The 144,179-nt window shown below is 44.0% G+C and overlaps 1 protein-coding gene across 2 annotated transcripts; it reads right to left on the minus strand.

The window, feature by feature from the left end:
- Nucleotides 1–8,754: 8,754 nt before the first annotated feature.
- Nucleotides 8,755–105,088, minus strand: LOC143960952 (uncharacterized). Of its 2 annotated transcripts, none has more exons than XM_077469996.1 (14): nt 105,009–105,088; nt 102,773–102,811; nt 93,380–93,412; nt 92,326–92,425; nt 79,505–79,673; nt 56,292–56,379; nt 55,898–55,965; nt 47,572–47,641; nt 47,451–47,493; nt 18,413–18,608; nt 15,569–15,650; nt 11,844–11,974; nt 11,576–11,671; nt 8,755–10,590 (listed from the first exon to the last, which is right to left on the minus strand). In XM_077469996.1, the coding sequence occupies exons 1-14, from the start codon at nt 105,085–105,087 to the stop codon at nt 10,279–10,281; spliced, it is 1,506 nt and encodes a 501-aa protein (XP_077326122.1). In that variant the 5' UTR covers nt 105,088; the 3' UTR covers nt 8,755–10,278. The 2 variants fall into 2 exon arrangements, with proteins under 2 accessions (XP_077326122.1, XP_077326125.1); XM_077469999.1 differs by lacking the exon at nt 105,009–105,088 and adding an exon at nt 104,962–104,984.
- Nucleotides 105,089–144,179: the final 39,091 nt, after the last annotated feature.

Here is a 144,179-nt window from a genome sequence, read left to right on the forward strand (position 1 = left end):
CAGGGCCGGTACATGTCGCTCTGCCCACCGAAGGATGTGAGCGACCTCCCGTGCTAGGCTTCTTGTTCCTCCTTGATGGTTGACATATGCCACCGCCATGGCGTTGTCTGACTGGATCCTGATCGGACCCCACGAGTCTAGTCGACCATGTGGAGAGGCATAGCCTGATCGCTTGGAGCTCGAGCACATTTATCAGCAACTTGGATTCATCCACCCGACCAGAGGCCTTGGATCGACTGTACTCCCAGTACTCCACCCCAGCTGGTCAGGCTAGCGTCCGTTGTGATCACTGTCCAATGTAGAGGTAGGAACGACTTCCTGGACCGAAGTGCAGGGGATCTCAGCCACCAAAGCAGGGAGTCCCTGACTAACTGACTCACCTGAATCTGCCGATCCAGGGATAACGGAGACTTGTCCTATTTTGTCAATATCTCCTTCTGCAAGACTCTGGTGTGAAACTGGGCGTACGGTACCGCCTCGAAGGAGGCCACCAAGAGGCCCAGGACTCGCATGTAGAAGCACAGCGAGGACCACCTGCGGTTCATCAACATCTTCACCGCGGCTCTGAGAGTCTGCAGTTTGTCTGAAGGGAGAGCGTAATGGGCGGGGGAAAACCTTCATGCGGAAGCATTTTTGCTCGCTGGCTTGTTAGTCCAGGGACGCTTCTTTCCCTCAGTAGTCGCCCTGTCGGGCGTTTAGCCTCGGGCGGACAAAAAAGTATCTTTTGAGCGGAAAATGAGGACCCTTGCCTGCGGTATGCTCCTTACTCTTCCTGGCCTGTGGGAGCAAGGTGTTCTTCCCACCTGCGACATTCTTAATTATGTCATCTAACGAGGCTCCAAATAGTCGCTCACCAAGGAAGGGTAGATCCGTCAAGGCTTTTTTAGATGCAGACCAGCATTTTAGCCAAATCAGGCGCCTCAGCACCACTGCTGACACTGAAGCCCTTGAGAGCAAAGGAAGCGTATCCAGGGCCCTGTCACAAACGTACATAAGGCCGTGCACTAACTGGTCTGCTGGTTCTACACAGACAGGAGTAGCCTCCTGCTTCCCCAATTCACGGTGCAAAAGTTTAGCCCATTTAGTGTCTGTGACACTAGTGCTGTGGCCAGTACTGGTCGAATTGTTGACCCCACAACAGTAAACAAGTAAAGGGCCACTGCTTCGGCCTTCCCCTCGGTAGGGTCCTTAAATGCAGGAGTCCCCTCTACCGTGATCGTGGATACTTTATTTAACCTGGATACTGGGGGGGTCCACGACTGGAGGAGCCAACCATTTTTTTTTTTTTTAAAGAAGGCATTCCTCAAAGGGGTAACGCACCGCCATTCTTTTAGGGACCGAGAATTTTCGTTGCGGGCTTCATTCCTTGTATACAAACTTACTGAAATAAGTCAGATACGCAAACACCTTAGGTGTACGGGCTGGCTTACAGGACCCAAAAGGGGCCGCTACTTCAGCAGGGGATCCTGATGTATTCTGAATTTTCAGGGTATCACGCACAGCTGTGATAAGTGCTCCAACTAGCACTTTGTCTTGCACGGACCCGGGCGAGGAATCATCCTCACTATCCAATCGGTCCTGGTCAGCGTCACCTGACACATCAGAGCAGGGGCCACCAGATGCTGCGGAGCCTGAGTGAGTCAAAGCTCTCCCCGGAGGACCGGGGGGGGGGCAGGGGCGTTTTTTACCACCTTTGCGCGCACCCTGGCAACGATCGTTTCAAGGACCGCCGACAAAGCGTCCAAAGGCACTGCACTGTTTGCAGACGAGCCGGTTGCAATTGCAGGGAGTTCTGGGGAAGAAACACCTGTTTCTGAAGCCATGCTGACCCACCCTGTATGCCACCCTTGAGGACTTAGGACAGGTGCACAATCCCACCTTCCTAGCTGCTGCAGATTGAGGGGCCCCCACCGCAAGACTCACCATCCTGACCGAGTGCTGCTCCATTCTGTTACAGGTGCCTGTGTCCAGTGTCAACTCCCAAGTGTCCAGAGCAAAAAAACGCGCTGTTCTGAGCAACAGGGACCAGTGCCGAGGATAAAAACCGCGCTGAGCTGCAACAAAATGGCCGCCCTGTATAAGGGAAAATCACAGGGAAAATGGCCATGAACTTTGGCAAAATGGCTCCTGCCCATGCTTTCCGCAGAGACATACAGAAAATGGCCGACAAGCAACTGTACACAGTGAATGAACAGAGATAATGGTGGCAGAACAGTGCTATGGTGACAACACATGCAGAGCCTCCAGACACCCAGGGACACAGACAACCAGCGAAGCCCCCAATCCAAGGTCAGAGCCCCCCGGAGGACCCCTGGCTCAGGTACACACACCGCTCAGCAGCCCAGCCATGCAGCATCCCCCATGGGGGGGTTGGGGTGGAAAATAGGGACAGGGAGAGAAGAGAGGGACCCCCTAATCGACCACCCAGGGAATGCCCAGCTGCTCAATCCCAAGGCAGGAAGAGCTGTACTTACCATCCGGACGAGCTGGGGACATCCCATCACAGACCCACTCCTGAGCAGTACGGGGTGGCTGCTGGCCACAGCACACTGTGACAAAGACTTAGGTAGTCTGGTCATATGCCCCGGAGCGTTGCGCTCACCTGCCGCCCCCGGAGCCTGAGGGGCATGTCGTGGCCGACCCAGCGCGCAGCTAGGGTGTTCACACGCTCAATGGCCAGACTAGGGAGACTACAAGGATTTAGATTATCCAGCCTGTCACCCAGCCAGCTGTTGATAGCAGATCACAGGATCTTAAAATATTGCGCAAAAGGCAAAAATCCAGAGATTCCCAGAGCCGATGGTCCCGCAAGGAGCCTACTTCCTTATTAGCAGAGGGACCGCCCTCTAGGCGGAAATGTAAAGTTCTGTTTTTCACATGTATGACATGTTCTCTCCTGGAGGTGGCGTAATAACCCCTACGGTCAAGATTACTGGAGCTGTGCCCGCCAATGAACGAAAGAGAAATGGAATTTTAGTCAAAAGACTAAGACTAAAACTAAATTGAAATTGGACTTCAAAATGAACACTGGTCTGTAGTGCATGTTTATACCTCAAACAAATAATAAAACATTAGATTTTACACTCCAGCAGTATATAATGAGTTTGAAAATTGTAGAGAAATGTTAACTAATGCATTACAATTACACCCATTAGATTTTAGATGACTAAAATGTACTGGAGATTTTAGTTGACTAACATTTACTGGAGATTTAATTGACTAAATACAACTAAAACAATTGCAGAAGACTAAAATTTAACTAAAACTAAAATGCCATTTTAGTCCCAAGACTAAAACTAAAACACTAAACTAGTGAAGCATTCTAACAGATCACAAAAAGCCATAGATCATTATGCCACAATCTAAATTCAAGAACAGATTAGAAACAAAGTAATGTACATGTTTCGGTCTAGGAAGGGTTTAAAAGTCATTTCTAAGGCTTTGGAACTCCAGTGAACCACAGGGACAGCCATTATCCACAAATGGAGATAACTTGGAACAAAGGCAAACCTTCCCAGGAGTGGCCGGCCTACAAAAATTACCCCAAGAGCATGACTCATCCAGGTCATAAAAGAACCCAGAACAACATCTAAAGAACTGCAGGCCTCACTTGCCTCAGGTAAGATCAGTGTTCATGATTCAACAATAAGAAAGACTGGGCAAAAATGGCATCCATGGGAGAGTTCCAAGGCCAAAGCCACTACTGACCAAAAAGAACACAAAGGCTCAAACGTGTCTCCGCCTCCTAATCGTTAGGTAATTAACCAAAATTCAATGGTAAGGTGTAACGTTTTTTACTCTGCACCTTACGATTGAATTTTGGTTAATTATCTAACGATTAGGAGGCGTAGACACGTTTGTCCAAGCCTACTTAACGACACTTCTGACGCCCATCAGGTATCCCAGTTGAAGTCATGTGACAGTGACGCAACGCGTAGGACACCGGAAGTGAAGTGCGCACAAGAGCAGGACGCTCGTAGTCTGTTATTGTGTTATACATATCTGCAATGTGTGAGTAGTTTTAATCTCTACTAAACTAGTGTTTTTTGTAAAACTACTACACTATGGTGGGCTTTATGTTTATTCTCTGAGTATCCTTTGAGTTAACCCGTGGATTAACCCCATATTGGGAGGCGGTTAGGCTACAAGAGATTGAAGCTCCTTCCCTGGTTTTCCCTTAAAGGCTATATATGCTGTATACCTTACAGCTGTAAGGTAATTACCCAGTATGCTCAGTGAACACCCGGATATCACCTTTGTTGTGGAGATTGTTTTGCCACAGATTCAGCATTGTGTTATAAATTTTCACTTTAAAGTGACACTTTCACTTTGGACTTTATATATTTTTATCTCACTTTGAGTGACACCATCACTTGGCTTTTTTATTTATTGTTGATCTGTTTTTTTCTCTCCGCTGTATTATTGTATTTATTTATTCACTTATTTATGTACTTTTTATATGTAGTGATATTTTATGCACATGAGCACTTTATTGGTTTTAGGACACTAATAGACAACTGCACAAGTGACACGTTTGCTTTTATACTTTAGATTGGTCTATTAATAATGATTTTTTTTTCTTTATATATATATATATATATATATATATATATATATATATATATATATATATATATATATATATATATATATATATATATATTCACGTGTGGGAGCGCAACACCACTTTTTACTATTATTATTTACTTTAATGAGAGTGTTTGGCTCATAAGGTGTGTGCAGCATCCGTATAGACATTATATTATTTTTTTTCTCCGTTCCATAAATGGCACAGGAGCTTACATATACATGACCTCACATAAGCTGTTCATGCTGGAAAACCCTCCAGTGTGGATGAATTAAAACAATTCTGAAAAGAAGAGCGGGCCAAAATTGCTCCACAGCAATGTGAAAGACTCAGTGCCAGTTATCGCAAACGCTTGATTGCAGTTGTTACCGCCAAGGGTGGCACAACCAGTTATTAGGTTTAGGGGGCAATTACTTATTCACATGAAGCCTGACAGGTTTGGACAGCTTTTTTGCCTTAATAAATGAAACCATTTAAAAACTGTATTTTGTATTTACTTGGGTTATCTTTGAGTAATAATAAAATTTGTTTGATGATGGGTCATTTAAGTTGGACAAATATGGAAAAAAAAATGAATTTATAAAGGGGGCAAATACTTTTTCACACAACTGTATGTTTGAAAACGGATCACACTTGATGGACTGACAGCCTAATTTTTTTAGGCCCTAAAATGCCAGGACAGTATAAATTTTCCCCAAATGTCCCCTTTTTGGAAAGTAGACAGTCCAAGGTATTTCATAGCTGCTAGCTGGTTTTAGGGAAGGGACACACACCCCCTTCACCTTTTTTTTTTCTTGGTGTCAGGAAAACTTTAGAAGTGACTCATGATGATAGAGGAATGAAGCAGCAGATAGAAATGACACTTTGTGTTCTTGAGAAAAGTACACACTATAGAGGGATAGGTTTATTCATATTTCATGTCTGAAGTTTACTACCACTTTAGTCCCTGAAGTTGGCATCAGATGAGCTTGTAACATCTACCTTGAATTTGGAGAACGTGTGAATAAAAAGACCAGATGGCAGCCTTGCAAATCTGTGTTGCAACCTGATTCTATATCTAAGCCACCTAGAGATGATGGATCAAGAAACCAGTGCACCCTTACGAGGTCAGGGATGAGAAACCAAAAAACAGTAGCTTTAAGATACTCCCACAGCTGTAACCACATCCAATGGAGGAACATTTTATTTTGGGTGAATTGGACAGAAAAATGAAATCCTGATTGAACTGAAAGGCAGAAACGAATTGAGACAGATAGGAAGTTCTAAGCCACCCTCAACGGCATCTTGTTCCTTTGCAAAACCAGAATAGGTTCCTTACAGGATAAGCTGCCAGTTTAGACACTCGCCTCGCAGAACAACAAAGAGGGTGAGAGTAGAGAGAGGAAGGTCTCAAATGGGTTCAAATAAACTAAGGAGTGAGAGGCCAACAAGCTCTGAAACATGATAGAAAGAGCAGAAACATTTTTTTAATAACACTGCTGAGAGCTAGCTGTAGGAAGGACAGGATTCACCCCCCAAAGAGAAATTCCTAGGGTAGAAGCCCCAAGACTTAAGCCAAGTGAAAAAATTGATCTTAAGAATCTAGAACCAAGTGCAGCCAGGGTTTGGCATAGATCACAGCCAAGATGGGGTAAAGAGCACGGGCTGTTGGAGAAAACAGAGCTCTAGAGAGGGCAAGTTTAACAAGTTGAGTGCTTAACCACTTTCAGACCGGACCAATTTGCTGGTCAAAGACCAGACCACTTTTTTGCGATTCGGCACTGCGTTGCTTTGACAATTGCGCGGTCGTGCGACGTGGCTCCCAAACAAAATTGACGTCCTTTTTTTCCCCACAAATAGAGCTTTCTTTTGGTGGTATTTGATCACCCCTGTGGTTTTTATTTTTTGCGCTATAAACAAAAATAGAGCGACAATTTTGAAAAAAACGCATTATTTTTTACTTTTTGTTATAATAAATATCCCCCAAAAATATATAAAAAAAACATTTTTTTCCCCTCAATTTAGGACGATACGTATTCTTCTACATATTTTTGGTAAAAAAAAAATCGCAATAAGCGATTATTGATTGGTTTGCGCAAAAGTTATAGCGTTTACAAAATAGGGATAGTTTTATAGCATTTTTATTAATAATTTTTTATTATTTTTTTTTTTACTAGTAATGGCGGCGATCTGTGATTTTTATTGTGACTGCGACATTGTCGGGGACCCATCGGACATTTTTGGGACCATTGTCATTTATACAGAAATCACTGCTATATAAATGCAGTGATTCCTGTGTAAATGACACTGGCAGTGAAGGGGTTAACCAGTGGGTGGCAGTGTAGGGGTTAAGTGTCCCTAGGGGTGTGTTACTAACTGTGGGGGGGTTGGGCTTTCATTTAGTGTACACTGATCTCTGCTCCAATCACATGGAGCAGAGATCAGCGTCACTAGTTGCTAGGCAGAATGGGAAAATGTTGTTTATACAGCATTTCCTCCATTCGGCCGCTCCGTGAGACGATCGCGGGGATGCCCGCGGCGATCGAGTCCGCGGGTCCCGCGACCGGACTCACGGGGGTCCCGACCAGCGCGGGAGCGCGCCGCCGGCGGCGCGCTCCCGATGGCACGGCGGCAACGAATATTGGACGTACATGTACGCCAATATGCCTGCCCGTGCCATTCTGTCGACGTACATCGTCGTGCGCTGGTCGGGAAGTGGTTAAAGACAGGTGCATCCTCCATTGGTATGGTGATTGCTTTGTTAAAGTGGGACACCAATGATACACGGTGGGGGCCGACCACTTTATCTTTACAATGTCCTCTTCAAATGGGTGTAAGGATAATAAGCATTTTAGGGGAGAACACATCTTGTCAGGATGTCCAGTTGCTATATAGGAAGACTTAGAACAGGGGGTTTGGTTTGGTAGTAATAGCAAAAGACTGCAACTCCTCGAAGACAAACTCATCAGGAAAAAAATGAAATAACTCAGAATCAGAGCCTCAGCTGGCTCAGAAGTTGCCAAGGCTGTAGGCAGATCAGTTACAGAATTTGGCCTGTGTGGTCTGTCGGCGAATAACTGAGTGATTTGGGCTAGAAAGTCTTGAATGACTAGGAAAAGCCTCAGTTGGGAAAGGAGCCAGCCACACCTGATAGAGTGATATCCTGAAGGTTGGATAGACCCCAGGAGCAGAGGGCAATAGGGTTTAAGGTTGCAGAGATCAGCACCATCAGTAGGCTGCCCCCCCCCCCCCCCTCACACCACATGTCTAGAATCTGACATGCTGCAACTGTGTGGTTTTAAGACAACATAGGACTCAGGGTACGAGGCAAGGACTCAGGTATTTAGGAAATCCAGAAAGCTGGTAGCAGTTGAGGGTTGGATATCTGGAGGCGACTAAACTCACTGTAGGCAGGCAGGAGGAATAGATCAAATCTCCTTGTGGTAAAGCAGAAGCAGGGGGGGATGCTAGTGAGACCTCTAGCATCAATGATTCTTATACTGGGTCTTAGTTAACTCACAAACTGCTTCTACCCAACAGATAATCTAGGGACTCCTCCACACACGCTGCAGAGTCTGAAAATTGGCATCAATACCGTAGTGCTGTATGATCTACTTGGCCTTGCAGGGAACTGAATGAAGTTGACATTTGACCCCTTGACTTTTCTCTCTTACCTTGATGTATTGGAGCGCGAGTAGTTCTTGGAAACGTACTAGTTACTGTTTTCAAGTTTTCTTTTGCGGTTTGTATATTTCACTGGGCCTGGGTGTGCCCAAAATGCCCTGTTTTGTAACCTACCTTTTTCATATCTTAATAAAAAGAAGTTTAAGACAAAAAAGAAGAAAAGGACTACCTAGCAGCAATGTGGGGAAGAGTCTTGAATGAAAAAAATAAAAATAAAAAGATGCTAATAAACATAGGTTATCCTTTTACAAAGCAGAGCTGAGAAGACATCCATCCTCCTAGGACACTAGCAAAAAACAGGCATACTGGTATTAGGAGAGGTTATCTTGGGCTGGCCAACTGTTTGTTTTTTTGTTTGTAAGGGTCCAATCCTCCTTTAAGTGGCAGTATATCCTGAAGGTAAAAGACTAAAAAAATAAAAAAAGGGGAAAAAAAATAACCAGTCAAAAACTACTTCTTTTACAGTTAAATTAATTGAACAAAATATAATTCTCGGCGGCAGATTATTTTCGGATTGTGATTTTATTTGACAAATTTTCTTTGCCTTACTTACGCCTTTCCCAAAGGATTTAAAAAAACATAAAAAATGAACAGCTCATTTGAAGCTGACATTGAAACATACTGTGTCATACCTTCATCAGGTCACGCATTATTTGCCAGTTAAAACACTTGTGTTGAACAGTTTAACAAAAGTTAGTGAACACAACAAACAAGGCTTCCATGTTTTTTTTCTTTTTGTAGAAGCTTAATTGAACAAGCTGAAGTTAGAAACTAATGGGTTTCTGTCCACAGCTGCACCAGATTTTGCACTCTCCAGTTTTGGTAAATCAACCCGTGCGTCTATGTGGAGATGGCCATCCTGATAGAGGCAGGGCTTTCCTATCTTTTCAGAGCCTCCATCAATGAGAACAGTGAACAAACAGCATGTTAGTGACATCATAAATTCTAATACCTAAAAAAGCCCTATAGATATACAGCTATGAAGCTATAGGGAGGAATTCAAAACAAAAAAGGGTAAATCTTTCAGACTACTACTTCTGTACAATCAACATTTGTAAAGGTTCAGTTTAATATAACAAATCTTAACTTTTTGAGTTCAGGTCCACTTTAGTTGGCTATAACAGCCTTCCACTCCTCTAGGAAGGCTTGCCACAACACTTTTGAATGTGTCCGTGGGACATTGTACCCATTCAACCAGGTACTGATTTTAGAAAAAAAAAAAAAAAAAAAAAGACCTGGCTTGCAATCAGCAATCCTGTTGATCCCAATGGTGCTCAATAGGGCTAGGGTCAGATTGTTGCTCCATACCAAACTGCTGAAATCAAATATTTACAGACCTGTGTCATGCTAGAGTAGAGACTTCCCCAAAGTGTTGGCACAAAGCTGCAGACATACAGTTTTGCCATTATGGTGTCGCATTAACTGTACCCTTCACTGGAAACCACAGAACTCACTTATTTAGAGGAATGTTAATATACATACTTTAGCTCTATAGGGTACATGTAAGATTGGTTAGGTGTTCACAATTTTTGTCACATAGTGTCGTTTATACACGTGCCCTAAATATAAGCTGTCGTGGGCCGGGTGTTTTGCATTAAATCATAAGGGTTGTGCAATTCCCCAATGACACAGTTCTAAAAGATTGACTCCAGTGGGTGTCTAACTGACAGGATTAAGATGTATAGAGACACTAAAATATAAGGTTATGAAATATATGTTGGAAGGGTGGTCAATATTGAAAAGCAGGTCATCAGGTTCAACAGGTTGCTGTTGCTTTCGTTTTACCCGAGCTGTATGGAAAAAAAAAAATATATAGCCTGCTCAGTTCCAGGACAGTTCAACAACACCTCACTGTCTTTTCCTCCAGCACGTTTTTTGTCACAAGTTTTACGTTTTTCATTTTCATTTAGAGCACGTCATGCTCACTGTGACTTGTAACCAAAACACGTTTACTAGTCATCTATTTCACATTCAAGGATAAGAAGGGATTAATCAAAGATGAATGTGATTTGGGGATAAGCCCAGGATCACAGAGCTTCAGCAGCCTCCTCATCGTCATCATCATCATCATCATCATCAGTTCCATCAATATCAGGAATTATTAAAACTTTGTCATTGTTTGAGTTGTTGCTTTCCATCAATTCTGACTGACTGCGAGGTAAAGAGTTCAAGGAAGAATCTTCCTCATTCTGAATAAAGTCTATATTTTTATCGATGTCAGCATCAACTACATCTTCAACAGGGGACACATAGTCGTCATCCTCCTCAGCAACTAGGACTTCATGATTGCCTGCTAGGTGCTCTGTGGCTTGCCCGCTGTACTCAAAGGGATTCCTTCCCTGGAGACCAATAAGAAAAAAAAAAAAAAAACACACATAGGAATGCTTTAAAAAGAGACAGTATAATTCAAGCTATAAAAATGTCAGAAATGCAGTGATTTTCTTTCCTGCAACCGTAGGACAGTCAGTGTTGACAGGGGAATCCCTCTTGCGGAGTACCCAATTTAATTTAATTTGGTTTTCACCTGGTGACCTAGCTAGTAACACACCTCCTGTATTAGAGTGCCTCTGCTATGGATGAAGGACCACAGGGGTACCTTTGAACAGTGGCATTGTTAATATAGAGGGAGGGGAGTGTTAGATGCACTAGCAGATTTAGATACACTAACAAACTAAGGCTGAATTTCAGCTAACACTTTATAAGCAGTTACAGCAGTTTTTTTTTCTTTTTGGGAGAAAGGGTTTACATAAATAAAAGCTAATAATTGTAAAGACACCTATCAGTGGTAAATAGTTTGTCTCAACCCTGTAACCACTACATTCTGCAGAACAGCTTGTTCTGTTGAAAAAGAACAAACTTTCTGGTAAGACCACCAGGCGAAATTAAAGGATGCAGCCACCACATCTAAATCTAAGAATTGTTAAGCTGCAATGTAATAAATGTTTGCTTTTGGGTTTAATGCGTTTTGGGCTGCGACATGACTTGTCGGTGTACCGGCACTCTTCCAGTACCATGTGATCACTGTGACCAATCACAGTAGATATGAGATGGCTGCATTAGTTGGATGCTGGGTACACATGGGAACTTTTTTTTTGTTCAACTCATTCGATGTTCATGCGGAGATCTCCCCACTGAGCTGTTGGGTCTTCCCCCCTAGAACACAGTGGTCAGCGCTTGCAGCTACTGGCTGACAGCGCTGATCAGATGCTGGTTTTCCAGCATGTTTGACAGAAGCCGGTCTTGCCAAACCAACAGTCAGATTGTGTGCCCCATAAGTACTACGTTTCTATCAGATATTGATCATTCAAAAGAGGTCCTCCTCACCTTATTGTACACTTTGAGCAGTCTCAAGATATGTTCATCTTGTAGCATTGACTTTGCCATCTCCAGGCAATTGTTTTTTATTTCCTTAAAAGAGGTCTGTAAAAGTCATACAAAGATCACAAACTGTTAGCTTGAAAACAGGAAGATTTAAAATTTAATTGAAAAAAGAGGGATAACAGTGATGTTAAAATAACCTGCATGTGCAGAATATGTATGTATTAATATTGTAGAACAGAATATTCTTTTTAATGAACAGTACTGTTCTCACCTTGCATTTTTGCTCATGACTCTCGGACTTTGTATGTTCGATTAGAAGTTCTGGGACATCAGGGATAAAGGTATCGCATGCCAAACAGTGAGCTAGTTCAACTCGGTGAAAGAAATGTTCCTGCCCAATGCCTAAAAAAAAACAAATAGATGCAATCCTTAGAATCTGAAGATCCTTTTCTATGTTTAGAGCTCATATTGAAAATAAAGAGAGACTATTAAGTCAAATTTAAAGTGTATTTAAACCAAAAAAACAAAAATGTATTGCAACTTACCAGTCCTTAGATGTGGTGATTATACAATAACTTCCTGGTGATCCTGCCAGTAACTCAGTTCCCATCTTAGGGGGACCCTACTCCCCCCTAAGGGCACAGGATGTTTTTCACAGCTGCTGTTAGGGGCGTCTGACAATTCTACTTTTACCATCTCTAAACACCCCTCCATGTTAACCTATGTGCCAGTGCACAAAAACTTTCAGAGGCATTTGGAGGCATAAGCATTTAGGGGCAGTATAAAAAAGCAAAACAAAAAAAAAAAATGAGCCTGTGCGTCCTCCAGGATCAGAGGCTTTTGAGCACCAAAAAAAAAAAAAAATGCTGCTAAATGCTGAAACAAGCTTTTAACTGCTTAACGGTATAAAAAAATAACGGTTAACGGTTTTGAAACCAGGAGAAGTGGACTCTATAAAATGAAAACTTAAAAATCATTAACCGAGGCCCCTTAAGCAGCAGTTGGCAGAATTATATAATTGGGCACAGACGGCAGAAGTAGCAGAAGTTTGGAGATGGAGGAATCCAATAAAACAAGCATATTCTTGTTTTTCTACCGCTTCGTCTCAAATAGATTACGTTTTTGCAAATCCAGCTTTGTTGGCAGATATTTTAGAAGCCACATATTTACCAAGTGGCTTGTCGGACCATTGCCCCCTTTTTTTGTGTCAATTAGCACTCCCAGTTGATCCCAAAAAATTCACTCCTGCCTCAAAAAATGCATCATTATGGCGATTGGGACCCCAGTGGGCCTCTTATCCTGATATAGCAGAAAAAAATGGCATTAACGATAGCTGAATATTGGAAAAATAATGTGGGATCATCTTCTCCAGATATTATATGGTATGCCCTTAAAGCATTTGTGCAGGGGCAATACATTGCAGCTATAGTGGCGGTTCAGAAGGGACAGAAGACCAATACCCGGGGTCATTACAAATTCAGCTGGAATTTTCAGAAAGAAATTTATGGTTCTGATTCTAACACAAAAAATGTTGATTTATTAATGAATACGCAAAGAGATCTGCGCACTTACACATGACCGAAACTAGATTAGACCTAGAGTTTTCGACCAAGGAGACAGAAGTGGAAGATTTATGGCAATGCTGGCACAACTTGACCATCCAGCTACACTTATACCTGAAGTCAGGACTTTTGAATGGAAAACCGTTTCCAATCCAGAATACAATTTTGGAGACCTTCAAGCAGTATTATAGTTCTCTGTATACCTCTGGCTTCCACCAGGGGGAGCTGTCCTTCCTTCTGTATCGAAGAGCTCTTGGGTGGTTGTCAGACAGGGAGAAAGAGGCTTTAGTTGGTCCTATTACTAGTCAGGAGATCCAAATGGCAATAAGTACCTTTCCGAGTGGAAAGACTCCAGGTTCTGACGGACTCCCTATTGAATTTTATAAAATGTATGGAGATATTTTAACTCCAAAACTGGCAGTAGTATATACAAGGGGGTTATCAGAAGGGTTTCTCCCAGACTCAATGAGACATGCTCATATAGTTCTTAGTCATAAGGAAGATAGAGATCCAAAACTAGGCGCCTCTTATAGGCCAACAGCCTTATTAAATACAGATTATAAAATATTGACAAAATTACGTACCTTAAGAATACAACTCTGTTAACATCTATCATTGACTCTGACCAAATGCGATTTATGCCCCAAAGAACGTCAGATATTAATTTACGTAGACTACACACCAATTTACATGCTCAACATACAAATGGAGGCTCCAGAACGGTGGCCTCTCTGGATATAGAAAAGGCTTTCGATACTGTCAAATGGCTTTTTCTATGGGAAATACTCTAAAGGATGGGATTCCTATTAGTATTTATTTCTTGGCTACAAACTTTGTATCGAAATACCATGTCAATGGTTAAGCTGGGAGGAAGGTTGTCAGTTCCTTTCCAGTTATATAGGGGAACGCAGCAGGGCTGCCCACTCTCTCCGGCTCTCTTTGCTATAGCAATTGAGCCAGTGGCAGAGGCTCTTCGGGTTCCCCAAATATTCGGGGACTTCGAATCGGGGGACTGGTGGAGAGAGTAGCCCTATATGCAGATGATATGCTGCTGTATTTGAATGATGCTGATTCATCATTACAGGGAAACCCATGTCAGCTTTAAATAACCACCTTGTGGTTGTATCTTTATCAGGTATGAGAGAGCTTCGATCATGTTGGATGAGAGATATCCCGGAGTTAGATGATTAGAATTGGGAGGATATATGGGGATTTCCCTTCTAGATATACGTGTCCCTTTGAGAGACAGACATACGATTTAAGATAATACACAGAGCTTATTATACACCATATAGATTATATAAAATGAGGCCATTAAATTCCCATAATTGCTGGAGAAGTGGGCATTCTCCAGGAGAATGTATCCATATATACTGGACTTGTCTGGCTATTGCCATTTTTTTGGGCAGGGGTTACGGACGTGATTGCTACAGTTACTTTTGTCGCTCTGGAACAGAACATGATGACCTGCCTTTTGGGATTGCTAGGAAATATTACCCCTATAGTGGCAAAGAGAACACAAATAAGCTTACTACTCTTCTATGCGAGAAAGGCAATTGTACTAAGCTGGAATAAACCTGGCTCAGCTTTCACTAGCTTTTTGGAAATACTTTGTAAACAGTAGTTTACCCTTGTACAAAGATACCTATTGTAACAGAGGAGGTAAAAAAAAATAAAAAATGAAAAAAAGTTCGGTCTAGTTGGATAGCAGACCCTACAACTGCCCCTGAACAACCTATGGATAAACATGAAGCAGTAAAAACATAGTAAGGAAGATGGACAGGAATAAATGTAGGGGAAGTCTAGAGAGCAAAATATGAAAAGATTTCAGATGAGAGTGAAGGGGTGTACAAACTACACCATGGTATGCGATTTTTAGTTGGGTAGAGTGAGACTTATTGAAATGTAGAAGCTCCTGCGAGAGCTCAAAAAAGATAGTCTGAATGTATGTGTTGTATAAGTATATTAAAATAATTAATAAAGAGAAAAAAAATAAATAAAAAAAAAGTAATTTAAGCAGTTGTAAACTGCGGATGTAAAAAAAAAAATAAAAAAAAAAAAAAACCTTGCAAGGAAATGGCACAATATGCTAGTATGCAAATACTCACCTTGGAATGAAGCCCTTCAGTGCTCTAAAGTCACCGCTGAGAGGGCTGACATGTTCCCCCTGTCTTTCTTCCAAGTTTTTGAGCTCCAGCGCTGTGATTGGCCGGAGCCCCTGACGACATCACTCCGGGAGCCCTCAGTTCCGGCAAGGTATGCCGATCCTTCAGAGTGCTGACATCAGCGGCTGCATGCAGGGTGAATATCTCGTAAACGGTGCATGTTTAGGAGATATTCATTTTACCTATAGGTAAGCCTTATTATAGGCTTACCTGTAGGTAAAAATTACCAAGACGGGTTTTACAACCACTTTAACTTTGTAATGCTTTACCTTCAAAGAAGTCTCTCCTAGCTTGTAGATTCTGCCTTTTCCTCTCTTGGGACACTCTGTTTTTCTCAAAAATAATATATTTCTAGGATTGAGAAAAAAAAGACTTAAAACATACTCTTTGACCATAGATATAAAATATATTGAACGTCATTTAGCCATACAACACGTGTAAAAGCAGTAACTTAATATTTGCTAATCAGAAAAAAAAAAAAATAATCAACCATAGCCACTATTCTTTCGAGTGCCAACTCTAAAAAGGGGTTTATCTCCCAATTGTATGTTGTCCATCATGCCAAGTTTCAAGATAAAGTGAAACTACCGTCTCGAGAACAGTGGTCCAAAGATTTGGGTCACTTTTCAGATGACCAATGGGAATTAGCGTTGGCTTCAGGGTGTCACTGCCCTCAACCCATAGGCTTACACAATTATTTCTCTTACATAGAGCTTAGCATACTATAGAAAAATGGTATGCTTGGCAACGAGACACCCCGCTCCACCCCAAGTGTGGCGGTGGCTCTGCTAATCTTATTCACATGCTCTGAAGGTATCCAAAACTACACTGATACTGGAAAGAAGTACTAGCAACTATAAATAACATGTTTCAAGTATCCTCAATGGAAGATCCAAGTATTTGCCTGCTAACCGCTACAGATGCATCTATCTTCCCAGATACTACCTACAAACCTACAGTTAGGGTGATTTCTCAAGCACGCAAGCCAATTGCCCAAAAGTGGCTATCCCCAGCCCCCCACCTGGGCAGAATGGAAAACTCAAATTAACACCACTATTTAGAGGGAAATTTATCTTTCAACATAGGATCTGCCCAACACAATTTGAAAAGGATTTGGGACCTGTGGCTAGCCACCCCAGGCTTAGCCCCGACCGCACTTATTTTGACTAGGCTATGATCATGATAAGTTGTTTACAGGATGACATTTCTTTTAAACCTACTTTTATAGTCTGCCTTTTTCTCTTAAGTGTCTTTAGAACTGGCCCTGGCTCCACTGGCACTACACATAACCTCACGAGATATAAGGCTTAACATGTATGTTTTATTGATTTCAGAAGTTACAGAGGGGTGCTGTCTTATTGTGCCGCGTACACACGATCAAACAAGCGGGTGGAAAAGTCCGGCAAACTCAAGTCCGCCAGACAATCCCCCCGTGTGTAGCCTCCGGCATACTTTTTTGACCCAAAAGTATGGCGGACTTAGAAGGCAGTGTTGCACTCCAATCTTCCCGCCGGACTCGCATTTCGGCAGACATTCCGGCCGTGTGTATGCCAGTCCACCGTACTTTTGAAATGAGAGGACTTTTCCCACGCGAAGAAAAGACCGCTCATTTCGAGCGGGTCTGCAGGTAGCCGGGGCCCGCGAAGGAGACGCCGCTGGCACCGTCACCTGGTATGGACTTAAAGGGGAACCCCAACGCCGAAAAAAATCGGCGTGGGGGTCCCCCCCCCTTAAGTCCACAACAGACCCTTGTCCGAGCATGCTACCCGGCCGGCCAGGAAAGGAGGGGCGAGCGAGCGCCCCCCCTCCTGAGCCGTACCAGGCCGCGTGCCCTCAACATGGGGGGTGCCTTGGGGAAGGGGGGCCCACGCGCCCCCCCCCACCCCAAAGCACCTTGTCCCCATGTTGATGAGGACAAGGGCCTCTTCCCGACAACCCTGGCCGTTGGTTGTCGGGGTCTGAGGGCAGGGGGCTTATCGGAATCCGGGAGCCCCCTTTAATAAGGGGGCCCCCGGATCCCAGCCCCCCACCCTATGTGAATGAGTATGGGGTACAATGTACCCCTACCCATTCACCTGTAAAATAAAGTACAAAAAAAAAAACACACAAGATAAAATAATTTATTGCACAGCTCCGGGGCTCTTCAGTCTTCGGGGGTCTTCTCGCCGGACTCCTCCGCTATCTTCTTGTAGCTCTTCTGCCGGGCCACCGCGCCTTCTTATAGCTCTTTTACACGCGGTGGCCCGGTCTTATGTTGCCGCCGCCGCCTTATTAAAAGGGGGCTCCCGGATTCCGATAAGCCCCCCACCCGCAGACCCCGACAACCAACGGCCAGGGTTGTCGGGAAGAGGCCCTTGTCCTCATCAACATGGGGACAAGGTGCTTTGGGGTGGGGGGGGGCCGCGCGGGCCCCCCTTCCCCAAGGCACCCCCCATGTTGAGGGCACGCAGCCTGGTACGGCTCAGGAGGGGGGGCGCTCGCTTTCCTGACCGGCCGGGTAGCATGCTCGGACAAGGGTCTGTTGTGGACTTGGGGGGGACCCCCACGCCGATTTTTTTCGGCATTGGGGTTCCCCTTTAAGTCCATACCAGGCGGCGGGGCCAGCGACGTATCCCTCGCGGGCCCCGCCTACCTGGAGACGCGCTCGAAATGAGCGGACTTTCCTCCACGTGTGTGGGCGAGTCCGTTCATTTCAAAAGTAGGGCGGATAGTACGGCGGACTTAGTACGCCGTATTAGTCCGCTGAAAAAGTGCCGTGTGGGCAAGTAGCCCGTTCGGAAAGTTCGACGGACAGTCTGGCGGGAAGTCCGCCAGACTAAGTACGTCGGACAAACGGCTACGTGTGTACGCGGCTTTAGTTTGTGTTATTGAAAGATCTGTGCTGTTTTGATAATGTATAATTTCTCGTTACTCCCAATAACGTGAAAGCTAGCCCTATGACTGTACTGTCAATTTCTATGCTGTGAATATAGATCTTGTGCAGAAGAAGTTTGGTTGGTTCCTGTAAAAACCTGAAAACTCAATAAACATGTTCTGAAAAAAAAAAAAACACAACTTCCACTAACACACTAACAGACGGACAGTGATATCCCAGGGCAGAGCTGGTTGCTTACCTGTATAAAGTCCACTCTCTGTTTTGGCAGGAAGATGTAGAGGTGCCTAATGACCTCCAAATGCTGTTTGGAAATAAAGTGTTTCTGAATTGCATTCTCATCTTGGGTTTCATATTTGCACAGCTTACATGTAAAAGTTGTGCCTGGAGTATGGCTCAGTGACTGTCCATCTGTTGGTTCCATCTTTCCTGGAGCGCTGGGAAAACAATAAAATGCCTTTATAATAGAACCCAACAGAGCATAAGACAACACTGCCATCCTAAAATGAGAGTAAAAGTATTCTCGCGCCTACCAATGTGTCCTAAAACTAGTGGGGTTGCAGCAAAACACCGGCAGGGGTATACACCCTCCCCAGATTAAGTAATAATGGTTAAGAAATGGTGTTGCGCTCCGACTACATAAATCTAATTAAATTAACATGTACTCAAATGACAACCAAAACAGTAATAAACTAAAGTGTGGAACTGTATGTTTAAATAAACTCAGAAAATGTGCATAAATATTAAAGTGTAATACACCAGGTTACATTGTGCGCTTGACCAAAAACTTGATATGAGAAATCCTCTATAGATGACAGTGAGATAATAATAAGTATATATCCGAATATATATGACAAAAAAAAAAAAAAAAAAAAAGGAACCTGAGTGTCGTTATAAAAGTGCAAAACAGATCAAAGAATACACAAAATACTAATAATCCATGTGTAGTGTGTCACGTGTCTGAACAAAATACTAATAGTCCATAAGCAGTGAAATGTGTGTTTGAGCAAAAGTTCCAAAAACAAAAATAGGGTGAACTATAGTTATATAGAGAGCATATCCATTTAATGATAAAATGCGTCCATTTGGTGATCAACAAAGCAGTATCCTGCGTGCTCCAAAGGTAGGGGGTGGATTCCACCAGTGCTCCTATCCGTATAATATCCTCACACTAGGTGCAGTAATTACCTTACCTTACTGCTGTAAGGTAAACAGCATTTCCAAAGTGACGCTTGTTGTCCAATGTAGGTTCAGTAGGTGATGTAATCCTGGACTCTCATTCACCGTGGGCACGTTGTAACATGCAGAGAAAGCAAGGGGAACACTCCAATAGTGAAGTACGTATTCACAATTTATTGGGTATAAAAACGAAGGTAAAGTACTCACATTTAAAACAATAATAAAAGCACAACTTAAACGAACGCGTGTCACGTTCGCGCTTCCGGACGTCACTTCCGGTGTCCTTACTGGCCAATTGTGTTCCTACGCGTATCGTCAAATGACTTCATCAGGGAATAACAACTGGGGTAAGGGCGAACGTATAAATAGTGTCAGTAATTAGCAGCCATTTTTGTGAAGTCCATTGTGGCCCCATCTACGGCCATTTTCTCGTGGGCTAATATATATAGAGTAATGGTCAACGGACGTGACAGTGACAGGAAATGTGCAAGCCTCACTTGCGATCATTTTGTGGGGGTATTTTTTATTGTAGATTATCATTAACTGTTATAGCCCGCTGGGAAATACCCAGGAAACATTATTCTTATTGGCGCAGCCACGAAGGTAATAACAGAGCAACCCTTCTCATTAGCGTACCTGCGCAATAACGTTCGTTTCTAAAATGACATCTAGCATAAAACAACAAAGAGGAAAAGTATGGGCAATACTGGGCGAATATATTAAAATTGAAAGTGATTAAATAAAAACAAAAAAGCTACACTAGTAAAACCATAGTCATAAAATTATTATGTGTAAGAGATATCGGTAATTATATAAAATCTTAAGGTGTGTGGTATAGCATGGCCAATAATTGGGAATCAGCTATTGGCGATATAAATTATCAACAGATCCATTTAAAAAAGCAGTGATGTCTAGGAGGGAGACAGTGATCTGAAACACACTTACGACTATTTACTAGATCACTAGCAGTGTATAAACTGAGTGATATGGGGAAAAGTTAAAGGTTATAGCTAAAATTGTGTATATATGAGATCAACAATATATTGGACTAGGATGTAAGAATTCCATGATAACGGCCATCATAGATGGTCCTAACGGGAGTCATAATCGATCTCCAAGAGTAACATTAAAAACATAAACTGATTAAAAAAAGGGGAATAGAATATATATAAAAATAGAATAGAATAAGATAGAATATGTAAAAATATCAGAATCACTCTGATATGAGCGTTGTAGTTTAGTATGAGCGGTAGTCATAATCGATCTCCAAGAGTAACACTAAAAACAGAGACTGATTAAAAAAAGGGGGAATAGAATATATATAAAAATAGAATAGGATAAGATAAAATATATCAAAATGTCAGAATCACTCTCAATTTAGGAGAGGACACCGGAAAAGAGATCCAAAATTCACATAATAGTAATTTTAAAAACATCCTAACAAAAGAAGCTTATAAATAATGTAGTCAAAAATCACTAATAAAACAATTAAGGTCAAAATCAATATTGAGTCCCTGGGGCGCAAAAGTGTCTAAAGTGAAAATCCATCTAGACTCTGCCTGACTAAGTGTTCTGACCTTATGGCTCCCTCTCCAATGTCTTTTGTAGGGTTCGATACCCCAAAACATAAGCTGGGTAGGGTCCTTGTTATGGTGTGTGCAAAAGTGCCTGGAAACGCTGTGCTTGTCGAAGCCTTTAATGATGTTTTTAACATGCTCTTTTATTCGTACCCTTAAAGGTCTTTTGGTGCGGCCTACGTATTGCAAGCCACAACTGCATTGCAACACGTACACCGCTCCCTCGGTATTACAGCATACGAAATCTTTTATTTCGTACGTGTTCCCAGTGCTTGTAGACGTAAAATTAAATTTAATTTCTTTTCAGCTGGGCGTTTTGTTTTTAAGCATGAAAAGCACCTTTTACATGGGAAGAACCCTTTACCAGTGAAGAAAGTCAGGCCTGTGGGTGGGGGGTCGGGGACGTTCTTGACTAACTTATCCCTTAAAGTCTTTGCCTTTTTGTACACAAATTTCGGGTATTCAGGCAACAATTCCTGTAAGTGTACATCTAAGCGTAGGATGTGCCAGTGTTTTCTGATAATTTTTTCAAATTTCTTGTGTTGAGCGTTGTAGTTTAATATGAGCGGTATCCCATCCATCCCTCGTGCTGGGGTGGTTTTATCTCTAATTAGAGTGGTTCGATCCATATTTTCGACTTCTGTAATTTTCTTTCTAATATCTTCATTGTCATATCCCTTATTTATGAACCTCTGGCCTATCTTTTCAGCCTGCAGGCGGTAGTCATTAGTGTTTGTACAGTTTCTGCGTAATCTTATCAGTTGACCCTTAGGAATATTACACAGCCAGTTGGTGTGATGGCAGCTACCTCTTGGCAAGTAACTATTCCTATCAACATTTTTGAAATGGGTCTTTGTATATAATTTATTATTATTTTGTGTCACTTCTAGATCTAGGAAAGATATTGATCCGGTACTCACTTCCCAGGATAGTTTAATGTTTCTGTTATTAATATTTAGTCCTTCCAAGAATCTAACTAGGCTGGTTGTTTCGCCTCTCCAGAGTATCAGAATATCGTCTATATACCTTTTATATATAGCCAGTTCTCTGGGTCTGTTGGTATATACCGCTTCATCTTCCCATTGGGCCATGAATAAACATGCCACACTGGGAGCAAATTTGGCTCCCATCGCCACTCCAGTTCTTTGATGGAAGTATTCACGGTTATGCCAAAAATAACTGTTTTTAAGGCAAAAGTCCAGACATTTGACCAAATATTTACGCTGGGAGCACGACAACGTGCTGTACTTTCTTAGGCCCCATTTTACAGCCTCACAGGCTTGATAGTGTTGAATCACCGTGTACAATGAAGAGACATCAACTGATGCCATAGTCCAGGGTCCTTCCTCTTCAGGTAGTTCTTCTAATATTTGCAATACCTGCTTCGTGTCTCTCAGATAGGCTTCGGTTTTTGTGACCACAGGTTGTAAGAATTTATCTATGTATTCCCCCATTCTAGAGGTGAGGGAGTCAATCCCATTCACTATGGGCCTAAACGGGGGATCAATTTTATCCTTGTGTATCTTTGGTAAGGCGTAAATAATCGGAGTCCTGCATGCCTCTGGAATCAGGTATTTGGCTTCTTTTTTGCTCAGGATATCCTTTTTCAGCCCAAGGTGAACTACCTGTTCAAGTTCTTTCCTACATTTAAACATGGGATTCTTGGTTAGTTTTGTATATGTAGTGTTATCTCCTAGTAGCTTCTTCATATTATCGCAGTACTGTACTTTTGAGAGGATGACAATTCCTCCGCCCTTATCGGCGGGTCGGATAACGATATCTTTCCGCTTTGATAGTTTCTTAATCCCGTTTTTCATAAACTTTGGATCCTCACGCTTCTTGATTTTTAGGTCCTTGAGATCTTGTAGCACTACCTTTTTGAATACTTCAACATGTTTATTGTTGGAGACCGTTGGGTTGAACACCGATCTATTCCTTAATTCACTATGTGTCACATCCTGATCCGCTACCTGGATGCGTTTTTTGATGGGATTGCTCGCTAGATATTTTTTAATGTTTAATGTCCTAACATATTTTTGTACTCCTAGATACGTCTCAAATTTGTCCATATTCTTAGTGGGAGCGTATTTTAGCCCTTTATCGAGTACACCTATTTCCTCTTGAGATAAGGGCTGCCCACTCAGGTTGAAGATCCCCTCCCCTTTCAGTCTCTTCTTTGTCTGTAATCTTTTTCCGGCCCTCTTTCCTCTCTTCTTGGTGGACTTCTCCTTATGTCCCTGGTATCGTTTGGACGTCTCTGTGGGTGAGTCTCCATACCTCTCCCTAAAAAAGGCCTATTTTGATAGGCGTCCTGATAGTAATTATGGCTTCTCCCGTCTCTATTCTCCTCATAGTGGTCCCTTAATGGGGCATAGTGATTGTACGTCGGTACCGAATATTGGTCATGAGAGTAGGTATGGCCCTGAGGAGGGCCCCAACTGTCTCTATGGCCATTTCCATAGTTCCTCCTCAGGGCCATACCTACTCTCATCTTCAACCTGAGTGGGCAGCCCTTATCTCAAGAGGAAATAGGTGTACTCGATAAAGGGCTAAAATACGCTCCCACTAAGAATATGGACAAATTTGAGACGTATCTAGGAGTACAAAAATATGTTAGGACATTAAACATTAAAAAATATCTAGCGAGCAATGCCATCAAAAAACGCATCCAGGTAGCGGATCAGGATGTGACACATAGTGAATTAAGGAATAGATCGGTGTTCAACCCAACGGTCTCCAACAATAAACATGTTGAAGTATTCAAAAAGGTAGTGCTACAAGATCTCAAGGACCTAAAAATCAAGAAGCGTGAGGATCCAAAGTTTATGAAAAACGGGATTAAGAAACTATCAAAGCGGAAAGATATCGTTATCCGACCCGCCGATAAGGGCGGAGGAATTGTCATCCTCTCAAAAGTACAGTACTGCGATAATATGAAGAAGCTACTAGGAGATAACACTACATATACAAAACTAACCAAGAATCCCATGTTTAAATGTAGGAAAGAACTTGAACAGGTAGTTCACCTTGGGCTGAAAAAGGATATCCTGAGCAAAAAAAAGAAGCCAAATACCTGATTCCAGAGGCATGCAGGACTCCGATTATTTACGCCTTACCAAAGATACACAAGGATAAAATTGATCCCCCGTTTAGGCCCATAGTGAATGGGATTGACTCCCTCACCTCTAGAATGGGGGAATACATAGATAAATTCTTACAACCTGTGGTCACAAAAACCGAAGCCTATCTGAGAGACACGAAGCAGGTATTGCAAATATTAGAAGAACTACCTGAAGAGGAAGGACCCTGGACTATGGCATCAGTTGATGTCTCTTCATTGTACACGGTGATTCAACACTATCAAGCCTGTGAGGCTGTAAAATGGGGCCTAAGAAAGTACAGCACGTTGTCGTGCTCCCAGCGTAAATATTTGGTCAAATGTCTGGACTTTTGCCTTAAAAACAGTTATTTTTGGCATAACCGTGAGTACTTCCATCAAAGAACTGGAGTGGCGATGGGAGCCAAATTTGCTCCCAGTGTGGCATGTTTATTCATGGCCCAATGGGAAGATGAAGCGGTATATACCAACAGACCCAGAGAACTGGCTATATATAAAAGGTATATAGACGATATTCTGATACTCTGGAGAGGCGAAACAACCAGCCTAGTTAGATTCTTGGAAGGACTAAATATTAATAACAGAAACATTAAACTATCCTGGGAAGTGAGTACCGGATCAATATCTTTCCTAGATCTAGAAGTGACACAAAATAATAATAAATTATATACAAAGACCCATTTCAAAAATGTTGATAGGAATAGTTACTTGCCAAGAGGTAGCTGCCATCACACCAACTGGCTGTGTAATATTCCTAAGGGTCAACTGATAAGATTACGCAGAAACTGTACAAACACTAATGACTACCGCCTGCAGGCTGAAAAGATAGGCCAGAGGTTCATAAATAAGGGATATGACAATGAAGATATTAGAAAGAAAATTACAGAAGTCGAAAATATGGATCGAACCACTCTAATTAGAGATAAAACCACCCCAGCACGAGGGATGGATGGGATACCGCTCATATTAAACTACAACGCTCAACACAAGAAATTTGAAAAAATTATCAGAAAACACTGGCACATCCTACGCTTAGATGTACACTTACAGGAATTGTTGCCTGAATACCCGAAATTTGTGTACAAAAAGGCAAAGACTTTAAGGGATAAGTTAGTCAAGAACGTCCCCGACCCCCCACCCACAGGCCTGACTTTCTTCACTGGTAAAGGGTTCTTCCCATGTAAAAGGTGCTTTTCATGCTTAAAAACAAAACGCCCAGCTGAAAAGAAATTTAATTTTACGTCTACAAGCACTGGGAACACGTACGAAATAAAAGATTTCGTATGCTGTAATACCGAGGGAGCGGTGTACGTGTTGCAATGCAGTTGTGGCTTGCAATACGTAGGCCGCACCAAAAGACCTTTAAGGGTACGAATAAAAGAGCATGTTAAAAACATCATTAAAGGCTTCGACAAGCACAGCGTTTCCAGGCACTTTTGCACACACCATAACGAGGACCCTACCCAGCTTATGTTTTGGGGTATCGAACCCTACAAAAGACATTGGAGAGGGAGCCATAAGGTCAGAACACTTAGTCAGGCAGAGTCTAGATGGATTTTCACTTTAGACACTTTTGCGCCCCAGGGACTCAATATTGATTTTGACCTTAATTGTTTTATTAGTGATTTTTGACTACATTATTTATAAGCTTCTTTTGTTAGGATGTTTTTAAAATTACTATTATGTGAATTTTGGATCTCTTTTCCGGTGTCCTCTCCTAAATTGAGAGTGATTCTGACATTTTGATATATTTTATCTTATCCTATTCTATTTTTATATATATTCTATTCCCCCTTTTTTTAATCAGTCTCTGTTTTTAGTGTTACTCTTGGAGATCGATTATGACTACCGCTCATACTAAACTACAACGCTCATATCAGAGTGATTCTGATATTTTTACATATTCTATCTTATTCTATTCTATTTTTATATATATTCTATTCCCCTTTTTTTAATCAGTTTATGTTTTTAATGTTACTCTTGGAGATCGATTATGACTCCCGTTAGGACCATCTATGATGGCCGTTATCATGGAATTCTTACATCCTAGTCCAATATATTGTTGATCTCATATATACACAATTTTAGCTATAACCTTTAACTTTTCCCCATATCACTCAGTTTATACACTGCTAGTGATCTAGTAAATAGTCGTAAGTGTGTTTCAGATCACTGTCTCCCTCCTAGACATCACTGCTTTTTTAAATGGATCTGTTGATAATTTATATCGCCAATAGCTGATTCCCAATTATTGGCCATGCTATACCACACACCTTAAGATTTTATATAATTACCGATATCTCTTACACATAATAATTATATGACTATGGTTTTACTAGTGTAGCTTTTTTGTTTTTATTTAATCACTTTCAATTTTAATATATTCGCCCAGTATTGCCCATACTTTTCCTCTTTGTTGTTTTATGCTAGATGTCATTTTAGAAACGAACGTTATTGCGCAGGTACGCTAATGAGAAGGGTTGCTCTGTTATTACCTTCGTGGCTGCGCCAATAAGAATAATGTTTCCTGGGTATTTCCCAGCGGGCTATAACAGTTAATGATAATCTACAATAAAAAATACCCCCACAAAATGATCGCAAGTGAGGCTTGCACATTTCCTGTCACTGTCACGTCCGTTGACCATTACTCTATATATATTAGCCCACGAGAAAATGGCCGTAGATGGGGCCACAATGGACTTCACAAAAATGGCTGCTAATTACTGACACTATTTATACGTTCGCCCTTACCCCAGTTGTTATTCCCTGATGAAGTCATTTGACGATACGCGTAGGAACACAATTGGCCAGTAAGGACACCGGAAGTGACGTCCGGAAGCGCGAACGTGACACGTGTTCGTTTAAGTTGTGCTTTTATTATTGTTTTAAATGTGAGTACTTTACCTTCGTTTTTATACCCAATAAATTGTGAATACGTACTTCACTATTGGAGTGTTCCCCTTGCTTTCTCTGCATGTTACAACGTGCCCACGGTGAATGAGAGTCCAGGATTACATCACCTACTGAACCTACATTGGACAACAAGCGTCACTTTGGAAATGCTGTTTACCTTACAGCAGTAAGGTAAGGTAATTACTGCACCTAGTGTGAGGATATTATACGGATAGGAGCACTGGTGGAATCCACCCCCTACCTTTGGAGCACGCAGGATACTGCTTTGTTGATCACCAAATGGACGCATTTTATCATTAAATGGATATGCTCTCTATATAACTATAGTTCACCCTATTTTTGTTTTTGGAACTTTTGCTCAAACACACATTTCACTGCTTATGGACTATTAGTATTTTGTTCAGACACGTGACACACTACACATGGATTATTAGTATTTTGTGTATTCTTTGATCTGTTTTGCACTTTTATAACGACACTCAGGTTCCTTTTTTTTTTTTTTTTTTTCTTTTTTTTTTTTTTTTTTTTGTCATATATATTCGGATATATACTTATTATTATCTCACTGTCATCTATAGAGGATTTCTCATATCAAGTTTTTGGTCAAGCGCACAATGTAACCTGGTGTATTACACTTTAATATTTATGCACATTTTCTGAGTTTATTTAAACATACAGTTCCACACTTTAGTTTATTACTGTTTTGGTTGTCATTTGAGTACATGTTAATTTAATTAGATTTATGTAGTCGGAGCGCAACACCATTTCTTAACCATCAACACTGCCATCCTAGTTTTCTTCAAAAGTAAAAAAAAAAAAATTAAAATAAAAAGTATAAAAGGCACACAAATTTAAAGAAAACTTTGTATAGCATTGTAAAAAATATATTTTTTGTAAACATATATACATTTACAGGCCACTTTATTAGGTACACCTGTTCAACTGCTTGGCAACACATATAGTCAGCCAATTGCATGGCAGCAACTCAATGCATTAGGCATCTAGATGTGGTGAAGATGACTTGCTGAAGTTCAAACCGAGCACCAGAATGGGGAAGAAAAGGGATTTAAGTGACTTTGAATGTGGCGTGGTTGTTGGTGTCAGACTGGCTGGTCTGAGTATTTCAAAAACTGCTGATTTACTGGGATTTCCACGCACACCCACCTCTAGGTTTTACAGAGAATGGTCTGAAAAAGATCCAGTAAGTGGTAGTTATTTGGATAAAAATGCCTTGTTGATGTCAAAGGTCAGAGGAGAATGGGCAGACTGGTTTGAGATCAGAGAAAGGCAACAGTAACTCAAATTAGGGCTGGGGAAAAAAAAAAAAAAAAATCGATTTTAATCTTGAATCAAGTTGCGAGTTCAAATCGATTTAGATTTGAAGAAAATGGATTTTTTTTTTCCCCCTTCAGAGTTTCCGTAGCAGGGGGCGTGTCCGGAATGGAACCTGACACTGGGAGCAGACATGTGTACTGTGCCTGAGGCTCTAAACTCCCAACTGGCACAATCCTCCTATTATTGCCCTCACACACGACCCTCCTTTTTCCACTTAGCCTCTCTCCGCGACCGCAGGGGAGAAGTTGAACGGTCAGTCGAACCCATAAACCCGGCCGTCGTGGACTAGGCCGAAGCCCCGGCCTCGCCTTAATAATCCTGCCCGCAGCTGTGATTTATGTTAACAGTTCCTAGCAGTTAAATAGCTTACATTTGGATTATTAATAAGAATTGTGCACAAAGGAATGTCAATGAATCTTCTTGGCTGTCTAGGCTGTGAACACTTTAGTAAATAAATTATATCTCAATTACTTAAATACCAATTTTCTTCCAAAATGTCAGTAAAAAAGGCAAGCATGCAGTGTTCTATAGCCAATGTGCTACAAAGCATCCTGTACTCCCCACTATCACTATAGTATATTAAGATATTGCACCATTGTCTTCATATATGCTTGCTTTCTGAACATATGCAGCTGCTTTTTTTTTTTTTACATTTTACAATAATAAGAGGGAACAATACCATATTAGGGCCTGAATTGGCAGACTTTAGGCTTGTGTTGATGCCATCAGTTTGACATCAGTTTAATAATTTACAATTCACTTGCAGGTGGGTTTTTCCCTGCCAGTGAGTGACTGAACTGCATTGGACCTGCTTCAAGCACGTTTTGCATTCCTATAGACAAAATATATTCAGTACACAAACAAAATGGCAGAAACAGCCTGAGAAAGAGCAGCTCCTTCCAAAGAAATGCTTTTAGACTGCAGTCGTGTGGAGTTCGTTTGGATTTACAGCATCTCATGAGGAACAAACAACACCTCGATGCAAATTATGTCTTAAGGCTGTTGGTGGTAGCAGTACGACAAATCTGTTTCAGCATTTACAGCGAAGACATGCGGCTGAGTGGGAGAAGTGTTGCCTTCTTCGAAAAGAAAACCACTCTAGTGGCATCAGCACTAGCAGTAGCACCCCGGGGCCGGGCATGTTTGCAAAGCAAACTCTTGAACAAAGCTTTTCACATGGTGTACTGTATGAGACGAGCGGTGGAGAGCAGAAGGTGCTCTGGTCAGATGAAACCAAAATCAAACTTTTTGCCCACAATGCAAAACAATATGTTTGGCGTAAAAGCAACACAGCTCATCACCCTCAACACACCATCCCCACTGTCAAACATGGTGGTGGCAGCATCATGGTTTGGGCCTGCTTTTCTTCAGCAGGGACAGGGAAGATGGTTAAAATTGAGGGGAAGATGGATGCAGCCAAATACAGGACCATTCTGGATGATAACCTGTTGGAGTCTGCAAAAGACCTGAAACTGGGACGGAGATTTATCTTCCAACAAGACAATGATCCCAAACATACAGCAAAATCTACAAAGGAATGGTTCACAAATAAACGTATTCAGGTGTTAGAAAATATATTAAAAAAAAATTTCGCTCAGTTTAGGCCGATACGTAGTCTTCTACATATTTCTAGTAAAAAAACAAAACAAAAAAAAAAACGCAATAAGCGATTGATTGGTTTGCGCAAAAGTTATAGCGTTTACAAAATAGGGGACAGTTTTATGGCATTTTTATTAATTTTTTTTTTTTTTTTTTTTTACTAGTAATGGCGGCGATCAGCAATTTTTATTGTGACTGCGACATTATGGCGGACACATCGGACATTTTTGACACATTTTTGGGACCATTGTCATTTATACAGCAAACAATGCTATACAAATGCATGGATTCCTGTGTAAATGACACTGGCAGTGAAGGGGTTAACCAGGGGGTGGCAGTGTAGGGGTTAAGTGTTCCTAGGGGCGTGTTACTAACTGTGGGGGGCTGGGCTTTGTGTTAGTGAACACTGATCTCTGCTCCAATCACATGGAGCAGAGATCAGCGTCACTTGTTGCTAGGCAGAACGGGGAGATGCTGTTTACAACGGCATCTCTCTGTTCAGCCGCCCCGTGAGACGATCGCGGGTATCCCCACGGTGATCGAGTCTGCGGGACCCGCGACCGGACTCACGGGGGTCCCGACCAACACGCGAGCGCCGCGCCGGAGGCGTGCACGCGATGGCAGGGCGGCATATTAAAATAGACGTACCTGTACGCCAATATATCCCGTGCCATTCTGCCGACGTACAACGGCGTGCGCCGGTCGGGAAGTGGTTAAACAGGGAGTCCACTGGAATTTTTTTTATTAAAAGCCAGCCGCTATAAATACTACAGCTGCTGACTTAATAAATGGACCTGTCCCAGGGTCCAGCGATGTCAGCAGCTGAGGCCGATGGATCGCTCGGCTGCTGCCGCCATTCTCAGTGAGGGAATCAGGAAGTGAAGCGTTGCAGCTTCACTATCTGGTTCCCTACTGTGCATGCGCGGTTAGTACATCGCAATGGGAATGGTCTGAGCTGTCTGTGGGACCCGTGTGTCCCCCAGCAGACAGCGCGGCGGGACAGGAAGCATAGACTCCCGTCTTAGACAGGTATCTGCACCCCTCCCCCCTGAAAGGTGCCAACTGTGACACCGGAGGGGGGGGAGGGTTCTGATGAGTGGTAGTTCCACTTTAGGGTGGAACTCCACTTTAAGAAGAAAACTTTAGCTGCCTTCTTTAGGAAAGCAGCACCTGCACTGTCCCTCCAGTCAGTAAAGTAGAAAATTGAAGCAGAGCTCGAGTCCTACTTATTGGGTACTGAGGTGGATCCTGATACTGACCCACTTGAGTGGTGGAAGCAGCATCAGCCTAACTTCTCAAGACTCAGTCGTCTGGAAAGAAAATACCTGGCCATTCCAGCAACTAACACCCCATCAGAGAGGGTGTTTAGTGTGTGTGTGTGTTTAGTGTGTGTTTAGTGTGTGTGTGGGGTATTGTCACCTGTAACCGAGCTTGCCTCAAGGCTCCTGTTGTTGACAGGCTAATTTTCCTTGCAAAGAATGTTTAAAATGCAATTACATTTTTTATGGCAAATGGTGTTACTGTTTACAATAGTTGAATTGAACATGTAACTTTACATGTTCAATTCAACTAAAGCTGGCCATACACCTATAGATTATCTGCAGACTTTCTATGGTTAGATGGAAAAGGTGCAACAGATTTATCCAGTATTGTACGCTACTCGCTACACTGTGTGGATGAAGGAAACTCTCACTGGACAAGCTTCAGTATTAGTCGGTCGGCCCCACTGGCTCTCAACCTAAACAATGCCTGCACCAAATCAAAATGTTCAGGTATTGTTAGAGCCAGTGGGGCCGACTAGCGCAAGATATGGAAGCTTGGGCCAGAGGGAGATTCTTCCATCCACACAGTTCAGCATAGATGGAGGAATCTGTTCCAATTTTTCCATCTGACCTGACCATAGAATTGAAATCTGCAAATTATCTATAGGTATGCGCAGTCTTAGCCCTTGTACACACGGAGATTCTGAGGGAATGTTTCCTATCGGACCGTTTTGTCGGATATTCCGACTGTGTGTGGTCTGCATTGGACTGTTTCCGCCGGAATATCCGACGGACCAAGTTTTCCAACTTGCCGGTAAAATTTTCAGACAAAATGCTCTTATCGGACATACTCCGATCATGTGTAGCCTACTCCGACGGACAAAGTGCCACGCATGCTCAGATCAAATTCCTAGACCAAAGCTATTGGCTACTAGCCTGAACGTAGTGCCATCGTAACTAAATAACGTCATCACGTTATGTACAATCGGATTTTCCGACAACTTAGTTCCGGACCTCTTCCGGAATCCGTCGGAATTACTCCAACGGATTTGGTTGTCGGAATCTCCGACCGTGTGTACAAGTGCTTAGAGTTGCCTCTGGATTTTTTGTTGTTTTATTTGCTCAATCCAAATATAGTATAAATAATTTGGATGTTTAAAAATCTTTGTTGCACACTGACTTTTCAGTTAGAGGAAGGGTTTGCCTTTTCAATTTTGTTTGTTGATGCACTTTAATAAAAAAATAAAAATAAAAAAAAACACAACATTGCATATTTTTTTGGGGGGGGGAATTGCCCAGCCCTAACTCAAATAGAAATTATGAAATGAAATATAATCAGCTACAATATTAAGAAAAACTTAGTGCAAATGATATCTATTATAAACAATACTATGCAAATTAGAGGTCAACAACCTTCAGCTGGGCTTATTGTGATTGCTGCCAACACCTCTCTAAACGTAACCACATGTGACTCAAATAAATAAAACTGGTGTAGCGCAACCAATGTAAAAACACAATAAAAACAAAAGTCCCTAAGCGCTTCTTTTCTTTTATACTTTTTGTTTGGTTTTATTGTTTCATCTTTTCTTTATCTGTCTGCCCTCTGGGCACTAGTTTTTCTGCCCAAATCAGTGGCGTTTACTCATTACTACCGCTAAGTTTGGTAGCAGGGCCAGAGTCAAACTAATGGTGATATGGCTCCCATGTTTTCATGACCACCAAGTAGACGCCTCCGTTTCCAACACCCTCTAGGTTGGATGGGTCAAATCGGGCCTTACATTATGTACTTTGATCAAATACCCCCTTGGGTTGCTTGGTTTTCTCTTTTTCATGTCTGTTGATTGTTATTGTTTTTTTGACTGTTTTGTCAGAATTGTGAACATAAAAATAATCACATAGGAATGTGAAAAACATGCATATTATCAACTCTCCATGTTGATAGAAAAACAAAAAACAAACAAAAAAAAAAAAACACGTCCCAAATGGTTGAAGAATGCTGAAGAAGCTCATTAGAGAGCGTACGCGTACAGGTGTGAGGTGCTGCCATTCAGGAAGTTTTATTTTGTTTTTATATAAACGTGGAGAGTTGAGGATATGCATGTTTTTCACATACCTATATGAGGTATTTTTATCCCCCTCCTTTTCATTCTATGGCCACACGCGATTGATCGAGATCCTAGGAGGAGGTCAGCATGGTCTAGGGATGCCAAAAAGAGGTCTTTGCCAGTGTCAGAGACATAGTATCAGGCATTTGGAACTCTGTAGTGGGTTCACTATCTGGAGGTGAGCAGGCATTCCAACTAGAGGTGGTGGTCACTTTAGTCACTGGATAGTATGAATTATTAACCACTTGCCGCCCGCCCTATAGGCAATTGACTGTGGCAAAGTGGTTGCATAATCCTGATCGGATGTCATATGACGTGATCAGGATTATGAGCCGCTGCGCGGCCCCGAGGGCGCGCATCGCGGCGATCGTTGTTGCGGGGTGTCAGTCTGACACCCGGCAACTACGATCTCGGTAAAGAGTCTCCGACGGATTGGCACTGATTGGCATCCATTAGTACAGTATAACAATACAATGCCGCCTATGAGTGCCCACCTGTGCCGCCTATCAGTGCCCACCCATGCCCATCTGTGCCGCCTATCCATGCCAATCTGTGCCAGCTATCAGTGCCAATTTGTGCCACCTATCAGTGCCCATCCGTGTCGCCCATCAGTGCCACCTATCGGTGTCCATCAATGCCGCCTCATCAGTGCCACTTCATCGGTGCCCATCAGTGCCGCCTTATCAGTGCCCATCAGTGTAGGCCCATCAGTGCCCATCAGTGAAGGAGAAAACGTACTTATTTACAAAGTTTTGAAACTGAAACAAAAAAAAAATTTTCAAAATTTTCCGTATTGTTTTTTATTTGTAGCGCAAAAAATAAAAACCGTAGAGGTGATCAAATACCACCAAAAGAAAGCTCTATTTGTGGGGAAAAAAATTATAAAAATTTCATTTGGGTACAGTGTAGCATGACCGAGCAATTGTCATTCAAAGTGCGACAGCGCTGAAAGCTCAAAATTGGTCTGGGCAGGAAGGTGTTTAAGTGCCCGGTATTGAAGTGGTTAATTCTATGAACTATCACCTAGATTTGCAAAACGGTGGAACTTTGTCAACATTGGGACTTTATTTTTTGATTGTATTTTACATTGATTGCGCTACAGCAGTTTTGTTTATTAGTAACTCAATTAACCACTTGTTACAACCAAGGTATGCAGAATACCATCTCTGAATGCACAACACATCGAACCTTGAAGCAGAAGACGGGTGGCACTCCTGTCAGCTATGAGCAGGAAACTGAGGCTACAATTCACACAGGCTCACCAAAATTGGACAATAGAAGATTGGAAAAACTGGTCTGATGATCTTTATTTTAGCTGTGACATTCAGATGGTAGGGTCAGAATTTGGGGTAAACAACATGGATTCATCCCTGCCTGGTATCAACGGTTCAGGCTGGTGGTGGTTGTGTAAAGGTGTGGTGGATATTTTCTTGGCACACTTTGGGCCCCTTAGTACCAATTGAGAATCATTTAAACACCACGGGCTACCCGAGTATTGTTGCTGACCATGTCCATCCCTTTATGACTACAGTGTACCCATCTTCCAGTGGGTCCTTCCAGCAGGATAATGCACCATGTCACAAAGCTCAGATCATCTCACCACTGGTTTCTTGAACATGACAAATGAGATCAGTGTACTCCAATGGCCTGCACAGTCACCAGATCTCAATCTAATAGAGCACCTTTGGGATGTGGTGGAACGGGAGATTCACATCCTGGATGTGCAGCCAACAAATCTGCAGCAACTACATTATGCTATCATGTTAATACGGAGCAAAATCTCTGAGCAATGTTTCCAATACCTTGTTGAATCTTTGCCTTGAAGAATTAAGGCAGTTCTGAAGGCAAAAGGGGGCCCAACCCGTTACTAGCAAGGTGTACCTAATAAGTGACCAGTGAGTATATGAATATATATATATAGATAGATAGATAGATAGATAGATAGATAGATAGATAGATAGATAGATAGATAGATAGATATATGATATAATGTAAATAAATGATATATTTTCAGTGTTCCTTTTACAAGGTTCAGGTATTTTCCCCCGTGCATATGCTCTAAGCTTTGTATGAACCTCATGAGGACAGGTGCATGTTCAGTAGTCAGTGCACTGTGCGTTGGCATGTATGCATGCAGTCCAACTCTGGAGTGCAGAAATACGGCGGACAATGCTGAACCTGAACTAAGCATGTGTGATTTAACTGAAAAAAATAAAAAGAATAAAAACAAACAATGGTGATCACATTTTTGACCTTACAAGAACAAGTTGTGATAACCTTTAAAGAGCTTGGATATTATTCTATCCTCATTTTTCTCACAAAATAAGTGAAAAACTGGGTACCAAGTAAACAGACTGGTTGTTGTTCACTAGCAGATGGGAGTTTACTTGCCTTTTTAATCCTGGCTGCCAGCTCTTTGGTAGAAGTGATTCAGGCCCAAACGCTTCAACACATACAGTCGGGTCCATAAATATTGGGACATTGACAATTCTAATCTTTTTGGCTCTACACACCACCACAATGGATTTGAAATGAAACAAACATGACGTGCTTTAAACGCAGACTTTCAGCTTTAATTTGAGGGTATTTACATCCAAATCAGGTGAACGGTGTAGGAATTTAAACAGTTTGTATATGTGCCTCCCACTTTTTAAGGGACCAAAAGTAATGGGACAATTGGCTGCTCAGCTGTTCCATGGCTAGGTGTGTGTTATTCCCTGATTATCTCATTTACAAGGAGCAGATAAAAGGTCCAGAGTTCACTTCAAGTGTGCTATTTGCATTTGGAATCTGTTGCTGTCAACTCTCAATATGAGATCCAAAGAGCTGTCACTATCAGTGAAGCAAGCAATCATTAGGTTGAAAAAACAAACCCATCAGAGAGATAGCAAAAACATTAGGGGTGGCCAAATCAACTGTTTGGAACATCCTTAAAAAGAAAGAACGCACCTGTGAGCTCAGCAACACCAAAAGACCCGGAGGACCACGGAAAACAACTGTGGTGTATGACCGAATAATTCTTTCCCAGGTGAAGAAAACATCCTTCACAACAGTTGGCCAGATCAAGAACCCTCTCCATGAGGTAGGTGCATGTGTGTCAAAGTCAACAATCAAGAGAAGACTTCACCAGAGTGAATACAGAGGGTTCACCGCAAGATGTAAACCATTGTGAGCCTCAAAAACAAGGCCAGATTAGAGTTTGCCAAACAACGTCAAAAAATCCTTCACAGTTCTGGAACAACATCCTATGGACAGATGAGACCAAGATCAACTTGTACCATAGTGATGGGAAGAGAAGAGTATGGAGAAGTAAAGGAACTGCTCATGATCCACCTCATCAGTGAAGCATGGTGGTGGTAGTGTCATGGTGTGGGCATGTATGGCTGCCAATGGAACTGGTTCTCTTGTATTTGATGTGACTACTGCCAAAAGCAGCAGGATGAATTCTGAAGTGTTTCGGGCAATATTATCTGCTAATATTCAGCAAAATGCTTCAGAACTCATTGGACGACGCTTCACAGTGCAGGTGGACAATGACCCGAAGCATACTGCGAAAGCAACAAAAGAGTTTAAGGGAAAGAAGTGGAATGTTATGCAATGGCCAAGTCAATCGCCTGACCTGAATCCGATTGAGCATGCATTTCACTTGCTGAAGACAAAACTGAAGGGAAAATGCCCCAAGAACAAGCAGGAACTGAAGACAGTTGCAGTAAAGGGATGAAACTAGGGCTGCAACTAACGATTATTTGCATAATCGATTAGTTGGCCGATCATTGTTTTGATAAATAACCGTAAAAAAAAAAAAAAAAAAAAAAAAAAAAAAAAAGGTCGGTCAAATTGACGTTCATTTTCAACCAACCACAGTGACGGGAAAATTTGGAGATATAATTCTTTCATTCAGTGAATGTACAAAGATTTTTCATCTGAATAGTCTCAACAGAAAATTGATCCGTGAGGCCAGCATAAGGCTCAGTACACACCTATGCAGTTTTTGCTTTTGATCTGTTTCTGCAGTGCTTTTTGCTGTGCGTTTTTATTTTTGTGCACGTGATTTTACTTCAATTTACGTGTTTTTTTTTTTTTTTTGGGCAGATGAAAAACACAAATAGCTGCAAAAACACACTACATCCTTTTCTGTAGCTTCTCCATTGAAGTATATTGAAGCAAAAAAGCATTGCTTTGCATTAAAAGTCCCTGACCCTTTCCAAACATGCAGCGGCTGAAAAAAGCACAGATATGAACGTGTCCCATAGAAAAACATGTAAACGAAATGTAGTGCGTTTCTACAAAAGCACCAATAAACATATAGATGTGAACCAGGTCTAAGACGTTTAGTAACAATGGGGTTAAAAAGACTAAAATTAGCCCTTTATAGTACAAAAAAAGCAGATAATCACTACTGGAAGGGGTTAATTTTTTTTAATGTAGAACAGTGAAAGTATTATTTGTAGTAGTGATTATATTTTTGTACTATAAAGGGGTCATTTTTTTTTTTTTTTTTTTAACACCATTATGTTACTGGCCGATTAATCGATTATGAAAATAATAAACGATTTCATAATCGATTAGTTGTCGATTAATCGATTTGTTGTTTCAGCCCTAGATGAAACCCAGCGTCTGGTGATGTCTATACGTTCCAGACTTCAGGCTGTGATTGACTGAAAAAGGATTTGCAACAGAGTATTAAAAAGTGAAAGTTTGATGGATGATTGTTAATCTGTCCCATTACTTTTGGTCCCTTAACCACTTAACAACCGCCCATTGCCGATTAACGGCTTCAGGGCGGTTGTTTAACTCTGAGAGGCCGTTAATTAACGGCCTCCCAGAATTCTGCTCTCACGCGCCCCCTGGGGCGCGCACTCGAGAGCATCCGTGACCGCCAGGTCCACAGGACCCGGCGCATCACAGATCACGGTAAACGGCCGCTCGTCGCGGCCGTTTACCACGTGATCGCTCCGTCAAATGACGGAGTGATCACTTGTAAACAAACCGGCGTCATATTATGACGCCGTTTCCTCCCTCCCCTCTCTGTACCGATCAGTACAGCGGAGGGGAAAGAGATCGGTGTCAGCAGCGATGTGGGCTGCATCTGCAGTACCCAGCCATAAATTGCCATACCCAGCCATAAATTGCGATACCCAGCCATAAATTGCGATACCCAGCCATACTCGGTGATACCCTGAAATACCCAGCCATAGACGCCCCCCACCCCTCACCGCCCTCCGGTGCTTCTACCAACTCGCCAGTACGATCAAAGCCAGAATCTTTTTTTTTTATTTATTTATTTTTTATTTCAGGCTTCCCAGCCTAGAGGTGAGATGTGGGGTCATATTGACCCCCAGATCTCACTGTAAAGAGGACCTGTCACCCCATATTCCTATTACAAGGGATGTTTACATTCCTTGTAATAGGAATAAAAGTGATCAAAAATGTATTTTTGGGGAAAAAAATGTCAAACTAAAATAAAGTAAAATGAACAATAAAAAATAAATTAAAAAATTTAAAGCGCCCCTGTCCCCATGTGCTCGCATGCAGAAGCGAACGCATGCGTAAGCCCCGCCCACATATGAAAACGGTGTTCAAACCACACGTGAGGTATCGCCGCAAACGTTAGAGCGAGAGCAATAATTCTAGTCCTAGACCTCCTCTGCAACTCAAAACATGTAACCAGTAAAAAAAATTTAAAGCGTCGCCTATGGGGATTTTTTAAGTAGCGACGTTTGGCGCCATTCCACGGGCATGTGCAATTTTGAAGAGTGACATGTTAGGTATCTATTTTTACTCAGCATAACTTCATCTTTCACTTTATGCAAAAATTGGGCTAACTTTACTGTTTTTTTTGTATTTTTTTAAGCGCACAAAACTGTTTTTTCCCCAAAAAAAACGCGTTTGAAAAATTGCTGCGCAAATACCGTGTGAGATAAAAATTTGCAACGACCACCATTGTATTCTCCAGGGTCTTTGCTAAAAAAAAAATATATAATGTTTTGGGGTTCTCTGTAATTTTCTAGCAAATAAATTATGATTTTTACATGTAGGAGAGAAATGTCAGAATTGTCCTGATGGCGCTCCCTGCAAGTTGGGCCTCTATATGTGGCCACGCTGTGTAAAAGTCTCACACATGTGGTATCGCCGTACTCGGGAGTAATAGCACAATGTGTTTTGGGGTGTAATTTGTGGTATGCATATGCTGTGTGTGAGAAATAACCTGATAATATGACAATTTTGTGGAAAAAAAAAAAAAAAGGAAAAAAAAAATCTTGATTTTGCAAAGAATTGTGGGATAAAAAAGACAACTTCAAAAAACTCATCATGCCTCTTACTAAATACATTGGAATGTCTTCTTTCCAAAAAGGGGTCATTTGGGGGGTATTTGTACTTTTCTGGCATGTTAGGGTCTCAAGAATTGAAATAGGCCGTCAGTACTTCAGGTGTGATCAATTTTCAGATATTGGCACCATAGCTTGTGGACTCTATAACTTTCACAAAGACCAAATAATATCCACCAATTTGTACTTATTTTTACCAAAGATATGTAGTAGTATAAATTTTGGCCAAAATTTATGAAGAAAAAATTACTAATCTACTAAATTTTAGAACAGAAACGAAGAAAAATTAATTTTTTCGCAGAATTTTCGGTCTTTTTTCTTTTATAGCACAAAAAATAAAAAACAGAGGTGATTAAATACCACAAAAAGAAAGCTCTATTTGTGTGAAAAAAAGGACAAAAATTTCATATAGGTCCAGTGTTGCATGACTGTCATTCAAAATGTGAGAGCACCAAAAGCTGAAAATTGGTCTGGTTATTAAGGGTGTTTAAGTGCCCAGTGGTCAAGTGGTTAAAAAGTGGGAGGCACATATACAAACTGTTGTAATTCCTACACCGTTCACCTGATTTAGATGTAAATACCCTCAAATTAAAGCTGAAAGTCTGTGGTTAAAGCATGTCGTGTTTGTTTAATTTCAAATCCATTGTGGTGGTGTATAGAGCCAAAAAGATTAGAATTGTGTCAATGTCCCAATATTTATGGACCTGACTGTATGTGTAGAAGTGTTTGGGTCTGAATCACTTCTACCAAAGAGCTGGCAGCCAGGATTAAAAAGGTAAGTAAACTCCCATCTGCTAGTGAACAACAACCAGTCTGTTTACATGGTACCCAGTTTTTCACTTATTTTGTGAGAAAAATGAGGATAGAATAATATCCAAGCTCTTTAAAGGTTATCGCAACTTGTTCTTGTCTGACGGTACTATGCGGTGCCCACTACCCCCCACTCTCCCTATGTGTCCTGGGTTTACCTGTCCCCTCTGGATGCCCAAGACCTCCATGGTGGCTGCCAGGATAGAAAGCAGTGGGAGATCAGAAAACATCCATTTGCTATCTTCCCTGGGTAGTATAAACGCAGAAGCACCCAGGTGTAAACACCTCCAGGTTTAGAGCTGTCTATCTCCGGTTGCTTTTGCCAGAGAAGAAGCTGATTGAGCACAGTCTGTAAACCTTAAAAACACAATTTTAAAAGCAACCCACAAGAATGCAAGCATCTGCATTGGGTACGCATCACTTACATATCACTGCGCATGCCAGAGTGAGATTAATCATTCAAGGGCCATCATTCTCTGTTGAGTCTAAACTGATGACATGTAAAAGTTTTTTTTTTAACCACTTGCTTACTGGGCACTTAAACCCCCCTCCTGTTCAGACCAATTGTTAGCTTTCAGCGCGGTCGCATTTTGAATGACAATTGCGCAGCCATACAACACTGTACCCAAATTATTTTTATCATTTTTCCCCACAAATAGCGCTTTCTTTTGGTGGTATTTGATCACCTCTGCGGTTTTTAATGGTTGTTAGAAATGTTTAAAAAGACCAAATAAAAAAAATAAAATAAAATAGGATTTTTAAAACCGCTTACCTGAAAAAATCCTTTTCTTTGATGTACATCAGGGGACACAGAGCCGTAGTACTTACTACATGGGTTATATTGGCGTATCAGGTGCTGGACACGGGCACACCCCTTAAGGCATAAATTTCCCCCATATAACCCCTCCCACTACTTGTAGCCAAGCAATCAAAGTGTATAAGGAGAAGAAGGGAGGGATCTGTGTCCCCTGATGTACATCAAAGAAAAGGATTTTACAGGTAAGCTGTCTTAAAAATCCTATTTTCTTTTCTTACATCAGGGGACACAGAGCCGTAGTACTTACTATGTGGGATGTCCCATAGCAATGGCAACTGAAGCGGGGGAGACAACAAAAAAAGGAAGCCAGAGGACTTATACTGCATCCTGCAGTACGCTGCGCTCAAAGGCAGAATCCTCCTGACCCTTAACATAGATTTGATCAAATCTGATAAACGTATGAACTGAAGACCATGTTGCGGCTTTACAGATCTGAGCCACAGAGGCCTGATGATGCACCGCCCAGGAGGTACCAATTGCCCTGGTAGAGCGTGCCTTAATATGAAAAGGAGGAATCTTCCTCTTTAAACTATAAGCCTGTACAATGGACTTGACGAATCCACTTGGCAATAGTGGCTCTAGATGCTGCCTGTCCTCTCCTTGGACCATCCGGCAGAATAAACAAAATATCTGTCTTACGAACTTGAGTGGTCGCCTTTAAATACACTCTGACCGCGCTTACTACATCAAGGGAATGTAGCAACCTCTCTTCCCTAGATTGAGGCTCTGGGAAGAAAGAAGGAAGAACAATATCCTGGTTTAAGTGAAACCCTGTCACTTAAACACTGAAACCCGTAAAACCACCTTATCCTTATGCATAATCAGATATGGCTCCTTACAAGATAGAGTCGCTAGTTCAGCAACTCTTCTAGCAGAAAAAATGGCAACCAGAAAGACCATCTTTCTGGTCAACAGAACTAAGGGAATTTCGCGTAAGGGTTCAAAAGGCTGCTTTTGCAAAGCTGATCGGAAGACTGATCTGTGTTACCCCCTGCACAAAGCTACGCACTAAAGAGTGAGAAGCTAAAAGCCGCTGAAAGAATACTGACAAGGCCGAGATCTGGCACTTGATAGTATTCATGGCCAGATTCATCTCTAATCCCATCTGTAGGAAATCAAGAATTCTACTTATAACATATTTCCTGGGGTGCCAACCCTTGGATCCACACCAGGCAACATATGCCTTCCAGACTCTATAGTAAATGATCCTGGAAGCTGGCTTCCTGGCATTAACCAAGGTAAATATGACTGAAGGAGATAACCCATGATCTCTTAGGATGTGGGTCTCAATAGCCAGACTGTCAAATTTAGCGTCTGTAAGGTAGGATGGAATACCGGACCCTGCAAAAGAAGGTCCGGCCATAATGGCATAGTCCAGGGAACTCCTACTGCCATCCTTATGATCTCGGCGAACCAAGGCCTTCTGGGCCACGAGAATCACCTCCTTTTGTTCCTGCCTGATCCTGCTAAGGAGACGCGGAAGTAGCAGAACTGGAGGAAATGCATAGATCAGAGAAAACTGATCCCATGGGAAGACTAATGCGTCTGTTCCGCGAGCTAGCAGATCCCTTGTCCTTGACACAAAGTTGTCGACCTTGTTGAATCTGGACGCGAACAGGTCCACGTCCGGAATACCCCATCTCTGACATATCGCAAGAAAGATGTCGGGGTGAAGAGACCAGTCCCCTGGAAACAACTGTTGGTGGCTCAAGTAGTCTGCCTGCCAATTCTCTATTCTGGGAATTTAAATTGCAGATAGGCAAGGTACGTTGTGTGTTCTGCCCAAGACAGAGTGATTCACCTCTCTCTGGGCTGCACGACTCCTTGTGCCCCCCCTGGTGATTGATGTAAGCCACCGCTGTGGCATTGTCGGACTGAATCCTGACAGGACAGCCCTTCAGTCTGACCATCCAGGCTCTTAAAGCCAGACGGATTGCCCGAATTTCCAAAATATTGATAGGCAAGGTCCTTACCAACCTGGACCACTTTCCTTGGACAGAATCCTCCCCAGCCTAAAAGACTGGCATTCGTGGTTACTACCTTCCAGGTGGAAGGTAGAAACTTCCTTCCCTTTTGAAGGTTGCTGAATATCAGCCACCAATTTTTTAGGCTCTGACATACTTCGGGAGCAAGCTGAATTGGAAAATCCAAGGCCTGAACCCTTTTGTTCCAGGCTGACAGGATTGTGCTTTGTAGCAATCTTGAATGAAACGTAAGTGCGTAAGGGACAGCCTTGAAGGAGGCCACCATCTTCCCCAACAATCTCATGCACAACCGATGAGATGAATTAGTTCTACAATGGAACTGATTCTCTTTGGAGGTAGAAATACCTTTCCCTGCCTGGTATCTATGATTAGTCCCAGGTACTGTACTCTCCTTGATGGCCTCAAGGAGGATTTTTCTAGGTTGAGAACCCAGCCTAAAGATTCCAGGTAGTTTTCCGTTGTCACCAGACCCTGGTCTAACCCAGAAACCGAATGATCTACTAGCAGATCGTCCAAATAGGCTAGGACCATTATGCCCTGAGCCCTTAATCTGGCTAAAGCAGGAGCAAGAATCTTTGAGAATACTCAAGGAGTTGTGGCTAGACCGAATGGCAGGGCCACAAACTGAAAGTGACGGTTTTCTACTTCGAATCGTAGAAACCTCTGGTGAGCGGGAAATATTGGCCCATGAAGATAGGCATCCTTGATATCGATTGAAGCCCAAAATTATCCTCCTTGGAGGATGGCTACTACCGACCAAATTGACTCCATGTGGAAGGATCGGATGCTCAAGTGTTGATTTAGATCTCGGAGATCTAAAATAGGTCTTACTTCCCTGTTTGGTTTCGGGACCGTAAAGAGGTTTGAATAAAAACTTGTGCCCTGTTCCTCTAAGGGAACCTCTGATATGACTGCCTTGGCTAGCAGATGGTCCAGTGCTAGAACAGAAGGAGAGCCGCCTTCTTTTCTGGGTCCTTGGGAACCCCTGACCTTAGAAACCAGGGAGACAGAAAAACTCTTAACTAGTTTTTAACCTAGAGAAACTGCAGAAGCCACCCACTTGTCCTGACATTGCTCCTGCCAGATCTTTGAAAATTGCAGGAGCCTTCTCCCCACCCGAGCGAGCGGGGGCACCCCTTCATAAGGAGGCTTTAGTACTCTGCTTGGTGGGCTTTTTTCCCCAAGATCTTTTCTGACCTTTGTGCTGTCCCTGGGGTTTCCCCCTTGAACCTGACGGCTGAGGCAGTCGAGACTGCCTAGAGGCTGATGTCCCTGATACAGGAGAAGAGGCCCGCTTAAATGAGAACTGTCTAAATTTCTTCTTTACTGGCAACAGAGAGCTTTTGCCATTGGAAATTTTCTCTAAGTATTTATTCAAATCTTCTTCGAATAGCTCTTCACCATGAAAAGGGAAACTGGCTAGGAGCTTCTTACACGGTGCTTCGGCTGACCAACTCTTAAGCCAAAGAACTCTGCGAGAATGCACCAGTCCCAACATCAGACATGAGATCTGAATGGATGCATCTCTCATAGCATCTACTGTGAAACATAGCGAGTCTGCTAAATCAGCCTACTGCTGAACCCGTTCAACAGGTAAAAACGTAAGCATCTCTTCAAACTGTTCCTTAATGGCCTGGGATACAGCCATTGCAGCCAGAACCAGCTGCGCTGCTGAACCTGTTAAAGTCTTCTAGTTCTTAGAAAGGTGCTCCAGCTTCTTATCTGCTGAGCCCTTCAGCATGATCGCATTATCAACCAGACATGTGAGGTTCTTATTCACAGAGGTAATCGTAGCATCAACCGCTGGAATCCCCCATTATAGAAATCCTCTACTAGCGAATACAGTTTGGCAAATCTCTTAGGAGGATAAAACTGCTTACCCGAATGCTCCCACTCTGCATACATAAGCTTTCTATGCCACGCATGGATAGGAAAGGCATCCCCAGCCGCAGGAGGTTTTAATGATCCTAACTTAGAGATGGGATCATCAGAAGCCTGTGCTGCAGGTAGCAAAATTTGAACGAACCAACTTAGAGTGAGCATGCACAAGCAAGCTCTCCTGCAGAGATACTCCTTCCATGTTAGGATCCTCAGAAGAGGAAAAACCAGTATCTTCCATATCTCTAGGAATATCTGCCTGATCCCCGGCATCCTGAACCTCCAGAGGAGGATCTTGAGCACTTCATGGGGATCTACTGAGTTTAAACCCGCTCTGAAGGGATAAAAATCGCACCAAGATTTTTCTCTAAGCCAGCGATGGTAGAAGACAACACTTCATGTGTGACATACTCAGGGGCTGAAGCGTCTTGAGGGACTGCAATAACAGCTTCCCCTGACGGCTCAATCTGACCGGCCGCAACACTCTCAGAGGAGGAAGACATTAATTTGGACTTGGAGTATCTGGCCCCCTTGCCACTCATAGCTTACAGTACAAAGCAGAGGCACTACCAGCAAAAGAAGGTTACACTTGCTAGGCTATAGTATAGTACAAAAGCTGCTATTAGTCCTAGCTATACAGTACAATGTTGTCAACAAAAGGGGGATGCCTGTGTCACCAAACCTGACTAGCAACCACTCTGCTCTGTCCCTCCACCGCCAGACTGCAGCTTTTCCTGTATAGCTTAAAATAACTTCCTCCATGTGTGGCCGGCGCTGACGCAGTTTAGCCATGCCCCCTGCGTGAAAACGGTCCACCCTTCCTCTTTCAACAGGGAAGTGTGGGGGGGGGGGGTAAATCCTCCGCCTGACGAGCGGCCACGACCTGCCCAAAAAACTTTTTTTTTTTTTTAAAGAAAAAAAGAGGCAGCTGGCTGGCATTCAAAGGATCAAAAACAGACAGACAATCTGGGGGCCCGGGAAGTGATCAGAACCCCCCTTCATACCGGAGGGTCTGAGCTGGCTTGAACAGAGAGGAGAGTGGAGCTTCTGCTGTTTCCAGCATCAGATTGGTGAGTGCTCAATACAGCCTCCAGTGGTGACACATAGACATGACAACACAATACATGGAAGGAGAGATTTCTGAGAAAATCTCCCCTACCTTACCTCGCAGCAGGGTTCATCAGAGATAAAAAACCCAATCTTTGCCCTTCACGGTAGGCTACGAGACAGTGAAAGGAAACCTTCAGGAACAGGGGGTACACTCAGGTAATCCCGCAATCCTGGGCCTGCGAGAAAACCCTGCGAGTAAACTTTTATTGGCCTCAATATAAAAAGTGCAGCTCAGTACACACATCCTTACACGTGCCCAACACCTTAGACACTGGCAAAAAAAACTGAGGACTCCCAGTAGTGGGAGGGGTTATATGGGGGAAGTTCACGCCTTAAGGGGCGTGCCAGTGTCCAGCACCTGATGCGCCGATATAACCCACGTAGTAAGTACTACGGCTGTGTCCCCTGATGTAAGAAAATAATTTTTTTTTTATATATTTTGTTATAAAATTTTTCAAACAGGTATTTTTTCTCCTTCATTGACGTATGCTGATGAGGCTGGTGGGCACCGATTGGGCTGCACTGGTGGGCATTGATAGGTGGCATTGGTGGGCACTGAGAATGGGCACTGATGGGTGGCAGTGATGGGCACTGATAGGTTAAACTGAAGGCAGCACTACTAGGTGGCACTGATTGGCACCACTGGTGGGCATTGATAGGTGGCACTTGGAGGCACAGAGGAGGAGGCAGATGTGCCTCCTTCCTCTTCAGGACCGATGTCCCTTGAGCATAAGCCAGTGATCTGCTTTTTTTTCTCCTCACACTGTAATTTTACCCCCAAAAATTGTGAATAATTTTGTATATGTGCACAAAAAAAAAAAATCATGAGTTTTATGAAAATACAGCTTTGATAAACAATAGCACAAATATCAAATGACATAAAAATTGCTACCACCACAATTTTATTTTACAGAGTCTCTGCTATAAGAAAATATGTGCTTTGCAGTTGTCAAGTAATCTTCAGGGCTAAAATGTGGATTTTAACATGCACGCAAAAAATAAATAGCTCCAGAAGTGTTAAAAACACTTAAGTAGAGAACAATTTATCTGCTGATTATGCCAGAAACGCACTTAGCTCCTCACTTACTGCTAGACCTGACAACACAGTCCTTCTACTGAACTGCAATTCTAAGTAGTGCTGACAGCCTGCTCAGGTCTCCCCTGTTAGATTACAGAAAAACTCCTCAGCTCTATAAAATAATGGGGAGGTGTTAAGACAATATTAAAAAAGCCGGTTAAATAAAAAAAGAAATTATTCTTACACTTTTGTGTTAGGATTCTTGATTGGCTGCTTTGTCTTGTCATCTGGGAATAGATAAATTCAGTGTCATTATTGAGGGTTCAAATCCAACAATGTGAATTATCAAATTATTTATCTATTACCTTTAGCCTCTTGCATTGACTCCAGTTTTGTGTCTTTCCCTTTTTTTGGATTTCCATTCTGTTGCTTTGTCTGCATACAAAAAAAAAAAGAAAAAAATAGATAAAAACGCACAAATACTTTGTTTTCTTCACCACCTTAATAGTACTGCATTATTAAAAACAGCCAAGAGGTGGACTCAGTATTTGGAACACAATTTATAAATTGTACTGCAAAAAAAATAAAAAAAAATTAAGATAAAACACATGGGTTGCACCTGCACCCTTTGAAAGCCTGTGATCAAGCTGTCATTACCCTCTTCCCATCAGCGCAACCAATATATGCAGTGGTGAGGCAGGCCTTACACATATGCGTCCATGGGGGCCTGAAGTTCTGTGCTGAGAGCACACTCACAGCACAATGACCAAACTGTCACTGTTTGAGATCGGGAGTCAGTAGGAGAGGCTTCCAATCGTGGGACCACTGTGATGGTCAATCACAGCAATCACTTAATCGGAAAGCATCTTCCACCATTACAACCACTAAAAGGGCCACTTGGAGAAGGCAGTGGCAAGGAGTTTACAGCCCAGAAAACAGGCAAAATTCACATAGCAAATCAGAGTAACTCTGTGCCTTGTGATAGATGCAATGACCAATTCCAGCAATCCCAAATGTAAACCCTACCCAAGTTTACATTAATGTGCATTAGTTTCTCCTCTCTTGGTGCTTCTAATGCAAGTAGTAAAGTTCCCACTGATCATAATTTTAGGTCCTTAAGAAATGTAAAAGGCAGTCAGAACATCAGTTTTCTTGGAGAGCCATCAAAAATTATTTGATTCATAATTTACAAAGAAAGATTTTTATAATGAATTGATCAGAAAAAGGATATGAGCTCTCTAAAAGCTGTGGTTGTTAGTAAAGCTGGTCATACATGGATCGAAATTCAGCTGGTTCAGCAGGCACTGGCCGAATTTTTATCCATGTATGGGCACAGAGGTAGTATAGAAGTTGATCCACAGATTGACCTCTGTACAGCTGGCCTGTCGGATTTTCCCCACTCAAATCAGCACTGCAGGCTAAAGACTGCAACGATGATCAGTGTATTCTGGCAGTGGGAAAGTCCCTCATCTGTCAGAATACAACATTAATGGAGCAGGCGGGAGAAAAAAAAAAAAAAAAAAAAAAAAAGGAGGCCTTTTTTCGGTTGGCTGAACAAAAAAAAATAGTAGTGCAGAGTCTGGAAGACTGCAAATTTATCACTGACACACTATTCATCTATGGGCTGCTTAAAGTGGTTGTTACAGTTAGTAATTACAATTACTGACAGCCCCTCTGTTATAACTGTGCCGTGCCTTTGTTTTTTTTTAAATCATGTATTTAAATACCTTTTTTTTTTTTTACATCACAGGTGCTCTCCTACCCTGAACTGAGGATTAAAGCGGGAGGGGCTGAGATTCCCCTGATGATGGCATGATTTAAAAAAAAATAAAGACACTGCACAGTATATATTGTTATTACAGGGGGACTGCCAGAAGTTGTAATAACTTTTAGACACATGCAATTGCAGCAGGAGGGAAGGGGTGGGGAGGAGATGGCTCACAGACTAGGAACTGACAGGCAGAGAAGGAGGGGGAGAGAGGAGAGACTCTGAATACAGGGGAATGATGGAGACAAACTGACCACGGTATCATGGATCAGCAATCACGATTACCGTGGTCAGTACACACAAGGGGACACAGGAACAGGCGGGATCAACCAGGTATTTTACATCATACATGGGACAAATTACACAGTACAAGCTCTGTGCTGTATAACATGCTTTAAAAGGAACAGGATCTTTTTTTTAGGCTTGCAAATACTTTAAGTCCCGAGAGCTAGACAGCTGACTTTGAGTACCGTGACTTATCCTGTACAAGTTCAACTACCTCCTGCATCCTCCTGTTGCTCGGAAGCAGCCCATAACAATAACACCACATCATAACCCAGCAAGCTGAACGAGAAAAAATAAATAAAAAAAACTGAGGAGCTTGCTGTACTATGTGATGTACAACGAACTTCCCGCTGAGCTATTGTGTTCTGACAGGGTCACTGTGAGCGCTGATTGGATGCTGGTTTTCAGCATGCCAGTTTGACAGAAACCGAACGTTAGGCCTGCCTCTGTTGGACAGGCGGCTGTACACACTGTAATAATCTCAGTGTCTAAAAGACCTAATTGTACCACTCAGCAAAAATGAAGGTGCCAAAAAAAATTAAAAAAAAAAAAATATATATATATATATATATATATATATATATATATATATATATATATATATATATATATATATATATATATTTTTATTTATTCACACACATTCATATACACATACATACTTTATATATTTATATATATTTTCACATACACACACATACACACACACACACACACACAGTTGTGCTCGTAAGTTTACATATCCGGGCAGAATTTATGATTTCTTGGACATTTTTCAGAGAATATGAACGATAAAAGAAAAAAAACTTTTCTTTCACCCATGGTTAGTGTTTGGCTGAAGCCATTTATTATCAATCAACTGCGTTTACTCTATTCCATTCTATTCTACTCTGTGTCTACTCCATTAAATCATAATGGCAACAAACTACCCAAATGACCCTGATCAAAAGTTCACATACCCCAGTTCTTAATACGGTGTATTGCCCCCTTTAACATCAATGACAAATTTAAAGGGGTTGTAAAGGTAAAAGTTCTCACCTTAATGCATTCTATGCATTAAGGTGAAAAAACATCTGACAATGCCGCCCCCCCACCCCCATTTTACTTACCTGACCCCTCGAAAGTCCCGCGCTCGCCCCTAACATCCTCTTCGCCGCTCACCCTGGCCATTGATTGGCTAGAGTGGATGGATTGAAAGCAGCGCAGCCATTGGCTCGCGCTACTGTCAATCACATTCAATGACGCGGCGTGCCGGGGTGGGGGGGCTGAGTGATAGTGAGCGGCTATGGCCACCTGCTGTATCATGGGAGCACGCAGGCAAGAACTCCACACCATGCAAGGGAGCTCGCATGAAGTTGTGGAGTCCTTGCGGGGAGGAGCCGGGACAGCTGCCAAGGGACCCCAGAAGAGCAGGTTCGCGGCCACTCTGTGCAAAATGAGCTGCACAGTGGAGGTAAGTTATTAAAACAGGTTGGTTATTTAAAAAAAAAAAAAATTGCTTTTAGTGATCCTTGAAGTCATTTGTGGTATTTGTGGATGAGGCTCTTTAGAGGTCGACCGATGTGGGTTTTTCTCTGGCCGATGCCAATATTTAGAAATCGGGGCAGCCCGATGGCTGATATATGATGCCGATTTTTGCGGCCGATTTTCTTTTTTTCCCTTAATTTCATTAAATCTAACAGTTTAGTTAAATAATAAAGAAGGAATACAGAAAATTGCTTAAATTAACCATTTATTAAACAACAGTAGTAAACAACAAGCCTCTAGTCAGTGCACATGTATGTCAGATAAAAACAAAACTATGCATCTTAAAAACAAAAACAGGTGAGGTAATCAAAACTTTTGAAAGAAATCAACGTAATCAACAGCAATAGATAACTGCCATTACTGAAGTAAATTTGTAAATAGAAAAGTCAAAATTTTCTTTAGTTTTAGGCTTTTTGTTTCAGTTCCAGTCCCCAATTCTCTTCTTCACCCGCATCCATCACTTAAAGGTTCTCCTGGTACTCCCAGTTTAAGAGATTCAGGTTGTAGTTCAGGAAACACAGTCTCTCTGCATTTTCTCCTGTGAGCCTGCTCCTCTTCTTGTCATAGATGATCCCAATCTCACTGATTACTCTTCCACTGGGAACAGAAGAGGCAGGTGGACAGAGAATTTTTTTTGAAAGCTGTACAAGGTGGCACAGGCAGGATGCATTCTGTTTCCACCATTCCAGTGGCAGACCAGTCCATCTGTCTATCAGTGGCTCTCAGAGGTACTTTTCCAACTGCTCAGGAATTAAGTGCTCATCACTGTCTTTAGCAGAGTTCCATGAGCCCCAAAAATGTTTGCATACATTTTCTCCAGAAGACCAGAGGGACTGGGTTCCTACTTCTCTTCTACCCTTGTCCTGGTCCGTTTTTGTTCTGGTCTTAGTCTCCACTGGTGGCTCTTTTTGTTGCTCGGACACAATAGCGTGCTCTTCTTGCAGCCAAGTTTTTGCTTTGCCCAGTGTGTCCCCTGCAAATACATGACCCTTGTACTGAGGATCAAGCAGTGTTGCCAGCACCAAACATTTGGTATCTTCCATCTTTGTGAATCGTCTCGCCAAGCTTTGCCACATGGTTTCTCTAAGTGTTTTGATCCCCCTTGTGGTGTGACCCTCTGCCTGAAGCACCATCTTCAGCACAGCAATGCATGAGATGATGCAAGAGATGGAGGCCTCTGCCTTGCTGATATCCAAAGTCACTTCCTCAATAGGGCCCAGTATCTATCAAATTTGAGATGATATCCCATTGTTCTGCTAGATGTGTGGTAAACTTGCCATGTTCTGCTACATAGAGATTCATGGCACTCTTCTGTTCCAGCATCCTCTGCAACATATGTAATGTGGAGTTCCAGAGAGTGGGAACATCGTCAATGATGCTGTGCTGGGGGAGACCAAGATCTTTTTGAATGGCTCCAAGACGCTGCTTTGCAAGCACAGAGTTGCTAAAGTGTGTAGCACAAGTCTTTAATTTGGCATTGATGTCCCGCACTACTCGCTGACTGCTGATGCCCTCTTTCACCACAAGTTGTAATGTGTGTGCACTGCAGCTTAAGTCTGGTATATCTGCCAGTCTGAGGCCTTTAATCATGTTAGCACCACTGTCTCACAGTACAATCACCACTCTGTCTTGGTTGATGTCCCAATAATTGAGCATGCTAAGGAACATCTCCCCGATCTAGTCCCCAGTATGGGAGCCAGACATGGCCTTGACATTAACAATTACCCGTTTCCTTTCCCAGTTACTGTCTATAAAATGATATGTTAGGCTCATAAGTGATTCTGTTTCACCAGACCAACAGTCTGTTGTGAAGGACAAATAGGGGCCAGCATTCTCTGTTGCAACTAGTGTCTTAATTCGTTGTGTAATCTTTTTGTACACACTGTCCAGCATGTCTGTGCGGTAGTATTTTTCACTTTTGAATGAATATCTTGGTTCTATTGTTGCCAGCAAGCGTTGGAAGCCAATATCTGCAACAACTGTAAAGGGCTGGTTGTCTGCTCCAATCATTTCTGTGATTAGGGTATCAATTTTCTTGGACCAGGGATCAGTATTTTGCCATTTTCTTTTAGAATCAAACATCTGTACTACAGTGGGCTGAAAGTTGGCTGAAGAAGCAGCTGCATCTTCTTTCTTTCTCCCTCTGTGCATCTTTATATGCTTGGAGGTGGTGGACTTTCAGATCATTCCACATATTTGTGGTATTTTTAGCCTTTCCTTTTTCTGCTCCCATGCTCAGCAATTTCTGGCAGATATTGCACTTGGCCTTCCCTGATTTTGGCTCACTGAAATACTGCCATACTGGGTTTGATTTCTTTTCAGCCATCATCAGACTAATTATTAAAAAATAAAAAATTATAATCTTAGTAATTTTTAAAAGGAGGGGGGTACAGCAGTGGTGGCTGGTGCTCAAACTTTTTTTTTGGGGGGGGGGGTGCAAACAAACTGAAAAAAAATCCCCATCAAATGCAGCCACTGTGCCCATCAAATTCTGCCAGTGTGCTTCCCCTGCCTGCCCTGCACTTACCTTGTCTCGGTAAGGCAGTGGGTCATGGCGGTGGTGTGCTCCACGATCCTCAAGGTCTTCTCCCGTTCTCTGTATAGGCGTCCAATCACAGTGCCTGTCATTTCAGCCAATCAGGTGACAGGTAGCAGACCCGAGCACCTGATTGGCTGAGAGGCGGTTCAGTGTAAGGAAATCGAATGAATCGGTTTCCTAAAACATCACTGAGGGAACAGCAAGCGCCCAGCATCTTTTTTGGACGCCTATTGGAGCCTATGGCTCTGCAGAGATGCGACAGGAGAGAGGTGGTGGCGCCTGTGCACCCCTTATGGATGCACCGCGACTGGGGCACAGAGGTGGCTGTGGAGGAGGGCGGGGCACAGAGTGGTGGCTGTGGAGGAGGGCGGGGCACAGAGTGGTGGCTGTGGAGGAGGGCGGGGCACAGAGTGGTGGCTGTGGAGGAGGGCGGGTACAGAGAGGTGGCTGTGGAGGAGGGGGGTACAGAAAGGAGGCTGTGAAGGAGGGGGGGGGTACAGAGAGGTAGAGAGGTGGCTGTGTAGGAGGGCGGGGTACAGAGAGGTAGAGAGGTGGCTGTGGAGGAGGGCGGGATACAGAGAGGTTGAGAGGTGGCTGTGTAGGAGGGCAGGGTACAGAGAGGTAGAGAGGTGGCTATGTAGGAGGGCGGGGTACAGAGTGGTGGCTGTGGAGGAGGGGGGTACAGAAAGGAGGCTGTGAAGGAGGGGGGGGTACAGAGAGGTAGAGAGGTGGCTGTGTAGGAGGGCGGGGTACAGAGAGGTAGAGAGGTGGCTGTGGAGGAGGGCGGGATACAGAGAGGTTGAGAGGTGGCTGTGTAGGAGGGCAGGGTACAGAGAGGTAGAGAGGTGGCTATGTAGGAGGGCGGGGTACAGAGAGGTGGCCGCGGAGGAGGGCGGGGTACAGAGAGGTGGCCGTGGAGGAGGGTGGGGTACAGAGAGGTGGCTGTGGAGGGGGGGGTACAGAGGTGGCTGTGGAAGGGGGAGGGGGGTACAGAGAGGTGGCTGTGGAGAAAAAGCCTCCAGTTCCCGTAAATTCTTGGGCTGTCTTGCATGAACTGCAGGTTTGAGATTGCCCCAGAGTGGCTAAATTATATTGAGAACAGGAGATTGAGATGGCCACTCTAGAACCTTCACTTTATTCTGCTGTAGCCAATGACAGGTCGACTTTGGCCTTGTGTTTTGGATCATTGTCATGTTGGAATGTTCAAGTACGTCCCATGGCATCTTCCTGGCTGATGAATACAAATGGTCCTCCTGTATTTTTTGATAACATACTGCATTCATCTTGCCATCAATTTTGAACAAATTTGCTGTGCCTTTGTAGCTCACACATACCCAAAACATTCACGATCCACCACCGTGTTTCACAGTAAGAATGGTATACCTTTCATTATAGGCCTTGTTGACTCCTCTCCAAATGTAGCATTTATGGTTGTGGCCAAAAAGCTAAATTTTGGTCTCATTACTCCAAATGACTTTGTGCCAGAAGGTTTGAAGCTTGTCTCTCTGCTGTTTGGCATATTATAAGCGGGGTACTTTGTGGCATTTGTGTAGTAATGGCTTTCTTCTGGCGATTCGACCATGCAGCCCATCTTTTTTCAAGTGCATCCTTATTGTGCATCTTAAAACAGCCTCATCACATGTTTTTAGAAGGTCCTGTATTTCACCTGAAGTTATTTGTGGGTTTTTCTTTACATCCCGAACAATTTTCCTGGCAGTTGCAGCTGTAATTTTAGTTGGTCTATCTGACCATGGTTTGGTTTCAACAGGACCCCTCATTTTCCACTTCTTGATTAGAGTTCGAACACTGCCGTTTGGTATTCTCAATTCCTTGGATATCTTTTTATATCCCTTTCCTGTCTTATACAGTTCAACTACCTTTTCCCATAGATCCTTTTGATCTTGATCAGGGTCATTTGGCTAGTTTCTGTTGCCATTATGATCTAAAAAGGTAAACACAATTGATTGATAATAAATGGCTTTAGCCAATCACTAACCATGAGTGAACAACATATTTTCGTGTTATTCATATTCTCATCATAAATTCTGCCAGAGTATGTAAACTTATGAGCACAACTGTATATATAATGCATACAAGTCTATGTACATAAAAGCAGCCGCTAAAAAAAAAGAAATATACATGCAAGTAACAAAAGTCCTTAGTCCATGTTACATGTGAATGTTGGTCACACTTCATTTTTTTGATTGGAGAGCTGCTTTAAGTATTGGAACTTTGTCTATATAGACAAAGGACTTTTTTTTGCTGTACACACTGGTCGAACGTTAGACTAGTTCTGTTGAACCGGACAATATTTGGCCCGTGTGTATCAGCCTTTAAATTCAGAAGGGGTTGGGTCAAAACTTGAGCATATAAAACTTCAGCTGCTTTTGACGTGCATTTACATGCAGAAAGTAACCTCTTAATTGCATTTTCAAATTTTTATGCTATGTTTTAGTTTTTTCAGGTTTGTGCCAGGCTCAGTAGCTTGGAAAAAAACAAAATAAAAAAAAATAAAAAAAAAACACCATATACAAAAGTCTCTTTTGGCAAAGGCAGTAACCAATATACTCACGCCTTTAACCTGTGCTGCGGATTGTTGGCGCCCTTGTATGCTTTGTTTTTGTTGTGTCTTTGAGGGTTCTGGAAGAAATATGTAAACAATCTATTGATCAGACATATGAAATGAACATGAAAACCTCTTAAAAAAAAAAAAAAAAAAAGGCAGCATCATACAAGAGACAACAAAAGGAGTAAAAGGGATCCGAGTTCTTATTTCAAATGAAAAGTTAAAAAAGCAGGCTTATTCAAGTTTAGAAAACAGACCTCCTTGAAGAAGTGTATTTTCAGGGAGTTTTTGATGGACCCAAGATCAGGGGGACAAGCTGACAGAGGAAGAGGTTTGCAAGAGCACAGGAGAATTTAAGACATGTAAAAAAAAGTTTAATAGACTCTCAGAGCTACCGTACCATCACTTTTCTTGTCAAACTTTACTGGGGCCGGCTGGACTGGAGAAAAGATCCTCTTTCTTTTTTTTTTCTGAAAGCGATCATCCATCTGTGGAGTTCGCAAAGATGGTCATGCAAGTTAAAGAGGCATTTTGCATGTTTAGCAGAAAAAGTTTCATAGCTTGGTGGGGAAAAAAAATTGTATTTTTTCATCATACTTACCTGTAAAATCCTTTTCTTGGAGTACATCATGGGACGCAGAGCAACCATAATTACTATATGGGATAGAACACCACCTACTGGTGGATGGACACTGGCAGATAGTAAAACAGGAAGTCCACCCCGATATAACCCCTCCTACACAGGAAGGACCTCAGTTTTTTAGCAAAGCAATGAATAGCCCAAAAAAAGAGGGGATTTTACAGGTAAGTATGATGTAAAATTTCTATTTTCTTTATCATACATCACAGGACACAGAGCAACCATAAAAATGACTATATGGGATGTCCTAAAGCAATGTACTTGAGGGGAGGGAGAATCGCAGAAACTGCCAACTGAAAACGTACTGTGGCCAAAAGCAGTATCCTCTGTGGCAATGATATCTATCTAGTAAAATTCTGTGAACGTATGAACAAAAGACCATGTGGACCGGATGGCCCAAGATGCTCCCACACACCTGGTAGCGAGCGCTTTTACCAAAAAAAAAAAAAAAAAAAAAAAAAAAAAAAAAAAAAAAAAGGGGGGGGGTGGGGGATATTGCCTTTTAAAGCCATAGGCTCGAATAATTAACTAGCAAATCCAATGAAAATAGTTAACTTGGATGCCTCCTGCCCACCCTGGGCTCTACTGGCAGCACAAACCAGAAGTCCTGACCTGTACAGACAAATCAAGTAATTCTGACCGTCAGAACTACCTCCAGAGTATGCAGTGATCTAACTCCTGCCAACTGAGTATCAGAAAAGAAGGCAAGACATTGTCTTGATTCAGGTGAAAACTAGACACCATTCTAAGCAAAAAATGGATGACGAAGCAACATCATCTTATGATGCAAGACCAAGAACGGCTTCTTGCATGAAAGAGCTGCCAACTCTGACTCTCCATTTAGTAAAGTGATAGCCACCAAAGAAGCCACTTTCCGAGATAAAAGGACCAAAAGAATGCCCTGAGCAAGGGCAGTCAAGATCAAAGGACACAAGAATGGCCTGACAGGCCGGAATGTCTATGCCACACGCTGTATGAAGTATGAATCAAGGAGTGGGAAACAACGGCCTCTAGGAAAAAATGTATAGGGACGAACTCTGACCATTAACAGTACTTAAGGCCAATCTCCTTTCCCCTACCAATTTGAGAAAGAAAAAGAAAATCTCCCACTCACATATTTCTGCGGGTGCCCCTTTCTGGCCTCACCCCAGGCAAAAAATATTTCCAAGTCCTTTAATTGAAGTTCCCCGAAGCTGGCTTCCAGGGGCTCAACAGTGCTGAGATACAGGACTCAAGACCATTAGGTCCCGCTGGACTGGGAGTGTCCAAGGAGCGACCCCCGGAAGACTTGCTATGTCAGTGTACCAAGCCCTCTTGGGCTAATTCGGCTAACATTATCAGTGTTAATCCCTTCTGGATTCTTCGCAAAAGATGCAGCAGAAGTCGAAACAGAGGTAAACTGGCTCCTAAGGCGTTAAAAGTGCATCTACCCCTATTGCCAGTGGGACCCTCGTCCCTGACACAACCTGTCCAAACTTGTTGTAGAACTTGGAATCTAGTAGATTCACCTGCATAGTTCCCCTGCCATTATTCTATACCTGGAATATGCACTGATGATAGAAACAGCACTTGTCCTGTCCCAGATAGGATGCAGTTCACCTTTCTGAGCCACATGACTCCTGGTGCCACCCTGGTGGTTGATATATACGGCCCTGCAGAGGCTTTTCTCCAACTGGTTTATATCATAATCTAGAGCAAGGCGTACTGGCCAAAAGCTCCAAGATATTTATGGGCAGTATTCTCTTCTGTGGAGACCAAGTCCACTGAACTGTAGCCACTCTCAAACTAAAATGGAGAAATTGGCATCAGTGGTTAACCATCACAGATCTTGCTGTGCAACAACCCAGGAACAGAGCCCTCTGGCACTCCAATTCCTGGATCTTCAAGTTCCAGACAGAGAGAATGATGATCCTCTCCAAGACCTGAAGTAGGACTGTACATAAGGAATGTGCTTCTACCTAGATACAGCCTCCTACTGAAAAATGTATCAAAAGGAAAATCTGTATCAACTTGTTCCTGAGCAAAGGTTATTGAGGTAAACAGATTGTCACCCCCAGCGTCTTTAGCAAGTCCAGCACCAGAGCCAAGAGCTTTGCGAACCTCAGAAGCTGTGGTCAGTCTGAAGGATGGTCACAAAAAAGAAAGACTACTTTCCACTGCAATTACAGAAATCTTTGATGAGGCTGGAAACAACCCAGCACATGAAACTGTGCATTTCCTGATGATTATGGGCCCCCGCAATCTACCTCTTGCAGAGAGGTCATCACTGAACAGACCAAGCCTATCTGAAACAGAAGGATCCCCAGTGGATTGAGATTGAAAAAGTCCTCATCGGCTTGGCGCATGGAGGAGACAGACGTCAGAGCTCAGCTCCCGGTCCAGCCCAGTGAACGGCACACAGCACTGCCGCTACACGGACCACCGGCCCTCCACATGAGCAGAAGGGGTGGCAGCAACAACCCCCGCACCTTGGGGACGCAGAAGGCAGGGGAAATCGGCAGCCATTTCCCTACAAAGGGACCTAACAGCAAGGCCACGCCGGCCTCGAAGAAGGCAGCGACCCACGAGGCGGCAGCACAGGCACCACACACTGTCTCTAAGGTACAGGCTTCACAGCCTACACACTCCCCTCTCTCACCCGGTCCCCAGGGTCAGAAAATCTGAAGCCACAGAGCCCCCACAAGAGAGAGATTAATGATCTTCGCCAAGACATAGGCCAGCGCATAGAAGATATTGAGTCTACTGTAGAGGAGCCAGTGACCAGAATCATGGAACATGACACTATCTTGCAGGAACACACTAATCAGAGCCAACATTTGTTATACGGTCTCGATGACCAGAACAGAAGCCGCCGCAATAACATCCGTATCCCCGGTACACCAGAGTCAGTGGAAAACAAGGATTTAACAATGGCGGCCACTGCCATGTTTAACCAATTGCTGAATAAGCCCAAGGAAGCGCCGCTTGAAATAGATAGGATTCCCAGATCCTTGGGTCCTCGCCACCCTTATCCAGCCTACCCCAGAGACATTATTTGCTATACACATTTCTTTAACGTCAAATCTGAGATAATGCAAGCAGCGTGTGCCCAGGAATCCATTCTGTTCAATGTCACCCCTATAATGCTCCTGACGGACTTATTAAAATAGACCTTACTCATGCGGAAAGACCTGAAACCGGTAACAAATGCCTTACATGCCAAGCAGATCAAATATTGATGGGGATTCTCCTTCCATCTTTTTGCATCCCAGAATGGTAAATCTGCCACCTGCCCCACTCTTGGAGGCCTGACTAACTTCCTGGGCACTTTTGAATTGCCTCAAATCAGGATCCCTGACTGGCCAATTAGTGCAGCTACACCAGGCTTTCCAAGATTTTTTGGATGGGAAAAACAAACCAAGAAGAGGTCCCGCTCCTGTACGTCCAAAACCCCTCCAGGATGAACAGTTCTCCTCCCACTGGCCGCTGGGCAACTTACTTATTTTTTTCAACCTGCCCAGGACTTGAAATTTCTCTTTTTTTTTTTTTTTATGTTACTTCTCTCTCTTCCTCTCCTCCCTGGAGTTCCATGTGTCGTCGCCGCCCCCCCCCCCCCTGTGCTAGATTTTCAGAGGGGCTGGGTGACTTATATACATACTTCTTCTTACAGGTAGGAGAAGGGAGAGAACTGCGCTAGGAATTCAATATTCCTGAATACAGGTAGCTGTTTATTGAGATTCTTGAGAAATTTGTTACAAACCCGTTTCAAACTGATTAAGATAGATTACGGTGCTGTGTGAAATAGATGAGCATATTCACTGTATTTTTAGATGGAACGGAGCCCCTGGGATTTGACCAAACACGTTCCCCACACTAGGGTTCACAGAGTCTTTATTGCCTCTGTTATTGGTATACTTCTTAGCAATAATATGTAGTGTCTATTGCCTCTACCCCACAATGGACACTAGAGGGAGTAGTCTCCCTATAAATTGCAACATTCAGCTTAGCCAATAGCAAATCAACATGCTGACACAGGGCCCTCAAAGTCACTCTTACCAATTTTCCTTGACACTTATTTTTTATTGTGTACTACTGCATACATCCCTGTCTCCCTTTTCCACCTCAACCCTCTCATTCTCTTCTCCTAACACAGCTCAGCATCTTCACACAAGACCCTTCTTCCTTGAGATTGAGGAACAAAAGCTACAAAATTGCCAAAGTGACCTTACGATGGCCACCTCCTTAGAATTTAAGATATCCTCCCTTAACTGTGGAGGATTTAACACCCCTGAAAAACACAGACAGATATTGCATCACTTCCACAAATCCAAAACGCATATATTACTGTTACAAGAAACTCACTTCCGCTCGGACAAAGTTCCACCACTCCCAGACAAACACTTCATAACCTGGTTCCATAGCACTAACCCCTTAGCCAGGACCAAGGGGGTCTCTTTGGCTTTCCACAGCTTCTTTAATCCAGAGGTTCTTGATAGCGACATAGACCCGAAAGGCATGTTTTTGTTCCTGAAATTGCAATATCTACAAACTGTTTTTACAAGTGCCAATGTTTATCTTCCAAATCAGGACCAACTCCAATTCCTTGCCTCCGTGACTGCCCACCTGAAGACTGGACTCTTCTACAGATTCACTAGCCAAAATATGCACCATTTTAAAAGACATGTTGTTAGTGGACACCTGCCGACTCCTACACCCAGCTGAGAGAGATTATACACATATTATTCCCCTGCACATAAGTCCTACAGCAGAATTGATTATATCTTCCTCTCTCAAACACTTTTGGACTTAGACCCTGCTGCGGAATTTGTCTAAAACTGTGGTCAGATCATGCCCCAGTATACGTAACCCTTGGGAGACTCCCACAGCACACAAAACACAAAACACTTGGAGGCTGAATGACAACCTCTTGAATGACTCTGCATGCACTGCAGCCGTATCTAAAGCAATTATTGACTTTACTCAAGCCCACATTCATGACGAGACATCCGCCATGAACAAATGGGAGACTCTGAAATGCAGATTTTCATTCAACATGGTTCTGGACTGAAAAAAGCCCACACAGAAGACATACGTTATCTCTTCTCTCGGATAGCCTCCTTTGAAACTTCTCATAAACACACCTTAGATCTTAAAACCCCAACGGGATTTTTCCAACGTACGATGAGACTTGCTACATATCTTTGTGGAAAGATCGTTAGCCGCATACAATAAAGGCTGCCACACTCACTTTCAGGCAAATAAATGTGGGAAACATCTTACACAAGTTATACACCCTAGACAACAGAGGCAAAAAACATTCCCCACATCATATCTACCAACAAAAGAAGTGTAAGAATTCCGAGATTGTCTCGGAGTTTAGGGACTTTTCACTCTACAATTTTCACTTCTTCCGGCAGTTCGCACTCATCTCCAACCGACCTACACCACTATATACAAGACACAGCATTGCCTAGTACATCTCTTTCTGACACGGAAGACTTAGAACAACCACTAACCCCATCTGATTTTTTTGACCTCGATCATGGGCTTAAGAATGGCAAGAGCCCGGGTGCGGATGGTTACACCCCCCAATTTTATAAAAGATTTGCGCAACAATTAGCCCCAATCATGGCAAAAGCATTTGAGGAAGTGGATGAGGCGCACCCTTTGTCTCTTCATCAAGCCCAGATACCTCGTGATACCTAAGCCAGTAAAAGACCATGCACATTGTAGCAATTATCGACCCATATCCTTATTGAACATCGATCTAAAGCTTTATTCCAAAATTTTAGCCACACGTCTAGCCCCCCCCTACTCCCCTCCATAATTCACAGTGACCAAGTGGGCTTCATCCAGGGCCGGGAAGCCAGAGACAACACTACAAAAACCCCTCTATCACCATTACTATTTGCACTCACTGTGGAACATCTGGCCCAAGCCATCCGCAATAATGAGCCCATTCATGGAATCCCTACTCCCTACTCCCTCAGCTCCCCGTAAACTATCACTCTATGCTAATGACCTACTCCTCTATGTTACCCAGCCACAAACCAGCATCCCAGCTATGAACTTGACCGTTTTGGAACACATACCAATTTCAAATTAAACATAACCAAAACGGAAGCCCTGAACATATCTTTAGCTCCGAAGGAACTAACCTTCATTCAGAAAATTTCCTTTTCTGTGGCAAACGCACTCAGTTAAGTATCTGGGGACAGAGATTCCCAAAGATTTATACAACATATATCCACTAAACTTCAGCCTAGAGGTCGACTGATATTTGGCATTTTTTTATTAATCGGCATGGGCTGATTGTGCTGATAAAAAGGCCGATTATATGTTCAGTGTGACTTACAAAAGACTTCTGTAATAGAAGTCAATGCAAGTTGCCTGAAGTTTATCAGTGAAATTACTTGAGAACTCCCTGTGTAGGAGTTCTCAGTTTAACCATTTAAAGACTAAATCTTTTCTGACACTTGTTGCTCACAAGTAAAAATCCTGTATTATGCTAGAAAATCACTTAGAACCCCCAAAAATTATATATATTTTTTTTTAGCAGACACCCTAGGGAATAAAATAGCGGTTGTTGCAATATTTTATGTGACAGTATTTGTGCAGAGGTCTTTCAAACGCGATTTTTTTGGAAAAAAAATACACCGATTTTTTTTTGTCCAAAAGTTTTGAGTACCTGTTTTTGTGTATTTAATATATAGTTGTTTTTTTATCTAAATTATACATACAAGTGAACTGATTGGAGGTTTGTTTGGTTTAATAAATGTTTAAATGTAAGAAATTTTCTGTATCACTTATTACTGAAGGCTGCTTTCACACTGGAGCGGGCAGGCATTGACGGTAAAAAGCTGCTAGTTTTAGCGGCGCTTTACCGTCATTTTAGCGGCGCTATTTGGCTGCTAGCGGGGCACTTTTAACCTAGCTAGTGGCCGAGGAAGGGGTTAAACGCGCTTGTGAAGCGCTGCTGCCAAATCGCATTGCATGCACTTCAGCAGGAGTGGTGGATGAGTGGTTTACACCGCTGCAAAGATGCTGCTTGCAGGATTTTTTTTTTTTTTTAACGTCCTACCAGCGCATCTATAACATCTATGCAAAACGTGTTTATTCAAGCATGCGTTTAGGCAACAAGCTTGCAAGCATGTATACCAGGGCTCGACAAAACCCGGGCGCCAGGTCGCATTTGCCACTAGAATTAGCGAACTGGCGCCTGGGGCAGCACAGCTGGGGGTATGCTGTCTCCGCGGACCCCCCCGGCGCGACAGCGTCGGGCCGCGCCGCCGGCGGCCGGTAATTTAGCCCCCGGCTTTGAGGCCTTCTACGATCCTATGGTTCCTTCTGGAATCTGGCGCCCTCTTGTGGTGGCCGTTGGAATTACAACCAGCAATGCTAATGGATGCAATGCTAATTTTCCCTGCCTGCCAGCCTATCTTCCTTCCCTTTACTCAGAACCCCTAAAAATTATATATATATTTTATTCTAACACCCTAAAGAATAAAATGGTGGTCGTTGCAATACTGTCTGTCACACCGTATTTGCACAGCGGACTTACAAGCGCACTTTTTTTGGGGAAAATGTATTTAATAAAAAAAAAAAAATAAGACAACAGTAAAGTTAGCCCAATTTTTTTTAATATTGTGAAAGATAATGTTGCGTCGAGTAAATCGATACCAAACATGTCGTGCTTCAAAATTGCGCCCGCTCATGGAATGGCGACAAACTTTTACCCTTTAAAATCTCCATAGGCGACATTTAAAAAATTATACAGGTTGCACTTTTTAAGTTACAGAGGAGGTCTGGAGCTAGAATTATTGCTCTCTCGATCGCAGCGATACCTCACATGTGTGATTTGAACACCGCTTTCATATATGCGTTCGCTTCTGCACGCAAGCTTGGTGGGACAGGGCGCGTTTAAAATATATATTTTTTTTTTATTTTAACTTTTATTTTTTTCACTGTTCTTTAAAAAAAAAAAAAAAAAAAAAATGTATGTCACTTTTATTCCTATTACAAGGAATGTAAAAATCCCTTGTAATAGAAAAAAGCATGACAGGTCCTCTTGTATACGAGATCTGGGGTCAGAGAGACCTCACATCTCATATTTACACTAAAATGCAATTTAAAAAAAATTTGTCATTTTGAAAAAAATAAATAAAATGTCCCTCTAAGAGCTATGGGCAATGACTTGGAGACAGGTGGGGGGGGCTGGAGGCGCTATCTTCCCCTCACTCGTCTCCATGTCAGGCCAGGGACAGGTCCAGATCGCCGTCACGGACCTGGCTCCTAACTTTTTTAGCTGGCTCCTAGATTCCAAGCAAATTTGTCAACCCCTGATGTATACTATGCTGCACCTGCCCAACTGCACTTGGCTCCATACTAATTTAGCATATATGCATGTCATGCAGCCCTTTTCTGCTTCAGATCAGCCTAAAAGTAAGCTCCTGCAGACCAAATGCACATTATTCTGAAGTTTGCAAGTATGCACCTGTTCAACGGCACCAAGCCTCATACTATTTTTGTGTCAAATTCACAGTATTCAGGAGACACAACACTTTAAAGTGCACTGCTAGGGATGTATCGACTTACAGTTGTACAGGCCCCCTAGATTAAGCAGTAAGTATGCAGTATATAATCATGACTTGTCTAGCCACATAGTTCTCCCATAGTAAGTAGTCACACTTCACTAGTATCCATTGGCTGCTGTTATGTCTGAAGATGCAAGCTGAATCTGCCGAGCACATGACCAACATGGCTGCCCTTCCACTTTCTGTCTATATAGAAAAAGGCTCCTGTGCTCTCTAGTGGCTGGAGAAACAGCAGCCCATAATCCTAAGATGTACACAGAGCATGTTTTAAACAGTACACTGCCCATAGAGAAACTGCAAACTTACCATTCCTGCTGCAGGACTCGGAACATAACAGGAGTCCAATATTCACCCCATCAAGGTGGGCTTTGTCTAAAAGACTTTCAGGGACTGGGTCCACTCCCCTGCAGGCACCCTGCAGGAAAGCACCTTGGTCAGAACAAAACTGCACAGGGTTCCAATAAGCAGGGTCCAGTGCTATAAGGCTGCATTACAGGTAAAACCTTGAGGAATCTTCTCCACTTCCAGTGAAACTTTGGGTATCATCCATTTTGGCTGACAGCTTTTTCGAATGGATCCAAATGAAGATCATGATTCTAAATAGAACCGTCCAAATCTCCAAGTATGCTCCAAGAGCACATGTATCATCAGTGATCATTCCACCTTACGGACACTGGTGAAAAAACTGAGGGGTTATATAGGGGAGGACTTTCTGTTTGACTATCTGCCAGTGTCCATCCACCAATAGATGGTGTATAACCCATATAGTCATTATTATGGTTGCTCTGTGTCCCATGATGTAGGTCATATACAATGTGCTAATAATATAAAAAATAAACTCTAATATTGTCAAAAACCCTAATTAGTGCAGCGGTAGGTGCAAAGAAATAAGTTCTTACAAAAGGTATGGCCCATATTGTCTTCAACCTAACTCCAGGCAGCACAAACAGAAATGGCCCCAGCACTGTGTGATATACAGTGTTTGATGACACTTTATTGCAGATTAATATCTTATGCTCACAAAAGGTACTTTAAAAATAGAATAATATTTAATACAATTCATGCAAGGTCCTGCTTTACCAACTTGATAAGGAAAATGTAAACGGTTGATCCCATTCGGCAGCATGCAGCCCCTGCCTTAGACCTATATCCTTCCTCATGCGCATTAAGTATGTACCCTCTTTCTTAGAGCTACCTGACCCACCCGCTTTTTTTCCTTTAAATTAGTCCCCCCTTAAATAGAAATCACCCATAGATAACCTTCCCAATAGTAAAATCAACTTAGGCACATGTACAGTACACTACTACCCATTTTAAAACACAAAAAATTAGCAGACAATCCCCTTACGGGACTATATCTATGAATTACTATATAACATAATAAAAATTCCACAATATGCCCATGTCTCCAACATGCATCACGGTTTATAAATGACCTCTCTAGATTATGCTCATTGAGAATTAGAAGTGTGACAATAAATAGCACTAATCACAGTATTAAATTGGTTACCAAGTCTGGTGTCTGTCAAAGTGTATGCCATTCACAAGATGACCGGAGGCATGGTCACCTGGACCAATAGGCTCAGCTCACACACACTGGCAGACACATGGGTATATCTACAAGATAACCCTCATTCAGTTGCCCACCTCTGGCAGATGCACTGGACCAATAGGCTCTGCCCCAATTGCTGGCCGACTTTACAAAACTACAACCCCTGGCAAAAAGCATGGAATGTCCACTTTCCAAAAAGGGGTCATTTGGGGGGTATTTGTACTTTCCTGGCTTGTAAGGGTCTCAAGAAATTAGATCGGTGCACCAGGTGTGATCAATTTTCAGAGATTGGCACCATAGCTTGTGGACTCTATAAGGCCTCTTTCACACGGGACGGATCAGTAATGATCCGCCCCGTGAAGATCTGCTCGCTCAGCGGGGATCGCTCTGTTGTCCCCGCTGAGCCGGCGGCAGACAGGGCAGTCTCCGCACACTGTGCAGGGACCGCCCTGTTAGCTCTCCGCTCTCCTCTATGGGGATCGGACGAGCACGGACCGTCTGTCCGTGTTCGTCCGATCCGCTCTGCAGACGGATAGAAAAATAGGATTTTCCTCCGTCTGCAGAATCGGACTGTTGCGGAGGCGGACGAAATCGAGTGTCTGCGAATGCTCATCCGCAGACACCCGCTATCCCATAGGGATGAATGTATGTCCGTATTTCATCCGCAAACGGATGGATGAAATACGGACATATCGTCCGCATGTGTGAAAGGGGCCTAACTTTCAAAGGCCAAATAATATACACCAATTTGAGTTATTTTTACCAAAGATATGTAGCGGTATAAATTTTGGCCAAAATATATGAAGAAAATTTACTAAAATTTGCAAAATTGTATAACAAACGAAGAAATTTTTTTTTTTTTTTTTTTTTTTTACAGAATTTTCAGTCTTTTTTTCTTTTATAGTGCAAAAAAAAAACAGCAGTGATTCAATATCACCAAAAGAAAGCTCCATTTGTGTGAAAAAAAAAAAAAAAAAAAAGGACAAAAATGTTATATGGGTACAGTGTTGCATGACAGTAATTGTGATTCAAAATGTGAGAGCATCGAAAGCTAAAAATTGGTCTGGTTAGGAAAGGGGTTTAAGTGCCCAGTGGGTAAGTGGATAAGAAACACTTAACCACTTGCCTACTGGGCACTTCAACACCCCTCCTGCCCAGACCAATTTTCAGCTTTCGGTGCTCTCACATTTTGAATGACAATTACTCAGTCATGCAACACTGTACCCAAATTAGATTTTTGTCCTTTTTTCCCCACAAATAGAGCTTTTTGGTGGTATTTGATCACCTCTGGGTTTTTTATTTTTTGCGCTATAAATGAAAAAAAGAACGAAAATTTTGAGAAAAAACTAATTTTTCTTTGTTTCTGTGATAAAATTATGCAAATTATTAATTTTTCTTCATAAATTTTGGCCACAATTTATACTGCCACATATCTTTGGTAAAAATAACCCAAATTAGTGGATATTATTTGGTCTTTGTAAAAGTTAGAGAGTCCACAAGCTGTGGTGCGAATCATAAAAAATGTATCACATCTGATGTACTGGTGGCCTATCTCATTTCTTGTGACCCGAACAAGTCAGGAAAGTACAAATACCCCCCAAATGACCCCTTTTTGGAAAGTAGACATTCCAAGGTATTTAGGAGTGGTATTGTGCACATCAGATACATGCTTGTTTTATCAACTATTTTGTAAGTACCCATCTGTATATGGAATAAATCCATTTTCAAACGGTACTTTTCACTATTAGTTCCATTTTTTTGTCCTTTTTTGGTGCCTGGTGATTCTGCTGAGAAATTCCAACAAGAAATCCTTCAATCTGATGTGCACAATACCACTCCTGAGCTTCTCTGGATACCATCACATAAGCCTGAAGTGACCCCCAGACTGCAAAACTGGGGGGCATCACCATTTGGCGAGTGGGGACACGTGGGGGTGGCACGTCTGCACCTGAAAAGTCCCGAGAGTCTGTGGTCATTGCACTTTAAAAGTGTTTTTCCCATTGTGGATAAGAACATTCAGCACATTTATCTGGACTTTTTTTTTCCCCTTTGTATATTGACATCTGCACCTATTTACACTTGGTAACACATTTGATAATATTTGCGAGCGCAACATTTCCATAATTTTACATTTCTAGTGAGTAGCACTTAGTGTGTGGCAGCTACTTTAGTTTTCTCCTTTTCACAGTTTTTTCACCAGAGCGAGTTTAAATTTTACATTTTTCACAATGCAAATTCCTGATTCATCACCAAATATCACTTTCATCCAGAGTCCATGATCGCTTTTCTTTAGCCCACTGTAACCTTGTTTTTTTCTATTTAGGTGGTAATGATGGTTTTCATTATGTAAATTCCATTTCCTTTAGGTGATGTCTTAGGCCCCCCTTTCACACTGAGGCGTTTTTCAGGCGCTACAGTGCTAAAAATAGCGTCTGTATAGCACCTGAAAAAAAGAGTCTCCTTTCACTCCAGTGTGAAAGCCAGATGGCTTTCACACTGGAGCGGTGCGCTAGCAGGACGTTAAAAAAAGTCCTGCTAGCAGCATCTTTGGAGCGGTGTATTTAACCCTCTTTCAGACGCTAGTGGGGGTTAAAACCACGCCGCTAAAATGCACTAAAAACATTGCCGCTTTACCGCCAATGCCCGCACCGCCCCAGTGTGAAAGGTGCCTTAGAGTTCGGTCACAGACATTAACTCCAGTTTCTCACCATTTGTTCCTCAGTTTTGTTGTGCATTTTCTGTTTTCAAGGCTTATTGCCTTAATTTTTCAATCTGGACGCTTTGAGGTTTTACTTGGTCTACCAGTATGCTCCTCTTTAACAATCTTACCATTTGATTTGTACTTGGTCCAGATTTTAGACACAGTTGACTGGGAACAACCAACATATTTTGCAACATTCCATGACAATTTACCTTCTTGAAGAAGTTTTATAATCCTCTCCTTTGTTTCAACTGACATCTCATGTTGTAAGCAGGATTCAGGTCAATAAGGGTGGTGGCAACAGCTCACTAAGGTTTTTTTTAACTGCAGACTAATTAGCAGGTGTAATCTGATGCAGTTTTTTTTTAGAACTGCAAAAGTACCGTATTTTTCGCTCCATAAGACGCACCTAGGTTTTAGAGGTTGAAAACAAGAAAAAAAAATATTCTGAACCAAAATGGTGTGCTAAAATATTTTCCAGTGCCCATGAAATGCAGAGTGACCATTACCATAGAAAGTATTGGCAGGGTACGGCAGAGTATTGGCAGGGTATGGAGGGATGGCTGTGACTGCAATTGTCACAGAGCAGCGCTGTGGGCACTACAGATGCAGCCCACAGCGCTGCTGCCTTTCGATCTCTCCCCTCCACTGTACAGATCTGTACACAGAGGGGAAAGAGGAAGCGGCATCATCATGACGCCGGTTTGTTTACAAGTGATCGCTCCGTCATTTGACGGAGCGATCACATTGCAAACAGCGGGTGCACCAAGATGGCCGTCGCTCCAGAGCTAGGCCAAAGCCGCGGACTTTCCTAAGGCCGAGGAGCGCAGCAGGGGGCGGTGCCAAGCGTATGTTCGCACCATAAGACGCAGGCACATTTTCCCCCATATTTCTGGGGGGAAAAAGTGCGTCTTATGGTCCGAAAAATACGGTACATGGTGAGTCCATAATATTTTCCCCAGAATTGAGAGATTACATTTTTTTTTTTCCCTCTTCTTGATCTGCAAAAACAGTTGCAATTGACTATGGTTTCCTTTTTTTTTTCTTTTAGTGTTTCTTAAAGCCAGACTTTCAGAATGTTAAATGAAAATCGTTTTTGGAGGCATGTCAATGATTTATTTTTATTTTTTTACACAATTAAATGGACATTTTACAAAAGTGTCCATACTTTTTGCCAGGGTTGTATGTATCCACCAGAGAGAAGATGCACTAGTAGATTTAGATAAACTTTAAAAGAAAATTAAAGCTAACACTTTTTAATGTTACAGCAATAGTTTATTTCTTCTTTTTAGCACAAAGGTTTTACATAAATAAAAAGGTGATCATTGTAAGCATTCCTGTTAATTTTAAAGTATAACTAGTGTCTATTTTTTTTTTAGTTTTGGATGGAGTGGAGAGGGATTAGAACATTTATCAAGTTTTTTTTCTATTGCTGTCTGCGCCCTCATTGGGGATATTTGCCCTCTGTCATGTTTACCTTCATCTTCAAAAAATGAAAGTAAAAAAAAAAATTCACAAATGTGGGTTCTCTCTAGAACAGAAATAGAGGGTAAATCTTCCAATGCTGACACTAGGCCTAGTCACAAGCATAGATTACCACACTTTGAAGGGACATCCACTCACTTTCTTCTTTGGCAAAGGAAAAGAAAATAGGATTTTTAAAACAGCTTACCTGTAAAATCCTTTTCTTTGATGTACATCAGGGGACACCGAGCCATAGTAATAACTAACTATGTGGGTTATATATCGGCATACCAGGTGCTGGACACTGGCACGCCCCTCAAGGCGTGAACTTCCCCCATATAACTCCTCCCATTACTGGGATTCCTCAGTTTTGTAGCCAAGCAATCAAAGTGTATAAGAAGAAGAAGAAGGGAGGGATCTCTGTGTCCCCTGATGTACATCAAAGAAAATTTTACAGGTAAGCCGTTTTAAAAATCCTATTTTCTTTTCTTACATCTGGGGACACAGAGCCATAGTAATAACTATGTGGGATGTCCCATAGCAATAGCAACTGAAGGGGGGAGGGGGGGGGGAGAGACAGAATCAAGGAAACAGGAGGCCAGAGGACTCATACTGTAGCCTGCAGTGTATGCTGTGCCCAAAGGCAATCTCCTCATGACCTTTAATATCGATAAAAAAAAAAAAGAAGAATCGGATAAACGTCTGAACCAAAGACCAATGTTGCGGTCTTACAGATCTGAGCCATAGAGGCCTGATGATGCACCACCCAAGAGGCATTAATCGACCTGGATGAATGTGCTCTTAATGTGAGAAGGAAGAATTTTCTTCTTTAAGCTGAACCTTGATCAATCACTTAACAAATCCATTTGGAAAATAGTGGATCTTGATGCTGCCTGTCCATATCTTGGACCCTCTGGCAGTACAAACAAAACCAGTGTTTTGCAAACCTGAGCAGTCGCACTTAAATTGATTCTGATCGCTCTTACTACATCACAAGACTATAGTGCTTTCTCTTCCCCAGATTAAGGCTTCTGGAGAGAAAGGAGGAAAAATAATAATATCTTTGTTTAAATGAAAACCTGTTACCACCTTTGGTAAGAATTCAGGATGAGGACATCAAACCACCTCGTCCTTATACATGATGAAATATGGCTCTTAGAAGACAGCCGTTAAATACTCTTATAGCAGAAAAAATGGCAAGCAAAAAAGATTATCTTTCTTGTAAGGTTCAAACGGCTGATTTAACAAAGCGGACAAGACCAATTTTAAATCCTAAGGATTTAGAGGTGCCTTGATAGGTGGAATAAACCGCGTTACCCCCTGAATAAGCAACGCACCAAGAGCGGGAAGCAAGAGGCCGTAGGAAAAGACATTGACACGGCCTGGATCTGGCTCTTGATAAAGTCAAGGCCAGCTTCATTTCAGATCCCATATGCAGGAATCCTGCCTATTGACATACTTCCTGGGGTGCCAACCCCTGGATCCATACCAAGAAACCTATGCCTTCCAGATTCTATAGTAAGTGATTCTGGAAGCCGGCTCCCTGGCATTAGTCAAAGTAGACACTAATGAAGGAGATGACCCACGATCTTTTATAGAGTGGGATTCAACAGTTAAACCTGTTAAACTCCTTGTCTGTAAAGTAAGATGAAATACCGGACCCTGTGCAAGAAGGTCTCGCTATAATGGCAGAGTCCAAAGGACTTCAACTGCCCTCTTTATGATCTCAATAAATTAAGATCTTCTGGGTCCCGCTGGGGCCACCAGAATCACCTCCTTCTGTTCCTACTTAATCCTGCGGAGAAGGCGCAGAAGTAGCAGAGCTGGAGGAAATGCATAGATCAGTGAACAGATCCCCTGGGAAGACTAATGCGTCTGTTCCGCCTGCTAGCGGACCCCTTGTCTGAAAAAGTTGTCGACCTTATTAATGAATTTGGACACAAATAGGTCCCTGTCCAGAGTACCCCATCTGACATATTGCTAGGAAGATGTCGGGGTTAAGAGATGATTCTCCCTGAAAAAAAATTGTTGGCGTCTCAAGTAGTAAGCCTGAAATATTAAAATTGCTGATAGGCAAGGAGTGTTGTGTTCTGCCAAAGCTAGCAAACATTCACCTCTTTTTGGGCTGCACGACTTCTCCTGCCTCCCCTGGTGATCGATGTAAGCTACCGCCATAGCTCTGTCAGGACAGTCACGTAATCTGACCACAAAGATTCTATGGCCAGATGTACTGCCTGAAACTTCCAACAAAGTTGATAGGCAAGGTCCTCTAATCTGGACCATCTCCCCTGGACAGAATATTCTTCCAGGGTTGCTCCCCAGCCTAGAAGGCTGGCATCTGTTGTTAACACCTTGCAGGATAAAGATTTTCCCTCCTGCTGGATAACAGCCACCAATTTAGGCTCTGACCTATGTCGGGAGCCAAACGTATTGGAAACAAACAAGGCCTGAATCCTCTTTATTCCAGACCAAGAGGATGGTGTCTTGAAGCAGTCTTTGAATAAAACTGCGTGTAAGGGACGGCCTTGAAGGAGGCTACCATTTCTGCTAAAAAAAAATCTCCTGCAGCCAAAATGAGGGTATTTTCCTTTCCTGATAAGTTGAATTAGTCTTACAATGGAACCGATTCACGTCTGGGGTAAGAATACCTTCTTCTGTATGGTATCTATAACCAGCCCCCAAGTAACCTCCTTGATGGTTTTAAGGAGAATCTTCCTAAGCTGAGAATCCGACCTGGAGATTTCAGCTATCTACAGCTGAGATCAGACTCCTTGATGCCTTGAGCCTTTAACCTGGCTAAAGGAGGTGCCAGAATCTTTAAGAACACTCGTAGTGCTGTGGCCAAGCCGAATGGCAGTGCCACGATTGATAAAAAATAATTTTATATTTCAAACCGCAGAGATTTCTGGTAAGCGGGAAACTTTGGCACATGGAGATGGAGAACTCCCCTCCTTGCAGGATGGACACAGCCGATCGAATTATGAAAGGATCCGATGTTTAAGTGCCGATTCTAGAGTGGGTCTTACCTCTCTGCTTGGCTCTGGGACCTTAAAAAGGTTTGAGCCAAAAAACTCTGTTCCACTAAAGGAATCTCCGATATCACCAACTGGGATAACAGCTAATCCAGAGACCAGAAAGACACTTCTCTTCTTTCTCTCTCTCTTTTTTTTTTTTTTTTTTTTAAAAGAAAAAGAGGCAGCTGGGTGGCATTCAAATAGATCAAAATCGCCAATCTGGGAGCCCAGAAAGTGATCAGACCCCCCTTCATATCTGAGGGTCTGAGCAGGCTTGAACGGAGAGGAGAGTGGAGCTTCTGCGGTTTCCAGCGTCAGAATGGCAAGTGCTCAATACAGCCTCCAGTGGTGACACATAGACATGACATGACATGACAACACAATACATGGAAGGAGAGATTATCAGTCCTCGCAGCAGGGTTTGTCAGATATATATAAAAAAAAAAAAAAAAACACCTTCGCCCTTCATGGTAGGCTCCGAGACCTTGAAAGGAAACCTTCAGGAACAGGGGTACACTCAGGTAAACCCACAATCCTGGACCTGCGAGAAGACCCTGCCAGTAAACTTTTATTGGCCTTACTACCAAAAAGTACCGGATCCCAGGGCCCAGCTTTAAAAGCATTCACAAGCAAAACCTTGTGTCTTCAGATGACAAGGCCCGTTCATTTAGTACATTACGGAGACATCAGAACGGATCCGGTCAGGATGGCTGGCTATCATCAAAGGATTACTACCCATGGAGCTCAGTACACACATCCTTACACGTGCCCAACACCTTGGACACTGGTGAAAAAAAAAAAACTGAGGACTCCCAGTAATGGGAGGGGTTATATGCGGGACGTTCATACCTTAAGGGGCGTGACAGTGGCCAGCACCTGATATGCCGATATAACCCACATAGTTATTACTATGGCTCTGTGTCCCCTGATGTAAGAAAAGAAAAGAGAAATCTCCTCATATGACACTATGACTGAAAAAATTGACACAGGTTATATCCCTCCCTTAAAAGGGGTTGTAAAGGTAATTTTGTATTTATTTTTTTAAATAACAAACATGTTATGTTATACTTACCTCCGAGCTCATGGTGGTTAGTTTTTGCGGGCGCGCTTCTGTGATAAAGCCGGCGGCTATAGCCACTCACTGTATCAGCCCCGCCCCTCCGGCACGCCACGTCATTGGATGTGATTGACAGCAGCAGAATGGCAGAGGGAGATTAGAGAAGTGGCTGAGAGGCTGGTGTAGTAAGGAGGGGTTTGGGTTTCTGGAGGACTGGGCCAACTTCAGTCAGTCACCAGTACTATAGAAGGGACGGATTGCTCCTAAATGAGGAGGGTGCAGATCTGCTGGGAGTAAAGGGAGAGGGATTTCAAAACTAGGCGACTGGGGGGCAGTCCAGAGGTAGAGATAGTCCAGAGGGTAGTATTGGGGGCATTAGTGGTAGGTTGGCTAAAGCGCACAAATCCAAGGCAAGTATAGTAACAAGTCCTAGTTGCAATCTCGTAACACCCAATAAGAGGATAGTATGCGACCGGTCTAAACTACGTAGCATGTTCACCAATGCCAGGAGCCTAGCGAACAAGATGGATGAACTAGAGATACTGTTGGAGGAGGATTTGGATTTAGTGGGAATTTCGGAGACTTGGTTCAACAGCTCTCATGATTGGCTGGCAACCATTCAAGGGTATACCCTTTATCGCAGGGATAGAGAGGGTAAAAAAGGGGGAGGGGTATGCCTGTATATCAAGAATAACATACAGGTGAATGTGAGAGATGACATCACTAAGGGAGCTAGGGAGGAAGTAAAATCCTTATGGGTAGAGCTCCAAAAGGGATGAAACTAAGGGGAAAATAATACTGGGAGTATGCTATAGGCCCCCTAACCGGAGGGAGGAGGGGGAGGTGGACCTCCTATCACAATTTGGATTAGCAGCAAAGATGGGAAGTATTATCATAATGGAGAATTTTAATTAATACAGACTGGGTGGAGGGAACCACGCATTAGTCTAAGGCTCACCAGTTGCTAAATGTCTTGCAGGACAATTTCATGGGTCAGATGGTAGACGTACCAACTAGAAATAAAGCGTTACTAGACCTACCGATTACCAACAATACAGACCTGATTACGGATGTGGAAATACGGGGAAATTTAAGAAACAGCGACCACAGGTCAATTGGCTTCTGTATAAATCACACAAATAGGAAACATAAGGGAAATACAAAGACCCTGAATTTCAAAAGAGCCAACTTCCCTAAACTACAAACCTTGCTAAAAGATATAAATTGGGATAAAGAAAAGAGATGGGTTCACTTTAAGAGCATATTATATAAGGGCATTAGCCAATGCATTTTCCATTGGGTAATACATTTAAAAGAGAACAAAAGTCCTGGATGGCTTAACACCAATGTAAAAAGGCAAATAAAAGCAAAAGAGAAGACCTTCAAAAAACACAAAGGTTGAGGGATCATCATCAGCATTCAAACTTTATAAAGAATGCAACAAGAAATGTAAGGGTGCAATTAGGGCGGCTAAGATAGAACACTAAAGACACAGCGAAGGAGAGCAAAAAAAATCCCAATAAATTCTTTAAGTATGTAAACAGTAAAAAAGGAAGGACAGACCATATTGGCCCCATAAAGAATGAGGAAGGACATCTAATTACAAAGGATGGGAAGATGGTGAAGGTATTGAATGTATTCTTCTCCTCAGTCTTCACAAGGGAATTGGGGGGCTTCAATAACCAAAACTGCAGTGTTTATCCTCAGGGCACATCACAGGAAGCACACTCATGGCTAACAGAGGACAGAATTAGAATTAGACTTGGGAAACTTAAAGTGGTGTTTCAGCCCTAAAAATTTTTTTTTTTAAAGTCAGCAGCTGAAACAAAAGTAGCTGCTGACTTTTAATAAGGAGACTTACCTTTCCAGGGCGCCCGCGATGTAGGCCGCTGACATATCCCTCGGCTCTCGGGTCCCAGCGCTGCCATTCCAACTAAGAGAAACAGGCAGTGGAGCTTTGCGGCTTCACAGCCCGTTTCCTACTGCGCATGCGCTAGTCGCGCGGCGCTTTGTGAATGGGACGCGCTGTGTTAGGGAACAAACAGTTCCCAGAACACAGTGCGCCCCATTACCCAGAAGACACCAAGGAGCAGGAAGAAGGCAGATTAGGAAGACTGCCTAGCAACAGGGATTTCTGGACAGGTAAAAATTTTTATTTTTTTTCTATTTTGTATTAAAAAAAAAAAAAAAATGCATTAATATTCTTAAAGTGGCCCTCCACTTTAACATTAATAAATCACCAGGACTGGATGGCTTGCACCCGTGGGTACTTAGGGAACTCAGCCAAGTAATTGCCAGACCATTGTTACCAATTTTTACAGACAGTCTACTGATTGGAATGGTATCAGCAGATAAAAAAGTGGAGAAAAGTCAATGTAGCACCAAAATTGAAAAAGGGCACAAAATACATCTCTGGGAAATACAGACCAGTTAGCCTAACATCAATAGTATGCAAGCTCTTGGAGGGGATGATAAGGGACTATATACAAGATTTTAGTCATGAAAACAGTATCATTAGCAGTAATCAGCATGGATTCATGAAGAATCCTTTTTGCCAAACCATGAGGAGGTGAGTTGCCATCTAGATAAAGGAAGGCCCGTAGACATGGTGTATCTGGATTTTGCAAAAGCATTTGACACAGTTCCCCATAAACGCTTATTGTACAAAATAAGGTCAGTTGGCATGGACCATAGGGCGAGTACATGGATTGAAAACTGGCTACAAGGGTGAGTTCAGAGGATGGTTATAAATGGGGAATACTCGGAATGGTCAGGGGTGGGTAGTGGGGTCCCACAGGGTTCTGTGCTGGGGCCAATCCTATTTTGTTTGTTCCTAAACAACCTGGAGGATGGGGTAAACAGTTCAATCTCTGTAGTTGCGGAAGATAATAAGCTAAGCAGGGCAATAACTTCTCCGCAGGATGTGAAAACCTTGCAAGAAGATCTGAACAAATTATTGTGGTGGGCAACTACATGGCAAATGAGGTTTAATGTAGAAAAATATAAAATAATGCATTTGGGTGTCAAAAATATGAATTGCAATCTATACTCTAGGGGGAGAACCTTTTAATTCACAAATACCAAACCGGTAACCCCACAATAAAGGATAAAACTTTTAGAGCTTAATAAGACATGTAGCCACTCATTAAAAATTAGAAGAAAAGAGGTTTAACCTTAAACTACATAGAGGGTTCTTTACTGTAAGATCGGCAAGGATGTGGAATTCCCTTCCACAGGCAGCAGTCTCAGCAGGGGGCATTGATAGCTTAAAAAAAACTATTAGATAAGCACCTGAACGACCGCAACATACAGAGATTTACAATGTAATACTGACATATAAATCACACACATAGGTTGGACTTGATGGACCTTACTATGCAACTATGACATGAGTTTTAATGCAAAGCAATGACAAAATTGATAAATAATCTCTAACACTCTAATTCCCCGTAAACACGTTCCGATTATCGTAAGACAGATCGTTCACATTTTGTTGCATACAACTAAGATTGAATACAACAGTGCAAAACGTGTAAGATTTTTGTCGTACGATTCTGGAAAAAATCTTCCGTTGTGCATGTCACACGTGTGACCCGTGTGTCCTGGTTTATTTTTGTGTTTCTGATCATGCGTGGTGTTTGTCGAACTACTTTTATCGGACGCATACTGTACTGACTACACGATTGTCGCATGATGGGCTGTCATCCGACCAAAGTTTTCCTGTTTGTCCCTTCGGATTTGGTTGGACGGACTGTCGTGATCGGCTGTCGAAAGCTGCGTACTAACGATCAGATTATCGAACGATCTATCCAAAAGCGACTTTTGTGGTCCGATAATCAGAACGTGTGTACGGGGCATAAGGCTTTCTGGTTTATTTATTTTTTTAAACAATCTTCTACTGATACTAGTGGAGAGAAAAAAATAAAACTTGTTTCACGTATGTACGTACGTACGTACGTACGTACGTATGTATGAAGCAGGGAACTGTTTACTTTAAGTATTCAATTATGATTTGTATGTACCTGGGTTTATTTCAAATGGTTATCATTGGCTAGGGTGTACCATTTGTTTTTTTATTACACTATTTTTTTTGCAATTGTAAACTTTTAATAAGTGCTGTGCAGCAGCTTGTTTTGGAAGCGATTTATCTCTTTAGTGGCTGTATACAATTTGCACCCATTGCATTGGATTGTTAGTACAGCAGCTCCGACCAGAGCTGTGAATTTTTTTCTGGGTTGAATGAGAACATGGTAGTGTGTACTAGGCTCAAAAATATAAGAAAAATAAAACTAAAAAGGAGCAAGGTTTTATCCACAACTAGTAAGGGTTAACTAAGGGTAAGAATATGTTACATTTTAATGTTTGCATAGAAATTCTGGCGATGCCCACATTATGTAATAGGTCAACCCTTTGTCAGTAGTACAGATGCTGAAAACTATGGAGATGACCCAATAAAACTGCCATGATAAAACACATACAGATAAACAGCCCGACAAGAAAAGACTGGAGGGTCAACACATTTTCCACCATTTTTTTAAATTCCTGGACAATTCTCCCATAAAGTTATGTACATCCAAACATAGTATCATACATTTGATTGTAATTGTTGTACCTGACTTAATCCTCTAGCATTGCTGCGGTCAAAAGTCCGTGGAAAGCCTTCATAGGTTCCACCAGTTCTGTCCCAGGATGCATTTCCCATTTCATTGCGCCATCCTGCATGGTTGTCAAATCCGGAATTTCTACCATCAGAGTACTTAAACACAGGGTGGAAAGGGGGCCTAGAAATGTTAAAATTGCAAGGACATTACAAAAAGACCCTGCTGGGCACTGAAAGCAGTGTTCTACACATCAAATTAATGTACCACTGAGCAGATAAAGGAGCTTTATACAGAGAAAAAAAAACTAAACTAAAACACCAAAGCAGCTATATAAGCCCCTTAATTAAAGTGAATATAAAAACAGTTAACTGCATGTTAAAAGAACAAAGGATGCCACTCACTGGTGCCCAGAGCATCTGAAAACTGAATTTGAACTGATCAGACAGAGCATATCACTGGACAATCTTGCACTGTGTGAAGCTAGCCTAGAAAGTGTTTACAGCTGTTTGTAACAAATCGGGGCTTTTTTTCAGGGGGAACTTGGTGGAACGCAGTTCCACCACCTCTGGCTCAGACCCTTGCTGGTCACCACAAGCACTTGTAAACACAAAAGTCCGGTTTCTGTGTTTATGAGTGCACTCTGTATTTAATGCAATCCTGATTTTTAATGCCCCTTTAAGACCCTCCTACTGTTCGTGAAATTTGACTGACCACACCCACTATTTGATGCAATGTGGAGGCTGTGTGTGGGTAGAGGAGTTTTGGGGAGCCGTGGTTGAGTTCCAGCACCTATTGTGAGAAAAAAAAAGCCCTGGAAACAATGGATTAAACATTGGCATACGGCTATATCCCAAGGGCTAAAAAATAAACTACAATGGCTCACTCACCTAAAAAAAAAAAAAAAAAAAAAAAAAAGGATGAAGGTTGTGACTTTTGCTAAACTGGCAAGGATAACAGGTTTCTAGGATATGAAGGGAATAGTAATGGTGGATTACATGCAAAGGGGGCTAAACAATCACCATACCAGCCTGCATTTATCTGTTGAATTTAACCACTTTAGGACCAGGTCTTTGCTGAAACAAGTAAAATTCTGTTTATTTTGCTAAAAAATTACTTCAAACTCCCACACACACACTAAAATTATGATTGATACACATACATTATATATATATATATATATATATATATATATATATATATATATATATATATATATATATATATATATATACACACACACACACACACACACACACACATACATACGTGTGTGTGTGTGTGTGTGTGTGTGTGTGTGTGTGTGTGTGTGTGTGTGTGTGTGTGTGTGTTATATATATTAAAAAAAAAAAAGACCCCAGAGAATAAAATGGCAATAATAATAAAAAAAAAATTCCATTCTTTATTTTGCAGTCTGGGAAATGAACATAGGGCAGTGACTATATTACAACAGGAATAAACTTTGTCAAAAATATAACAAACAGTACATCATAGCTAAGCTAGTACAGAAACGGTTGCTAGGTCAGCTGTCTCATGGACTATCGGCAACCGCTTACATGAAAGTTTGGTGTAAGATGTTACTCCGAATCACCCCACACATTTCCAAAACATTTTTATATTTTCACAATAGGAAGGTAGTAAGTAATAAGACTGCAGTTTTCATGACCGCACCAGAAAAGTTTAAATACAGAAGAATGAAAAGGTCAGGCAAAAAGAACAATGGAGGGGGAGGGACAATGAGTGTGAGGCTAAAGGGTGTCTGATCCCTAGAGTAGAAATAGGGAGTCCTGATCTTCCAGTACCTTTCCCCTTGTTCTTTCAAGGTCATGGTAAGATTTTCCATCATCTGAATATCTGCTATTATGGTACGTCAATGGGCAATTGTTGGAGTGCAGAGATTCTTCCACAGAGCTGGAATACACGCTTTGGCTGCTGTGAGTAAATGTCAGAGTAAGGAATTTTTTTTTTTTTTTTTTTTTGTTAGAGGAGTGTCGTTCAGCAGAAAAGCAGCTGGATTTTTATTGAGTAAGACCCCAGTCAGCATTTTAAATCATAGATTCTACCTCGGACCAGAAGCTGTTTAATTTTGGGCATTCCCAGAAGATGTGCAAAAGGGTTCCCACAGATTCTCCATTATGCCAACACATCTCAGAAACTTGGGGACAGATTATTATTATACACGATTTATATAGCGGCAACAGTTTACGCAGCGCTTTACAATGTATGGGGGGGGGGGGGGGGAACAACACAATTACAGAACAATACAAAAGGTACAGGAGGGCCCTGCTCGTAGAGCTTACATTCTATAGGGAGTTGGTGGTGGTACAAAAAGGTAATAGCTGCAGAGAATGATTTCATAGGGGTGGCTCGGGGAAAGATCCTATATCACTTCACAGGGGCTCTATACCAGCGTGCGAGAAGCTTATATCCTCCCTCCTGATATCTGCTTGCAAGAGAAGCTTAATGCACAAATAGTATAATTTTGTCTTTCTGAGATTGAGAGAAAGTAATCTGCAGGTCGCTTTCCCATTGTTGAAAAATAGTCAAGTCGGCAATGTCACCTTGGTTTGTCAGGAGAGTGTAGAAGTGTGAAAGAGTGATGAAGCTGGGACCCAACTAAAACAGATCTGTTTAAGTGGCATAAGTTGCCGTAGGTTTGGCTGGCTCTCGGATAATGAACGTAGATCCGGGGGGGGGGGGGGGGGGTTTGCTCACCACAAGCACTTGTAAACACAGATGTCCGGTTCATTATCCGAGGGACACAGATGTCCCTCAAATAATGAACGTAGATACGCACTCAATTGTGCTCTCCTAAAGCCTAAAGAAGTCCAAGTCCATTTGAAAGCGGGCCCCCAGTTCTCGCTTGGACATAAGATTTATTAGCAACCGCAAAATGTAGACGGCTAAAAATATTCCGCCGACGTAGCATAGTAAATTTCGGGTCATTCAGGCCTGGCAGGAATATATGGGATCCCAACATTGGGGCGAGTGGACTCGGGATGGAGATAGAGTAGGCAGCGTTTGAAACAACGGATTGGCTACCCATAAAGTTGCCCCAATTGTAGGGTGCGTAGTAATCACCATAGGGCACGTTTGCCTAGGGGACCAGGGTAAGCCCACTAATACAGAATCCACTGTTGCTTGTTCTAGGTCTACCCACAGTTTAGGGTCGGTCATTACACACCACTTCATTATTCTGGTAAGGTGGGAAGCCTCATAGTATCTTACAGGATCTGGAAAGCCCATTCCCCCCTGCACTTTTGGAAGGGATAGTATATCTCTCTCCGTAGCCTCGGAGGTCTGCCTGCCCAAACAAATCGCATGAACTTTGTCCATAATTCTGCCAAAAAGTTCAGAGGGAGCCTAACCGGCAGCGTTTGAAAGAGGTACAGGAGTCTTGGCATTACATTCATTTTTAAAATATTTGAGCGTCCAAACCAGGTAAAAGTGTCCCTATCCCAGCACTGAACATCCATTTTAAGCTTACGGAGCAAAAGGTGCAAAGTTGAGTTCAAAAATCCTATTAGGTTTGCAGTGAATATTCGTTCCCAGATATCGAATATGGGAGTCCGTCCATTTAAAATTGAACGCTTGACTTAATTGCAGTTGAGCGTGGGCCGGGAGCTCAATCCCCATGACTTCTGACTTAGCGTAAATTGATTTTATAGTTAGAGAGCTGACTGTATTTACTAAGCTCTGCCATGAGCGACGGAAGAGACACAGATGGAGATGTAACAAAGATTAAATCATCTGCATAAGCTGCCAGTTTATGTACGTGGCCTCTAGTCTGGATGAGCCCTAACAGTTCTCAATAATGGTTCCAGAGTGAGTATGAATATTAAAGGGGAGAGAGGGCAGCCCTGACGCATCCCATTGCGTATTTGGAAGGTATCGGAGAGGACCTCGTTGACTCACCTTAGCAGAGGGTGTTGAATACAGCGCATTTACCCACCTGTGCATAAGTCCAATGTTCTAGCGTGGCATTCAGAAATTTCCAATCTATCCTATCAAATGCCTTCTCCGCGTCAGTGGAGAAGAGCACTAATGGTGAATGAGAAAATTGTGCGTAATGAATCGTATTCAGAACCCTTTGAGTGTCATCTCGCCCTTCCCTACCTGGGACAAACCCTGACTGATCCCAGTGCCTTACGGAAGGAATATGGGGAAGCAATTTTTAGGTCTTCAACTTGCACAAATGCGCCAGATCTTTGCCCTCCTTTGGAATAACAGTTACAGGAGCGAATAAGCTAGTATCAGAAATACTGCAGCCATCTCTAAGGGAGTTGTAGGCTGATACAAAACATGGGGCCAATTGCACTGCAAACGTCTTGTAATAAGAGAGCGTAAAACCATCTGGACCCAGTGCTTTGTCCGTTTTCATTGACTTTAGTGGCGCAAGGAATTTGTTGGTCGCCATGGGTAAATCTAGGTCCATTGCTATATCATCGGAAAGGGATGGCATACCTGAGGATTCTAAGCAAGTTTGGATCTGCTCGTGGGTATTTCCACTCATCGTAGGCAATGTTTGTGGTGTCAAGTTATACAAAACTGTCCCGAAATGTCCTTGCGATATCGGTCGAGGTGCTAACCATTTTGTCATATTTTGATTTGAGTTGTGATATATAGGTGTGCGCCCTAGTCGATCTTTGTGCATTTGCCAAGATCCTGCTGGGTTTATTATCATACTCATAAAAACACCCACCTGCAGCTTGCCAGCTGTGCCTTAGCTTTATCCACTGAATTAAACTTGTCCCTCAAGTCTGAGAGTTTATCTTCCACCGGTTGTGCGGGCAAGGTTTTATGAATCCGCTCTAAACCATGGATTTCTCGGAGCAGGGTGTCGATCTGTTCAGACAGTTGCTTTTTACGGTGGATCCCCAATTTAATGAACGATCCCCACATCACACATTTGTGGGCATCCCAAAAGTATGAGCGGAGATTTGTCCTCAGTATTGACCGTGAATATGAGGTTAAGTCTGTAAATAATTGTGGTTTGTACTGTGGGTCAGACAGGAGAGACTCATTAAGCCATGCACATTGTTCGCCCCTACACAATTCAAGGGAGCAATGAGTCGGTGCGTGGTCTGATATAGTGAATGAGCCTGTCCCTACCGAGGTGAGGAAGGGAAGAGCATTCTGTGATGGAAAGATATAATCGAGTATGGTATATGTTTTGTGAAGTGCAAGAAAAAAAAAAAATAAAAAAAAAAAAAAAAAGTATAGTCCCTTTCTCTGGGATTAAGGATTCGTCCACTATCAATGAAAGGTAGTCATGCAGCAGAGTTTTAATCTTTCTCAGCTTTGGTTGTGACAGACAGGACACCCCGCTCTACGCATCAAGCAGTGGGTCCGGAACTAAATTCAAGTCTCCCCCCATCAACAGAATACCCTCCTTGTGTTGTCCCAGAAATTCGAAGCATGGGATCAGAGCTGAGACTTGTCTCTCATTCGGTAGTAACAGAAACACTAAGGTGACTTTATGCTCCCAGATGTGTCCCTTAACTATTAGGAAGCGACCCGATGCATCGGTAATGACCTGGATATACTTCCACAGGAGTTAGCTAGAAAGTAGAATCAAGACTCCTTTAGATTGATTTGGAGTCTGGAGAGGCACTGTGGTAGACTGTGGGGAACCTGCAATTACTCAATCTAGGAATTTTATGCTTTTTAAAATAGGATTTTTATAATAGCTTACCTGTAAAATCCTTTTCTTTTGAGGTACATCACAAGACACAGTCTCAGTAATTACTGATGGGTTATATAGGGTATCACTAGGTGATTGGACACTGGCACACCCTAGACAGGAAGTTCAGTCCCCTCCTCTTACTGGGAGCACCTCAGTTTTTTCACCAGTGTTTTAAGTGTTGGTCACGACTAAAGATCTGCTGTGTGAGCTCCTCTGCAATATCCTACACTGGGGCAAGCCATGCAACCGGATCCATTCAAAGTGTCTTTTCCAGGCCGAATTGGATGGTACCCGGGCCTCGTGTCTGAAGAAACTAGGTTTTACCTGTAACGCTTCTCTTTTTAGAGAGCTGGACCCCGGGACCCAGTATTTGGTTTTTTTTCAGCCATAGCCCTGGCGGGTGCTTTACAGGCCCAGAACTGTGGATCCCCCTATACAAAAAGGGGGCCCCAGTCTCTGAAGGTTTTTTTCTCTAAACTGAGCCCACCGTGAGAGGTGAAGATTGGGTCTGTTACACAGAACCCTGCAGCTGCATAAGGTAAGGGAGACTCCTTAAGAATTTTTTTGGTTCTAATAGGTTTCTCCTTTAAGTAAATGTATGCTATGCCTAAAGTCCCCACCGGGGGGGCTATCAAGAGCACATGCCTGATCTGTAGGTCTTAGTGTCCATGCTGTACGCTCCTCCAAGCCATGCTCCAGGTAGGATGTGGGAAGGGGGGGGAATTTTCTCCCTCTTTCTAGCTTTGGAGTGACTATTGTCGCAAAAAGTTATCGTGGTAGTTCCCACGCAAGAGCAGGGATTGGGGTTTTTATTCAAACCTTTTCACGGTATCAAAGCCTAATGGAGATGTCAGGCCCATTCTAGATTTCTAGGATCTAAACTGATTCCTAAAAGTACGGTCCTTTCACATGGAATTGATCCGATTGGTAGTCGCCATTTTACAAGGAGGAGAACTTCTGGCGTCAACAGACATCAAGGATGTGTACCTGCATGTACCCATTTTCCCTGCTCATCAAAAGTACCAGCTTTTCGAAGTAGAAAAACGCTACTTTCAGTTTTTAGCTCTGCCTTTCAAGCTAGCTACTACACCTCCGCTGTTTACAAAAGTCTTGGCCCCTGCTCTGGCCAGATTAAGGGCCCAAGTTATAACAATAATAGCATACCTAGACGACCTGCTCTTGATAAACCGGTCGGTAGCCCGCTTGGACCAAAACTTGGTCACCACAGTCTACTACCTGGAGTACCTAGGTTGGGTCCTCAACTTGGAGAGGTCTTCTTTAAAGCCAGTAAGAAGACTAGAGTATTTGGGTCTGGTCATAGATACAGCCCAGAAGAGGGTATTTTTACCCAGGCAAAGATCAGTGCTGTAAAAAAACTGATTAAGGTAGTCAGGGTCAAAGTCAGGGTCCTTCTATTCGCCTTTGTATGAGGCTGCTGGAGAAGATGGTGGCTTCATTCAAAGCAGTTCCCTATGCTCAGTTTCATTTGAGACTGCTGCAAAACAGTATCCTGTCTGCCTGGAACAAGAAGGTTCAGGCGTTAGATTTTCTGATGCGTCTGTCTCCTGTAGTGCATCGGAGCCTCAGTTGGTGGCTGATACCCGAAAATCTGCAAAAAGGAAAATCCCTTTTACCAGTTACCTGGAGAGTGGTAACACATGCCAGTCTTTTGGGTTGGGGAGCAGTTCTCGAACAGTCGACTGTCCAAAGGAGATGGTCCAAGACCGAGAGGTCCTTACCCATCAACAGTCTGGAGGAGATCCGTGCGGCGTATCTTGCCCTAAATGCCTGGACACTCAGGTTTCAGGGTTGCCCTGTCAGGATCCAGTCCGACAATGCCACAACAGTGGCTTATATCAATCACCAAGGAGGCATCAGGAGTCGTGCAGCTCATGGAGAAGTGAACCAGATCTTAATCTGAGCAGGAAAGCATGTGCCGTGCATATCGGCAGTCTTCATTCCGGGGGGTAGAGAACTGGCAGGCGGACTACTTAAGTCGCCGGCAGTTAGTCTTCACCCGAAATCTTCTTGGCCATATGCCATCACTGTGTCCCGTGATGTACGACAAAGAAAATGAGTTTCCTGTAGGAACACTATACGAGATCTGAATCTCCACAACTCCGCTAACAATTTAGTACGTTTTTCTGGACCATTAAGTCCTTTCACATTGTAAGAAGGCACATTTAAGCGAGTCATATTTGCAGCTTTCCTAGGATTGAATCCTGGAGTGGCACCGCACTGAATGGGGGTGGGAGGGTAAAAGGAAAAAAATATATATAAATAAAAAAAAACACAACACATACACTAGAACAGAAAAAAATATTAGACAAGGGAGACCTAAACTAGGGAAAGCAGGGACTCTAGAAGAGTCTAGAGAGAATAAGTTCCTGACAGGATGCAATTCACAGATCCCGTCAGGGAGAATTATAAAAAAAAGTACCACGCCTCTGGTAGAGGCTTCTCTTGAGATGGAATCTCTTCTAAAATATATATGTTTAGCTAACCAACCCCCGACCTAGCAAACCCGAACACCCCCAACCCTAAGTGTCCCAAAGCACATCCCCAAAAAGGCAGGCAACATAACAGAATCCTGACAGAGACATCTAATGGTACACTGCCGCTCCAGATGATGGCATTCCGCTAAGTTCAGAAGGGACGTGGTAAATATGCTTCTGCTACCAAAGCCTGTACCGCTTCTGAGCTTCAGTACCCCACCCCCATCTATGCCATCTGGAATGGCAGCCCCCCCCCCCCACCTAAACAGCCCATAAATGCGTAGAACAGAGGATCACAACCTATCAGCACCCCCACTTCCAGTTAACCCTGGCCAGGAGGGGCGCCTCAAATCTACCAAAAGCATATCCCGAATCATTCAGTACATAACACAAAACAAAATAAAAAAAACATGTCCCAGGACCAGTATATGCCTACACTCCAACCCCTTTTTGGGGCCCCTGAGCTTGTCTCCCCTCCTCCATCAGGAGAGACATCCTTGGTGGGCAACGGTGGCACCCCTTTTGGCAGGGAAGGTATATGAGAATATAGAAAACACCAAGTGTGGCGAGTTGATGCATATACAATGACGCTATCTTTTCTCTGTACAACAATTACCTTTAGTTTGGTATATATTTGCCTAAAAATGTTTTCTTCTAATTGTACAGAAGAAATGGCGAAACATGTTGAGCACAAAGTGTCTTTTAAACTGTTAGGACCTGGGAACACCTCATCGTTGTATGCCACACTCCAGTGGAAGCTTTTCTGATTTAGTCAACACTCCACAGGAAGTACTACAAGTGGTTTTCCTCGTTGTTTTGGCTTTATCATTGGGTCCTTAACTTTCTCTTTTCTTTTTGTATTGTTGTATTATAATTGTTGTTGTGTAATTGTATCTTTTTTTGATCTGTGAATTCTTAATAAATTTTGTAATCATTTTTTATACGTGCCTATAAAGTCCATCTCTTTTCCCATTTTTTTCAATTTACTAATAGGATGTGGCACAGTGTATTTTGGGTTTCCTGATTGCCACCCTAGGGCCTAGCAATCAATTTTTCTCTAAACTCCACCCCTGACGTACGAGCAAACCTAGCCCCCTATTACCTCTCTGTCTGGCAAACCGAGTGTTTCTGGGAACCACTGGACCATCATTCTCCAGTCTTGATTACAGAACTCATCACCCCTTAACCTCCATAGTTAAATCCTCCCACCTTGGAACAAAAAAAAAAACATGAAAGAAGTTTAGGCGGTGGGCCAGAATAGAGTCAGTGTCCCTGATTGAAAGTATGCCAATAAGGGAGGGCTGGTGACAGTTCACGGTTCTAGCCCACCCATTCTCAGCCAGAAAACCTTTCCCCAGGCACTGAAGTACAGCATGTCTGTTGATACTGTGCAGGTAAAGATGTCCTCCATCACCTGTTCTCCACTGGCTGAGGAGATAATGGAGAGAGAGCTCCCACTCCTGGAGGATCAGCTCACGGCTCAAATCTAACTAGGAGCTTGGAAGAAAAAAAAAAAAAAAAACTGGTAAAAGCTAGGAAAAAAGGAAAGAAAAACGTACATGCCCCAGGGTTAAAACCAAGTAAATCTGTGTGGAATGGAGACTGTTAAGGCTCATGATCCTCTGGGCGTCCTCGGTCAGATGCTGCATGAGACCTGGACTTGCGGTCACGTTGCGGATGTGAGAGGCCTTGGAATTCTCTTGCTCTCGGCAGTGCAGTCCAGTCTGGGACCTCAATGGCCTGGAATTCCAGGAATAGAAAGAGCCGCAGCAGCTGTGTGGGTGTGAAAAGGGAGAAGGACCGATTATCCCTTTTCACTAAGAGGGAGAGGGGACATCTCCATGTGTAGGTGGCTCCTAAAGTACAGATTAGCTCAAGCAGGGGTTTCAGTAGGTGGTGGATCTGGGCGTCATCAAAAACCAGCGGACCTTTTTGCCAAACTGCCATCATTATGGCTTCCTTCACTTTAGGGAAAAAATGAACCCCGCACAGCACATCTCACTGGGCTTCCTGGGAGACATCTCTCATCCCTGGGACCCTATGCACGCAATTTATTTCAATCACGGTCGACAGAGGGTTTTCCCAGTTTCAAGTTAAAGATTGCTGTAACGGATTCCCAGAGATCTGTCCCCACCGCCGCCTCGGGAATATCTTTTAACTGTACACGGTTTCTCCTACTGCAGTTCTCAGCATCCTCCACGTGTAGTTGCGTTGTGACTAGGCGCTGCGGGTAGGAGCCGAGCTGGGTCACCATTGCATCCATGCGGGAGGTGGAGGAGGTGTGCTGTTCCTCCAGGGTCTGTAAAAGCAGCTAAACAGCTGGAGCTCCAGATGTCCTCATGCAGGGTGCCCGTCCATTGCCCCAGCATGGTTTGAATATCAGCCTTTGTAGGCAGAGCTTGGAGCAGCTGCCTGATGTCCGCATCCTCAGAGGAGATAGAGCGTGTGAGGGTGTGCGAGTCCCAGGAGGTAACTGGGGGACTAATCAGCGGCAGCATCTGGGCGAGGATGGGGGATTGTGGAGGTGTCGATGTCTCCACGGCCGCCGATAGCTCCTTTCTTGTGGATGGACCAGGAGTCTGGCTGAGCCCACCGTCCTGTGGGCTCTGGAGAGTAGGCGCCATCTTGGCACCGGCTGTCGGCACGGCCTTGGTCCTGACGGAGACGTAGCAGGTTATGTACAGGCGTCCGGGTGTGCTCTGAGAACAAGGACCCTTACCCTTCCGCAACATGGGTTGAATGGGCCCGCTGGTGGGGTGGAATCAATTGTAATCCGCTCCGTCTGCACAAAGCTCAGCTAGCTTGCTGCTTCACGCCGCCATGGTCAAGCCACGCCCCCGAATTCGTTGCAATTTTGTGTCTCACGTGGTTTTCATGCAGCTGTTTTTCAAATGCAATTATTGAAAAAAGTACACATAAATTTATTTTAATGCAAAATAACACAATATTTAACCCATTTTTTGGTAAAATATAACGAATTATGTTATGCAGAGTAAACAGATACCCAACATTTCATGCTTTAAAATGGCATATGCACATGGAATGGCAACGAACTATGATACTTAAAAACATTTCCATAGGTGACGCTTTAAATTTTTTTTTTTTTTTTTTTTTTACAGGTTACCAGTTTAGAGTTACAAAGGAGAGCTAGCCCTAGAATCTTACTATAACGTATGCAGCGATACATCGCATGTGGTGTGAACACCTTTAGCATATGCATGCACAACCTATGTATGTGTTCGCTTCTGCGTGTGAGCACAGAGGGATGGGGCACTTAAAAAAAAAAAAAAAAAAAAAGGTATTATTATTATTTATTTTTACATTGTCCCTTTCATTTTTTGTTTTATAACTTATTTCCATCACAAGAAATGTAAACATCCCTTAATGGATAATAATGGATGACAGTCCCATTTACTTTAAAAGGACAGCTGGTGATGCAGCAGTGACACCGGGATGTGGCGACAGCAGGTGAGTGGATACCCGCTAACAGGCACTGCCATGATAGATCTGAACTGACAAGTGCTCTTTAAATGTAAGGACGTATTCTCGCTGGAAGTTGGAATTTTTAATATTTGCAAACAAAATGAAGGTTTCATAGTTAGAATAAAAAGCTGTCAGGTTAGTAAAACGGCGATACCCGAACCGATTCAATCATACATTTTGTAGCGTACATGAATTTGCAAAACAATGGGATAAAGGAATATTCCTGAACTTTGTTTTATCTCATGGTTACTGTGAACTTGTGTGATTGCATCAATGCAGTGCATTTTATCTCAGCTTGGAGAGCTTGGATTCATTGAATGAATTTGCCAGAAATGTAAATATTGCAGAATATACAGCCACATACTACAAAATGAAGTTGCATTTCATGCTGAATAAACTTAAAGCGGGATTCCACTGTCTTTAACGTTTTTTTTTTTGAGGCATACTGACAATCAATAGTATTAATAATTATAACACTTACTTTTTCTGTTTTTGCAAACAGCAGCATGCCGTTTTCTCCTCAAAAATGATTTTATAAAACCGTCTGACGGTTTCCATTTTGCCTGTGGGCATGTGAAGCCCACAGGCATCCTCTTCCGGGAGAGTGTGCTGCTAAAAGACCAGCATGCACCGCCTGTTCGATAAAAGATCTCGCGCATGCGCAGTCAGCGCAATATCGAGCGCCGTCAACAGCTCCGGTTGCCAACGGGTGTTGTCGTCGGAAGTCCCGCCCCGTTGTGATGGCAACGGAGATAAACAATGAAACAAAGAAGCACAGCACAGACTCCTGGGAAAAAAAAAAAAAGATCCCAGGAGCCCCTGCGGCAGACCGGAAGAAGTGACCTGCCGCTGAAGCCCCGCCCCTTTCCGCATCGGCCCCTCCCCTTTCCGCAATCTACAGAGGCAGAAAATTTGAAATAAGAAAAAAACAGAAGAAGAAGACAGCTGAAAGGTAAGGGGGTTACCTAGCGTTTAGGGAAGGGGGGATCACATAGACCTAGGAGTGTAATTTAGGGTGGACCTCCGCTTTAATGATTAATGCATCTTAAATAGAAAATCTTTAGATAGATTTTTACTCTAAAAGCATTTTATTAAAATAAATTTAATAAAAATCATTGATTTTTATCCATCCTGAGCCCAAGGCATGATGAAAACTGTACAATAAGATTACCTGTCAGGTAAAGGTGTTAAATCAGACGGCAGTCCAAATCCTTGATTGAAGCTCGGACCAGGGCCACCCATATCCATCACTCGTTCATGAAATGCATAACCTGTGCAACAACAACAGCATTGGTGTAGGCTGAACAATGGCATTATGCACCATCCCAGACACCCATCTTGACTTTGGATGGCTCTTGCAAATGGTCAGTTGTGTAGGGAACATATGAGACCACACTCTGAAGGCCAATCTCACCCAAAACCAAATTTTAGTTTTCAGTGGGCACAGATGGTATGACGGGGGAGGGGTTGGCTGGAGTTCTACTACATATGAAGGCATAACATTTCTAAATATGTAAATCAGAAAAAAAAAAAAGGCAATTATTTATATTTTATTAAAGTGGATGTAAACCCACTCTCATCCTTTCTAAACTACTGCAATATTGGTTATCTAGAAGGATATACATGCCTCCTGCATGTATACTTATCTGTCAAACGTCTCCCATCTGTCTGCTAGGAGACCCGAAAAACTGCAGATTTTGTGGGTGGGTCTGTTTTCCAGGGCTCAGTGGGTGGAGTCGTGATGTCAGTAGACTCCCGTCCACCTCTACACTCCCCTTATCGACATGCATTTTCTCCTGTGTATTCCTTACACTGAACTTCTGCTATCATCACTAACATCTAGTCAAAACCCAGAAAAGTCCCCACATGACTTCAGCATGCCAATCATGCTGAGGTGTAGAACAGCCAATCCTTGCAGAGCTGCTGAAGAAAGGAGTGGGAGGGAATTAAAAAATAATGCATGTCTTAAACTAGTGCACAAGATATGTAAATCACCTGTCAATCATAGCAAGGGGGAAGAACGGACAAAGATTTCACAGTTTGTCCATTTTATTTCACTCAAAAAAGATGAGGTTTATCAGAGCTGTATTAAAATTATTAGCTGTATTTGTGGCAAGACTGGGCACAGCTGATCTGCAATTCCATACTCTATATTGTGCCAGACCAAAAAAAAAAAAAAAAAATTCAGGTTTACATCCACTTTAATGAAAGGATGTAACACTTACCTTGCCACAGACCTCCATGATCCACGAAAGGCCCTAAATAAGAAGTAGGAGAGAGATACTTCAAATACATACTGCATAAGAAATGTATTGTTCAGCAACTGTTTGTTTCGTAAAAGAGAAGTCTAGCACAATCAAAACAGAGTCTACCGAAGAAACACACATTAGTCCTAAAGTATCTAAATCACCAGGTCAAAGGCACCAATCAAGGTTTAGACAAAGATGTACTGCCCCAACTAAACTACTCTGCTCTGTGGGCATTATATGTTCCTGTATCAGGTAAAATTTCATGCATATACAGACTACTGCAGAGCCAACTGTAACAAAAAAGTAAGTGTAGGAAAGTTTTGCCTTAACCAGATGTAATGTGATCTGTAGAAGTAGTTTAATTCTGGGTTATTAAAAATATAGTATTCAATATCAGTTATATATTTATATCTTAGCGCAGTTTCTTTTTATATTGTTTATTGTGTGTCTGGTGTGTGGGTGTGGGGACAGTGGGAATAGTGATTAACACCGGGGTTCAAGCTTGCAGGATAGCTGGAGGAATCCTAGAAGCGTGTGCCAATTGCTAGACTGCTCCCCAACCCCTAGCGTGCACCAGATTGTATGCAAGACTCGTATCTGCCTGTGCGTGGTCAGCTAGCCAGATTGTAGTGGAGTCTCCCTCTAAGTGGTGGCCAAAGGTAGTGCGGGCTGTCAACGTACCACAGCCAGTCTTACATATTCAGCATAAGTTTACCCTTATTCCCCAAGTTCTTCATATACCCTAGTCACGGAACACGCGCCGCGGTTAGAGTCACTGTGGACGTGCGTAATCATGACATTACCACCACCTCCATTTCTCTATGCACTGAAATCATTTCTTGCATGCCGCAGTACAACAAATGATCCTCAGTGTTCCACTTACTGGGCTATTTACATGTGAAAACATATGAAGCCCATTAGGACAATGTTGTTTTGCTGTAATTTTCACACAACTACTAGCAAAAAATAAACACTCATAAATTGGGAATTGTGTGCTTAATCCACTGAAGGACATAGGGTGTCTTAAAGAGGGATTGCACTGTGGAAAAAAATTATTAAAAGCCAGCAGCTACAAATACTGCAGCTGCTGACTTTTAATAAATGGACACTCACCTGTCCCGGGGTCCAGCGATGCCGGCAGCCGAGGCCGATCGATCGGCTCTCGGCCGCCACCATTCTAGGTGAGGGAATCAAGAAGTGAAGTGCTGCGGCTTCACTTCCCGGTTCCCTACTACGCATGCGCGAGTCGCGCAGCGCAATAGGAATTGTCCGCGCTGTCTCTGGGACCCGTGTGTGTCCCAGCAGACAGCGCGCAGGGACAGGAAGAGGCATAGACTCCCGTGGGAGTCTATGCCCGGAAGTGGGTGTAAATACCTGTCTTTGACAGGTATCTGCACCCCCCTCCCCCCTGAAAGGTGCCAATTGTGACACCGGAGGGGGGGAGGGTTCCAATCAGAGGAAGTTCCACTTTTGGGTGGAACCCCGCTTTAACCTTCAGATTTGCTGCCACCTACAGGATTAGACAATGACACCTCCCATTACCAGCAAAGCAGTACCAGCGCAATATCATAAACAGGGGAGGGTTAGACCTGCAGCTCTCAATGGATGCCAATAAAAGGATTTTATTGGAGTACAAAATTCCTACTTTTTTTTCACCCATTGTGAGTCACGGGAAGTTTTAGCATTTCAGATGACAAAAGGCAGTTCAACTGAGCTGTGGGCAAGGCAGCAATCTATGCTAATAGGCCCAAGAAAAAAATAAAACAAAACAGAACTGAGGACCACTTGCAGCTCAAAGAGCCACCTGAAGGACCTTTTGCGTGAAACTGTCTTTAGATGAGGCCGGAACATCTACTTGGTAGAGCTTAAAATAGGGATGCACAGATATAACGGCCGAAAATAGGGTTATCAGTGTTTACCAATAGAAAAAAAAAAAGGTGCCAATAGTGACCATCAATAAACGCAGTCAGCTGCGTCCAGGCTCAGACTTCTGTCCAGGAACAGCAGCTTTTTTTTTTTTTTTTTAAATCAACCAGGTTTATTTCGATTCACAGTGCACACGTTACAGATTACAGTTACAAAAATGCTACAGATCATACAGCTCCTCAGATAACAATTGTATAACCATCTCAAATCATCAATGTCACATCACGTTTTATGCATGAAATAACTAAAGCCAAAAGGTACCTTGTGTCAGTGGTTTGGGCTACTTCACTACCCAGAGGCCGGAGGATCTACTTGTCATTTACATTACTATGTATTGTGCATAGACCGGCTATGAACAAGTGCTAGACTCCTGCAGCCACCTGTCCCAAATTTTGTAGTATTTCTCAGGACAACCCCTATTAGTGTATATAAATTTTTTGTAGGGGAGGGTGTTGTTTATTTCTGCTTTCCATTCTGCAATGCTCGGGGGACAAGTCCTCATCCATTTCCGAGCTATTGTCTTTCGCGCTGTGAATAACGTCTCGTGCAGAAATGTCTTCATGTACCTGTCGGTCGAGTCTGGCAAGAGTCCTAAAAGGCACATTTTTGGGTCCAGCGTGGCTGGAGAGCCCATTTCGTCATGGAGGAATCTTACAATCTGTGTCCATAGTCCCTGTACTTTGGGGCATGACCACAGTAAGTGAATGAATGTTCCTGTCTCCCTTCCGCACATTTGGCACAAGGAGGACTGGGAGCCTCTGTACCTGGCAACCCTGAGGGGGGTAAGGTACGCTTGGTGGAGTATGTAAATTTGAGTCAGCCTGTCCGACAGTTTTGGGGAAACTGTCTTACAGCATTCCAGAGCTTCCTCCCATTCCCCGTCCTCGATAGGTCCCACCGCCCTTTCCCAGCGAGGTTTAAGTCCATAAGCTATTTTAGTTGCTACTGGGGTGGAAAGCAGATTGTAGAAGGCTGAAATTAGTTTTTGAGGATCAGTGTTTTTGATGATTGCCATAGCGACATTTGTAGTGGGCTTAGGGGGGGACAACGGGAATTGAGTGCGGATTGCATGTTTGACTTGCAGATATCTAAAAAACATATGGTTGGGAAGATTGTACTCCACTTGGAGTGTGTGGAAGGTTTTTAGAGTCCCATTGGTAAGTAAATGTTGGAGATAGAAGATTCCATAGGTGGACCAGCAATCTACATCAGGAATTTGCAAGAATTCAGGTAGGACCTTGTTGTGCCATAACGGGGTGAAGTCGTTATATTGGGGAATCTCTAGTTTAGCGGAGGCGATGTCCCATATGCGTCTATATTGACGCAGCAGGGCCAGTTCACCAGTCCTCAAATCAGTATTTCCGGTGTTTATTGTTATCGCATAAATAGGGTCTTTAGTGCATCTGGCCCACTTGGGGCACATCAGCTGGAGGAACCGCTCCCTGTCTGTCTTGTCAATGTGGTATAGTTGTGATAATTGGGACGAAATATAGTATAGGTTGAAATCTGGTAGTGCCATACCTCCCAGGTCAGGTGGGTTTTTTAGCGTCTGCCATGCCAGTTTGTGTCTGTTAGGACCCCATACGAAAGATTTGAGGAGAGCTTCTAGAGTCTTGAAGTATTTCAAAGGCAAGTATGTCGGGGAGTGCCACATCACATATAATACTTTGGGAAGTAGGACCATTTTAATTAAGTTTATTCTGCCCCACACCCCCAGTGGCAAACGAGCCCAGGTCCTCAGCTTAGTTTTTACATAGGACGTGAGGGGTTCAATATTGAGACGTACAAAGTCTGTCGACATTCTGGATACATGGATCCCAAGATATTTGATGGTACTAACTCTCTGAAGTGGCAGACTGGCCTGTGACTCGGTTGGTGGGAAACTGTCTATTGGTAATATTTGCGATTTCTCCCAGTTAATTTTTAAAGGAACAGCAGCTTTTTACTCTGTGTGCAGCCACGTGCGATCAGCAGTGGCTGCTGTCCGCTTGCCATTAGTTGAAATGGGCTGAGCAGCCGATGCTAATTGCATAATCCAGTCATTCCTGCAGCAAGAATCCACAGATTCTTGCCACAGGAATCCAGAAGCTGCAACAAACCGGCGTGTGAAAGGGGCCTAAGAGTACGAAGTACAATCAAAAAGGTATAAATAGCATAAGATGGGGGCTCAATACACAACCCTGCGGAGTTCCAATGTTTAGCTATTGGCCCATTAGAACTACATGAGATCTGTTTGCCAAAACATCCTTAAAGGATAAGTTCACCTTTTTGACAAATAATGCACAATTTTATGCAGGTAAAAAAAAAAAATGTGCATTTATTATTTTTTGTTACAAAAGTCTGTAAAGCAGACCTGTCAAATTTATCTGCTTGCTCATATCTCATACAGGCAAGCCGATACACGCCGACAGGAACAATCAAAACTACCACATGCTCATAGCGCTGTGGTAGTTCACTGAGAACTACAAGCCGATAGCCGCTAAGGCCATCGGGACTTGTAGTTTGATTCATAGAACACTGAGAATGTGTGACACATCCGTGGTTTTTAAAATTGTGACAGCTAGCGGGGGGGGGGAAAAAGATCCCCTGCTAGCTGTCAAAGCAGGGGAGCAGGGACCAGTCCTTTCAAAAACATGTTACAGCCTGAACAGGGCTGTAACAAATTATGAAAAAGGTAAACATATCCTTTAACCACTTGCCAACCGGGCCAATTCTGACACGTCTCTCCTACATGTAAAATTCAAGAATAGAAAATTACTTAGAACACCCAAACATTGTATATTTAGAAGAGACTATGGAAAATAAAATGGTGGGTTTTGCAATTTCTTATGTATTTTCAAATGTAATGTTTTTGGAAAAAATACACTTTAATGAATTTTAATGCACTCAAACACAATATAAAAGCCAATTCCTGTCTCTCCATTCTGTGCAGCCATCGCCTCCAGTCAGAGCGCCCCACGACCGGATGGCAGAGCCCAGGACAGATAGTGGCAACAGGAGGGGCAACCACATTCCACTGCACGCAAGTGTTTGAGCCGCTGTTTAGCCACTCAAATCACTTCTGCATTAAAGCCAACCGCCGGCTGCAAATTTTAATATTGGGATGATGTCTGTAGCTGCAGGCATCATCCCAGTATAACCACTGCCAACCGAGGACATCAAATGACTGCCTATGGTCGGCAAGTGGTTAATCCAAAGGCAGATGGAAAGTGGCAGACCAAGCTTCAGCAATTTCTCACACAATAAGACCGGACAAAATGGTGCTAGAAGCCAATCGATACTCTATAAACAAACATTCTCACAAAATTTACCGGGCCCTCCATGACTCAATAACATATGCAGTGGTAAGGCAATGGCATGTTCTATACTTGCTCTAAAGGCATATTTATGGGAGTAAAAACTACTTGGTAAACTTATCTTAACATACCTCAAGAAAAATCTCCAGAGGCAATTCATAAATCACTAAAGTAAGTGCTACAGGGCTATTATCATCCCATCTGTCTATAACTTCTTGGGGATAGGGATACCTATAATAGCAGTAGATTAAAGATCTTAGTGAAAACCCATGCCAACTGCTCTGCACATGCCTTGACAACCTTCCCTGGGAGTACGTCTGGACCCGCCAACTTCTTTGTATTTACAGTTTTGAATACCCATCTCACCTTGTGTTCCTGTACAGTAAGTTTAAAACTGCCAGGATCTAATAAAAGCCCCACATTACACTGCCCTAATGTAATTTCAAAGCATTTAAAGTGCTTATTCAATTCCTCAATTAACACAGCGCTGGAATTTACTTCCATTTTACTGACTTTTCTCTCTAAAATGTGTAATATTTGGTATTCCCATCCTCCCTCCAGCCTGTTCTCATTGTAATATTCTTCAGTTTTCATCTTATAAGCAAATTTTGCTTCTTCTATGCCTCTTTAGCTCTTGCAGCATTATGAACATCCTTATCCCCACACAAGTACGACCTGATCCCTCCCTGCTGTGATCAATTCAACAACAGCTTTGAAGGAGAAGGCCACACACAGGTTAAAACCTTGGTCAGGTTTTTTATTTCCATTGGTGTCTCTATTAGAGGGAGATTTTCCCAATACTTCCCATCAGGGAAAAAACACAAAATGAACTGCCAAAAGGAACAAAAAAAAACCCTTTTGGTAGAATGAGGAAGGGTAACGACTTCTGGACAATGCTGACACCTTTATGTCCTGGTGACAACTAATCTTCCCCTACCTTTTCTGTTCTTTTTGTATACACAAATCCTAAAATGTTACAGATACGGTGGGTATAAAAAGGTCTACACACCCCTGTTAAAATGTCAGGTTTCTGTGATGTAAAAATAAATAAAATAAAGAAATAATTTCAGATTTTTTTACACTTTTAATGTGACTTATAAGCTGTACAACAAACTGAAATCTTTTAGGTGGAGGGAAGTAAAAATAAAAAAAATAAGGTTGCATAAGTGTGCACACCCTTAATCTAATACTTTATTGAAGCACCTTTTGATTTTATTACAGCACTCTGTCTTTTTGGGTACAAGTTTATCAGCATGGTACATCTTGACCTGGCAATATTTGCCTACTCTTTTTTTAAAAAAAACACACCAAATCTGTCAGATTGCGAGGGCATCTACTGTGCACAGCCCTCTTCAGATCACCCCACAGATTTTCAATCAGATTCAGGTCTGGGCCATTCCTAAACTTTAATCTTCTTGTGAAGCCATACCTTTGTTGATTTGGATGTATGCTTTGAGTCCTTATGCTGAAAAGTTCCTCTTCATGTTCAGCTTTCTAGCAGAAACCTGAAGATTTTGTGCCAATATTAACTGGTATTTGGAACTGTTCATAATTCCCTCTACCTTGACTAGGGCCCCTGTTCCAGCTGAAGAAAAACAGAACCAAAGCATGATGCTGCCACCACCATGTTTCATGGTGGGTATGGTGTTCTCTTGATGATGTGCAGTGTTGTTTTTGCGCCAAACATATCTTTTGGAATTATAGCCAAACAATTCAACCTTGGTTTCATCAGACCATTTAACATTTACGCACATGTTTTTGGGAGAATTCAGATGCGTTTGTGCAAAATTTATCCGGGCTTGGACATTTTTCTTCGTAAGAAAAGGCCACTCTACCCCACAGCCCAGACATATGAAGAATACGGGAGATTGTTGTCACATGTTCCACACAGCCGGTGCTTGGCAGATATTGCTGCAGATCCTATGATGTGGCTGTAGGCCTCCCTGACCAGGTTTCTTCTTGTCTTTTCATACATTTTGGAGGGACGTCCAGTTCTTGGTAATGTTGCTGCTGTGCCATATTTTCTTCACTTGATGATGGCTGTCTTCACTATGTTCCATGGTATATCTAATGCCTTGGAAATTCTCTTGTACCCTTCTCCTGACTAATAACTTTTAACAATGAGATCCCTCTGATGCTGTGGAAGCTCTCTCCCGATCATGGCTTTTGCTGTAGGATGCGACTAAGAAAATGTCATGAAAGACCTACTAGAACAGCTGCACTTTATTTGGGGTTAATCAGAGGCACTTTATGATGGCATGTACTGACTGCTATTTAACATGAGTTTGAATGTGATTTCTTAATTTTGAACACAGCTACATCCCCAGTTATAAGAGGGTGTGCACACTTATGCAACCACATTATTTTAGTTTTTTTAGTTTTACTTCCCTACACCAAAAGATTTCAGTTTGTTGCTCAATTGAGTTGTACAGTTTATAGGTCACAATAAAAGGTGGAAAAAGTTCTGAAATTATTTATCTTTGTCTCATTTTTTTTACATCACAGAAACCTGACATTTTAACAGGGGTGTGTAGTTTTTATATCCACTGTATAAGGCCTTATGCACACAGGACATCAAAAATCCTGCTTTTAGCCTGGGTTCACACTATAACCCCACTGCGGAACGCACAGGAGCGCTGTGCTTCCCTGTTCCCCGTTTCAGGGGCGATTCTATGCCCGAATTCAGCCCTGAAACGGAACAAAAGACGCACGCGTTTTTTCTGCAGTGCGCTCCGCAGCCGCCCCGGAGATATGTGAACCGGCTCCATAGGGAGCCAGTCACATTCTCCTACTATGCATATTAGATGCGGGGAAATGCACATCTAATTCGCATAGGTGTGAATGGGGGCTTAAGGCTGGGTTCACACTGCTGCGGCTAGGAGACCCGGATGTGATTCGCACCGCACTGCAGTGCAAATCACATCCGATCTCTGTGCGATGCGAGTTCAGCCAAATAGATAGTATGGCTGAATTCGCATCGCACCCGCTCCAAACTCGCACAGGACCCTTTTTTGGTCCGCAGCAGAATCGGATTGCATGGGTGTTCACACCATGCGATCCGATTCCTGTCCGAGTTTGCAGATCGCACTGCGATATGCGAACTGATCTGAGGGTGTCATTAACGTTTCACTGGCACTCCCAGCAGTTCGCATAGGGCAGTGTGAACTGCCGGCGGGAGGCATGCGATGCGGGAACCCGCCGCGGATTCGCGGCATTCCCGCATCGCTTCAGTGTGAACCCAGCCTAAAAGGCAGTTTTTTTTCTTCTTCTAGACGCTGATCAATGTTAGCCTATGGGGGAGATTTACTAAAACCGGTGCAGCTATGCATAGTAACCAATCATCTTTTAGGTTTTATTGTCAAAGCTTAATTGAACAAGCTGAAGTTAGCAACTGATTGGTTACTATGCACGGCTGCAGCAGTTTTAGTAAATCTTTTAAGTGTCCATGTGTTTACAGGGTCCAGGGCCAGTGCAATCAGGAGAGAAGTGTTGTGCCAAAAAAAATGCTTGACATGCCTAAAGGCATGTAAACATGTCAGATCCCTTTCACACTGAGCCACCCCGGGCGTCGACGGTAAAGCGGAGCTATTTTTAGCAACGTTTTACCATCATTATAGCTGCGCGGTTTTAACACCCCATTAGTGGACAAAAAGGGGTTAAATGCGCCTGCAAAACACTGCTGCATCTGCGCTTTGCTGTCGGTATGGCGGCCCTGCCCCATTGCATTCACCGCTCCTACACTGCTGCAAAGAAGCTGCTGGCAGGACTTTTTGTGAAGCCCTACCAGCGCCGCACCCACCGTTTGCAACCAAGGCTTTTTTCAGGCGATACGCAGGCACTATTTTTAGCGCTGTAGCGCCTGAAAAACATCTCCAGTGTGAAAGGGGTCTAAACGCAATTAGCACTAGATTTGTCAAGTGCTTGGGTGTTCATTTATTCCAATAGCCAAAATAAATTAATATTCTGGCCAATGGAATGAATGAGTGCCTAAGTGCCTTTGCAAAACGCAGCTTTGGGCACATTTTAAAACACTGCCTTTACCTCCTCTTGAGCTTAGGCTTCCAAGAGAGGTAAGAAACGTCCCATGTGCATGAGGCCTTAAAATTAGCAGAAACTTAGAATCACAAAGAGGTCTAAGGGTCCTTACCTCCTTGACGATTTCCTCCCTGACCCCAAGGTCCAAATCCTGTTATTGGAAATATGAAAAAAATACATAAAAAATTGCAATCAACTGATTTACCATTGACAATCTGTAAAACCTGACCTTATTTCTTCTATTTGTGACTTTTTGTATAAAAATGAAAGAATGGAATCTAAATGCTCATAAGTTTATTATTATACAGGATTTATATAGCGGCAACAGTTTACGCTGCACTTTACAATATAAAAGGGAGACAATACAGTTACAATACAATAAAATACAAGAGGATTAAGAGGGCCCTGCTCAGAAAAGCTTGCAATCTGATAGGGTGGGGCAGGTGGTACAAAAGTTTGTGACTATGGGGAATGACCTGAAGGAAGTGGTAATAGAATAGTTGGAGGCGTGATAAGCTTCCCTGAAGAGATGCGTTTTCAGGGATTGCCGGGTTGCATTCCAGAGGATGGGAGAGGCTCTGGAGAAATCCTGGAGACAAGGAGAGTAGGCGGTCTTGAGGAGGAGCGGAGAGGACAATTTGGGTGATATTTGGAGACAAGACTGGCTATGTAGCTCGGGGCAGTGTTGTGAATGGCTATGTATGTTGTGGTTAGTATTTCGAATTTAATTTGCTGGGCGATTGGGAGCCAGTGTATGGATTGATGAAGAGGTGTGGCAGACACCGAGCGGTAAGTAAGGTGGATAAGTCTGGCAGTACAATGATAGACTGAAGAGGGAATAGCCTATGGGGAGCTAGGCCAATGAGGAGGGAGATGAAATAGTCAAAGCGAGAGATAAAGGAGTGAATAAGTAGCTTGGTGGTTTCATTTGTTAAAAATTCATATAAAAATATCAATACGAGTGCCTGTGACCCTCAACCTGTGGTCCCTCAGCTCTATGAAGCGCCCCCCCCCCCCTCCATCTGCAGCACCAAAATGTTAAAGCTCCAGGATATGGCAGATGACTTCAACTCTGACAGCAGGCACCAGCACGAGGGGCACTTCGGTTAAAATTTAGACCCTTGCGCTGGCTCTAATATTCTTAGAGTAAAAAAATAATTACTAACGCAGAAGCTACTATATGCTGCTCGACCATACAGTTATCTGATTTTCATGGATCAAAAGCATTGGGATATCCTCCTAAGCTCTGTGCCTGCACCCTGTAGACTTATAGGCCTATCACTGATTTCTGTCTGTCTCGTCCACATGCAAGTTGATAGGATTCAATTAGGGCTTGTTCACATGAGTGGTTGGGGTGCAGTTAAGGCCCATACACAAGATCAGACTTTTTGACAACAAACATGCAAATTAGCCGTTTTGGAGCAACATCCGACCGTGTGTACGCTCCATCGGACAAACTTTTTTGGTTTTCATCTCACTTTTGTTGGCTGTGGGAACGGACAAACTTTCTGGCAACAAAAGTCCGATGGAGCAAAGTCTGATTGTGTGTACAGAAAACCATAGGACTTTTGTACTAAGTACAAACAGGCATGCTCAGAACCAATGCAAAAGATCAGACAACAATACAGAAGTTGACCAAAAGTGGCGGTAAAGAGCAGAAAAACCACATGATTTGGTGAAAGTTGGCTGTGTGCACATTTGCACAGGCACATCATAGGTACAGCAGCCCATTTGAATGGGCTACTAAACCTGTAAGAAATGCGGGTAAAGACATCACAGGAGCTTTTCTAAAAAAAAAAAAAAATACACATGCACACCTTCCCAACCCGCACATACACTATATGCGGGTTGGGAAGTTGCAAAACTACAAGTCCCATCATGCTTGTGTCTGTCGGAGTCTTGCTATGCCTCATGGGACTTGTAGTTCTGCAACAGCTGGAGGTCCGCTAATTGCATATCCCTGGTGTAAAGGCAGCCGTCCCAATACTTTTGGCAATATAGTATATGTGAACCTAGGTTAGAGAAGGTTGAGCCGTGGTTTCACTAACACCCAACCACTCCCCTTCTAGCTGCAGAGGTGTACACATGCCACGGCCGTGATACAGTAATTATACCCCGCTGTTCGAGTGAATAGGGCCGCTCTACAACAAAAGCACAGGAGGCATGCAGGCGATACAGTGCCTCCTCACTGCCTAACAAATGCCCTCTGGAGATCACTCAGACAGCGACACTAGTGCAAATGAGTCCTTAAAGGGGTTGTAAACCATTGAGGTGAAAAACCTCCTGTAATGCTGCACCTACAGCTCCACCACCACCGGAGCTCCCATCCCCATCTATTCCGCCATTACCGTAATCCATGTCCACAGAACCAAGAGGGGAACTTCCAAAGCAATCACAGCGCCTGCGCGCAGCATACCACGCGCACATTGGTAGGCTCGGCACCAATAGCAGGCATAAACTGAAAGCTCTAACGCTATTGGCTGTCGGGGGTGGATGCGCAATCCTAGAAGCTCCATCAGCCATGCTTAGTGTGGGCTGAGGGGAGCTAGTTATGGTGCGTGGCCGTGCTGAGAATGTGATAATGTGTTATCCAAGGTGCTGCAGAGTTAGAACTCAGTCATATGGTGTGTGCTGTAATTAGAGAGCAGCTTTCCTCTGATATAAACCACTTTTGTCTGACAAGGCTAGCTGCTTGGTTAGCATACAGGTGTGAAAAATAAAGTTTTATATTTTCTTGAATGTTGTGTGAATTAGCATTCCTCGGTGCCAGAGTTAAGACAACTTCACCAGGCCTCACGCCAGAAGGAGCGCATCCTCCCACCCGCTAGTGACGCCATGGGGCCCATTCATACCAAATACTGCACATACCTGTGTGTTTTTGACTGCGTGTTTGCATGCATTTAACGCACGCTTGCCGCGCACTTGAATGTGTTTTGCATGCGTTTTGTACTGTGTTGCATTTTTAAATACATTTTTGGGCTTGGCTTTCTTGACTTAACCCCTTCCCACCCGTGCCATAGCCAAAAGACAGCTACAGCGTGGGCCTTAATTGCCGGGTGGGCGTCCATGATGTCCTCCCGTGCATGAGCTACCTGCGCACCCTGTGATCACCGAGTAAATGAGACTCCCGTTCCCTTTCCACGTGATCAGCAGTCAGCCAATGACAGCTTATCATTTGATGTAAACAGAAGATCGGAAATTGGCTTTTTTTCTATCGGCGTGAGGAGAAAAAACAAAACAATCACGGCTTCCGTCAAAGGGACATCGGTTCCGAACAGGGAGAGCCACCGCCGCCTCATCTGTGCCCACCAGTGCTGCCTGCCAGTGCCACCTGCCAGTGCATATCTGGGCCACTAATCAGTCCCTACCAGTGGTGTCCACCAATGCTGCCAATCGGTGTCACCTACCAGTGCCACCTATCAATGCACTTCAGTGCATTGATATCCACCAGTGCCACCTCCTCAATATCCACCAGTGCCACCTATCAATGTCCATCAGAGCCGCCTTATCAGTGCCCATCAGTGCAGCCTCACATGAATGAAGGAGAAAAATTACCTGTTTGCAAAATTTTATAACAACCTATATGACTGTTTTGAAAAAACAGCAGTGCTTAAATACCACCAAAAGAAAGCTCTATTTGTGGAAAAAAAAAATTATAAACATTTCATTTGGGTAGAGTTGTGCATGACCGCTCAATTGTCATTCAGCACTGAAAGCTGAAAATTGGCCTGGGCACAGTTCACATCAGTGCATTTCAAAAAGTAGCACATGCTGCATTTTTCTGCACCAAAATGCAGGTAACATGCTACAAATGCACCTCAAACGCCCCTTTAAGCCAAGAAAGCCAAGCCCAAAAATGTATATGAAAATGCAGTGCTAAACGCAGCACAAAACACATGCAAAACGCATTAAATTGTACATCAAGCACACTTCAAATGCATGTAAACATGCAGTCAAAAACACGCAGTTAGGTGCAGTTTCTGGTATGAATGGACCCTTAACTGCACTGTAATGATGTGAACTATGACCATAGGATTACCACAATTTTGGGCCATCTATGCAGTTGGAGTGCAGTTCAAAATGCAGCCAAATGCGTTCAGTGTGAAAGGGCCCTTACATGAACAATTCCTTTTTGCTTATGTAGCACCACCCCCGAAGGAGCCACTTGTTAATATTGGGTCTCCTGTTCTGAGCCTCGACTCCCAGAACAATCTTAGCCCCACTGACATGGTTGAAAGTAAAACACTGTAGGTACATATAAAGACACCACTAGAAAATACCTTTTTCCTGGATATATTTAACCACTTGACAACTGGGCACTTAAACCCCCCTCGTGAGCAGACCAATTTTCAGCTTTCGGTGCTCTCATACTTTGAAGGACAATTACTCTTCACACATTTTTCTCAGTTTCTGTGATAAAATTTTGCAAATTATTCATTTTTCTTCATACATTTTGGCCACAATTTATACTGCTACATACTGTATCTTTGGTAAAAAATTAGTGGATATTATTTGGTCTTTGTGAAAGTTAGAGAGTCTACAAGCTGTGGTGCAAATCATAAAAAATGTATCACACCTGATTAACTGACGGCCTATATCATTTCTTGCGACCCGAACAAGCCAGGAAAGTACAAATACCCCCAAATGACCCATTTTTCAGAAAGTAGACATTCCAAGGTTTTTAGTAAGATGCATGGTGAGGTTTTTTCCCACAATTCTTTGCAAAATTAAGATTTTTTTCCCCCACAAAATTGTCATTGTAATAGGTTATTTCTCTCACATGGCAAGTGTATACCACAAATGACACCCCAAAACACATTCTGCTACTCCTCCTGAGTATTACGATACCACATGTGTGAGACTTTTTCACTGACTGGCCACATAGAGAAGCCCAACATGCAGGGAGCACCGTCACGTGCTCTAGGAGCATAAATTACACATCTAACTTCTTGACTACCTATTACACTTTTGAAGGTCCTGGAGTACCAGGACAATGACACATGACACTGTTGACAGATGGCACTGATACGTGGCACTGATGACACGTGATACTGATGTGGCCCTGGAGTACCAGGACAATGACACTGATGACAGATGGCACTAATATGTGGCACTGACGACATGTGGCACTAACACGTGGAACTGATGACATGTGGCACTAATACGTGGAACTGATGACACGTGGCACTAATACATGGCACTGATGACAGATGGTATTTATACTTGGCACTGATGACAGATGGTACTAATACGTGGCACTGATGGCAGATGACATTAATACGTGGCACTGATGACAGATTGCACTAATACGTGGCACTGATGACACGTGACACTGATAACAGATGGCACGTGACACTGACAGGTGGCACTGATGACAGATAGCACTGATACGTGGCACTGATGACACGTGATACTGATGACACTAATAGGTGGCACTGATGACACATGACACTGATGTGGCACTGATGACAGGTGGCACTAATATGTGGCACTGATGACAGATGGCACTAATACATGGCACTGATGACACGTTACACTGATGACAGGTGGCACTTATACGTGCCACTGATGACAGATGGCACTGGGGACATATGACACTGGGGACAGATGGCACTGACATGTGCTGTAGGCACTTTATTTTCCCCCTCTTTTTTTTTTTTTTACTCGCAAGCTGCAGCCGTTCGCTCTCTCTCCTCACACATTGTCTCTGTGGAGGAGGGAGAGCAGGCGATGAGAGATGATCTCATATGTTTACATATGAGATCATCTCTCATTGGACACTGCGATTAAGTGCTAAATGGCCGCTGTGATTGGCCATTTAGCATGATCTGTGATTGGCTGTGTCCAAGGGACACGGCCAACACAGAACTTCCCGATGCGTGCCCACGGCGGCATGCATTGGGGAAGTAAACAAGAGGACGTCCAGGGACGCCCTCCCGGCAATTGGAGTCCACGCTGTAGCCGTCTATCAGCTATAGCGCGGACGCCTAGTGGTTAAAATCAAAGAATGAACACACACCTGCTTAGAAATAAACATACTTCTTATATTGGCAAGAGCTTAGTATGCACAGCAGTAGAACATAAATGCATGCAGCAAATGAGGTTGGACATAGAAGGAGATTTACTAAAACTGGAGCACTCAGAATCTGGTGCAGCCGTGCATGGTAGCCAATCAGCTTATAATTTCTGTTTGCTCAATTAAACTTTGACAATGAGCCGACGTTCACATTGGGCCTAATTGGCATGTGATTTGACATGTGAAATCGCATGTCAAATCGGCGCCTATTACCTGCAATGCATAGTTGCTAACATTGTCAAAAAATGTATAGGCTTACTTTTTTGTCTGTAAGTCTTATTATAATTAGGGGGTGGGGCATACATTTCTAGGTTGGCCGTAATGGGGGAAGAAAAACAGGCATGGTTTAAACTGAATATTGGGTGTGGCTCGATGGAGTGTGGATTCAGTCTGAGATGAACGACCGATGGAGGCAGAAAGAAAGAAATAGGGAGGAAAGGAGAGAGAAGGAAGGAAAGAAAGGGATTGAGGGACAGCAGGTCCACATCCTACACAACAAAAGGAATATGTGTATTCAATAAAGTTTAACAATCAGCAGATAAAGATACTCCAAACACCTGGTGTTAGTGCTTCAATCATCCCGGTACCATGGTTTTTATGGTGTCAGGCTGATTGAAGCGCATTATTTCTATTATTACATTGTAATATAAAATGAAATAGTTCAACTCCCCATAATGCCGAATCAGTGGGAGTCCGCCCTGCGTATGTCACTTTCCACATCACCTGCCACCAGATTCTATCAGGTGTCCCCAGCAGAGTCCCTCCTTACATCAGGTTCCCCCAGCAGAGTCGCTGCTTACATCAGGTGTCCCTAGCATAATCACTCCTTACATCAGATGTCCCCAGCAGAGTCACTCCTTACATCAGGTGTCCCCAGCAGAGTGCCTCCTTAAATCAGGTGTCCCCAGCAGAGTCCCTCCTTACATCAGGCATTCCCAGCAGTGTCCCTCCTTACATAAGATGCCCCCAGTAGAGTCCCTCCTTACATTAAGTGTCCCCAGTGGAGTCCCCCCTTACATGAGTTGAAAAAAACAAAAAAGGGGGTTGCCCCTGGGATTGTATGGGCTGAGGGGAAATACCAGATATGAGTAACAAGCGTATGTAAAATGTATTAAATACAAAAAACATATGTGTACATTTTTTCCACAACATTAGAGTATCTTAAAAACAAATTGGATAATCACACTATATAGATACATTACAGCTAGGTTCTGAAACACATGATTGATCTTATGGTGAGAGGCCAAACGAAGTGCATGTACACAGAAGTCACAAAATGTTTCGGAATATATGTTTAGATATTTAGTTCCTCCTTCAGGGACTGATTTAGAACAAGCTGTAATATCTAGTGGTACAACAGCAAAAGCAGGGGCGTAACTATAGGGGGTGCAGCAGTCGCGACCGCAACTGGGCCCTGTGCTGCAGGGGGCCCATGCAGCCCCCTCTACATATGGCCGGCAGCTAGGGGTACCAGTGCACCATACACACGGGTGGCTGGAGGTGGAGGGTGACTAGCAGAGCTCCATGCTCAACTATCTCACTGGCTGCTCTTTAGTTGTGCATTCCCCACATGACCTGTGTCCTCAGCTGGCTCCTCAGAGTACCCCTCTCCTGCTCCATGCATTGCTGCTCAGTCCGATGTCTGTTCTCCCCAGCCATAGTCCCGCCCCCCCCCCCCCGAGTTCAGCCCACAATGCACTGCATACTTCTCCCGGGTAAACAAACTTTAAGCACACAGATGCAGTGCAGCCCTATGAGAGCCGGCTCCCCGGAGGACACTGCAGGCTTGTCTGACAGCCCCCCTCCTACCCCGTCATACACAGATGATGAAAGGTCTTTCTGGGAGATATGCTGATTGCCCGTCCAGCACACTGGATGGAGCCCAGGCCAACATGGATGAGTGCGCGGCCTGCAGCTTGGTCATGGTGAGTGAGAAGACCCCATCCACACACCATTACATACCCCCTCCATCTCCCCCTGGGAACAGGGGCCCCTTCTCACGTGGGGACAGGGACCCCCATCTCCCCTGGGGACAGGGACCCCTTCTCACCTGGGGCAGTAACTTCATCTGCCCTGGAGAAAAGGACCTCATCTCTTCTGGGGACGGGGACCCCATCCTGCCTAGGGACAGTCCCCCAATGGGGCACCTAAAAATAAAATAATTTAAAAAAACAACTGATGCCAGTGGTGGAACTACAGGGCTCATAAAGGTCATACCTGTGACCTTGCCCTGGAGTTCCACCGCCGGACTCGGAGGGAAGGGCCCTGGCTAGGGTTCAGGGGGGCCCTTCATGGTTTCTTGCATCGGGGCCCTGAAGGTTCTAGTTACGCCACTGAGCAAAAGGATCAAGTAAGTACAATATGTATAAGTATACAAATGTTTAAAACACACTAGGAAACAGCATGATATGACAATGGGGCAGGCATTTTGAATCTGATAATACTCACAGAGTGGCTATCTTTAATAAATCACAGTACACGTCACATCTCGTGTTAGTAGAAGTTTGGTTAGAGACGATTCACACTTTTCAGACTCCAGCTTTTTCAGATCGTTTTACTGCTGTTCAGTTTGTGCTTGTGGGTTTGTATCTGGTTTACAGTGCGTGTAGTCAGTTCGTATCTGTTTTTCAATGCATTTTGGTCCGCTCGTTACTGATTTTCAGCTTCACAGGCCTTGCTTATCTTCTGTGCATTCTGTTAAGTTTGTTCTGACCAGCCAACCGGTTTGAAACCATGGTGTAGATATGTACTCGTCGTAGAGTTCGTGCTGTGTGGAGGTTTGGTGTTGGGGTTCATATTTTGAACCAAGCCCAGTCCATGAACAGGACAAGGAGTTCATGGACCAATAATTGGTTACTCCAGCGTGACCAGTTCTCACACATGCCTTTGCTTCATGAGATCCAGGAGAATAATCCTTTTTTTTGTAATCTTTTTTATTGAATTTTTAAAATACATGACATACAGCAGTGGATATGTCCATCGGACAATATCCATAACCAGGCCTACTGTCAGGAAGATCCTCCTCACGGACGTCCGAGCGGCGAAAGTCGCAGAAGATCTCTTGCCCAGTTCCAGGAGCGTTACCGCGATCGGCGGTGCGCGCGTGCGCGTGCACGTGCGCCCGCGCGTGCGCGTGCGCGTGGGAGCACGTGCGCCCGCGCGTGCGCGTGCGCGTGGGAGCGCGCACGCGGGTGCGCGCGCGGCCGTTTGACGCAAATTGGCGCCAATAGCGCTATTTAAACTGGATCCATGCCTCACTGCCTTGCTGCCTGATCAACAGCGTTCCTGTGCGTCCTGGTGATCCGTATCTGAATCTGAACCTGAACCTGAACCTGTACCTGTACCTGTACCTGTACCCTGATCCGTATCGAACCCGGCTTGTTCCCGATTCTGCTGTTTGCTGCCTGCCCCCCGACTTTGGCTTGTACCTGACTATTCTTCTGGATTCCGTTTCTGTACCTGATCTGCCCGCCTGTGCCTGACCTGGACTGTTACACCATCCGTCAACTGTAAGTTGCTTGCTGTTGTACTACAGGACACCTCCCAGTCCTCCGCAATATTTGGCTGTACTCCTTCTGCGTTTGTAGCCTTCTACCTTTGGCCACAGACTACTGGACTCTTCCGCTTCCGCTTATCCATTGCACCTGCATCCGTTGTTGGACTACAATACCCCTCCGTTGTTTGTCACCTCCTGCAATCACTTGTATGCCGTTGCTGGACTACAGGAACCCTTCTGCTGTCTGCTGGACCTTATCTCACCTTTGCCTGCATTCAGACACCGGACTACAATACACCTCCTCCTTCAACGGTCTTCTGCCTCTACCATCTGCTATCCAGTCAGGCACTTGTGCCCCTCTGTGCTCCTGAGCCCCTGTCACCACTACCAGGGTCTCTCGAGTCAGAGGTCTACGAGAGGCCACTCCCTGCACTCCGGGCTCTGCTTAAAGGTACGTGACACCTACTCTAACAGAAACCTGCCAACTACGAACACCCCCCTCCCTCCTCCCCTCCCACCCCTACCAGTCACATCTCGATAAGGTGATCTATCATTACCCGTTATTCATGGTGTTATCATGTTCAGTCCATGTTGCCATTCTGAACAGAAATTACCCGTGACACACCAATTATTGATTTCTATTATTGCGTAGATTAAAGCTCAAACAGGCCCAGTGCCCGTCCTCTTCATGTCCCCCCCCTTCACCCCACGGTGGCGCTGGAGTTAAAATATGAGAGCCATACTTTTTCAAATTTGTTCCTACAGCCCCTAACTTCATATGTGGCTTTATAATAAGGTAGCATTGAGTTCACCAGTCCCCTCCAAGCAGCAACGCTCGGAGCCTCTGACTTCTTCCAGGTCAGCAAAATAGCTTTCCTACCATAAAAAAAGAGGACATTCAACATCGTACGCATTGCCCGTGTAGGTACCACATCATCTACTAAACCCAGGAGACACACCTTAATGGTCTTTGGTATAGGAGTTGAAATTAAACCCTGAAACACGTAAAACGACATCGGTCCAGAATTTCTGGATATGGGGACAGTGCCAAAAAATATGATCTGCGTCGGCAGATCAGTGAAGACATCTCCAACACTCCGTCGAGCCCGCAGGGAAGATTTCACCCAATCCGGTAGGTGTTTAGTAGCTTCTGTGCAAAGATTTGAACTGAATCAACCTATCTCTTGCGGACACTAAGTGCTTGAACGGTTGGACCCACGGGTCATCCCAGTCGTTACCCTGTACACATGGGACTTCCCTTACCCACCGTTCCCTACACCTGGTGATTGCCTTTGGGGTTACCTTGAAGAATTCTTTGTATGCTTCCGAAAGAGGCTTTGCCAGCTCATCCTTAGTCAGCATTGTTTCAAGAGCCGAGGGTAGGGATTCCACGCTCCGCTTGCGAAACTACACCTGGAAGGCATGTCGTACCTGTAGGAACCTAAATAGGTAAGAATTGGGAAGGTCATGTCCGGATTGTAGCTGTGGAAAAGATTGTAACTCACCATAGGATGTTATGTCGTTCAGTGTCTTGACTCCCTTTATCGCCCAAATTACGGGGTCTGGTAAATTATACAACTGGGGTAAGGTCGGGTTTATCCAAATGGGAGTTGAGGGCAACGCTCCCCCATAGATGGGGCACACCACTCTCACCCATGCCCTAATGGTGGCCTTCATTGTCAATGTCAGTTGGAGGTCAGATCTCAGTCCTCTGAACAATGCAAAATGGAGACTGTCATAAGACCCCAGGTGCGTGGCCTCCAAGACCGTGGCTGCGTCTCCGTCATCAGCAGTTAGCCATCTGTGGGTAAAAACCATTTGTCCGGCTAAATAATATTTTTGCCAGTCTCCCGGTTCCTGCAGTACCTTAAGTCCAATCCTAGGGGGTTTGGGGGCCCAAAGTAAAGTAATCTTGTACATTGGCCGTTACCTGGACACCCAGATATTTTAAAGAAGAGACCCATTGCAGTGGTAAATTCGGATCAGCCTTTGATTGGGCCTTGGGATCTATCGGCAGGATGGAGGACTTGCCCCAATTCACATTTAAGCCCGAAAAGGTGGCAAAGCGATCAATGGTCTCTAAGGCCTTTTTGAGGGATTTCCCGGGTCTTCAAGAAACAGCAGCATATCGTCTGTGTATAGCGCCAGAGTTTCATCTATAGTACCCACCTGGATGGGTTTGATGTCTTTATCCGAACTAAGGGCAACCGCCAGCAGTTCCAGGGCAAGAGAGAACAAAAAGGGGGAAAGTGGGCATCCCTGACGAGTCCCTCTCCCCACTTCAAAAAATTTGGATGTGGATGTGCCCGACCGGATTGCTGCTCTCGGCCTCTCATAAAGCAGAGACACCCATTTCCTAAACCACGGCCCGAATATCATTATCTCTAAGACCATTGCCATGTACTGCCAGTCGACCGAATCGAAGGCTTTTTCGAAGTCTATAGAGACTACAATTCTGGTACTGTCAGTGCTCTGTCTGATTTGTAAGTGTGTGAATAACCTCCTGAGATTCGTATCGGTTGACTTCCCAGGCATGAAGCCCATCCGATCGATGTTTACAATAGTGGGGAGTACATTAGCAAGTCTGAGGGCTAGGATCTTCAAAATTTTCAGGTCCATATTTAGTAAGGCTATAGGTCGGTAGGAAGCACAGTCCCTTGGGTCCTTCCCTGGTTTTAATAGAAGGACTATATAGGCCTCTAGAATTGAGTCAGGCAGGGTATTATGTTCATGACAATATTCTAGGAGTAGATTCAGTCTAGGGGCCAATATTTCTACATTGGCCTTATAAAAATCGGCTGGAAGGCCGTCAGGACCTGGGGCCTTATTTGGAGGAAAGGAAAATATTGCCTGTTCTATTTCTTTTTTAGTAATTTTGCTATCTAGAGTACACATGTCATTTTCTGAAAGTCTTGGTATTGGTAGGTCCTTCAGAAGGGACTCCAGGGCCGAGCGATCGTAGGGGGGAATGGGAGAGTAGAGGGATGTGTAGTATTGAACAAAAACTTGCATAATGCATCCTGGTTCATCCACTAAGTTTCCTCCCTGTTCCCTAATCACTGGTATACAGGTGGGAGAATGGAAATCTGCCACCAGCATGGCCAAGAGCTTCCAGTTTTTGTCCCCTTCGGCAAAGGTCGTTTGTGCCCTTTTTATCATTTCCGCGCAAGCCTATCCCGTAAAATAAATGGACAGAGTGTGCCTCGCCTCCAGTAAGGCTTCATACGTGGCCCTCGTAGGGGCGTCTGCATGAGCCCTCGCCCTCTCGCGTTCCTGTTGCTGCAAATACTCTGTCTCTTCCTTGTCCTGCAACTTAATCGCCTTAATAGCGGAGATAAATTCTCCCCGTGTCTAGGAGAATAATCCTGATGATTTCAGGAATTATCTCAGGATGACGGACCCCGTTTTTCACCGTATGTTGGCTTTGCTCACCCCTTATATCAGCATAAGGGAAAGCCATCACTCCAGAGCAGAGGCTAGTCGCCATGTTGCGGTACTTGGCGAATGGGAGAAGTCTGCAGGACCTCAATTTCTCAACAGGCATCTCCCCCCAGGCTCTGGGGATCATTATTCCAGAGACCTGTTCTGCCATCATTCAGGTCCTGCAGAAGGACTATATTAAGGTAAGTTTTCTCCTTTAACATCACATTATATGTATTTAATGTTTTCCAGTCTATTGAATTTATTTCAATATTCCCAAATTACCATTAGTGAAATATGCTGTGAATGTCCCCTTTATCCTCATGCACGCTGGAAGCTTTTAACGCTCCTTTTTTGGCCTACATGCAAATTTGCCTTCACTAACCTCCCCAGCATGCTATCCTGGGCCCATATACACCTATAGCCTAGTTCCTTAACAATGTATATTGTCCATTGTACTGCTTTCCCCGAAACACACCGTAAAATGTGTCCAATTGTTATGTGTGTCCTTAAATTCAGGCAGAGTGCTGGAGGCTTTTTTTTTTGGGCCCCCAAAGTCACCTCAAACCCTTCCCCCCCCCCATACAATTTTATCAATGGGCCATCAGAGGGGGTGAGGAATCTGATTAGTAGGCCTTATATTTTTGTCTTTAAATACTCCTAAAAATAAATGTTGTACTGATGTTGTGCAAGAATGTTTTTTGTGTAATCTGCTTGCAATGTTAAGTGCAAAAGTACTTTTCTTGTTTGACTCCACAGTTTCCTTTAACGCCACAGGAACGGCAGACTGTGGCCTCCATTTTGCTGACCATTGGGACTTTCCCAACTGTGGAGGGGCTATAGATGCAAAGCATGTCCACATTGTGCCACCACCCCTTTCGGGTCTTACTATTATAACTATAAGGGGTTTAATAGTGTAGTATTAATGGCGGTGGTGTAGAAACACTATGAGTTCCTCTATGTGTATGTGGGGAAGAATGGCCGGATGTCAGAGTCCTTGCCCAAATGGAGTTTTACCAGCGTCTCCAGACTGGTGACCTAGCATTGCCACCTGATGCGGATAACATGGAAGGACTCCCCTTCATCTTTATTGCAGATGAAGCCTTTGGTCTGGGCGAGCACCTGAAGAGGCCATTCCCCCCAAAGGACCCTCACCCCGGAGAGAAGGGTTTTTAACTACCGGCTGGCCAGAGCAAGAAGAGTCATTGAGAATACCTTGAGGATAATGGCCAGATGGCCATCAACCATATCATCCTATGCTGCTGCATACTGCACAAATATTTAAGAAAAAAACACTGAATTATATAGCCTCAGTTGGGCCTGAGGCCGGACTTATTACAGACAATTACCTGACAGGCCTGGATGCTGGCCGTACTGGCACCCCAAAGCGCCCGTAAAGTTTGGAAGAAATATGTTAATTATTTTACAGATAGGGGGGCCATTGCAATGCCAGACAATGTATAATTTGTATTAATAAAAAAAATGTTTAGATACAATCTAGAATTTTCTTTATTGCTTGCTTTTCTTTGGCTGTCTCCTAGGTTCTCCTAATGCACTTGTAGTGCCAAGTAAATTTTCCTTTAGTAAATAAGCCCCGTTGTCACTGTAAACAGAAAATGACTTACAAAACTGGCATTGAGCATTGAAAGAAGAAGCCACACATTGTTGTTTCTCAAAATTTTTACTCTGTGCACATTCACATGTGTGTTTTAGAAAATTGGATTTTTGTACTCACCGTAAAATCCTTTTCTCTTAAGTTCATTGACGGACACAGCTCCTTTAATTCTAGACCTTAGGGTTATCACGCTACCTTTAGGAGAGAACTAGGCTGTTAGGACCTGGGCTTAAACCTGGGACCTCTGGTGTGTCTGGCAGTGACTCTGCTTGCTGAGCCACCTGGAATGCTGGACAGCTCCTTGGACAATTCCTTTAGTGATCTTGTCTTGAATCTTGTTTGCCTTGAACCTTGAACCCTTTGCTCCTCCCATGAACTTCCTGATATAAGCCATGTCTCTGCACTTCCTCCTTGCCAGAATATTGTGCCTTTACCAGCCAATATCTTGCTTCTATCTCTCCTGCTGCCGACCGTATCCTCGCTACCTTTCGTTACCGACATTTGGCTTGCTCCTGGACTACGCTTCTGCTGAATCCCAACCTGCAACTATTGGTTACCGACTTTTGGCTTGTTTCTCAACTACGCTTCTGCTTGACCTCTACCTGCTATATCTGCTACCAGACCCCCGGCTTGCTCACCTCCTGGTGGGGCTATCCTGAGGACCGCGACCTGGCACTAACACGCAGCCAAGCCCATCTCCACCTTTGGGAGCTCTGGTGAATACCGGTTAGTGCTTAGACCCCGCACCTCAGGTGAACCCGTGCCATCAGCCAGGGTGACCTGTGTGAATATCTGCTCTGCTGCTATAGCTATTGGTCTCTGAGCCTGACTCCAGATCGTGACAGAATATTCTGGCCAAAAACATGGAGGCTGTTGTAGCAGCTGCCGTGGCTCCTCTCAGGGTTCAAATCGCTGAGTTACAGGCATTTGGTGTTGACTACCAGGAAAAATTTTCTGAGTTACAAATTGAAATGAAAGGTCTACAAGAGGAAATCCTTGATCTACACAAACAATTGCGGGATTTTCATGCCCGAGATACTGCTGCCATAGAAACTAATGCACGAATGCCCCTACCACTCAAGTTTAGCGGAGACCGCCGCCATTATAGAGGATTCCTTAATCAATGTCGTATATACTTTCAGATGCAACCTGCTGCATTCACTTTTGACAGGAAAAAGGTGCGGTTTATTATCAACCTCCTGACTGAGGAAGCCTTAGCCTGGGCCTCCCCTTATGTGGAGAAAGATGATGTCATCCTGGATCATTTTGATTCTTTTGTGACTGCGATGAACCAAGTTTTCGATGATCCTAACCGCTGTGCTACTGCTGAGGCAAAATTGCACAATTTACGTTAGGGAAGACGCTCTGTTGCAGAGTACATAACTGAATTCCGACGTTGGATCTCAGATACCAATTGGAATCCAGCAGCACAGAAGAGTCAGTTCCGTCAAGGACTCTCGGAACAAGTAAAAGATGAGCTTGCCAGAGTAGAAAGTCCTGATGACCTTGAAGCTTTTATTAAATTATGTATTCGAATTGATCAGAGACTTACTGAAAGGAGAAAGGAGAGACTGGGAATCCTAGGCAGTAATGGTGGCATGCGTTTTTTCTACTACTCAGTATCCTCCTAAGGGTCCAAGAGTTTTTCCTGATTCTGACACTCCTGAACCTATGCAGGTGGATGCTATTAAAAGATCTATTACTACTCAGGAGAAAGAAAGACGACGTTCAGAAAACTTATGTCTTTATTGTGGAGACTCTGGACATTACGCAGTTAATTGTCCCAATAAATTTAAAAGAACAATTGCAGCAATGGATGTTACAGTATCTGAACAAATAAACTCAATTTCTCAGTCCATCTCTCCTTTGATTCAGGAAGCAAATAAAGTTAATTCTTTATCAACTAATTTTGTCATCCCTATAAAGCTTATTGTTGAAAGCAATGAAATACCTTGCTCTGCTATGCTGGACTCAGGGGCTGGGGGAAACTTCATCGACATTGAATTTGCCCAAAGTAATAACATTCAAATAAGAAATAAACTTGCCCCAATTGATATGGAAACTGTGGATGGCTCACCTTTGACTTCAGGCCCTGTTACCCACGAGACAATCCCACTTAAACTCCTAATTGAAACTGACCATCAGGAGACTATCAGCTTTGAGCTGATTACATCACCCAAGTTCCCTATTATCCTGGGCATTCCTTGGTTCTCTATCCATAATCCCTCCATCAACTGGGAGACAAGTTCTTTAAGCTTTACATCTGACCATTGCAAGAAACATTGCAAAGAATCTTATCAAATAAGCCCTCCACCAACCCAAGATTTACAAGCAGTTTTGGCAACTATCCAGTCATATGACAAGCTACCTCCACAATATCTTGAGTTTCGGGACGTTTGTGATAAAAAGAATGCAGATCAGCTGCCTCCTCATCGCTCTTATGATTGTCCCATTGAATTGCTTCCAGGGGCAGAATTACCATTTGGTCGCCTTTATTCTTTATCAGAACCTGAACTGAAAGTGCTCAGGGAGTGGATTAATGAGAATCTTGAGAAGGGTTTTATCAGACACTCAACCTCTCCTGCTGGCGCAGCCTTATTCTTCGTGACGAAAAAGGACTCCACCCTGCGTCCGTGTATTGACTACAGAGATTTAAATAAGATCACAATTAAGAATCGCTATCCACTCCCACTGATTCCAGAAATGCTTGAGAGACTCCGCTCTGCCAAGCTCTTTACCAAATTAGATTTACGGGGGGCATACAACCTTGTCCGCATTCGTTCCGGTGATGAATGGAAAACTGTTTTCAGAACCAGATATGGACATTTTGAGTCTTTGGTCATGCCCTTTGGGCTTTGCAATGCTCCTGCAACTTTTCAACATTTTATTAATGATGCTTTTCGAGATTTGCTTGATCAGTTTGTAATAGCATATTTGGATGACATTCTCATTTTCTCTGATACTTTGGAAGAACACCGCAAGCATGTCTGTATTGTTTTCGAGAGATTAAGGGGAAATCAACTTTACATAAAATTAGAGAAATGCGAGTTTGAACAAACTCAGATCCAGTTCTTGGGATACATAATCTCTTCTGAAGGGGTAAGCATGGATCCCGATAAGATCAAAGCTGTGGTGGATTGGCCCGCTCCTAAGAATGTTAAAGAGATACAGCGATTTGTTGGATTTGCCAACTTTTACAGAAGATTTATAAGGAATTTCTCTAGGGTAATTGCTCCAATCACACAGTTGACAAAGAAAGGGGTGCCCTTTTTGTGGTCACCTGAGGCACAGGCTGCCTTTAGTTAACTGAAAACTCTCTTCACTTCTGCACCAATACTGGTACATCCAGATCCAGAACTACCTTTCATCGTAGAAGTTGATGCTTCTAATTCTGCTGTGGGAGCTATCCTTTCTCAGCGAATGGGAGAAAAAATGCAGCTTCATCCTTGTGCTTATTTCTCTCGACTGATGTCTTCAGCCGAGATGAATTATGACATTGGAAACAAGGAGCTGCTGGCAATTAAGGAGGCATCTGCTGGAAGGAGCTAAGCACCCTGTAACCGTTCTCACCGATCATAAAAATTTAGAATTTATTAGGTCTGCTAAAAGGTTGTCATCTAGACAAGCACGTTGGACCCTTTTCTTTTCCAGGTTTAATTTTGTTATTTCATACCGCTCTGGGTCAAGGAATGGTAAGGCTGATGCCCTATCACGGATGTTGTCTGGGCCTCTCCAGGAAAGCACCTCTGAATGTACAATCCTGCCTCAAAAGAACTTTCTAGGGGCCATGAGTTCAAAGACATTTCTTAATCTTCTCAAGGAGGGGTATGAGAATGACCCACTTCTTAATAATCCTCCTAAGGACATTAACCTCAAGTACAACAATGGTTTTTGGACTCAAGCGCATTGCCTCTATGTACCTGAATCAGTTCGGGTAGAAGCCCTCAGGTTGGTACATGACTCTAAGCTTGCTGGTCATTTTGGGGTTTCTAAAACAGAAGAACTCTTATCACGTTCCTTTTGGTGGCCTGGGTACAAGAAAGATGTTAAGAGTTATGTGGCTTCATGTCTAACCTGTGCTCGCAATAAGACACCTCGATCTTCTCCTCTGGGGTTACTTCTACCACTACCTGTTCCATCAAGACCATGGGGGTCAATTTCTATGGACTTTGTGGTTGACCTTCCTCTTTCAAAAGGGATGACCACCATTCTGGTAGTCGTTGACCGTCTCACTAAGATGGCTCATTTTATTCCAGTTAAAGGGGTACCCTCCGCCGAACATACTGCTGAGGTAATGGTTAGAGAAGTTTTTAAACTTCATGGAATTCCTGATGATGTGGTGTCTGACAGAGGGGTACAGTTTACCTCACAATTTTGGAGAAGTTTTTGCTCAGCTTTGGGTGTAACAGTTAATCTGTCCTCGGCTTTTCATCCGCAGTCTAATGGTCAGACCGAGAGGACCAATCAAACTCTGGAGCAATACCTTCGATGCTTCGTGAGTTATCTTCAGGATGACTGGGTGGACTACCTTCCTACGGCAGAGTTTGCTTATAATAACTCTAAACATAGTTCCACATCCCAAAGCCCATTTTTCTTAAACACGGGGTATCATCCAGTTTTTATTCCTGATCTCCCCATCTCAACTTCAATTCCTGCTGTTACCAACAGACTAACTTCATTACATGAGATCCAGGAGAAATTGACTGATACATTGAAGGAGGCGCAGGAATATTACAAGAAGGCTGCTGACAGACATCGTAGGTCTATTCCCACTTTTCAAATAGGTGAGAAAGTTTGGTTATCTACCAAAAATGTAAAAGTTCAAGTTCCATGTGCTAAGTTGGGTCAAAAGTTTATGGGACCTTTTGAGATTTCTGCTCAAATCAACCCGGTCACTTTTCGCCTAAAACTTCCTGACAATATGAAGATTCACCCTGTGTTTCATATATCACTACTCAAACCATTTCATGAAAATACTTTTTCTGGAAGAATTCATCCTCCTCCCCCACCTGTCGAGGTACAGGGTGAAGAAGAATTTGTGGTGGGAAAAATTCTTGACTCCAGGATCTCTAGGAACAAATTGCAATATTTGGTTCAATGGGAAGGATATGGGCCAGAAGAAAATTCTTGGGAGCCTGAGGAGAATGTTCATGCCCCTAGATTAACAAGGGAATTCCACCAGAGGTTTCCTCAGAAACCTGGCCCTAAGACGTCCAGGGGACGTCCTGGGAGGAGGGGAGTACTGTTAGGACCTGGGCTTGAACCTGGGACCTCTGGTGTGTCTGGCAGTGACTCTGCTTGCTGAGCCACCTGGAATGCTGGACAGCTCCTTGGACAATTCCTTTAGTGATCTTGTCTTGAATCTTGTTTGCCTTGAACCTTGAACCCTTTGCTCCTCCCATGAACTTCCTGATATAAGCCATGTCTCTGAACTTCCTCCTTGCCAGAATATTGTGCCTTTACCAGCCAATATCTTGCTTCTATCTCTCCTGCTGCCGACCGTATCCTCGCTACCTTTCGTTACCGACATTTGGCTTGCTCCTGGACTACACTTCTGCTGAATCCCAACCTGCAACTATTGGTTACCGACTTTTGGCTTGTTTCTCAACTACGCTTCTGCTTGACCTCTACCTGCTATATCTGCTACCAGACCCCCGGCTTGCTCACCTCCTGGTGGGGCTATCCTGAGGACCGCGACCTGGCACTAACACGCAGCCAAGCCCATCTCCACCTTTGGGAGCTCTGGTGAATACCGGTTAGTGCTTAGACCCCGCACCTCAGGTGAACCCGTGCCATCAGCCAGGGTGACCTGTGTGAATATCTGCTCTGCTGCTATAGCTATTGGTCTCTGAGCCTGACTCCAGATCGTGACATAGGCAGAACATGTAACACATGTAAAAACAGCAAGACTGCACAGCACCACCCAGGGAGCGGTCCCTCTGGCTTTAACCCCTCACCCTGCTTCCTGCAGCTGAGTTAATCAAAAATCAGTACAAACATAAATAGGAGGGATGCCTATTGCCCCCATGGAGCCACCAACGCATCTGGCGCGTCCGCCCAGGGGTCTCTTGTCCTGGACACAAACCTCTACACCTTCTGATTGAACCAAGAGGTCCACATCTGGTGTACTCCACCTTAGGCAAAGGAGCCAGAATACATCTGGATGCAACGACCATTCCCCTGTCCGCCTGCCAGTTTTCTACGCCCAGGATGTATATGGCCAACAGGGCTGGCATGTTTCGCTCTGCCCACTGGAGGATGTGAGCGACCTTCTGTGCTGCAGCTGAGCTCCTTGTTCCTCCTTGATGGTTGACGTACGCCACCGCTGTAGGAACTGTCTGACTGGATCCTGATCAGATGCCTTTGTAGCCTGATTGCCCGAAGCTCAAGCACATTGATCGGCAGTTGGGATTCTTCCCACAACCAAAGGCCCTGGGCCGACTGTACTCCCAGCACTCCCCCCCAACCGGTCAGGCTGGCATCCGTTGTGATCACTGTCCAATAGAGAGGAAGGAACGATCTCCCGGACCGAAGGGCTGGAGACCTCAGCCACCAGAGCAGGGAATCCCTGACTAGCTGGCTCATCCGAATTGGACAATCCTGGGATAACGGAGATTTGTCCCATTTGGACAGGATCTTCTTTTGAAAGACTCAAGTGTGGAATTGAGCATACGGTACCGCCTCAAAAGTGGCTACCATGAGACCCAGGACTCGCATGCAAAAACGCAGCGACGACCACCTGCGGGACACCAACAATTTCACTGCAGCTTGAAGAGTCTGCAGCTTGTCCGAAGGGAGAAAGACTCTCGCCTCTGAGGAGTCCAGAGGCAAGCCCAGGTACTCCAGGCATTGAGTCGGCACTAACACTGACTTCTTTAGGTTCAGAACCCAACCAAATTCCCCGAAAGTCTGCATGGTGATCGCTACATCCTCCCTTAATTCTGAGGTGGAAGCTGCTCTCAGAAGGAGGTCGTCTAGGTAACCCACGATTGCCTTAACAGCGCCAGAATTGGAGCTATCACTTTGGTAAAGACTAGGGGTGCTGAGGCCAGACCAAAAGGGAGAGCCACAACTGGTAGTGCTCTTCCCCGACTGCAAATCGCAGAAACCTCTGATGCCTGAGGCATATGGGTATATGTAAGTACGCGTCCTGGATATCCAGGAACGCCAGGATGGAGTCCTCCCCCTGATAGAGTGCAGTGACCACCGAGCGAACTGATTCCATCCTAAACCTTTGCACTTTCACAAAGCTTTTGAGGGCCTTCAAGTCCAGGATTGGATGTAGCCCTTCTTTTTTGGAGACTACAAACAGATTGGAGTAGAATCCTTGAAACCTTTCCAGCATCGGTACAGGTACTATCACCCTGTGCAGTAGCAGGTCCTGTACTGCCCCAAACAGGGCTTCCCGATGAGCTGGATATAGTGGTAGGTTGGAGGGAAAAAATCTGTTTGGTGGACAAGAAATAAACTCTATCTTGTATCCCGATGAAACTAGTTCGCAGACCCACTGGTCGGACAGCAGAGAGGTCCACCGAGCTGCAGACTCCCAAAGGCGACCCCCCACCCAAGAGTTGGGCGGACTTGTTTTGGCTTGTGAAACCAGGGACGCTTTTGTCCTTCAGCAGGCACCTTGTTGGACTGGGAACACTTACCTGCCGACCTGGGCAGGTGAAAAAAACGTTTCTGAGTGGAAAAAGAGGGCCCTTGCCTACGGTGTGGCTCCTTACCCTTCCTGGACTGTGGGAGCAACGTGCTCTTCCCACCTGTAACATTTTTAATAATGTCATCCAGCGAAGCTCCGAAAAGCCTCTCACCTTGGAAGGCCAGTGCTTTTTTAGATGCCTGGTCCGCAGACCAGCATTTCAGCCAAATCAGGCGTAGACATACTTAAGGCCATGCACCAACTGGTCTGCCAGCTCTATGCAGACCGGGGGAAACTGTTGCTTCTCCAATTCACGGTGCAACAACTTTGCCCATTCAGTAAGCACCTGCGACACCAAGGCCGTGGCCAGCACAGGTCGTAATGCTGACCCCACTATGGTAAACATTGACTGGGCCACTGCTTCGACCCTCCTGTCGGCAGGGTCCTTGAAGGCAGGAGTCCCTTCTCCTGGAATTGTGGATACTTTATTTAACCTGGATATCGGGGTAAACGACTGGAGGAGACGTCCATTTTTTCAGGAGGCTCTCCTCAAAGGGGTAACGCACCGCCATTCTTCTTGGGACTGAAAAGGCCCGCTGCGGACTTCCCCATTCCTTGTAGATGAACTTATCAAAATAAGTCAAATACGGAAACACCTTAGGTGTGCGGGCAGGTTTGCAGGACCCAAAAGGGACCGCCAGCTCAGCAGAATTTCCTGCTGCATCCTGTATTTTCAGGGTATCCCGCATCGCAGTGATAAGTGCACTTTTTCCTGCTCTTACCTGGACACAGAGTCATTCTCACTGTCCAAACAGTCCTGGTCAGCATCCTCTGACACGTCAGAACAGGGGCCGCCAGTCACTGCGGGACCCGAGTCTGAATCAGAGTTTTTCCCCAGAAGACGAGGGTGTTTTTTATCCCCCTTGCGCTCGCACACACCGTTTTCACCCTGGCAACAAAGGACCTCCAGGACCGCCGACAAAGCGTCCATAGGCACCGCATTTTTTGCAAGTGATACGGTTGCAATAACAGGGATATCTGGGGAATAAGCACCAGCTTCTGACACCATGCTGACCCTCACTCGACTGCCACAACTTAGGGACTTAAGGCAAGGTACACAAATCCCATCCTCCTAGCTGCTCACAGACTGAGGGGCCCCTCCACAGGACTCACCACCCTGACCAAGTGCTGCCCTGTTTCAGTCACAAAGTGCTCACAGTGAAAACCGCGCATTCTAAGGTACACAGACCCAGCACTAGAGGTAAAAATGCACTGCGGCTATAAGAAAATGGCCACTGGCCATCTTTAGTACAAAAATTACCAATAAAATGGGGGCCGAACTTTCTAGAATATGGCTAACAGCCATACACTGTATAAGACTAAAGGAAAATGGTGGCGGCCTCAGCAAAATGGCGGCAGCCTCTACTGAGGTAAATTTACTCAGGCACTTCACAGCGCAGTAAAAAGCAGAACCCTAACAGCCAGCGCAGCCCTGCCAAATCTGGGAGCCCCCCGGAGGACCCCCGGCCTGAGTACATACACTGCACCTCATGCCCAGTCACACAGCGGTCTCAGCAGGGGGAGGAGGGAATGAAGGATAGGGCGAGAGGAAAGGGAGAGTGAGAGGCCCCCTAGTTGACCTCCCAGGGAATGCCCAGCTGCGCTATCCTGCCGAGGCAGGGAGAGCCATACTTACCCTTCCTGTCAGGGTTGCTGGACGCATTCCACCACAGACCCATCACCTGAGCAGTACGGGGTGGCTGCTGGCCACGGCACACTCTGACGCGGACAGCAGTAGCCCGTTCATATGTGTGCCCCGGAGCATATAGCTCACCAGCCGCCCCTGGAGCAGGAGGGGCATGTCGTGGCTGACCCAGCACGTAGCTAGGGTCTGCTCACTCTCGATGGCCAGGCTGGGGAGACTACAAGGATCTATATTATCCAGCCTGTCACCCAGTCGGCTGTTGATAGTAGATCACAGGATCAAAAATTGTATAAAAAAAAATCCCAGGACCAATGGTCAACTCAGGGAGCCAGGTCCTTCTTCTCCTACACTAGGCAGAAAAAAACTGAGCTGCAGGAAGCAGGGTGAGGGGTTATAGCCAGAGGCACTGCCCCCTGGGTGGTGCTGTTAAGTCCTGCTGTTTTTACATGAGATACATGTTCTGCCTAGTCCTCTCCTGAAGGTGGTGAGATAACCCTAAGGTGAAGAATTAAAGGAGCTGTGTCCGTCAATGAACGAAAGAGATTTTTTTTTTTACAAACAGGCATGTTTTAAAACATAACATACACAACTCTGGAACATACAAAGTTCAACATATAAAAACTGATGGCAATATCAGACATTTTAGTGTCAAAAATGTCTTGATATTGCATTCATCAGATGGGGTGATGTCACCCCTGTAAAAGCCACATTTTGAAGATGCACACAAATTGGGAGTCCAAATGGGTAATGTCAACATGTGCTATCTCCCATCATGGGGGAAACAATGGACGTGTTTTGGGGGTGCAACCCTTTCCTTTCACCTACTAGAGTAACGAGGAAGGGGTTGTACCCACAAAAGGCATCCAGTGAAATCCCTTGATGGCAGATAGCACATGTTGACACACTGTGTGCATCTTAAAAAATTTGGCTTTTAAAATGTACAAAAAACATTTTTTTGGGAGTCCAACAAAACTGAAAAAGGATGTGATTAGCCAAAAATTTAGATTCTCCCCAACCCTTCTATCGTGTTCTTCATTTGCTGTTCCATAAAATTCAGTTTATTTAGAATAATGTCGATTTCCCCATTCCACTGCGTGATGTCGTGGATGAGCCTTTGGGTGCTGGCCCTAGTGAAAGGTTCAGCTTCCTGTTCCACAACCAGCACATCACCTAAAAATTGGTTAAAAAACATGTATTTAGAAATATGCAGGCATACATAGATTACCTGAAGCTGGGGTGTCGATTACTCACCTGTTTGGGTGACCATCTCGCCCACTTCCTCCACCTCTCCTTCCTCCAAATCCTCGGGGGGCTTGGGCTGATTTCCCAATCTTTTTGGCGATGTGGGGGGTCCCTGGTGTCCTCCTAGTGGTGTCCTCCGAGTCTTTTCTCCCCTATGAGAATGAAACAAAAGGTATACTTAACACACAAATATTTGAGTCCAGAAATAGGAATATGAAACATTGCTTGGAAGTAATGTACAATTGGCTGTTTGGGCAGATATCCAAGTTGAAGACATGATTAAAGGGGGTGTAAAGGTAAATGTTTTTTCACCTTAATGCATTCTATGCATTAAGATGAAAAAACATCTCACACTGCCGGCGCCCCCAGTCCCCCCATTTTACTTACCTGACCCCTTGAAAATCCCGCGCTCGCCCCCGCTGTCCTCTTCGCCACTCAGCCTGGCCGCTGATTGGCTGGAGTGAATGGATTGAAAGCAGCGCAGCCATTGGCTCATCACATCCAATGACGCAGTGCGCCGGGGGCGGTGCCGTGTGATACAGCCAGCGGTGAGAGCGCTGAAAGCTGAAAATTGGTCTGGTCAGGAAGGGGGTGTAAGTGCACTGTATTGAGGTGGTTAATATGATACCTTCATATTTGTTTTAACTTGTCAGGATGGCATAACCTGCTGCAAGTTCTGCTATCAACATCTGCTGGCACTTGTGTTACTAATGTCCCTTGGCACGCTTTTTTCCACTCTATAGCCCCGTACACACGAGAGGACTTATGTCCGACAGACTTCCGAAGGAGTTCTGCCGGAGTTCTGCCGGAGTTCCGACAGAGTTCTGACGGACTTTTCGACTGAGCGGACTTGGCCACACACAATCACACTAAACTCCGACGGATTCGAACGTGATGACGTACGACTGGATTCGAATAAGGAAGTTCATAGCCAGTAGCCAATAGCTGCCCTAGCGTCAGTTTTAGTCCGTCGGAATAGCATACACACGAGCAAATTTTTCGAAGGGACCGGGTCCGGCGGAGTTCCGTCGGAAAAATTTGAAGCATGTTCCATATTCTAAAGTCTGTCAGACTTTGGTGAATCAAAAGTCCGTTGCAGCCCACACACGATCGAATAGTCTGACGGAATCAGTCCGTCGGACTTTGGATGTTGAAAAGTCCGCTCGTGTGTACGGGGCTTAAGTGGGGCCTGGGCTGGACGCATATACCTGTGTAGGAGCCTTTAGACAGAAGCTGCTATTTTCAACTTTTGGGATGCATAATAGGTATAGGGCAGTGGTTGCCTGTTTTTTATTTTTGCTCAGGTCATAGACCTGGAAAATGTATGCAGGTTGGAAGTTTCTCACCTTCATGACCAGGCCATTTTTTGCTCTACTGCACTGCATTACTTTAACTGACAATTGTGTGGTCATGCAACACTGTACCCAAATTAAATTTATATCATTTTTTTTCACACAGAGCTTTGTTTAGGTGGTATTTGATCACCACTGGGCTTTTTATTTTTTAAACTACAAACGAAAAAAAGACCAATAGTTTTGAAAGAAAAAAACAATAATTTTTTACTTCTGCTATAAAACATATCCAATAAAAAAAAAGTCAAATTTCTTAACAAATGTCAAACAACATGTATTCTGCTACTTTTATTTGGGGGGGGGGGGGGAAATCCCAATACGCGTATATGGATTTGTTTGTACAAAAGTTACAGTGTATACAAACTATGGTATATATACTAGAGAATTTGTATTTATTTATTTTTTTATACTAGTAATGGCGGTGATCAACAACTTATAGCAGGACTGCATTAGTATGGCAGGCAATCTGACGCTATAAATTTGTAGGAACCAATGATGCTAATACAGTGATCACTGCTAAAAATATACACTGTTCTAATGACATTGGCTGGGAAGGGGCTAACCCCTAGGGCAATCAGTTGGTTAAATGTGTGCCTAACCAGTGTCAATGTGTATATTGTGAGTTGCTTTCACTAAGTGGTGTGCTGGTTTTTATTCCCTGCTTTATCTAGGATCAGTCCAGAAGTCTGCGCAGTTAGTAGCCAGAAACTCACAGGAAGCCAGACTTGGCTGGTAGCAGGCAGGCTGGCAGACTTGGCTGATGACAGACTGTGGATGCACAACAGAAAGCAGGAACCTGGAGGTTCTGAGCTGGACTGAAGGAGCTGGAGCAGCTGGAACAGTCAGGTAGATCAGACATAAAAGGCAGGCAGAGGACTAGTCGGGTCACAGGCAGGGTGGGCAACAGACGTGTCTGGGCTGGGCTCAGCCCTTCCTTCTCTGAGCTGGCTGCTCAGCTGTCTGCTAATTGCCAGCTCCAATCTCCCCACAGTTACTCAGCTGTTGATGATATCCTGCTTGTCAGTCTTGCCTACGTAAGCCGTCCAGTCCAGAGGATCTCTACCTTCGCCAACATCACAGGAACTATCTCCTGCGATTCTGTTCAAGACTTGCTTTGCTGACATCCCTTGCTGGCTCCAGATCCTGCTTGGCTGACTATCCGTTATGGTTACTGAACTTTGACTATATTTTGACTATGTTTGTTCTTTTTACTTTTATTATTAAACAAGTGTGATTAACTGTACTTCCGTCTCAGCCTGATTTAATGGTTTCTGACAAGATGCAGAGTAAACAGGAGCAGCAGGCAGAGACCTTAGTTAAGCCAGGGGTTGGAGCAAGAAGCAGACAGAGGTATTCGGAGCAAACCAGATCAGTATCAGAAGTCAAACACAGGAATCAGGATTCACATCAATGCTTTATGCTTTAAGCAGCAATAAGACAGCGCTGAAGCTCCATTTCAATGGGCCATTTGGCGCCAGTCCTAGTGAAGGGCGCATGCAAACTCGCGGCCTAGTTCGCACATGTGCCCATGGCTGTTCTGCATATCTTTTGTTGGTGCCTGCCTGCACACGTGTGCGTCTGGGAAAGGCAGCTGTGCGATGCAGACATCTTTCCTGACACTGCTCCAGGGGACATGTATCAGTGCAAAAAAAGTTTTAAAAACGCCTGTTTTTTCAGGAGCAGTGATTCTAATAATGCTTAAAGTGAAACAATAAAAATTAAATATTCTTTTAAATATTGTGCCTGGGGGGTGTCCTTAGTTTGCCTGTAAAGTGGCACATTTTCCCGTGTTTAGAACAATACCACAGCAAAATGAAATTCGTAAAGAAAAAAAGTAATTTAAAACTACTCGTGGATGTAATGAATTGACGGATCACAGCAATATATATAAAAATCATTGAAAAAAACAGCATGGGGGTCCACCCTGCGCCAAATTAAAAAAAATGGCATAGGGGTCCCCCTGAAATCCATACCAGGCCCTTTAGGTCTGGTATGGCTTTTAAGGACTACCCTCGCCAAAATGTAAAAAAAAAAAAAAATGGCGTAAGGTCCCCCCAAAATCCATACCAGACCCTTATGCAATTACGCAACCTGGCAGGCAGCAGGAAAAGGGGGGGACCCCTCCTGAACCATATCAGGCCACATGCCCTCAACATGGGCAGGGGCTTTGGGGTCCCCCCCAAGCACCTTGTCCCCATGTTGATGGGGACAAGGGCCTCATCCACACAGCCCTTGCCTGGTGGCTGTGCGGGGTCTGTGGGCTTATCGGAATCTGGAAGGACCCCTTAACAAGGGGACCCCCAGATCCCGCACCCTCCATGTGAATGGGTATTGGGTACATTGTACTACTAAATTCACCAAAAAATGTGTCAAAATGGTAAAAATGACAGTAGACAATTTGGAACAAGTCCTTTATTAAAAAAAATAAAAACTGTCCTGCAATGTCCATTCATCTTCGATCACAGCGCCCGACGGCCCGAAAGAAAAAAGGCAACAACTCTGCCTCAATGGGAGGCTGCCGCTGACCGAATATTCTTCGTGATGACAGCTGTTATATAGCTAAGGGTGGGGTCACCCGTTTATGTCACCGGGTTCCCCTCTCCTCAGCTATATAACAGCTGTCATCGCAAAGAGGATTCAGTGATGGTATATAGATGGGGAGGTATATATAGAGGTGATGGTATATAGATTGGGGGAGGTGATGGTATATAGATGGAGGAGGGGAGGTATGTAAATACAGAGGGGATGGTATATAGATGGGGGAGGGTATATTGGGTGGTATGTAGATGGGGAGGGGGGGGACCTGTCTAGGTGTGACATATACAGAGGATGTGATCTCTTTCTCTATAGACAGGAATGGAAGGGGATGGGCATATATAGGAGGATAGATACATACATACAGGAGGAGCTCCTGCCAACCCAGCACACATCCAGCTGACAGGATACAGAGATGAAGGCCCCCCTCAGTCACTCACCTTCCCTGTAACCACAGCCATCATCTTCTCACCCCTCCCCCCACTACTCACACCCATGGAACTCCACCCCACCAAGGGGGCAGGACTCACACATCAAAGGGAGAAGCTAAGGTAATATCTGGGTAAAAAAAAAAAATCTGTTCTAGGGAGCAGGGCAATCATTTGAGAAAAAGCTCCTCAGCCTTCAGGTGGGCAGAGAAAGTTTATGGAGTGTGGTGAGGGGAGAGGTACAAGCAAATTAAGCCAATAGAAAGCAGATGGAGAAGAGCAGGGAGGAGTAAATGTTAATTGTTTTGAATATTTACTAAAGTGCAAATTTAATTACAAAGCTAAAAAGTTCACTAAGTAGAAAAAATAATAAAGGGGAAAGGTATACAAATGACCCACTAACCACAGAGCACATGCGTGAGCCAGCCGGACTTGTTTACTAGATTTGCAGCAGTCACCAGTTACTAGGGCAACCAGTGACGTGGAGCAGGGATTTGGCTGTTCTGTAATTGGTTGGACAGACCTTTACTTCTCAGCATGGGCTGGCTGAGCGGAAGATGGACTGTGCATGGAGAAGAGTGCAGACATGTTTACCTGGGTCGCTCGTCCACATCAGATATCATGCTGATTACGTCAGCACAACATTCATCCCATAAATCACATATCATCTAGAGGGGAATACTGAGGGCTGTCTGTGTACAAAGCCCCGCCCCAGATAGATATCCAAAAACATTCATCTGCCACTAAAGTCCCTTCTACAGCCCTCATATTATATACAAGGAGCTTCCTGAACGTGAGTGTCTGCAATTCTTTTTTTTATTTCCAAAACAATCCTTTACATTAACCACTTCAGCCACGGAAGAGTTTACCCCCTTCCTGACCAGGCAATTTTTTGCGATACGGCACTGCGTAGCTTTAACTGACAATTGCGAGGCTGTGCCCAAACAAAATTCTGACTTTTTGCCCCCACAAATAGAGCTTTCTTTTGGTGCTATTTGATCACCACTGCGGTTTTTATTGTTTGCGCTATAAAGTAAATAAATGTACGGTATTTCACACAGTGGTGCCATTGTGCCGCAATAAATGTGTGTGAGCTGGTCGAGAACCGATTACAGTGATAATAATAGAAGTCTGGAAAGGAGTACTGAGGTTGTCCACACGGCCTGGCCACTGCGGCGGCTTGACACTTAGAGTCTATTTATTTTTTTTGGTCTAAGATTGAGTATGCTTCATACCCTGAGTCTGGAAAGGAGTACTGGGGTTGTACGCACAGCCTGGCCACCGCAGCAGCTTAACACTTTTCATCTTTTATTTTACTCCAGCATTGAGTGTGCTACATACCCTAAGTCTGGAGAGGAATACTGGGGTTGTATACATGGCCTTGCCACCGCAGCGGCTTGACATTTGTCATCCTTTTTTCTTTACTCCAGCATTGAGTGTGCTACCTACCATATGTCTGGAAAGGAGTACTGGGGTTGTACACACGACCTGGTCATCGCAGCGGCTTGACACTTGTCATCTTTTTTTTTTTTTGGTCTAGGATTGAGTGTGCTACATACCCTAAGTCTGGAAATTTTCCTGGTATCAGTGGAAGTAAACATTTCCAACCCCTTAATACCAAATGGGGGGCAAAGTACCCCGTTGTTGGTATAGGGAGGAATAGTGCCCCATTATTGGTGTCAGTGGGAGAAATTATACCCCACTGTTGGTGTCAGATGGCAGAATAGTGCCATAAAGGCAGGCAAAGGGCTACATTTGGCCCCTGGGACGCAGTTTATAGACCACTGGTGTACAAACACTTGGCAACTAATTTCACAATGTAGCACAACTAGGCAAAATTAGCTAAAAATAGTTTTTGTTGTTTTGCCATGAGATTCCGTCTCATCACATTGTTCAGAAATACTTAAAAAAATAGCTGTAACTATGGCTACATTTTAAGCATACATACAGAGACCAAGTAAATTTTCAGAGGCACAAAAAAATGCTGTTCAGAAAAACATCTAGAAAAAGTTTAAGGACGCTTGACATAAGAGGAATATGATAATTTTGACATCTTTGCTAGCTCTGGGGCAGTCTCCGGGTTTTGATACTGTTTCAGTCACCGAGCTAGAACAAGTATTCAGCCAGTTTTGTTGGAATTCCTGTCTACTTGGACAGAGATTGAGAAAGGCAGAGGGGTCGGGGGTGTGGTCTGGACAGGCCGAGTAGAGTCGCTCTTTTGCGGAGCTCCCAACAATCTACCTTGGCATTATCAGCCTACATCCTGCAGAATACACTCAGCCAAAAGGCGAAATAGCAAGCGCAACAGAGAAGCAGCCCGTCCGCAAATACACCTGCTGCGGGAGATATACAAAGACTTTTCGGAACCCCTCCGGGCCAGCTCCTGGGGTCCCAAGGTGACGGCGCCTCGTGGTGAAGCCCCGGCTGCTATGGGCAGTGTGATGGACCCGACGTTTCTGGAGAGATCTCAGAGCCTGATTCTTTACCCCAGCGGCACCCTCCATGGATCCAGGACACGCTGCAGCTCCCGCTCACCTACAGAGCAGACGCAGAACTGAAGGCCATACTGCAATTTCTGCCAACAAAGGCAGACACTAAAGCCCTGGTGGGGAGAGTTGAGCCCACACACAAAAAGTAAATAAGAGTGGGCAAACAGGACATGCAATTGTTAAGCACCAGACTAATCACAGGGGAATCCTCCTTAGCAGACCTAGAAAGGAAAGTCACGATGCTTGAATCCCAACACAAGGACCAAGGAGAATCCACGACTGAGCTGCAGCTTCGAATGGAAGAGATGGAGGACCAGAGCCAGAGAAACAACCTCAGGCTCCGGGGCCTTGCAGAAGCTACTGGCCCAATGGACTTGCTTGCCACAGTTGCGAATCAAGGATGCAATGACTGTGGATCTCCCCGGAGACCTCGCCTGCCTGAGGAGCCGCGAGGAGTCCCTTGGCCCAAGCCGGTTCCCGCTGACATGCTGGTGACAGTCGGCCCACCTCAGCCACAACTACTTAACTACCCCCCTCACTCGAACATACGGCTGATTGTTACAGTACCCCTGGGGTAGAAAGGCTAGACCGAACACACTGATGGCAGTTGTCTCCCCCCGCCCTCTATCCTACAGCAACAGGTGATGGGTGTACTGCTCCTCTGCTCAATGACAGTGCCCAAGCAGAATGGTTTCCAGGACCTCACCTAAGAGAGCGAGGGCACTCTGAGCAGCTGGGACAGCATTAGACCTGCTCACTATACACCTACATGTATTGCGGGCTGGGGGAGAGACGACAGTCTCAGGGAATCCTTAAGTTGAGCACTGTTGCTCCGATTGGCATTATGGGTCCTTGAACGACCTAGCGGAACACTTATGGAAGGATACCAAGCTGTGGACTGAGCCTGAATGTGTTGAACTCTTACAGAAGACATTGTCGCTGTCCCCATGATCTGGGGAGAAACCCCCCTCCTCTGGGTATCCTGAGAAGACTCTGGTAGCAGGGGAGGAATAGTGGGGGGGGGGGGTGCATCCATTGGGGTTCATGCTGGCTAGAGGGTAAAGGGGAGGCTATAATCTGGAAGGGTCCCGTGGTTATGACATTGGGCCCTTTCCGAAAACTAAACTGAAGCCACACCAGCGGCTAATATATTGTATCTGATACTAAGGTACCCTCTCACATTTTTGTGCTCCTGTGACCCTGCCAGGAGTCTGAACGCCCCACTGTTGACTAGAATGTGGCACACTGGATGGCTTCTGACCGCAGCCACTGACTGCTGGTTAGCACAGGGCGGGGGAGATGTCATGCAACACTGTGGGGCGATTGAGACCACCTGATCTCACGCAGTCACCCGAGCTGTTATCTGTGCCCTCTGGGTGCTAGTCTGAACTACTGGGCGGTGCTCATGGAGGGGTGACAAAAATGTCTACGCCCAAGGTTAAAACAATTACTTACTGGGAATACACCTGTTCAAATGGCCCATGTATGCGGTCTTGATTCTGATTTTTTTTTTTTTAATGGTTCGTCTGAAGGGCTTATTTTTATGATGTCAGGGTGGGTATGCAGCCCAGGCTTATGGCTCCTGGACCCTGTTCACCCACACTCCACTTAGGTCATTGTGTGCATCCGGCATTTTGGATTGCATACAAACCAAAGTATTATCTCGACCACTTAGTAGTTGTCAGTGGCGGCGGACTGTCGGGCCCTCCCGGCCTCTGCTCCCAATTGACAACACTCCTTCCCTTTTCCCTCCCCCCTATCCTCTACCCCCTCCTGACACTTTCCTGATCTAGTATACCTGCTTTTTTCCTACTGCTTTTCCTATACTCAATTTCCCACCCTTTCTAAAGACATGACGGTAGACTCTATTACTGTGATCTCTCTGAATGCTAAAGGGTTGAACAACCCCGAGAACAGGCGTATGCTAGTACATGACCTTAATAAAAAAAATAATCACATACTGATGTGGCCTTCATATAAGAGTCACACTTCAAAAATGACAAACTTCCAATACTGCAAAACAAGTCCTACCCACAGGTATACCATTCTACTAACCCTGCATCCAAGTCAAAGGGGGTATCAATACTCATTTCGAGCAGGTTGTCTTGGCAGTACCGAGAGGGCGACTGACCCCGAGGGACGCTACCTATTCATAAAAGGAAAGATGGGTGGAACACATCTCACCTTAGCAACAATATACGCGCCCAACGAGCATCAAGACAGATTCCTCAGACAAACAGATTAATGACATTCAAGGAAGGTCAGCTAATATTAGGGGGCAGTATCAATATTCCACTGACACCTACCTCAGACACCTCAACAGGCAGCTCCTCAGTACCCCCTCGCTTGCAGGAAACGGATTACACAGGTACTCCGCAAAACCCTATTACATGATGTGTGGCTCCTCCAACACTCAGGTGAGAGGGATTACACATTCTACTCCTCACCACATATTCAAGAATAGACCTTTTCCTAATACCCCATGACCAACTGCACCTTGTGATTACCACGTCTATTGGCCAGATAACGTGGTCAGACCACGCTCCCATCTCCCTTACATACACCCTTACCGAGAGACCCTCGCCCAGATCCATGTTCTGGTGTTTAAACGAGAGCCTACTTCAGACCCCTGAAGTGCTGGCAGATGTTTCCAGGGAACTAGAATTGTACTTTAAAGAGAATAATACAATGGGTTGCGATCCCGGTGTGCTGTGGGAGGCGCATAAATATGTACTCCGAGGGGTCCTCATTAAATATGGGGTGAAAAGAAAAAGAAACAAACGCTTAACCAACCTACTTTCTAAATTAACCTTAGTGGAGGCACAGCACAAACATGCCCCAACACAGATCCTAGAAGCAGAACTGGGGACTCTTTAGACTCAAATAACAGATCTTTTACACTACAGAGCCAAAGCAGCACTCCAGTTCTGTCGTAGGATGTCTTATGAGTCGGGCAACAAGTGTGAGAAAATGCTGGCCAGAGCAGTCGGAGAGGTCAAATCCGTATCCTACATCCCACAAATAACTCGACCTGACAGTCAGAAAATCACATTACCAACACAGATATCAAAAGAATTTGGTGACTTCTTTTCGAGTCTGTACAATCTACCGAACTCTTCACTTAATCAGCTAGCTATAGATAAATACATAGCGGACTCATAACTTCCCTCGCTTCCCATGGAGGCGCGGGATGTCTTGGAGGAACCGATCACCCTAGAGGAGCTCCAGGAGGCGGTAGGCACTTTGAAAGTAGACAGGCGGTTTCACAGCTCAGTACTATAAGACCCTCCTCCTGACATTGGGCCCTCGAATGGTAAAATTTTTTAATGCCTTAGGCTTAGGTATTGACTTCCCCAGAGACACTTTGAAAGCCCATATTGCACTGATCCATAAAGAGGGGAAGGATCCTAGCTTATGTGGAAGTTACAGGCACATATCCCTTTTAAACACAGACCTGAAGATCTACTCGAAAATTATAGCGAACACAACATCTCCAAGACTTAATACATCTAGATCAGGTCGGGTTCATACCTAATCGGGAGGCAAGGGACAACACCATTAAGGTGCTCAATCTCCTTCAAACTGTGAATCTCACCAAGACCCCCAGCATATGCATGAGTACTGATGCTGAAAAGGCGATTGACAGAGTTATTTGGAATTATATGTTCTCTGTCCTCCATCACCTTGGCCTGGGAGACAGGATGCTGAGATGGATAGGTAGCATGTACACAGGTCCCTCAGCTCAGGTAAAGGCGAATGGGGTACTCTCGAATGCATTCCCCATCGGGAATGGAACAAGGCAGGGGTGCCCTTTATCCCCCCTCCTATTTTCCATCTCTCTAGAGCTGTTCCTATTCACCGTCAGGTCAAAATCAGACATAACAGGCCTTACAATAAGTAACTCCCAATCTAAAATATCAGCATACGCAGACGACTTACTATTCTCCCTGACAAACCCAAGAATATCTTTGCCAAATCTCCTCCGAGAATTTAAAGTATATGGAACGATCTCCCACTTAAAGATAAACTTTTCAAAGTCGGTTGCCGTGTGTGTGTTCCTCCTCACGAGCAACACAATATGCAAGCCAACTTCTGTTGTAAATGGTCCTATACAGCATTACCATATTTGGGCACAAAGTTGCCCCCTGATATCACCCATACGTTTGAACTTAACTTTCCACCCCTCCTGACCGAGACACGCTCCTTGCTAGAGAAATGGCACCCAGGCTTTAATTCCTGGTTTGGTAGGTGTAATCTAATCAAAATGAGTATACTACCAAAATGTATTTACCTCTTCCAGGCCCTACCAACCCAGATACCACCCTCCTATTTCAAACAGGTGCAAGCCCTTATCACAAGATTTGTTTGGGCGCATAAAAAACCTAGACTACGTCACTCACAATTGACACTTCCCAAACAGTATGGAGGATTGGCATTACCAGACATCTGACAATACTACTTAGCCTCCCACCTAGGATGTATACTTCACTGGAGACGAAATATGACTTCCAAGCTGTGGATACAGGTTGAACAGTTCCAAACCCACATACCGCTAAAAGGGGTGCTATGGTGACCCCATGGATTGAAAACACACCCGATAATGGGTACTACACTAAAACACAGCCACATAGTCACTAATCATAACTCCCATACATCCAAAAACTCTCCGTTACTCCCAATACTGGGCAACCCAACCTTTGAGCTGGGCCTACACCCCACGGAATACTCTTCCCTTAGGGAATCAGGACATGACCATGCTGCCAAATTTGTCGACGACGGGAAATGGCCAACCATCCAGGAGCTGACCGACCCGGCGGGAACCTTCCACCACCCCTTCTGGAAGGCACTGGGACTGCATCACTCTCTACAGTTGCTCCCAGAACCCAGGACTTCAAGCGTCAGTGTACGGCATTTGAGGACCTATGTTTGGGAGCGGGCCCCTTAACCCATATCTTATCACAGACATACGCCCTGCTCAACACGCCGAAACAACAACCACAATTGCCCTGTCTTGCCAAATGGGAGAGGGACCTGAACTGCAAATTCACAGCAATACAGATGCAGCGCATCATCTCCTTTGTCCTCAAATCGTCTCGCCGCACAAAAATCCAAGAGACAAATCTCAAATTACTCACGCGATGGTACCCAATGCCCTCCATATTAAAGAGATGCTTTCCCTCTGCCTCGGACAGATGCTGGTGATGCACTGAGCAAGAGGGTACCCTTTTCCACATCTTCTGGTCATGTCCAAGACTGGAAGGGTTTTGGAGAGAGGTCAGAAGTTCACAGAACATGTCATCCCAAATGATGCTGCATTCTTTCTCCTACACCACTCAGGGATCCCTGTCAACTCATACAAGAAGTTGCTATTGTGGCATCTACTCAATGCTACAAAGGCATGTATCCCCTTACACTGGAAGCAACAAGCCCCCCCCAACCATCGCACACTGGCTGAGAAAAGTGGAGGTGAAGAAAATGGAGAACTTGATCCTTACTGCACAACACAAACAAGAAATACACAAGAAGACATGGGATATATGGAATGTCTTCATCTACTCTGAGGGACGACACCTGCTTGGGCCGTAACTAACCCCCCCCCCCCCCGTACCAATCTGCGATCACTGGCTACCATCATGTCTTTCTCCCCCCCTTCTTTGCTTTCCCCCCACCTCTCCTACAACCTATAATTAACTCCAACCCCCCCCCCCCCCCAAGAAATGGCAGAGAACGGGAGAGGAGGGCCCCACAATTATACTACTTAAGAGAACATGGTTTTCTGAAGCATATATATATATATATATATATATTACACACACACACACACACACACAGCATATGGGTTACAATAGACCACATATTCTTTACTAGCAGACTGTATTTCATATTCTACTGGAGGTATCATTATTGTAATTCTGACTGTATTCTTACCCATGTTGTACGCCGGGGTCTCCGTCCCTTGTTTGATGCTGAATAAAAATTTATATTTGCAAAAAAAAAAAAAAAGGGCAGAGGGGTCAGCGTGGCAGAAAGACAACTAAAATTGACACATCATCGATGGTAGTCCATTTCTTAAAAAAATAAAAAAATAGGATTTTTGTACTCACCCTATAATCCTTTTATCCTCTTTCGTTCATTGACGGACACAGGACTAGGCAGAAAGTGTTAAAAACAGCAAAACTGCACAGTACCACCCAGAGGGACCTACTGGCTATAACCCCTCACACTGCATCCAGCAGCTCAGTTCGTCAAAAGCAGTACATACATAAATAGGAGGGGTGGGTGCTGTGTCCGTCAATGAACTTCTGAGAAAAGGATTTTACGGTGAGTACAAAAATCCTATTTTCTCTTTCATTCATTGACGGACACAGCATCTTCATCTTGACCTTAGGGATGTCCCCAAGCAGTGTCAAAAAAAAAAAGAAGAGGGGTGAGAACAGCAAGAAGATAACTCCACCCATAACAAGAGCTCCTCAACGGAGGAGTTGCAATCTTAAACAGCCTCCTGCAAAATCTTGCGGTCAAAGCAAGCATCCAAAGATGCACTCACATCAACCTTGTAAAATTTAGTGAAAGTGTGAACGGACGACCAGGTCGCCACCTTACACACCTGAGAAACAGACGCTTGATGTAGAAAAGCCCAAAGAAGCACCAACTGCCCTGGTAGAATGTGCCGTGACAGGAAAGGGAGGCACCCGCCCCTATATGGCATAAGCCTGAACCACAATCTGTCTTTATCCACCAAGAAACCAGCCACTGATACAAACAGATAGCGAGTCCTACTTCCAAAAAGGAGCCGTAGCACACAGATACACCCGCAGAGCCTGGACCACATCCAAGGAATGCAAAGCAACTTCTTTGGGGTGTGACGGGCGAGAACATAAGGACGGAAGCACAATGTCCTAATTTAGATGAAAAGCCGAAACAACCTTTGGAAGAAACGAAGGCTGTGGGCGCAGCACCGCCTTATCCTTGTGGAGGACCAAGTAGGGAGACTTGCATGACAAGGTCGCCAATTCAGAAACAGTGTAATAGCCACTAGAAAGAGTACTTTCTGAGAGAGTGTCAATAAGGGGATCTCCCTGTTTTCTGAAGCACCGAGAGCACCAGATTCAAATCCCATGGAGGCAGCAGTGGTCGAACCGGAAGGGCCGCATGTCAAACCCCCTGAACAAATGTACTCACCAATGAATGAGTTGCCAAGGGTCACGAAAAAAAGACAGCCAAAGCTGATATCTGTCCCTTAATGGTGTTTAAGGCAAGTTTCTGATCCACACCTCGCTGCAAAACAGCAGGATCCTGGAAACTGAGTATGTGCTCTGACGCCACCCCATCTCCTCACACACGGAGATGTAGGCCTTCCACATACAATGATAAATCTTCCAAGAAGATGACTTCCATGTCCTCAGCATAGTGGAGATTACCAAATCCATCAGACCTTGTTTTTTAAGCACCTGGCTTTCAACAGCCATGCCGTCAAAGCCAGTGATGGTAAAGCAGGATGACATATTGGACCTTGCAACAGGTCCTCCCGCGTCGGCAGTCGCCAAGGAACTTTTGCCACCATTCATACTATGTCGGCGTACCACGGACACCGAGGCCAATCTGGGGCAGAATCCCCTTGGCCTCCACTCTGCGAAGCAGACGTGTAGAAGTTTGAGTGAGGGGAGGCATAAATCAGCCGATAATGCCTACATGGAGCCACCAACGTGTCTGCCGTGTCCGCCCAGGGATCCTTTGACCTGGTCACAAACTTCTCTACCTTTTGATTGAGTCGAAAAGTCAGGAAATCCACATCTGGAGTGCCCCACCTTAGGCAAATGAGCTGAAAAACATCAGGATGTAGCGACCATTCCCCTTGGTCCAGCATCTGAGGACTTGGGTAGTCCGCTTGCCAGTTTTCTATGCCCGGAATGTACACGGCCGACAGAGCCGGCACACACTGCTCTTCCCACCGCAGTATGTGAGCGACCTCCAGTGCTGCAGTCGAGTTCCTTGTTCCTCCTTGATGGTTGACATGCGCCACCGCCGTGGCGTTGTCGGACTGGATCCTGACCGGACACCCCTGCACCACCTGATCGCCCGAAGTTCCAGCACATTGATCGGCAGGCGGGATTCTTCCTAGGTCCAGTGACCCTGGGCTGACTGTATGCCCCAATCTCCCTCCCAACCGGTCAGGCTGGCATCCATTGTGATCACCGTCCAATGAAGAGGAAGGAACGACTTCCCAGACCGAGGGGCCGGTGACCTCCACTACCAGAGCAGGGAATCCCTGACTAGCTGGCTCATCCGAATTGGACAATCCTGGGATAACGGAGATTTGTCCCATTTGGACAGGATCTTCTTTTGCAAGACTCGAGTGTGGAATTGAGCATACGGTACCCCCTCAAAAGTGGCTACCATGAGACCCAGGACTCGCATGCAAAAACGCAGCGACAACCACCTGCGGGACACCAACAATTTCACTGCAGCTTGAAGAGTCTGCAGCTTGTCCGAAGGGAGAAAGACTCTCGCCTCTGAGGAGTCCAGAGGCAAGCCCAGGTACTCCAGGTGTTGAGTCTGCACCAACACCGACTTCTGTAGATTCAGTACCCAAACTCCCGAAGAGTTTGCATGGTGATTGCCACATCCTCCCTTAATTCTGAGGCGGAAGCTGCCCTCAGAAGGTCGTTGTCCAGGTAACCCACGACTGCGATACTGCGCTGTTAGCAAAGCCAAAATTGGGGATAGCACCTTGGTGTAGAGCCTCGGTACCGACGCCAGGCCAAAAGAGAGAGCTACAAATTGGTAGTGCTCGTCCCCGACCGCAGAAACCTCTGATGCTTGATGCATATGGGGACATTCAAGTATGCGTCCTTGATGTCCAAGGATGCCAGAAAATCCCAGATGGAATGCAGCGACCACTGAGCGAACAGATTCCATCCTGAACCTTTCTACTTTCACAAAGCTGTTGAGAGCCTTGAGGTCCAGGACCGGACAGACCCCTTCCTTCTTTGGGACTACGATTGGAGTAGAATTCCTGAAACCTTTCCGGCGTCAGTACAGCCACTATCACCCCGCACAGCAGCAGGTTCTGTACTGCCCCAAATAGGGCTTCCCGACGAGCCAAAAGATGGAGGAAAAAAAGAGTATTTTTGTACTCAAATCTGTACTAAAATCCTTTTCTCTGTAATTCACCGACCGACACAGCTCCTCTGTAACTAAATGGGTGGTATAGCCTGCCATTAGAACTAGGCAAAATTGTTACACAATACACAGAACTTTTAATCCTGCCCCAGGGGGGCGGACCCTGTGCTATCAACCAGGGCTCAAGTCCTGCGGGAACGCAGTTCCTGTACTTTTTCCACAACAGGAACTCAGTTCCCATTAGCAGCCTTGTGCTGCATATGCCTGAGTAACTGGTTGCTAGGCTGAGCAGCGCCTCAGAGAGAGAGCAGCCATCCACAGACACCACACCAGACAGAGCCACACTTACTGCTGGTAAGGATCCAGCCTGTGACCACTGTCTAGTCAGTGCCAGAC

This window comes from Lithobates pipiens, unplaced genomic scaffold, assembly GCF_037356315.1.
Source record: "Lithobates pipiens isolate NorthernLeopardFrog02 unplaced genomic scaffold, aLitPip1_a1.2 Scaffold_8, whole genome shotgun sequence".
NCBI lineage: Eukaryota > Metazoa > Chordata > Amphibia > Anura > Ranidae > Lithobates > Lithobates pipiens.

Bases quoted from the DNA above. Each gene is read 5' to 3' on its own strand.
- LOC143960952 (XM_077469996.1), bottom strand. From the start codon at position 105,087: ATGTGCGCGTGGTATGCTGCGCGCAGGCGCTGTGATTGCTTTGGAAGT. The intron at 93,413-102,772 runs GTAAGGACCCTT...CTTCTTATTTAG, and splicing joins GGGAGGAAATCGTCAAGGAG to GGCCTTTCGTGGATCATGGA. The intron at 10,591-11,575 runs GTGAGGAGGACC...ATTGGTCTCCAG, and splicing joins TGCTCAAAGTGTACAATAAG to GGAAGGAATCCCTTTGAGTA.